This window comes from Macaca mulatta, chromosome 5, assembly GCF_049350105.2.
Source record: "Macaca mulatta isolate MMU2019108-1 chromosome 5, T2T-MMU8v2.0, whole genome shotgun sequence".
Classification (NCBI taxonomy): Eukaryota; Metazoa; Chordata; class Mammalia; order Primates; family Cercopithecidae; genus Macaca; species Macaca mulatta.
Genome location: NC_133410.1, coordinates 38765305 through 38875922, shown reverse-complemented (window position 1 = coordinate 38875922; position 110618 = coordinate 38765305). Strand labels below are relative to the sequence as shown.

Sequence of the window (110618 nt, the reverse complement as noted above, 5' to 3'; positions counted from 1 at the left end):
GACAGGAGAATTGCTTGAACCCAGGAGGCAGAGGTTGCAGGGAGCCGAGATCGCATCATTGCACTCCAGCTTGGGTGACAGAGTGAGACTCCGTCACTCACATACACACACACACACACACACACACACACACACACACACACACACACACACACAAAAGGTGGGCAAGAAGGGCAAATTCACTCTCTCTCTTTTTGAGCTGGGACATTCATCTTCTCCCATGCTTAGACATTGGAGCTCCTGGTTCTTAGGGTCTTCAAATTCCAGGACTTTTGAATTTTTTTTTTTTTTGAGACGGAGTCTCACTCTGTCGCCCAGGCTGGGGTGCAGTGGCCGGATCTCAGCTCACTGCAAGCTCCTCCTCCCGGGTTCACACCATTCTCTTGCCTCAGCCTCCCTAGTAGCTGGGACTGCAGTCACCCGCCACCTCACCCGGCTAGTTTTTTGTATTTTTTACTAGAGACGGGGTTTCACCGTGTTAGCCAGGATGGTCTCGATCTCCTGACCTCATGATCCGCCCGTCTCGGCCTCCCAAAGTGCTGGGATTACAAGCTTGAGCCACCGCGCCCGGTCGACTTTTGAATTTTCCTATCTTTATTTTTGTCTTGCTACATTCGATAAGACCTCTGAAACAATGTAATGGAAGTGGTAAATGTGGTTATCCTAGCTTCATTCCCAGTCTCGAGGAGAAAGCATTTCACTGTTTTACCATCAAATATACTAGTTGTAATTTTTGTACATGTTTCTACTTAAACTTCAAAGGAAGTGCTCATCTATTCCTAGTTCCCTGAGAATTTATGGCATGAATGGTTATTAAATTTTGTTGAATGTTGGGCTGAGCGTGGTGGCTCACGCCTGTAGGCCCAACACTTTGGGAGGCTGAGGTGAAAGGACTGCTTGAGCCCAGGGATTCTAGACCAACTTGGGGGTAACATACTGAGACTCCATCTCTCTCTCTCTCTCTAAACAAAACAAAACAAAACAAAACAAAAAGCCAGGTGCAGTGGCTCACACCTCTAATCCAAGCCCTTTGGGAGGCCGAGGTGGGTGGATCACTTGAGGTCAGGAGTTCGAGGCCAGACTGACCAACATGGTGAAACCCCATCTCTACTAAAAGTATAAAAAAAAAAAATTAACGGCATGGTGGTGGGCATCTGCAGTCCCAGCTACTCAGGAGGCTTAGGCAGGAGATCACTTGAACCTGGAAGGCAGAAGTTGTAGTGAGCCAAGATCATGACACTGCACTCCAGCTTGGGTGACACAGCGAGACTCTCTCAAAAAAAAAAGAAAGAAAAAGAAAAAAAAAAGCACCTGTGTAGCGTGGGGACAAAAATGAAAAAAAAAAAGAAATTTTGTCAAATGCTTTTTCTGTGTTGATAGATAAGGACCTTTCTGCATAGCTTGGTTCCTCTCTAATGCCTGGCCCCAGAGATTTCACTTAGCTCAGCGGTCCCAGACTCTCGTATCTACCACCTCGGTCAGCAGGACCTCTATGCTCTGCTCAGAATCAAGCCCTCTGCATTATAGTTAGGGAGTTGTCCCCAGGCAGACAGCTGATCAATCATGGGGCTCACCTCATGAGTTTCCTTTCTCTCAGAAATTGCAGTCTTCTGCTGTTTACTTTATACTGCCAGAATATAGTTGCTGCATATGTTTTGTCCAGTTTTACAGTTGATTTCAGGGGGAGAACTAATCCACTATCAATTGTTCCACCATGGTCAGAAGTATAAGGCAAACACAGCAAAATTTCTTTTTGAGCCAAGGTTTCACTCTTTCACCTAGGCTGGAGCGCAGTGGCATGATCATAGCTCACTGCAGCCTTGAGCTTCTGGGCACCAGGCCCAGCTAATTAAAAAAAAATTGGCCGGGTACGGTGGCTCACACCTGTAATCTTAGCACTTTGGGAGGCCAAGGTGGGCGGATCACCTGAGGTCAGGAGTTCAAGATAAGCCTGGCCAACATGGTGAAACCCATCTCTATTAAAATACAAAAAACAAACAAAAAAAAATTTAGCTGGGCATGATGGCGGGTGCCTGTAATCCCAGCTACTCAGGAGGCTGAGACAGGAGAATCGCTTGAACATGGGAGACAGTGGTTGCAGTGAACTGGGATTGTGCCACCACATTCCAGGCTGGGCGGCTAAGCCAGACTCCATCTCAAAAAAAAAAGAAAAAAAAAATTATAGGCCGGGTGTGGTGGCTCATGCCTGCAATCCCAGTACTTTGGGAGGCCGAGGCAAGGGGATCACAAGGTCATGAGTTCGAGACCAGCCTGGCCAATATGGTGAAACCCCGTGTCTACTAAAAATACAAAAATTAGCCGGGCGTGGTGGTGGGCGCCTGTAGTTCCAGCTGCTTGGGAGGAAGAGGCAGGAGAATAGCTTGAACACGGGAGGCAGAGGTTGCAGTGAGTCGAGATCATGCCACTGCACTCTAGCCTAGGCAACAGAGTCAGACTCAATCTCAAAAAAAAAAAAAAAATTATAGAGATGAGGTCTCACTACATTGCCCAGGCTGGTCTCAAACTCCTGGGCCCAAGCAATCCTCCCAGGTTGGTCTCCCAGAATGCAGGGAATACAGGGCTGAACCACCATGCCCAGCCCAAACAGCAAAATTTCAGAGATGGTTTTCTCCTTCTCCTAATTATGGAATGACAAGCTTCTTTTTTTTTAATTTTCCTATATTTTCAGTTCACTGCAGCCTCCACCTCCCGGGTTCAAACATTTCTCCTGCCTCAGCCTCCTGAGTAGCTGGGACTATAGGCACATGTCACCACACCCGGCTAATTTTTGTATTTTCAGTAGAGACTAGGTTTCACCCTGTTGGCCAGGCTGGTCTCAAACTCCTGATCAGTTGATCCGCCCACCTCGGCCTCCCAAAGTCCTGGGAATACAGGCATGAGCCACCACGCCTGGCCATGGTTAATCTTATGTATCAAGTTGATTATGCCATGGGGTGCCCAGATATTTGGTAAAACATTCTCAGTGTGTCTATGAAAGTGTTTCTAGGCACATTTGAGGGCTGGGTGAGGTGGGTTATGTCTGTAATTCCAGTGCTTTGGGTGGCTGAGGTAAGAGGATCACTTAAGACCAAGAGTTTAAGATCAGCCTGGGCAACCCAGCAAGATCCTGTCTCCCTAAAACAAAATTAGCCGTACATGGTGGCACGGGCCTGTAGTCCCAGCTACTCAGGAGGCTGAAGCAGGAGGATGACTTCAGCCCAGGAGTTCAAAGCTGCAGTGAGCAAGGATCATAACACTGCACCACTCTGGCCTGGGTGACAGAGCAAGACCCTGTCTCTTAAAAAACAAACAAACAGGCCGGGCGCGGTGGCTCAAGCCTGTAATCCCAGCACTTTGGGAGGCCGAGATGGGCGGATCACGAGGTCAGGAGATCGAGACCATCCTGGCTAACACGGTGAAACCCCGTCTCTACTAAAAAATACAAAAAACTAGCCGGGCGCGGTGGCGGGCGCCTGTAGTCCCAGCTACTCCGGAGGCTGAGGCAGGAGAATGGCGTGAACCCGGGAGGCGGAGCTTGCAGTGAGCTGAGATCCGGCCACTGCACTCCAGCCTGGGCGGCAGAGCGAGACTCCGTCTCAAACAAACAAACAAACAAACAAACAAACAAACAGGCTGGACGTGGTGGCTCATGCCTGTAATTCCAGCACTTTGGGAGGCCGAGACAGGTAGATCAGGGGGTGAGGAGTTCGAGACCAGCCTGGCCAACATGATGAAACCCCGTTTTTACTAAAAACACAAAAATTAGCCTGGTGTGGTAGTGGGCGCCTGTAATCCCAGCTACTCGGGAGGCTGAGGCAGGAGAATCGCTTGAACCGGGGAGGCAGAGGTTGCAGTGAGCCAAGATCATGCCACTGCACTCTAGCCTGGGTGACAGAGCAAGACTCCGTCTCAAACACACACACACACACACACACACACACACACACACACACTTAATATTTGAATCTGCAGGCTGAGTAAAGCAGACTGCCCTCCCTAATGTGGGTGGGTCTCATCCAATCAGTTGAAGGCCTGAACAGAACAAAAAAATTCACCAAAAAAACTGACCAAAAAAACTATCTCAAATATAAGATAATTTTTCTTCCCTTTAGACTCAAACCAAAACATTGTTGTCCAGGTTCCCAGGCCTTCAGACTCTGACTGAAACTACACCATCAGCTTTTCAGCTTGCCAACTCATCCTGTAGATCATGAAACCTATCACCCTCTACAATCACATGAACCAACTCCTTTTAATAAATCTCTTTATATATCTGCATACATATATGCATATATATGTATATACACACCCTATTAGTTGTTTTTCTCTGGGGAACCCTGCCTAATGCTACGGATATAAACATACACATACCTCTTCTTACATTTTCATGATAGTCGACAAGTGAGATTCCCTTTCAGGGAATGCTTATACAAACCCATAGGAAGCTGGGAAATACAGGGCTACAACTAAATTCTTATATTTGGTAAATCTCTTAAGGAATATGTCTGCTTCTCTGAGAGCATGGTTCTTTTCCAGAGAAACATGACAGTTCTAGGAGAAATAAAGGTGACTCAGGAGCGGCAGAACCAAAGAAGACATACCTTCGATCACTCCTAAAAGGGTTACCTTGAGAGATTAGAGTTTTAGCAACCCTCCCATAACATTTCTTGTTCACGCAACTGTCCTCCAACAATCAGCTTTTGCAATTCGCTATCTGTGGCATCATCTTTGTGGGTTTGGCAATATATTTTTGTGATCTGTCTTCTCACCATTTGGTGACTGATGGCAGCTGAGCGGGGAATGTTTTACATGAAATAAATTTTTATTTTAATTTTTTTTATTTTTTATTTTTTTTTAGACGGAGTCTCGCTCTGTCGCCCAGGCTGGAGTGCAGTGAAGTGATCTCAGCTCACTGCAAGTTCCGCCTCCCAGGTTTACACCATTCTCCTGCCTCAGCCTCCCGAGTAGCTGGGACTACAGGCACCTGCCACCTCGCCCAGCTAGGTTTTTTTTTTGTTTTTTTTTTGTATTTTTCAGTAGAGACAGGGTTTCACCGTGTTAGCCAGGATGGTCTCGATCTCCTGACCCCGTGATCCACCCGCCTTGGCCTCCCAAAGTGCTGGAATTACAGGCGTGAGCCACCGCGCCCAACCATTTTTTTTTTTTTTTTTTTTTTTGAGACAGAGTCTTCCTCTGTCTCCCAGGCTGGAGTGCAGTAGTGCAATCTTGGCTCACTGCAACCTCTGCCTGCCAGGTTCAAGCGATTCTCATGCCTCAGCCTCCTGAGTTGCTGGGATTACAGGAACACACCACCATGCCTGGCTAATTTTTGTATTTTTAGTAGAAATGGGTTTCTCCATGTTGGCCAGCATGGTCTTGAACTCCTGACCTCAGGTGATCTGCCTGCCTTGGCCTCCCAAAGTGCTGGGATTACAGGTGTGAGCCACTGTGCCCGGCCACATTTTTTTTAACCCTTTCGTATGTTTGGTTTAAGTGCTATCATCAACTCACTATTAAATAAATTTGTTTTTTGATTGAGACAGGGTCTCTCTCTGTTGCCCATGCTGGACTGTAGTGGCACAATCATGGCTCATTTCAGTCTCAAACTCCTGGGTTCAAGCAATCTTCCCACCTCAGCCTCCTGAGCAGCTGAGACAGTGTGTGCCACCACACTCAGCTGATGTTTTAATGTTTTTGTAGAGATAGCATCTCCCTATGTTGCCCAGGCTGGTCTCGAAATCCTAAGTTCAAGTGATCTTCCTGCCTTGGCCTCCCCAAATGCTGGGATTACAGAAGTGAGACACTGTGCTTAACCCCTAAATAAATGTTTTATCATTCTAGCTTTTTATCTCTAAAATGGAGATAATAATGGTATGCATATATTTAATAAATATGGCAGAACTTCAAAAAGTATGTTTTTTTTTCTAAACAATATTATTTTACTTTTCAGATGAATTGAAATGTTGTAAATACAAATGTTATTGCAATAGCCTGGTATGATGGTACACGCCTGTAATCCCAGCACTTTGGAAGGCTAAGGTGGGCAGATCACACAAGATCAGGAATTCCAGACCCGCCTGTCCAACGTGGTGAAACCCTGTCTCCACTACTAAAAATACAAAAATTAGCTGGGCTTGGTGGCAGGCACCTGTAATGCCAGCTACTAGAGAGGCTGAGCCAGGAGAAACGCTTGAATCCAGGAGGTGGAGGTTGTGGTGAGCCGAGATTGCGCCACTGCACTCCAGCCTGGGTGACAAGAGCAATACTCCTTCTTGAAAAAAACAAAAAACAAAAACAAACAAACAAAAACCCCAAATGTTATTGCAAACACTAGAAGGCACTATTTCTCTACAGAGGCAGAAAATGAACCTAACACAAATTTCTGTTATCTTAAACTTCTCCTCTTGCCCAATTTCTATTAAAGACACAGAACAAAAAGTGCAGTGTGGCAAATTTTAAAATATAAATTTATACAATGTAATAAGCAGTGGAAAGAAAAATGAAAAGGAGGACCAGTGAGATAAAGGACATATTTTAAAAATGTAAATCCAGGCTGGGCGCGGTGGCTCAAGCCTGTAATCCCAGCACTTTGGGAGGCCGAGACGGGCGGATCACGAGGTCAGGAGATCGAGACCATCCTAGCTAACACCGTGAAACCCCGTCTCTATTAAAAATACAAAAAAGAAACTAGCCGGGAGGCGGAGCTTGCAGTGAGCTGAGATCCGGCTACTGCACCCAGCCTGGGCGGCAGAGCGAGACTCCGTCTCAAAAAAAAAAAAAAAAAAAAAAAAAAGTAAATCCAATAAAAAGACAGAAACAAAAAAAAGCTGTAGGCTGGGCAGGGTGGCTCACACCTATAATCCCAGCACTTTGGGAGGCTGAGGTGGGCAGATCATGAGGTCAGGAGATCGAGACCACCCTGGCTAACATGGTGAAACCCTGTCTCTACTAAAAACACAAAAAATTGGCTGGGTGCGGTGGTTCACGCCTGTAATCCCAGCACTTTGGGAGGCCGAGACGGGCGGATCATGAGGTCAGGAGATCGAGACTATCCTGGCTAACACGATGAAACCCCATCTCTACTAAAAATACAAAAAATTTGTTGGGCATGGTGGCGGCCACCTGTAGTCCCAGCTACTTGGGAAGCTGAGGTAAGAGAATGGTGTGAACCCAGGAGGCAGAGCTTGCAGTGAGCTGAGATTACGCCATTGCACTCCAGCCTGGGCAACAGAGCGAGACTCTGTCTCAAAAAATAAATAAATAAATAAATAAATAAATAAAAAATAAGCTGTAAAAGGTGGTAAAGGAAAAAAGGGATAATGAGAAGAAAACAAAGTAGAAACAAATTTCCTCCATACAATATAATATATGGGAACTGTTTTCCATGTCATAGCCCTATGTCATATATTGAAAATGTTAATTTATAATTAATTAGTGGTTTTCTAGGTCTGCATTGCCTCCACTTTCCAATCTCACCCATCCTATTTCTCTCAACCACACCTTTCAGGAAGGTTACTGGAAGTGCATCAGGACCATAATGGAGTAAAGACAAGGATGAGGGGTTTGGAGTTACTGTGGAAATGCAAAAGTTATTTTGAAAGTACTGTCTAGCAGAAAGTAGAAGTAGACAAATTCCTGCTTTTTCTTCCCTCCATGGTCATGTCTGGACACTTACTTGGGTGAGACTTACAAAGCGATTGAAGAGATTCTGAGTGATGGAGAAATAGACTACTTGGTTAGGGCCTTTTTTTTTTCTTTTTAACTTCATGGAACTTTAGGTTCCATGATTAGGTTTCATAGTAGCTTGACTTTCATTTCGTCTCTCTCTCCCTCTCCCCTTCTCTCTCTAAGAAATGCCTTCTACACCTTTTAATTCTTGACAATTAAAGGAAACCAGGAGGAGGCAGCAGAGAACTGGCTGTTTAGGATTTGATCTAGGTTTCAAGAGAGAACCTGAGGTTGACTTTTATTAGTCCATCTTTGTTAATCAACTTAAGGGGGAAAAACAAAAAACAAAAAATCCCCAGAACTTGAAAATCACAGATGTATCCAAATCAAACATGTGGCTTCTAGCTTTACCTCAGAATAGTGAGAATTCCAAGAGCCTAGGCAATCGTTTGAGATTCCAATAACATTTTGCTGGCTGGGTGCAGTGGTTCATGCCTGTAATTCCAGCACTTTGGGAGGCCAAGACAGGCGGATCCCTTGAGGTCAGGAGTTTGAGACCAGCCTGGCCAACATGGTGAAACCCCGTCTCGAGTAAGCATTACTGCCTGAGTTCCGCCTCCTGTCAGATGAGTGGCAGCATTAGATTCTCATAGGAACATGAGCCCTATTGTGAACCGTGCATGTGAGGGATCTAGGTTGCATGCTCCTTAAGAGAATCTAATGACTGATGATTTCTGGTTGACAGTTTCATCCTGAAACCATCCCCCTCCCTGTCACCCCACTCCCAGCCGGTGGAAAAACTGTCTTACAGGAAACCAGTCCCTGGTGCCAAAAAGGTTGGGGACTGCTGAGCTACAGCATTATTGGGAGAATTACATACTATGCCCAACACATAGCACAAGACCTGGCACATCAAAATTGCTCAAGATGACCCGGGGCAGTGGCTTACGCCTATAATCCTAGCACTTTGGGAGGCTGAGGCGGGTAGATTGCCTGAGCTCAAGAGTTCGAGACCAGCCTGGGCAACATGGCGAAACCCCATCTCTACTAAAAATGCAAAAAATTAGTCGGGTGTGTTGGTGCGCACTGTAATTCCAGCTACTCAAGAGGCTGAGGCACTACAATCACTTGAACCCGGGAGGCAGAGGTTGCAGTGAGCCAAGATCATGCCACTGTACTCCAGCCTGGGTGACAGAGTAAGGCTCTGTCTCAAAAAAAAAGCAAAAAAAAAAAAAAAAAAAAAAAAAAAAGGCCAGGTGCAGTGGCTCACGCCTGTAATCCCAGCCCTCTGGGAGGCTGCGGCTGGTGGATCACTTGAGGTCAGGAGTTCGAGACCAGCTTGGCCAACATGGTGAAACCCCCTCTCTACTAAAAGTACAAAAAAAATTAGCCAGGTGTGGTGGTGGACACCTGTAATCCCAGCTACTAGGGAGGCTGAGGCAGGAGAATCACTTAAACCTGGGAGGTGGAGGTTGCAGTAAGCCAAGATTGTGCCATTGCACTACATCCTGGGTGACAGAGCAAGACTCTGTCTCAAAAATAAATAAATAAATAAAAAATTGCTCAACTATTGCTGGCTAATGACTATTAAGTTTCACTTTACCCTGTCCCTGATGACAAATCTACTCTGCTTGCAAATAATTGGCGGGCAGAGTCATCCATAATTTAATGGCAGTCCTTGCTTATGATTTTCAGTATTTGGGTGGAGAACTATTTATCAAAGCCAAGTACTGTGTGTTCTGTTTCTATGTCATGTTTATTCAATCACTAAATAACCACAGTGTCTGTCCTTGGCCTTATATTACTCAGTAGTTCTATGATTTAATCATCGAAAATGGTATCTGGTCTTAAGTTATGTTTGTAAGCAAAGTCAGTCTTCCAGTAGGAAAAGCAGACCTCCACCCATTATAGATCATTCTGCCTGGAAATTTTTGTCATAGATTTCATCCCCAGTCCAAATACAAATATTAACTTATGGTTTTCTATAGTTTTAAGGTAAGACTGCTTATATACAATGTTTTCAAAATATTGCCAAATGTCATCTCTTTTTCATTCATATTTACTGGATTCAACTGATCTTATGCTCTCTCAAAACTTTTGCTCTGGCCCTAGTTAATTTATACTCAAGAACTAAAAATTATTTCTTGGGAAGTTTCTGTTTCCAACTTCTTCCCATTTCAATTCATGGTGGATACTACAAAATATTTCACAAAACACACCAATTTATCCATGAACACCTTTCCTTACATCTTCTTACGCTCTCAGTTTAGATATGAACCATGATACCCTTAGCTTGGAGTTAGAGGAGACTCTAGATTATGTTTAAACTATATTGTATGTTTGACTATCATAACATCATTTTTTGGAATCTGACCACACTCTTGGCCAACCACACCCTGATATCACAGCAACAGAAAGTGTAGCCAAGTATTTTAATGTCAAATAAACTGCTATGTGTTGAGGATGGTTAGAATTGGAATTGAAACAGCCAGTTTTGACTTCCCTGTTAAATAGTGGGGTTCTGAAGTCAAAATATTCTGCTTATTAGTTTTTCTCCATTTCCCCCTAAATTAAGTAACATTATATCCTTAATATATTTTGTTTCTTATCCTTTTTTGTGTTTTCCTTTAAAAAAAAAAATAGACACAATGTTGCCCAGGCTGATCTCAAACTCCTTAGCATTTTCTATAGTCGTAGTTGGAGCTCCCCTTTTTTCACTCATCTTGAAAATATAGACTACTTCTGATAATTTTTGCTGTTGCTTTCATTCAGCTTACTTCTTGGCTCTTCAAAAGAAGTTGTTTTGCTAGAGTTCTTCTCCCCAACAAACATCCGAGTCCAAGCTAAGACTATTCTCTTGTTCTAAGCCTCTCTTTATGCCTCACCAAAATTGTTAGGTTTTTCCTTTTATTTATTTATTTATTTTTACTTTGATAAACCCTTATTATTATTATTATTATTTTTTAAATTATACTTTAAGTTCTAGGGTACATGTGCATAACATGCAGGTTTGTTACATATGTATACTTGTGCCATGTTGGTGTGCTGCACCCATCAACTCGTCAGCACCCATCAATTCATCATTTACATCAGGTATAACTCCCAATGCAATCCCTCCCCCCTCCCCCCTGGTTTTTCCTTTTATACAACACATTTATTGACTTTCCTTCAGCAACAATTTCACCTTTCTTTCCTTAATCATTAACTTTAATCTGAACATTTTCCCCTAAGTAGGTCCCTCTGGTTCAGCCACTGGACTAGTCCATATGTCTGGTAGTAAGATGAGATATACACTGAGTTCCCTTCCAGTCCATTCTCAATTATAGAGGGCACATTGGATAAGTGGAGAAAATGCAGCTATCCTCTCCATTAGGCAACAAAACATTTGCACAGTTAGCTCCAACTTTACAAGACTGGGGAAGGAATACTCTGTCTCATCAATCCCTTTAGGATTTTTGTATTTAGATTCCAATGAATAGACATGGTACATTGTCTTAGAATACTATCAAACCTCTGGGACTCTTCATTATAGACCCAGTCCAGCGACCACTGAGTAGCACTGAAAAATAAACTAGGAAAGTCTTGTATTCAAGTTCCTGTATCATCCTGGTCAAAGGACAAAATTACAACAAATGCAAAGATCTCACCTGACTTTATTGCGGTTCTAGAATTGGGCAGACCAAGCGCCGTGGCTCACACCTGTAATCCTAGCACTTTGAGAAGCTGAGGTGGGATGATCTCTTGAGTTCATGAGTTCCAGACCAGCATAGGCAACATGGCAAAACCCCGTCTCTACAAAAAATACAAAAGTTAACTAGGCATGGTGGTGAACATCTGTGGTCCTAGCTACTCAGGAGGCTGAGGTGACAGAATTGCTTGAGCCTCGGAGGTGGAGGTTGCAGTGAGCCAAGACAGCGCCACTGCACTCCGTCTGGGTGACAGAGCCAGAATTTGTCTTAAAAAAAATAAAAAAAAAAAATAGGCTGGACACATTGGTTCACATCTGTAATCCCAGCACTTTGGGAGACCGAGGTAGGTGGATGGCTTGAAACCAGGAGTTTGAGAACAAACCAGCCTGGGCAACATGGCAAAACCCCATCTCTACAAAAAATACAAAAATTAGCTGGACATGGTGGCACATGCCTGTGGCCCCAGCTATTCGGGAGGCTGAGGTGGAAAGATCGCTTGAGCCTTGGAGGTGGAGGTTGGAGTGTTCCAAGATTGTGCCACTGCATTCCAGCCTGAGCAACAGTGCAAGACCCTGTCTCCAAAAAAGCCAGAATTGGGTAACACTTCATTCCATAAAATAGAATAAGTGGGCCAGGTGTGGTGGCCTGGGCATGATGGCTCCGGCACACTTACTCTATCCCAGCACTTTGGCAGGCCAAGGCAGAAGGATCCCTTGAGGCCAGGAGTTTGAGACCAGCCTGGGCAACATAGCAAGACCCTGTCTCTACAAAAACAAAATTTAAAAATTAGCTGGGAGCCAGGCGCGGTGGCTCACGCCTGTAATCCCAGCACTTTGGGAGGCCGAGGCGGGCAGATCACAAGGTCAGGAGATCGAGACTACGGTGAAACCCTGAAAATACAAAAAATTAGCCGGGCCCAGTGGCAGGCGCCTGTAATCCCAGCTACTCAGGAGGCTGGGGCAGAATGGCGTGAACCTGGGAATCGGAGCTTGCAGCGAGCCGAGATCGGGCCACTGCACTCCAGAATGGGGGACAGAGCGAGACTCCATCTCAAAAAAAAAAAAAAGAAAAAAAATTAGCTGGGTATTGCGGTGGAAGGCTGTAGTTATGGCTGCCGGGGAAGTTGAGGCAAGATGATCACTTGAGCCGAGGAGGTTGAAGCTGCAGTGGGCCAAGATTGCATCACTACTCTCCACTCTCCAGCTTGGGTGACAGAGTGAGACACTGTGTCAAAAAATAAAAATAGAAACAAAAATAAGTGTTCCAGTGAGCTGTGCAAATGGCTTTACAGACAGAGAAGAGCTGAAGAAAGCAAAAGCAAAAAACAAATAATGTATTAGTCCTCTCAAAGTTACTTTTCTTGTAAAGTGGGGGCAGGAAGACAAAATGATAGAAAAATAACTGATGAGTTAATATCTGATTCTTTAAGGCTACTTTTTCGTGTGGAAGTATTAAATCAGAGAGAACTTCATTATCATGCTTACATGAAGATTTAAACTGGCCTGTTTGGGAAACTGGTATTTATCTATTTCTCCTCACTTCCAGAAGGTCAGATAACAACTTAGTTTAGGTTTGGTGACTTATAGGTATGAACTACTGTGTGGACCTTTTGAGTTTTTGCTGTTCCAGCTGCAGAGAGGCCATTTGATCTTTGACATAGATGGTGGTATAGAAACATTTAAAACATTTTGGCTGGGCATGGTGGCTCACGCCTGTAATCCCAGCAGGCTCCCTGCCTTGGGAGGCCAAGACAGGCGGATCACTTGAGGTCAGGAGTTCGAGACCAGCCTGGCCAACATGGCAAAATCCCGTCTCTACTAAAAATACAAAAATTAGCCGGGTATTGTGGCAGGCACCTGTAATCCCAGCTACTCAGGAGGCTGAGGCAGGAGAATTGCTTGAACCTGGGAGGCAGAGGCTGCAGTGAGCAGAGATCACACCACTGCACTCCACCCTAGGCGACACAGCAAGACTCCATCTCAAAAATAAATAAATAAATAAATAACAAATACATAAAATAATAATAAACATACAAAAATTAGCCAGGTATTGTGGCGCATGCCTGTAATCACAGCTACTCGGGAGGCTGAGGCAGGAGAATCACTTGAACCTGGGAGGCAGAGGTTACAGTGAGCTAAGATCACACCACTGCACTCCAGCCTGGGTGACGGAGAAGGACGCCGTCTTAAAAAAAAAACGTAAAAAAGAAAAGTTTAAAAAATCACAAAGCTATTATCGTTTTTAAAAACAATATTTCTTCAATACCAGTAAATATCTGGTCAGTGTTCATATTTCCCCAACTTTCTCAAAATTTTTTTAGCAGTTGGTTTATTTATATTTATATCCTCTTACAAATTTTTGACTATTTTTGTCTTTCCACAACTTTTAGATGTATTTAGTCTTATCATATTTTCTTTCAGTTTTAAAACAACTTTTAAAAACCTCTAAACTGGTTGGGCATGGTGGCTCATACCTGTAATTCTAGCTCTTTGGGATGCTGAGGCGGGCAGATCACTTGAGGTCAGGAGTTCGAGACCAGCCTGACCAACATCGTGAAACTCCTCTCTACTAAAAATACAAAAATCAATTGGGCATGGTGGCATGCATCTATAACCCAGTTACTTGGGAGGCTGAGGCAGGAGAATCACTTGATCATGGGAGGCGGATGTTGCAGTGAGCCGAGATCACACCACTGCATTCCAGCCTGGGTGACAATGTGAGACTCCATCGCAAACAAAACCCCAAAAACAAAAAACAAACCACCTCTAAATCATACAAAATTACCTTCCCTTTAACAAAAACCACATTTTCATGTCTTCATAAGCAAGTATCAAAAATATCATAGAAGCAACAGTTTTATGGCATTAAAACATCTAGCAGTGACAGCATAAGCCTACCTAACCAATAGACCCAGGCAAAAAATATCGGAATTAAAATTTGAAGATGTTTTTATTTTATTCTACCAACAATTAAAAACCTTATTTACTGACTTTGGGAGGCTGAAGTGGGAGGATCTCTTGAGCCCAGGAGTTTGAGACTAGCCTGGGTAACACAGCGAGAGTTCATATTTATAAAAAATAAATAAAAAAGAAAGAGAAAACAAAACTATGTTCATTTACCAAAGATTGCTAAAATCACACTTGAAAAGCATTTGGGCTTATTTGCTTAATTTATGAGCACTTCTTTATTTATAAGCCCATTTGGTACCATAGACAATATACAAACAGACATACACACATATACACATAAAGATACAAACAGTTGTGTCCTGCATGAGGGGAAAGAAAAAAGGATACAGAGAGATGCAAGCAAAGACTCTACAGCCGGCCGGGCGCAGTGGCTCAAGCCTGTAATCCCAGCACTTTGGGAGGCCGAGACGGGCGGATCACGAGGTTAGGAGATCAAGACCATCCTGGCTAACACGGTGAAACCCCGTCTCTACTAAAAAATACAAAAAACTAGCCGGGCGAGGTGGCGGGCGCCTGTAGTCCCAGCTACTCGGGAGGCTGAGGCAGGAGAATGGCGTGAACCCGGGAGGCGGAGCTTGCAGTGAGCTGAGATCCGGCAACTGCAGTCCAGCCTGGGCAACAGAGTGAGACTCCGTCTCAAAAAAAAAAAAAAAAAAAAAAAAAAGACTCTACAGCCTTGATTTCAAAACTCTAGCCATGAGACTGGCAAAACTCACTAGTCCAAAAGGTCAGTTGGATTCAAACTATGCCCCTGCAAATAGAACAGGTCAAAGTTCACTTGTCCCACACAGCCCAAGTCCTCACTGAGCCCCAGAGAAATCAGAACAGCAATCCACATCTCTTCTTTTTATTATCATTTTGTAGAGACAAGGTCTCACTCTATTGCCCAGTCTAGTCTTGAATTCCTGGCCTCAAGAGATCTTCCACCTTAGCCTCCCAAAATGCTGGATTTACAGGCATGAGCCATCATGCCCAGGCACAATCCACATCTCAAAGCACAGAGGGAGAGAAAGAATCCAAGTGTCTTCAAGAAGGAGTCTGGGTGTGCTAGTGGACGACTAAGAAAGGACGCCAAGGCAACACAACTCACAGAAATTCACCACAGGACTCTACAAGGAGACCAACTTCCTTTAGATAAATAGCTTTTAATTCAGCCTATTTCTCCAACTGGACCACTGAGCTCTAGACAGAACCCATTAAGGAACAGGGCCAATTAAGTACTTGGAGCTTTTAGGGCCCAGCAATCCAAATATGTGAAAAATAGTAACAGTTGAAAGGCAGAACATCCAGGCCTTTAAAAATCAAGGACTTTATCCCTATACTGAATCCCAAGTCCCCCAAAAGAGGGAAACACCACGACACTGGGCTGCACAGTGCCTTCACAGCACACCTGCCATAAAGACATCTAAGCGTTCAGACTGCGCTGTTCTTAAACAAATGCACAAAGAAAGGAGCAGCCCCCTGCAACGATGACCATCCACCATAAACAGTGGTTGTCAGCCACCTCTAAAACTTCACAGTCTCATCAGCGACAGCAACCTCCAGCTCTCCCAAAGGACCAGCTCCAAGTACAAAAAATGTCCACAGAATTTTCCCAGAGCAGCTCCACAGCCACTGTAAAGGTCCAGGTGGACAAGCCTCTCCAGGATTCAATCGCAGCCATGGCTGACATCCATAGCAGTGCCTCTTGATATGCCCAGGGTGCCCACAAAAGAAGCAGACACACTCTTCACCCAGAGCCAAAGAACCAGCTGGCACCTGAGGAGCCTGGAGTTCCACCGAAACTGCTGCAACAGTAGTGCCACCAGACAGGCTCCACACTCCTAGTGCTCCCCCTCCATGGTTCCCGCCAAGCAGCCAGCCAAACCAGCAACCTGACAAGGGGTTCCTGTGGCCCAGTTAGAGCCATGTTGCCTCAGGGCACAGCTTTATGTAATCCTGAGTGATAGAGATCTGGACATCCATGTTAAACTATAAACTAAATTCCTCCCATAGTTAGCTTGACTTTTGCCCAGGAATGAGCAAAGATAGCCAGCAAGGCTAGCAATAAGATGGAGTCAACCATGTTAGACTTCTCTGTCATCTTTGCAAAGGCAGTTTCACTAAGGTTACTGAGTGTTTAAAAATTATATGTAATTAAAACTACTAGAAATAGGGCTGGATGTAGTGGTTCATGCCAGTAATCCCAGCACTTTGGGAAGCTGAGGTAGGAGGATCACTTGAGACCAAGAGTTCAAGACCAGTCTGAGTAACACAGCGAGATCTCACCCTTACAAATTTTTTTTTAGTTAGCTGGACATAGTGGCACATGCCTGTGGTCCTAGCAACTTGGAAAGTTGAGAGGGGAGGATCATGTGAGCCCAGGAGTTCAAGGTTATAGTGAGCTATGATTGCGCCACTGTACTCCAGCCTGGGTGACAGAGCAAGACTGTCCCAAATAAAACAAACTAAAAATGAAGAAAATAATAAGGTACACAAAATGTATAAGAAACGTAAGATGTTGTTTTTAAATTTTTATTTTTATTTTTAGAGATGGGGACCTTGCTATGTTGTCCAGGTTAGTCTCAAACTCCTGTGCTCAAGCCATCCTGCCATGTCACCCTCCCAAGTAGCTTGGACTACAGGTGCATGCCACCCTGTCTGGTGTAAGATATGTCTTTTTTTTTTTTTTTTTTAAGATGAAGTCTCAAAAAAAAAAAAAAAAAGCCCTCCAGAGTCTTACTCCATTATTCAGTCTGGAGCACAGTGGTGTGATCTCAGCTTACTAAAACCTCCACATCCTGGATTCAAGCGATTCTCCTGAATCCGCCTCCCGAGCAACTGGGACTACAGGCATGTGTCACCACACCCAGCCAATTTTTGTATTTTTGTAGCGATGGGGTTTCACCATGATACCCAGGCTGGTCTCAAACTCCTGACCTCAAGTGATCCACCCACCTCGGCCTCCCAAAGTGCTGGGATTATAGGCGTGAGCCACCGCGCCCAGCCCCCCATCAGCTTTTTACGTAAGTGTGTTAGCAGTCATTGATAACCATTGTCTGGCTCCATTATTTCATTAGGGGTTGCAAAATGGCAACATTCTAACTCTGTCATTTCTTCTTTATTTTTTAAGCTGGAATTACTTTCCTTTACCAACTATTTATTCTGGGGTGTAGTTAATACAGGAAAGTCAGGACAAATACTTGATTGTTTATGCTTATTTAAATTTCAGAATGGGTTTGTTCCCTGGTCCCTCACAAAGGCAACCAAAAAAGTTTTTGAAATGTTTTAATATTAGGAACACACAGAGTTTAATATATATGTTGCAATCCAAAAAAATTATTTTGTCTGCTTTTTGTTTTTTTTTAAACCAATGCTGAAAAATCTCATGTCTTTTTTATTTTTATTTTTTGAAACAGGGCCTCACTTTGTCACCCAAACAGGAGTGCTGTGGTGTGATAATAACTCACTGCAGGCTGGGCACGGTGGCTCGCGCTTGTAATCCCAGCACTTTGGGAGGCCGAGGCAGGCGGATCACCTGAGGTCAGGAGTTTGAGACCAGTCTGACCAACATGGAGAAACCCCGTCTCCACTAAAAATACAAAATTAGCCGGGCATGGTGGCGTGTGCCTGTAATTCCCGCTACTCGGGACTCGGGAGGCTGAGGCAGGAGAATCACTTGAACCCGGGAGGCAGAGGTTGCAGTGAGCCAAGAGCGCGCCATTGCACTCCAGCCTGGGCAACAAAGAGCGAAATTCCATCTCAAAAAAAAAAAAAAAAAGCTCACTGAAGCCTTCAACTCTTGGGTTCAAGCAATATTTCCACCTCAGTCTCTGAAAGTGCAAGTGACTACAGGAGTGCACCACCACACCTGGCTAATTTTGTATTCTTTGGTAGAGATGGAGTCTTACTATGTTGCCCAGGCTAGTCTTGAACTTGTGGGCTGAAGCAATTCTTCTGCCTCAGCCTCCCAAAGTGTTGGATTACAAGTGTGAGCCACCAAGCCTGGCCAAAAGTTATTCTGCTTTTTAATTCTCAAATTGACAAATCTTTGGTCAATGTGAGTCCCTTCAAGTTGGACCTTATGTCTTTTTAACATGATCTTGATAGCTTTGATAGCTTCACGGTATAATAAAATGTTTTGGGCCCACCTTGCACATTTCCTTCCCTAAGCTTGCAAGGAGTTCAGTGGGAAATCATCTTCAGAGACCATAATCAGGGTGATTGCGGTGCTTATCACCACTGAGTTGATTACTGTTTCTAAGTTTGTTCGGTGGTCTACAAGTCACTGTTCAGGTTCAGGTCCATTAGTGTGTAATGGAAAGAAAGTCTGAGCAAAAAGATTTAGTTTAAATAAAAGAGGTAGAAATTAGGGATCTGGGCAAGGTAGTTTATGCCTGTAATCCCAGCACTTTGTGGGGCTGAGGAGGAGGATTGCTTAAGCCTACAAATTCGAGACCAGTCTGGGCAACATAGTGAGACTCTGTCTCCAATATATAAAAATAAAATAAGGAAATTAGGGATCTGACTAAAAATGCAAAAATTTAAAGATTATGTTACCTTTCTTTTCTTTTCTTTTCTTTCTTTTTTTTTTTTTTGAGATGGAGTCTCTCTCTGTTACCAGGCTGGAGCGCAGTGGCACAATCTCTGCTCACTGCAACCTCTGTCTCCTGGGTTCAAGCGATTCTCTTGCTTCAGCCTCCTGAGTAGCTTGGACTATAAGTGCCCGCCACCAGACCTAGCTAATTTTTGTATTTTTAGTAGAGACGGAGTTTCACCATGTTGACCAGGATGGTCTCCATCTCTTGACCTCGTGATCCAGCCACCTTGGCCTCCCAAAGTGCTGGGATTACAGGCGTGAGCCACTGCGCCCGGCTAGATTATGTTATCTAACAAGTATGATCATCTTAGCCTTGAGATGCATAAAATCTTATGATAATCACAATTAACTTTAACTCCTCTGATCTATTTGGTTTTCTTTTGTGACATATTTTTTAGACAAGGTCTTAGTCTGTCACTCAGGCTGGTGTACAGTGGTACGATCACAGCTCACTGCAGCCTCAAACTCCTGGGCTTAAACAATTCTCCAGCCTCAGTCTCCTGAGTAACTAGGACTACAGGCACACACCACCATGCTCAGCTAAATTTTAAATAAAGTTTTGTGGAGATGGGGTCTTGCTATGTTGCTTAAGCTGGTCTCACACTCTTGGCCTCAAATGATCCTCCTGCCTTGGCCTTCCAAAGTGTTGGGATTACAGGTGTGAGCCATCTTGCCTGGACTTATTTGGGTTTTTAAAATGAATTAGAAATTATGAAAGTAGCTAGCCAACCCATTTAATCTTTTTATTTTGGAGACTCTGTTGCCAAGGCTGGAGTGCAGTGGCACGATCTTGGCTCATTGCAACCTCCACCTCAGCCTCCCATGTAGCTAGGAGTACAAGTGCACACCACCACACTTGGCTAATTTTTGTATTTTTTGTAGAGATGGGGTTTCATGATTTTGGCCAGGCTGGTCTCAAACTCCTGAGCTCAGGTGATCTGCCTGCCTCTGCCTCCCAAAGTGCTGGAGTTACAGGTGTGAGCCACTGTGCCTGGCCCAGGATGCTATTTAAAGTGAAGCCAAGCACGGTGGCTCATGCCTGTAATCCCAGCACTTTGGGAGGCCGAGGCAGGCAGATCATCTGAGGTCAGGAGTTCGAGACCAGCCTGGCCAACATGGTGAAACCCCATTTCCACTGAAAATACAAAAATTAGCTGGATGTGGTGGTGCGCACCTGTACTCCCAGCTACTCGGGAGGCTGAGGCAGGAGAACCACTTGAACCCGGGAGGTGGAGGTTGTAATGAGCCAAGATCTCCCCATTGCACTCCAGTCTGGGCGACAGCGAGACTCTGTCCAAAATAAATAAATAAACAAACAAATAAAAAATATATAAATAAAGTTAAATAATCTCTGACATAGAAAATTATATGAGCTGAATTTATCCACACTATTTCATTTAATTAGAAGCATAAGTACATGTTTTGTTGTAGAGACTTGCAAATATGTGTATCAGACAAATTTTACAAATGTCTCAGAATTGGTTGTGTTCTTTCTAGTTCATTACTGTTTGCAGAGCATTTTCATACTGTATCACTTAACTGAATGCCTGGTCTGTTGCTGACCCATGATCCTATCCAGAGGGTACATTGAAACCTTCTAGGGCATTACTTTCCAATTAACCTCTTTAAGATGCATAGCTTCTTTTGAGAACCAAAGTACCTCTATTCAGAGTTAATCCTAGATTATAACCCATTGAGAAAAGGAACATCTCTTCATCTATTTCAATATTCCATTAATTTGGCATTTAGATTCTTTTCTTTTCTTTTTTTTTTTTTTTTTTTGAGACAGAGTCTCACTTTGTCACCCAGGCTGCAGTGCAATGGTGTGATCTCTGCTTACCACAACCTCCGCCTCCTGGGTTCAAGTGATTCTTCCGCCTCAGCCTCCCGAGTAGTTGGGACTACAGGTGTGTGCCACCATGCCTGGCTAATTTTTTTATTTTTAGTAGAGACAGGGCTTCACTATGTTGGCCAGGCTGGTCTCGAACTCTTGAGCTCATGATCCGCCCACCTGGGCCTCCCAAAGTGCTGGGATTGCAGGTGTGAGCCACCGCGCCTGGCCTTAGATTCTTTTTAACAATTGCATTTGGAATCTACTACAGGACTTTGTACCATCTGCATACCTACCTTTATCTTGGTTACATGATTTTTTAAAAGTGTGTCAGCTGTGGGTAAGCTTCAAAAAAAAAGAAAAAGAAAAAAGAACAGTGTGCATCTTAGAATTTATAGCTGGTTTCCAAATCATAGAGCTGCTGGTTTCCACTACTAAGAGTAAGACAGATAGGCAGTCCATAGAAGAGTCCATAGAAGGGGCCCAGTGGAATTCCTGCACTTCTCAGCTCCTCCCTGGCTTATTTCCTTCTCTTTTTAACTTTAAAATCTTTGCTAGTATGATATTTTGAATTGCGGCTGAAGCTAAAAGGTTTATAGATTTAATCAGATGAAGACATACTACAACAGCTAGAACAGGAGAGGAGCACTTAAAGTCCTTCTACAATGCTTGGGGCACCTTCAAGATTCACAATCCTAAATATCGCATTAGAAAAGAGAATAAGAGAATATTCCAACAGCAGAAGTGATGTCTTTTAAACTTTAGAGAAAGAGACAGGAATATCTTTGTGGAGTGTCAGGTGGGAAATGGGGAAAGTGATGTACCTTAGTGGATGCCAGAACTCAATAATCCCAAATTGCATGTGTGAGTGTGAAAAGAAAGAAATGCTGAAGAGCAGACGGGAACTATACTGAAGCTATCATACCTACTTCCCCACACTTACATATTAAACATGATCCCCAAAGTCAGGGGACAAATAGTTTGTCTTTTATTTTTCTCATCCTAAGTGTCTTTCTTTTTCAAATATTTTGGCCGGGCGCGGTGGCTCAAGCCTGTAATCCCAGCACTTTGGGAGGCCGAGACGGGCGGATCACGAGGTCAGGAGATCAAGACCATCCTGGCTAACACGGTGAAACCCCGTCTCTACTAAAAAATACAAAAAACTAGCCGGGCGAGGTGGCGGACGCCTGTAGTCCCAGCTACACAGGAGGCTGAGGCAGGAGAATGGCGTAAACCCGGGAGATGGAGCTTGCAGTGAGCTGAGATTGTGCCACTGCACTCCAGCCCGGGCGACAGAGTGAGACTCCGTCTCAAAAAAAAAAAAAAATTTCCCCATAAAACCACTGGTGTCTTCCCTGTTTTCCCTCATTAGGTCCTGTCTCCTTCACTTTCGTTTTTTTGAGATGGAGTCTCGCTCTGTTGCCCCAGCTGGAGTGTAGTGGTGCTGTCTCGGCTCACTGAAACCTCCGCATCCCAGATTCAAGCAATTCTTCTGCCTCAGCTTCCTGAATAGCTGGGACTACAGGGACATGCCACCATGCCCTTCTAAGTTTTGTATTTTTAGAAGAGACGAGGTTTCACCATGTTGGCCAGGCTGGTCTCGAACTCCTGATCTCAAGTGATCCACCCACCTCGGCCTCCCAAAGTGCAGGGATTACAGGCGTGAGCCACCGCGCCTGGCCCTTCAACTTCTATTATAAAAAAGCTTGAAGAATTATTCTTATTACTGGTTTAGCTTAATTTTATTACTTTCTAAAAAGTTGGTAAACAATAACGTCTATTATTATACAGCAAACAATGAATATATAAAGTCTTGTGGCCGGGTGCAGTGGCTCATGCCTGTAATCCCAGCACTTTGGGAGGCCAAGGTGGGTGGATAACTTGAGGTCAGGAGTTTGAGTCCAGCCCGAACCACATAACAGGACCCCATCTCTAAACAACAACAAGAAAAATCCTTTAGGTCTGAGATAAAACATCAGTCTCATATACTCTTTGGAACAGAGGGGATTAATTTTAAGAATGATAACCAATACCTTAGAATATTACTATTAAAAACACAGTAATTTTTTTTTTTTTTTTTTTGAGACGGAGTCTCGCTGTGTCACCCAGGCTGGAGTGCAGTGGCACGATCTCAGCTCACTGCAAGCTCCGCCTCCCGGGTTCACGCCATTCTCCTGCCTCAGCCTCCCGAGCAGCTGGGACTACAGGCGCCCGCCACCTCGCCCGGCTAGTTTTTTGTATTTTTTAGTAGAGACGGGGTTTCACCATGTTAGCCAGGATGGTCTCGATCTCCTGACCTCGTGATCTGCCCGTCTCGGCCTCCCAAAGTGCTGGGATTACAGGCTTGAGCCACCACGCCCGGCCAAAACACAGTAATTCCTTTTTTTTTTGAGACGGAGTCTGGCTCTGTCGCCCAGGCTGGAGGGCAGTGGCCGGATCTCAGCTCACTGCAAGCTCCACCTCCCGGGTTTAAGCCGTTCTCCTGCCTCAGCCTCCCGAGTAGCTGGGACTACAGGCGCCCACCACCTCGCCCGGCTAGTTTTTTTGTATTTTTTAGTAGAGACGGGGTTTCACCGTGTTAGCCAGGATGGTCTCAATCTCCTGACCTCGTGATCCGCCCGTCTCGGCCTCCCAAAGTGCTGGGATTACAGGCTTGAGCCACCGCGCCCGGCCAAAACTCAGTAATTCTTAATGCTAAGTCCCAACTACAGTTCAGCAACTGAAATATTTTTAAAATTCCAAGGGGCAGGTGGGAGGAGGGAGAGGAGCAGAAAAGATAACTATTAGGTACTGGACTTAATAGCTGGGTGATGAGCCGGGTGCTGTGGCTCACGCTTGTAATCCCAGCACTTTGGGAGGCTGAGGCAGGTGGATCGCCTGAGCAGGAGTTCAAGACCAGCCTGGGGAAACCCTGTCTCTACTAAAAATACAAAAAAAATTAGCCGGGCATGGTGGCGTGCACCTGTAATCCCAGCCACTCGGGTGGCTGAGGGGCTGAAGTAGGAGAATCTCTTGAACCTGGGAGGCATAGGTTGCACTGAGCTGAGATTGCTCCACTGCACTCCAGCCTGGGTGACAGAGTGAGACTCCATATGAAAAAAAACCAAACCAAACCAACAGACAAAAAACCTGGGTGATTAAATAATATGTACAATAAACCCCTGTGTTTACCTATGTAACAAACCTTCACATGGACTCCCAAACTAAAAGTTAAAAAAAAAATCTGGCCGGGCACAGTGGCTCACACCTGTAATCCCAGCATTTTGGGAGACTGAGGTGGGTGGATTACAAGGTCAGGAGATCAGACCATCCTGGACAACATGGTGAAACCCTGTCTGTACTAAAAATACAAAAAATTAGCTGGGCATGGTGGCGCACGCCTGTAATCCCAACTACGCGGGAGGCTGAGGCAGGAGAATTGCTTGAACCTGGAAGGTGGAGGTTGCGGTGAGCGGAGATGGTGCCACTGCACTCCAGCCTGGTGATAGAGTGAGGCTCTGTCTCAAAAAAAAAAAAAAAAAAAAAAAAAACCAAACCAAAACAAAAAAATCCAAACATGATAAAATGAAGATGTATCTCATTGCCTATTTTTCACTTGCCTTCTTTAGCATTTATCCATCTGCAATATACATATACTATATATAATATATACTATATATATTATATGTATACTATATGTTATATATACTATATATTATATATACATAATAGATATTATAGATGATATATATGTGTGTATATAATATATGTGTGTGTGTGTGTGTGTGTATGTATGTATATTTTTTTGAGACAGAGTCTCAGTCTGTTGCCCAGGCTGGAGTGCAGTGGCACAATCTTGACTCACCACAACCTCTGCCTCCCGGTTCAAGTGATTCTCCTGCCTCAGCCTACTGAGTAGCTGGGATTACAGGAATGTGCCACCACACCTGGCTAATTTTGTTTTTTTAGTAGAGACAGGGTTTCTCCATGTTGGTAAGGCTGGTCTCGAACTCCTGACCTCACGTGATCCACCTACTTTGGTGTCCCAAGGTGCTGGGATTACAGGCGTGAGCCACCGTGCCCAGCCTGCAAAATATTTTTTACCCAGATGTAATCATAGTGTGCAAGTTGTATCATTTTCCCCCTTAACAGTATGTCCATAACGTTTCTCCATGTGCTGTAGGGTATTTGTAATTTCAAATTATTTAATGATTTTTTTTTTTTTAAGAGACAGGGTGTTGCTATGTTGCCCAGGTTGGAGTGCAGTGGCCATTCATTGGTGTGATCCTACTACTAATCAACACGGAGTAATTACTATTTCTATTTGACATATCCATGGAGTTCCTAGCCAGATAAATTAGTCAGGAAAGAGGGAAAGAAGAAAAGAAAAAGAAAGAAAGAAGGGAGGCAGGGAGGGAGTGAGGGAGAGGCAGGAAGGGAGGGAGAGGGACAGAGAGAGAGAAAGAGAAAGAAGGAAATAAAGAGAAAAAGAAGAAGAAAAAAGCATTCAAATTGGAAGGGAAGAAGTAAAGTTATCTCTGCAGATCACATGATCTTATATGTAAAAAACTCTAAAGATCCACCAAAAAAAATTTAGAACTAATAAATTCAGCCAAGTTGCAGGCTACAAAAGCAACACTCAAAAATCACCTGCATTTCTACATACTAACAATGAACACTCTAAAAAGGAAATTAAGAAAGCGACCAGGTGATGTGGCTCAATGCCTGTAATCCCAGCACTTTGGGAGGTCGACGTGGGCAGATCACTTGAGGCCAGGAGTTCAAGACCCTGGTATTCAAGACCCAGGAGTTCAAGCCCATAGTGAAACCCTGTCTCCACTAAAAATACAAAAATTAGCCAGGGTGGTGGCACGCACCTGTAGTCGCAGGTACTCAGGAGGCTGGGGCATGAGAATTGATTGAACCTGGGAGGTAGAGGTTGCAGTGAGCTGAGATTATGTCATAGCACTCCAGCCTGGGTGACAGAGCAAGACTCTGTCTCAAAAACAAAAAGCAAGCAATTCCATTTATAATATCATCAAAAAGAATAAAATAGGCTGGGTGTGATGGTTCATGCCTATAATCCCAGTACTTTGAGAGGCCAAGGCGGGAGGATCACTTGAGCCCAGGAGTTCGAGACCAGTCTAGGCAACATAGTGAGACCCTATCTCTATTTTCAAATACGAAAAAAAGAAAATTTTTTTCAAGATAAGGTCTGGCTCTATCGCCCAGGCTGGAATACAGTGGCGTGATCTTGAGTCACTGCAACCTCTACTGCCTGGGCTTAAGCCATTCCCTCCCATCTCAGCCTCCTGAGTAGCTGGGACTACAGGCACCACCACCACGTCTGGTTAATTTTTTTTTTTTTTTAAGAGACAAAGTTTCGCCACCAGGTCTGGTTAATTATTATTAATTTATTTATTTATCTATTTATTTATTTATTTATTTATTTATTTTTGTAGAGACAAGGTTTTGCCATGTTACCCAGGCTGGGTGCAGTAGTTTGCATTTCCCTTGAGGCCAGGAGTTGGAGAACAGCCTGGCCTGTGAACATAGTGACAATCCTGTCTATTAAAAGAGAAAAAAAGCGGGGTGGCGCATTCCTGTAGTCCCAGCTACTCAGGAGGCTGAGGTAGGAGGATTGCTTAAGCCCAGGAGTTCAAGGCTGCAATGTGCTATGGTCACATCTGTGAATAGCCACTGCACTTCAGCCTGGGTGACAGAGCAAGACCCCATCTCTAAAATAAGTAAATAAATATGTTTCCTTAATGTAGTAGCCAAAAAAGAAAATCATTTTAATTTGGAATTTTTGATTACTAGACTGTAATTACCTTTGATTACTAGAAGATTTTCAAACATTTGTATTTCCTTTGTGTGTGTGAACCATCTGTTCATACTATAAAGTATATAAATCCGTTCATACTATAAACCTATACATGTGTGGCAGGCATTAATTTTCCCCATTGATTTGTATGAATCCTTTATATATTATGGTATTTCTCCTTTATCTATCAGTATTTATTCCAAATTTTCCAATTGATGTTTCTTTTTTAATTCTGTGTCCATTCAACAAATATTTATCCAATGTTTACTACGCTCTTGGTTGTATGGTAGGAATTCTATGTTGTTCTTTACATATAGAATTACACACTTTTTAGTTCTTCCATCGTTTAGTTTTGAAAAACTGCACTTATGGGCCGGGCACAGTGGCTCACGCCTGTAATCCCATAACTCTGGGAGGCCAAGGTGGGCAGATCGCCTGAGATCAAGAGTTTGAGACCAGCCTGACCAACATGGTGAAACCCTGTCTCTACTAAAAATACAAAAATTAGCCAGGCGTGGTGGCGTGCACCTGTAATCCCAGCTACTAGGGAGGCTGAGGCAGGAAATCGCTTGAACCCAGGAGGTGGAGGTTGCAGTGAGCCGAGATTGCACTGCTGCACTCCAGCCTGGGCAACAGAGACTCAGAAAAAAAAAAAAAAAAAAAAAAGGAAAAACTGCACTTAAAGATCAGAACAAAAAAAGCACATGATATCCCATATCAGTGTCTGTGGGTAAGAGCCAGCCTCTTCTAGCTCTCATGAACTTGCAATCAAATGTTGGGCAGGGATGCAGTCATCTGAATGCTTGATTAGGGCTGAAGGATCAATCAAGTTAGTTCACTCACATGGCTGGCAAGTTGGTGCTGGCTGTTAGTGGAGGCTTTTTCTCCTCTCCACATAGGCCTGTTAATAGAGCTATTCGAGCAGAGTGGTGTGGAGACTGCCTTCCCCCAGAGCAAGCAATCAAAGAGAATGAGAGGGAAAACTGCAATCAGTGCCTTTGTGACCCAGCCTCAGAAGTCACACACATTCAGCTGTATTCTATTGGTAAAACACAGCAGTCCTGATTCAAAGGGCTGATGCAGACCACCAGAAGTGACAATCATTAGGGGTCATCTTAGAGGCTGACTACCAAGGATCCCAAAATCTTTTTTTTTTTTTTCCTGAGACAAGGTATTGCTATGTTGCCCAGGGTGGAGTGCAGTGGCTAATCAAAGCCTCTAACTCTAGGGTTCAAGCAGTTCTCATGTCTCTGCCTCCTGAGTAGTTGGGACTACAGGCATACAGCACCCCGCCAGGCTAATCCTAACATCTTGGTTTTCCTGTAATTTACTTTATAAAGCTAGTACTGGGTGTGCACAGTGACCCATGCCTGTAATCCCAACACTTTGGGAGGCTGAAACAGGAGGATCACTTGAGACCAGGAGTTCAAGACCAGCCTAAACAATACAGCAAGACCCTATCTCTATAACAAATTAAAAAAAAAAAAGCTCAGTGTGGTGGCATGTGTCTGTAGTCTTAGCTACTCAGGAGGCTAAGATGGGAGGATCACTCTGAGCCCAGGAGTTTGAGACTGTTGTGAGCTATGATCACACCACTGCATTCCAGCCTGGGCAACAGAGCAAGATGCCATCTCAAAAAAAAAAAAAAAAAAAAAAGCAAGTACTGAGAATGTTGCAACAACCAGTACAATTCTACTTTGTACCATACTGTTCTCTTAAACACAGCTGTGTTCTCAAACACATACGTGGACATGGGTGCACTCCAGCATAACAGATTTTGTTTGGAGTTCCACAAATTAAAGACCCTTTGGTACAGTGTCAGCTCATTAGGGCACCAGATTCCATCTCAAACTCTGAATTTGAGTAAGCAGAGTTCAAGATTGCAGATTAAGGACCCAAATCTTTATTCTTTATACCTACTTTGTAGTTAGTTAACTGGGAAACACTTCAAGTTTTACCAGAAACCTCTAATTTTCTAGAAACCTTTACCTGTGTTCAAGATCCACTTTAAGTAAAAATCTCTTGTAAATTATACTAATTTGGGGAAGGTGATTCAGCTTGTTGAGGGGTAATTAACCAAACAGCTGAGGTGGAAGTCTGGGTAGGTGAAAAAGTCATCAAATCTGAGTTAAGAAAGCTTGCAGCTTTCACCTCTCCGTCAAGACTGGCAAAGAGGCACATTTGTGAAATCTTTGTTTGGGACTCACTTTTACTTCGTCACTTGTCCCATTTTAATTAAAGTTTGCCAACTGAAGGACCTAAGAAAACAATATAGTTCTGCATTTTGCCAAATTGGTTAATTTCCAGGGTCCCCAAAATTTAGCGGGGAGACTCAGAGGCTAGAATGGGAGAGTAGGAAGCACCAACTTGCTCTAAAAAGAAAATTGGGTAGAAACAGCACCCTTATTCCAGCTCTACAACCAAACCAACGAAGACTTGGGCCGGCTGGCTGCCTAGCCACAGCATTCCCTCCTACTTCCCTACTATCTCCTGACTAGCAAGTCATCTTTGGTCACATATCTTTAATTATGCAGTTTGAGACAGTCTCACTATCACCCAGGCTGGAGTGCAGTGGCGCGCGCGATCTCGGCTCACTGCAACCTCCGCCTCCCGGGTTTAAGCGATTCTTCCACCTCAGCACCCCGAGTAGCTGGGACAACAAGCGGGCACCACCACGCCTGGTTAATTTTTGTGTTTTTAGTAGAGATGGGTTTTCACCATGTTAGCCAGGCTGGTCTCGGACTCCTGACCTCAAGTGATCCGCCCTCCTCGGCCTCCCGAAGTGCTGGGATTACAGGCATGAGCCACCAAGCCCGACTACATATTTCCTTTACTAATATTCCTGTTGAACTTAATTTTGGTCGTTTCCGGTGCAAACATGTTAGGGTAAAGGAAACCAATAACTGCCACATTTGATGTATTTTTGTAATCCCCATCTCCAATTTCCATCCGCGCCTGAGTAACCAAAAGCACTCTACAGGGGTAGACTGCCTCAACAAACATCAATCTGTAACCACGTCTACATCTACCACGGTATTCTAAAGACTCCGTCGAGGAAAACCTTTAGCTCGGGCAAAGGGAGACACATTAGAAAACACTGTCCGCCGCCGACGAAACAGGCTACGCGGAAGAGTTCAACACACAACCGGCCTCGCCCCGATTGCTTCACAGTCCTCAGCCACACCCCTCCCAACCGGAACTACATCCCCCGCGCTCCGCGCCCCCACGCACAGCGTGTCGTAGGCGTCTGAAGCCGCAGGCTCCCGCCGGGCTTCCCGAGACGCACAAGGCAGGCGCTGGGCGTGCGCATGCTCGGCAGGCGGGGCCGCTGGAGTCTCCAGGCGCTGCCATCTGTTGCACTGCCGCCCGCGGGAGCCATCAGATCCGGGTCTTGTGGCTAAGAGTGACGTGGTCACTCGAATCAAAACAGAGGAGGGGGAGGAAGCCGGCAGCCAGGAGCGGCAGCGGCAGCAGCGTCCGGAGCAGCCGCAGCCTTCTGGAAGCTCCAGGCGGTCTTTCTGCCGAGCCTCGGTCCCGGCCCCCATCCTCCCCGCCCCATCGGTTGTTGTCTGGGCGGGTGAGTGTCTCCCCCTCTCCCACCAGCGTTTGCTGGCTCACCCTTCCCTCGCCCCAGTTTTTCCTGGGGGCTCCCCAGGCTCTCGGGGACTGCGGCGGCTGCGGCAGAACAGGGCTGTTTCTCGGGCTTAGCGATTCCCCGGCCGGGCTGGCGATTCTGCACTGGGAGAAGCTCCGCTGCTGCCGAGCCCGCGCCCCCCGCAGAGTCTGCAATTGGGCTTTCTCTGCAGGATGTCAGAGTCGGTGCTTGGCAGGAAAGGGCAAGGTAGCCACGGATGGTTTTATTTTTAGGATCAGATTGTCGACACGGGTGGAGACGTATAATGGAGTAAAAAGAGAGTCGTAGCTGGAAGGAAAAACTCACAAATCCCGAAATCCACACTATCTTGTTTACCGTCTCCCTCAGCCCTTTCTGGGTACGGTGAAGTCACTAGGATGCATCCTTTGTTGTGATAAGTGAGACAAGAAAGCTGCCACCCTGAAAGCGAGAGCTTTTTAGCTCCTATTGTGTCGCGAATTTAAAGGATCCCCTTTTTCTGTTTGTTCAGTAGGTGGAACCAAGGCTGACAGTGAAGAGGTAGCAGCACCTTTTATTGGAACTAATAGTGTGTGATAAACTGGTTACCAGCTGTACCCGAAGTCCCGTGTTGCTGTTTAAAGGCAGACTTCACCAAAGTGGCTGTTTATATGTGCCAGGATTTTAGCAGAGACGGTTTGTTAGCTGTAGAGAGTCGGTAGGATGTTTTCAGTTACCCCAGTTGGCAAAACCGAGGCTGTGGCCTTATTAGAATGTCTTACTTTTGCATCGAGAGAGTTGGTTGAGCTTCACACACGTAATAGCTACATTTGCAGAAGAGTCCTTCCAGTTCTTGTGTGTTATTGTCAGAAACAGTTAGCAGCTGTACACATAACTTGGAAAGCGTAAGACCTTCCAGGTGTTGGAGTCTTGCGACGCTTAGGAGGCATTCTCGCCGCCCGGCGCTGTGGAGGTTGCAGGAGGCTTTGCATTCCCTTCCATTTAGGGTGGCTGGCCGCGCAGATTCCTTTAGTGTAGCCTGCTCCGAACTTGCCGCTCTCCGCGGCCCTCCACAGCACTGCGACCAGAAAACCAAACCTTTTTGTCCTAACTTTTTTTTCCTCTTTTTTCCAACATGGATTTTAAAAAGAACACCGCTTCACCCCCGCCCCCGAGAACTCATTAATTGAGGTGTTTGTGTGGTTAACAGCAAGAAAGAACAACAGTACGTGATAGTTAATTGCTCCTTATCAAACCAGTAAGAGTTACGAGTTTAGATTATTTCCTTGAAGGGTATGTCCTTGTGGTATAACATGAACCTCTTAACCAGTCTTTTCTTCAGTGTTTGCCATTGAGATCTTTTTTTCTTACTACTGCAGTTGGAATCCTTCTGATTTAGAAGAAGGAAAAATTTCTTGAAGTTCTTTTTCAGCTTTTTACCTTTTATGCTAGCCTATAACTAATATTTTTGGTTATACGAAATACTTTGTGTAATAGAGAAAATGTTGATAAAAGCAGATGGGAAAAAAAATCAATAATCTTGCCACCCAAAGATCACCAAAATGTTAGTTTATACCCTTCTAAACTACTTTTTTGCATTTATATATTTTATACAAATGTGGTATCATACCACATATGCTTTTCAGTACGTAACCTGCTTTTTCACATTCTAATACTTCTTTTTTGAGTAATAATTTAAAGTTTTCAGACATGGACTTCGGACCTTAAATTTTAGGGAGTATTCACTGTACAGTAGTGCCCGCTTATCCGTGGTTTCACTTTTAGGGGTTTCCCGAGTTTCAGTTTCTGTGGTCAACCACAGTTCGAAAATACAATAATATTTTCAGAGACCACATTCACATTACTTTTATTATAGTATATTGTTATAACTGTTCTATTTTATTATTAACTGTTGTCAATCTCTTACTGTGCCTAATTTATAAATTTTATCATAGATGTGTATAGGAAAAAAACAGTCCATATATAGGGTTCACTATATGGGCTTTAGGCATCCACGAGGGGGTTGTTTTATAATTTTTTAATTTTAAAATTTAATAGAGACGAGATCTCACTGTGTTGTCCAGGCTGGTCTCAAACTCCTGATCTCAAGTGATCTTCCGGCCTCAGCCTCCCAAAATGCCAGGATTACAGGCATGCTGAGCCACCAGGTCCAGCCCACTGGGGTTTCTCTGAGTGTATCCCTTGTGGATAATGGAGGACTTCTATGTTTGGCAAACCATAATTATTAAAAGCATGGTTTTAAAAGGTTTCCTGACAAATCTCTATGATAATGCACGATTTAAGAAATTAATATGCATTGTGTGGCAAAGTAAGGCCTCACTTGTTTGGCTCTTGGGAAAGAAAGCACAGCCTGAGGATAATATGAAAGTTTAAGTAGTTTTTGCTAACTCAGTGGTTTGATTTGGGTAAAGATTTAGTTCTATTCCGTAGTTATACCCTGTTCCAAATGCTGATCAGATGTTCAGGATCCAGGCAGTAAGGTCCTGGAAGATTTTAACTTTACACATCACACTTTTTTTGTGGGGGGGGGGGAGATGGAGTCTTGCTCTATTGTACAGGCTGGAGTGCAGTGGTGGATCTCAGCTCACTGCAACCTCTGCCTCCCGGGTTCAAGCAATTCTCCAACCTCAGCCTCCTGAGTAGCTGGGACTACAGGTGCACACCATCACGCCCGACTAATTTTTGTATTTTTAGTAGAGACGGGGTTTTACCATGTTGGCCAGGCTGGTGTCAAATTCCTGACCTCAAATGATCTGCCCACCTTGGCCTCCCACAGTGTTGGGATTACAGGTGTGAGCCACTTCGCCTGGCCCACATCACACTTAATATACATTGAGTTACCAGTTGGCACCAAAAGAGCCTGCTATGGAAGGAAATGTCCTCTTCATCTCAACTTCAAAGGATAAGTACATGCCATGAACTATCCTAAATCTGCTAATAACTTATTTTGAGTTTGAGCCTCATAAACTTACCTGAAATCTGTAAATCTCTATTTTCATTTTGCAGTGCTTGGATGAGCAGTCCTAGATGTTTACTACTCATTATACAACCTAGTTTCTTTTTCTTTGATTTGGCTTATAGTGTTCAATATGTATTCTAGATTTGTCCACTTCTTCCCATCCCTACTGCCATCAGCTTTGCCGGGTTATCTTCGTCTCTTACCTGATCTATTGCGGGAACTCCTGGTCTCCCTGCTTCCACTTTGGCTTTTTATTGTGCATTTCCCTTACTAGCCTAAGAGATCCTTTAAAATGTAAATTACCTTGACACCCCCTTGTTGAAAGTTTTCCATCCATATTCAAAATAAAATCTAAACTCTACCAAAGCTTGCCAGGCGCTACAAGTTTCGGCACTGCCTTCCTCTCTTACCTTACCTTGTTTCCTTCTACTTAGTTCAGTACCCTGGAGCCTGGCCACGTGAGTTTCTTCCTGTGTATCAATCCCACTTGCATTTTTGTCCCTGGAAGTTGCCAAGCTGGTTCTTGCTGCAGGGCGTCTGCATTTGCTGCACCCTGGGGCTTCAGTACTCTTCTCCCAGATCTTGCTGTGGTTGATACCATTGTGTTATCAGGTGTTAGGTCGGATGTTGCCTCTTCAAGGAGACTGACCAATCTCTCCCTTGTATTTTATTTTCTTCACAGCATTTATCAATATATGGAATTTTAAAAAAATGTTCTGTCTCCTACCCTGGAAATTAAGCTCTGTGAATATGAGACCTTGTCTGTCCTTTTCACTGCACAGTAGGTACTCAGTGAATGTTGGTTGAATAAATGAACTTAGTGAAATGTCTGTATTCCTCTTGAACATACTGTCTATCGTAGGCCGTTTTTTTGTTTTTTTGTTTTGTTTTTTTCCCCATGAAAAAACCCTAATTTTCAGCCTCTTTTTATAGGGCAGTGCCTTATTCTCTTTGGTGTTTGGGTCAGAGTACACTTATATTCTACTTTAGACCTGTGGAATTAATTTCTGGGAGAAATGGGTCTTTAAAATCTGTATTTTCAATAAATCAGGTGATTTTAATGCATATCAAACTTTGAGAATCTCTCAATGTTTTAGTGGCTTTTCTTTGGAAGATTGATTCTTTATAGTAGTAATGATAGCTACCATTTTTTTGGAACTCTGCGCTATATGTCAAACGTTATGCTAAAAATTACTATTACATGTTTTCATATAACTGCAAAGCAACTCAGATATGTAGGTATCATACAAATGAAGACAATGAGACACAGTAAATGGCGGAAACTTGAATTTGAAACCCAAGTCTTTTTAATCACTGTACCCTACTGCTTCAGAACTACAGAGTTTAGAATTGTGTTCAGTACATTAAGAGAGGCCGTGTTTTTGTTCAGGACATGGTAGTGTTTTCTGTTCCTTTTCCAGTCCTGTCCTTAATGAAGTCCATTGTTTTGTTGGTCTTTTTGCCTGAAGTTGCACAAACAGGAGATGACCTTAAAACACATTCTGTGGCATGGTGCGGTGGCTCATGCCTGTAATCCCAGCACTTTGGGAGGCCGAGGCGGGTGGATCACGAGGTCAAGAGATTGAGATCATCCTGGCCAACATGGTGAAACCCCTTCTCTACTAAAAATACAAAAATTAGCTGGGCGTGGTCATGTATGCCTGTAATCCCAGCTACTCGGGAGGCTGAGGCAGGAGAATCACTTGAACTCACAAGGCGAAGGTTGCAGTGAGCCATTGCACCACTGCACTCCAGCCTTGTGACAGAGCAAGACTCCGTCTCAAAAAAATAAAGAAACAAAAAACATTCTGCAAAGACTCCTAGGTCTTGCATTGTTGTATTGAGTGCTGAGAGCCCACCAGGCTTCAAGTAATTTTGGAGCATTTTCTTCTTACTTGTGTATTACCTGCTCATTCCCCACACACAAAACCTATTACTTTGTGTTGATCAAATCATCAGAGTTCTTCCTACATTTGCTCCTTTGATTTGTGTTTTACTATTGAATTGAGTGGCGCGACCATGGCTCACTGTAGCCTCAACCTTCTGGGCTTATGCGATTCTCCCGCCTCAGCTTCCTGAGTAGGTAGGACCACAGGCGCATACTACCACACTAATTTTTGTTTGTTTGTTTTTTGTGGAGACAGGCTCAGGTTGGTATGGAATTCCTAGGCTCAAATGATCCTTCTGCCTTGACTTCCCAAAGTGCTGGGATTACAGGCGTGAACCACTGCATCCAAAGATATTTTAAATAAACAGATTTACTTGAAGTTTTCCTTTAATATTGGGCATGAATGTAGTTTCCAGTTTTCCACAATTATAAATAATATTATGGTGAACCATGGCTTTAAATAATTAACCTAAAAACTGAATAATTACAGCAGCCAGTCTAATTACAAATAGAAGGTATATTAAAGACTTCATAATTTTTTTTTTTTTTTGAGACACAGTCTTACTTTGTTGCCCAGGCTGGAGTGCAGTGGAGTGATCTCAGCTCACTGCAACCTCTGCCTTCCAGATTCAAGCAATTCTCCTGCCTCAGCCTCCTGAGTAGCTGGGATTATAGCCATGCGCCACGATGCCTGGCTAATTTTTGTATATTTAGTAGAGACAGAGTTTCACCATGTTGGCCAGGCTGCTCTTGAACTTAGGTGATCCACCCGCCTTAGCCTCCCAAAGTGCTGGGATTACAGGTGTGAGCCACTGCTCCCGGCTGAGACTTCTTAAATGATTTTAATCATAATTCAACAAGTATATACAGCATATATATATACTTGCATATGCTTAGAAAATGTTACATGAAGTTTTTAAACATTTTTATTTATTTGTTTGTTTTTGGTATTTTTTGAATTCTAAAATCTTCCTGAGACATAAAGATTTGTCTTTTTTTCTTTTCTTTCTTTTTTTTTTTTTTTTTTTGTGAGACGGGAGTCTCACTCTATCACTCAGGTTGAAGTGCAGTGGGGCGATCTCGGCTCATTGCAACCTCTACCTCCCAGGTTCAAGCTACCCTCCCACCTCAGCCTCACTAGTAGCTGGGACCACGCTTGGCTAATTTTTGTATTTTTTGTAGAGTTGGGGTTTTGCCATGTTGCCCAGGGTGTTCTCAAACTCCTGAGCTCATGCAGTCCACCTGGCTCGGCCTCCCAAAGTGCTGGGTTACAGGCATGAACCATCATGCCGGTCAGACATGAAGGTTTTTTTTTTTTTTTTTTGAGACGGAGTCTCGCTCTTTCGCCAGGCTGGAGTACAGTGGCCCGATCTCAGCTCATTGTGACCTCCGCCTCCCGCATTCAAGTGATTCTCCTGCCTCAGCCTCCCAAGTAGCTGGGATTACAGGCACGTGCCACTACGCCCAGTTAATTTTTGTATTTTTAGTAGAGACAGGGTTTCGCCATGTTGACCAGGATGGTCTTGATCTCTTGACCATGTGATCTGCCCACCTCGGCCTCCCAAAGTGCTGGGATTATAAGCATGAGCCACTGCGCCCGGCCGACATGAAGGTTTTTAATAGAAGCTGTCTCTGAGGAGAGGAAAGTACCTCCTTTTTTCCATTTTTTTTTTAACTTTTGGTATTTAAATTTTAAATTATAAATGTATATTTTATTTTTTAAAAATTAACTCTCTGGGAAAGTATATTTTTCTAAACCAATTTTTAGGTGTATAGTAGGACTTATATATGTTTTTGATAACATTTAAGACTTCTGTTCTTTTGTTTTGGAGAAAGTTACCTTCTTATTGCTTATTTTCATATTGAATTTTCATTTCCTTTTTTTTTTTTTAAATTTAGGCCAAAGCACAGATGTGTCTCAGCTTTGTAAAAATACAGAATGGCAGAATAAAGCTGGTTTATGCTTGACTGCACTCATTGACAAGTATTACAAGTGCAGAGCTTTCAAAATTTAATAGTGAATAAAGGTGTTTCAAATCGAATTACGGATGCAGTAAGCATCTTCCTGGTATATGCACCAGACTTAGAGGTCAATGTTCTGGCTGCTATCATGTTTTATCTTGCAACATAGTTTTTTTCTTTGTTTGCTTGCTTGTTTGTTTTGACATGGAGTCTCCCTCCGTGGCCCAGGCTGGAGTGCAGTGGCAGGATCTCGGCTCCCTGCAAGCTCCGCCTCCCAGGTTCATGCCATTCTCTTGCCTCAGCTTCCTGAGTAGCTGAGACTACAGGCACCCGCAACCATGCCCAGCTAATTTTTTTGTATTTTTAGTAGAGATGGGGTTTCACCGTGTTAGCCAGGATGGTCTCGATCTCCTGACCTTGTGATCCGCCCGCCTTTTCCTCCCAAAGTGCTGGGATTACAGGTGTGAGCCACTACGCCCGACTACAATATAGTTTTTATAAACAAGTTTACTCTTTTTTTTTGTTTGTTTGAGATGGAGTCTCACTCTGTCACCCAGGCTGGCGTGCAGCAGCACGATCTCAGCTCACTGCAACCTCCACTTCCCAGGTTCAAGCGATTCTTGTGCCTCAGCTTCCCGAGTAGTTGGATTATAGGCACCTGCCATCATGCCCAGCTAATTTTTGTGTTTTTAGTAGAGACGGGGCTTCACTCTGTTGGCCAGGCTGGTGTCAAACTCCTGACCTCAAGTGATCTGCCCACCTCAGCCTCCCAAAGTCCTGGGATTACAGCTACCATGCCCTGGCAAAAACAAGTTTGCTTTTTATACAATACATATTTTGCTGCTTTGTTACTCTTAGGAAAGGTAATGTAGAAGAAACTGACTTGCTTGAAATTTTGAACAGACTTTTAAAATCTGTTTATTCATTTTATTTGTTAACAATTGCTTTTCTTTCTCTCTCTCTCTCTCTCTCTGTCTCTCTCTCTCTCTCTCTCTCTCTTTCTTTCTGTCTCTCTCTGTCTTTTTTTTTTTTGACAGGGTTTCGCTCTTGTTGCCCATGCTGGAGTGCAATGGCACAGGGCATAGTCTTGGCTCACTGCAACCTCCACCTCCTGGGTTTAAGTGATTCTCCTGCCTCAGCCTCCCAAGTAGCTGGGACTGCAGGCACTCGCCACTATGCCCAGCTAATTTTTGTATTTTTAGTAGAGAGAGTGTTTCACCATGTTGGCCAGGCTGGTCTTGAACTCCTGGCCTCAGGTGATTCGCCTGCCTTGGCCTCCCAAAGTGTTGGGATTACAGGCGTGAGCCACCATGCCTGGCCCAATAATTGCTTTCTTTATCATGGTAGTTCTAAGCATTTTTCCCAATATGACTAATGATGTTTATGCACGTCTTTGTGCACATGTCATCTCAGCTATGATATGGAAGAAGGAGGCTGTGCGTTACATAGTTTGGAGAGCAGTAGCCATACTCTGCTTCTTTCATTTTTATTTTAGTTAGAAATGGGGTCTCTGTCACACAGGCTGGAGTGCAATGGTGTGATCATAGCTCACGGTAGTCTTGAACTCCTAGGCTCAAGTGATCCTTCTCAGCCTTCTGAGTAGCTGGGACTACTACATAACAAGGCACATGCCAGCATGCCTGGCTAATTTTTAAAGTTTTTCATAGAGACGGTCTCACCACCTTGGCAGGCTAGTCTCAAACTCCTAGGCTCAAGCCATTCTACCTCAGCCCCTCAGAGTATTGGTTTTACAGGTGTGAGTCACTGCCCTCAGCACTCTGCTTCTTTCTGCTCAGAGAAATCATATAGACAAGCATGTGAATGAAATATTAAGGAAAAGTCTTGATTCTGTTGTAATTTATTTAGATAACATGCATCATTAACAAACTAGTACCATTGCTTGTAATATACCTCTCAAGTTTAGAACACACTAGTATTTTGTAATCCAGCTGTTAAAAACTGCTTTCTGGCCAGGCATGGTGGCTCGTGCCTACAATCCCAGCAATATAGAAAGCTGAGGTGGGGAGATCACTTGAGCCCAGGAGTTCAAGACCTATCTGGGCAACACATCGAGACCCTGTCTCTACAAAAAAGTAAAAAAATTGTGTGAGTGTGATGGCACGCACCTGTGGTCTCAGCTACTCCGGAGCCTGAGGTGGGAGGATTGCTTGAGCTGGGGAGGTTGAGGCTGCAGGGAGCTGTGATCACACCACTGCACTCCAGCCTAGGCAACAGAGACCCTATCTCAAAACAAAAACCTACTGCTTTCTTAACATTTATAAGTGGGGCCATTGTGGTGGCACACGCCTGTAGTCCTAGCTACTTGGGGGACTGAGGTGGGAAGATGCCTTGAGCTTAGGAGGTCAAGGATGCAATGAGCCATGATTACGCCACTGCACTATAGCCTGGGCAATAGAGACCCTGTCTCAAAAAAAAAAAAAACAAAAAACAAAAAAATCATTTATAAGTAACTTGTATCCACTATTATATGGGATCAACATAATATGGATTTTTTTTTTTTAAAGAGACAGAGTCTTGCTCTGTCACCCAGGCTGGAGTGCAGTGGCGTGATCTTGGCTTGCTGCGACCTCTGCTTACTGGGTTCAAGCAATTCTTCTGCCTCAGCCTCCCAAGTAACTGGGATTACAGATGTGCACCACCACGCCCAGCTAATTTTTGTATTTTTAGTAGAGATAGGTTTCCACCATGTTGCCCAGGCTGGTCTCGAACTCCTGACTTCAGGTGATCCACCCAGCTTGGCCTCCTAAAGTGCTTGGATTACAAGGCCTGGCCTGAAATTTTTCTGTTTCTGATTTATGAAAAAATTTTCCTAGCTGGGCACAGTGGCTCACGCCTGTAATCCCAGCACTTTGAGAGGTTGAGGCAGGTGGATCATCTGAGGTAAGGAATTCAAGACCCGCCTGCCCAACATGGCAAAACTCTGTCTCTACTAAACATACAAAAACTAGCTGGGTGTGATGATAGGCACCTGTAATCCCAGATACTTGGGAGAATCACTTGGACCCAGGAGGTGGAGGTTGCAGTGAGCTGAGAATGTGCTGCTGCACTCCAGCCTGGGCGACAGAGGGAGACTCCTGCTCTAAGAAAGAAAGAAAAACATTTTCCTGAGTATTTGTTTGTTTGTTTGTTTGTTTTTTGAGATGGAGTCTCACCCTGTCACCCAGGCTGAAGTGCAGTAGTGCGATCTCGGCTCTCTTCAACCTCCGCCTCCCGGGTTCAAGCGATTCTCCTGCCTCAGCCTCCCGAATTGCTGGTACTACCGGCGTGCGCCACTATGCCCCGCTAATTTTTTTTTTGTATTTTTAGTAGAGACGGGGTTTCACCATGTTGGCCAGGCTGGTCTTGATTTCCTGACCTTGTGATCTGCCCATCTCAGCCTCCTTTAAAGTGCTGGGATTACAGGCATGAGCCACGGCACTCGGCCATATTTTCCTGAGTTTACAATGTTAAAATTTAGAATATGACTAGTAAATATTCTTGGGTATAATTTTTTTTTTTTTTTTTTTGTGATGGAGTCTCACTCTGTTGCCCAGGCTGGAGTGCAATGGCGTGGTGTTGGCTCACTTCATCCTTTGCCTCCCGGGTTCAAGCAATTCTCCTGCCTCAGCCTCCTGAGTAGCTGGGAATACAGGCGCGCGCCACCACACCCGGCTAATTTTTATATTTTTAGTTGAGACAGCATTTTACCACATTGGCATGCTGGTCTCTTGAACTCCTGACCTTGTGATCCACCCGCCTCGGCCCCCCAAACTGCTGGGATTACAGGTGTGAGTCCCCATGCCTGGCTTTTTTTTTTAGGATTTAAAAATTTTCTCTGCGTGACACAGGAGGTCCTGATGACATGTGCCCTCTGGGGTGGAAATTTTAGAAAACGTTTTCAAATTATGAAACTTATGGTTATAATATTGAATACAAACAAAGATGATTTAATTGAAAAGCTTTCCTTTGTTCGACTATTTATGATCAGTTTTAACCCTAGACCTTGACCAGGCAGAGAGAATTCTTAGGATTGTATAAGAGTAAACTGCAGCCAGGAAAGGACAGGAAATTAGTAGGTGAGAGACCAAGATTAAGAATAGAAGACCTCTTTCTTCTCTTTCCCTTTTATGCAGATGAGTGATAGCTTTGGCCCCAGTGAAACATACACACTCCAGAGCACTATACAGAGAACTTTGGCTAAGGGTTAAAGATACTTTGGTCTTCAACTGACCCCAAGTTTTAAAACTTTTTCAGTTTATTAAGTACTGTTACAAATTCTCACTTGATCTTTGCACAAGTGTTTAAAATGAATAGTTTCAATTATCACTTCTGTTTTATGGATAAACTGAAGTCACAACGAGGCTAAGTGATTTATCTATTAATATTTCTCAGTACTGCCTTAAGTTCTTTGTCTAAGGATGTTCTTTCTGCTATCCCATGATGTTTTGGCAAGTGTAGTCTAAAGTGATTCTAGAATAGGAGTCAGATATAGGTAAAGAAAAAAAGGTCACCAAGGAAAGAGAGGGTAATGTTTGAGACAGTCCTTTGGTCTGAATGCTTGCGTTCCCCACAATTCATATTTGAAATCCTGACCCCCAGTGTGATAGTATTAGGAGGAGGTGGGCCTTTGGGTAGTGATTAAGTCATGAGGGTGGAGCCCTCATGATGAGGAGTAGTGCCCTTATAAAAGAGGGCTCAGAGAGCTGCTCGCCCTCTTCCACCATAGTAAGACACAGTGAGAAGGCACCATCTACCAACCAGAGAGTGGGTCCTCAGCAGACTCTGAATCTACCAGTGCCTTGATCTTGGACTTCTTAGCCTCTAGAACCGTGAGAAGTAAATTTCTGTTGTTTGTAACCTACCCAGTCTGTGTTATTTTGTTTAAGCAGCCCAATAGACTAAGGCACCTGAGAAAATAGGGTCACATTTAATGAGAATTTCTAGAAAAATGGTGGCACCCTGGGGGGTGAATCTTGAACAGAATCATGTGTTGCATAGAAATGGAAACATTAAGATGAGGAAATTCTCTCTGACCTTGAAGAGTTAAGCATAGTAGCGATGGAATAGAGGGTTAAGGGGAAGAGTGTTCTCCTTTTCTTGAGTTTTGAGCATTCTCTGGAGTAGTGATCACAAAGGTAATTTGTAACTTTTATTTAGTTGTTAATTATATATTGGTAGGCAATTATTATTTAAATTAACAGTTAACTTGATTGCAAGCTCTTGATGGTAAAAGCTACCTTTGTTTCTTCTGTATCCTCCTCTGAACTCTCTTGCTGGTTACTTAGTCCCCTGAGAGCTTGTTAGATACATCCTTTTCAAGAAAGGAGAAGTGAGAGAAGACAGGGCGTTTGAATCCCACCTCCTGTGCTGTGTGACTTTGGGCAAATTACTGAAGCTTTCAGAGCCTCAGTCCTTTCCTCTTTAATTGAGTGGGTGAGAACTGCTGTATCTCCAAAGTTGTTATAGTGCCACTTTTGAAGTTGTGGTTTGTTGAATATAAATAAATGAAGAGTTGGTATACTGTCATCCAGTGGTCCCCAACCTTTTTTGCACCAGGGACCATTTTCATAGAAGACAGTTTTTTCACAGACAGTGGGCCAGGGCGGGGGTGGGGGGAGGGGGGAGGATGGTTTTGGGATGAATCTGTTCTACCTCAGATCATCAGACATTAGATTCTCATAAGGAGCGTGCAGCCTAGATCCTTCGTGTGCAGTCGCTCCAGTGAAAATCTAACGCCACCGCCGATCTGATAGGAGGCAGAGCTCAGGTGGTAATGCTCACTGGCCCGCACCTCACCTCCTGCTGTGCTGCCAGGTTCCTAACAGGCCACAGACAAGCACCAGTCCATGGCCTGGGGTTTGGGGACTCCTGTACTAATCTATACTTGATCTATACAGTGATATCTTGCACAGGCCTCTGGCCATGCTGACCTAGTTTATTCTATATATTCCTGTTGTACTCTGTGGAAAATAAACTTCTGTTGTCCCTTCTCGCCTGCTCTAGTTTCTTCCTTTTGAATAGTATGCCCTCTGAAAAGGGTGTCTTTAAGCTTTTGCTTTCTTGTAAAAATATTGTATAAGAATTTCAGGGATGGGCTGGGTGCAGTGGCTCATGCCTGCCATCCCAGCACTTTGGGAGGCTGATCACCTGAGGTCAGGAGTTCGAGACCAGCCTGGCCAACATGGTGAAACACCATCTCTACTAAAAAAAACAAAAATTAGGCGGGTGTGGTGGTGCGCACCTGTAGTGCCAACTACTCGAGAGACTGAGGCAGAGAATCATTCAAACCCGGGAGGTAGACATTGCAGTGAGTCGAGATTGTGCCACTGCACTCCAGCCTGGGCAACAGAGCAAGACTCCGTCTCAAAAAAGAAAAACAAAAATTTGTAATGATGAGTTTCAGGGAATTTTAATCCTGAGTGAGTTTTGATCACAGAGAATTGTGATATTAAGGGCATATAATGGGGTTTATTTCATCATTTAAATTTTGTATGTCTTTAACTTCTCCCAAGTATAGCTTTAGAATAATTTTTAGCAAACAGTAATTGACCAATTTGAACTTGAGTCTGCATCCTTTTTTTTTGAGACAGAGTCTCGCCCTGTTGCCCAGGCTGGAGTGCAATGGCGTGATCTCAGCTCACTGCAACCTCCGCCTCTCAGGTTCAAGCAATTCTCCTGTCTTAGCCTCCCGAGTAGGTGGCATTACAGGCACGCGCCACTACACCAGTCTTTTTTTTGCCCTCCTTGGCCTTCCAAAGTGCTAGGATTATAGGCGTGAGCCACCATGCCCAGCCAAGTCCGCATCCTTTTCTTGCCTACTTACCATTACAGATGCAAATGTAGTTTAAGAGAAAAGTATTTTATTGCTAAGAACTAATAGGAAGTTTTGGTTTTTTTTTTGAGATGGAGTCTTGCTCTGTTGCCCAGGCTGGAGTACAATTGCAATGGTGTGATCTCAGCTCACTACAACCTCTGCCTCCTGGGTTCAAGCGATTCTTCTGCTTCAGCCTCTCAAGTAGCTGGGATTACAGGGGCGCGCCACCATGCCCAGCTAATTTTTGTGTTTTTAGTAGAGATGGGATTTCACCATATTGGCCAGACTCGTCTTGAACTCCTTACTTCAGGTGATCCGCCTCCCTTGCCCTCCCAAAGTGCTGGAATGATAGGCATGAGCCACTGCACCCGGATGAACTAATATGAAGTTAATTGGTAGTTATCTAATTTCTGTACTGCCCTAAAGTTGTCTTTGTAAGGGTGAAACAAACATAACTAGCATGATTGGTCATATCTGGCAGATGGTGAATGAGTCCTGGTCAGGAATTTACAATGTGACTTCCTGTATAAGATCTGTCATATACTAGATGTGTGATCTTGGTGAAATTACTACCTTAGCTGGGGCTGTGTTCCTCATTTTAAAAACAAAATTTTCCTGCTTTGATTTTTATCAGAAGGGCTCTTATTAAGATGTGAAAGTAGTAAAGCTACATTAGAACATAAACTAGGTGTGGCAATATTTGAGAGCCATTTGTGTTAAAAGAATAATCAGCTTTGAATATTTTGTAAAAAGTATTGTGTATGAGTATGTTTGAACATCTCATTATACTGAGACTTTGAGTAATCTGATAAAAGTCATCCCAACTACTTATTGATGCTTTTTAAGATAAAAATGCATAGAATGCTTCCTCTGGCCTCCCATTTCATTGACCAGTATCTCTATTTTCTGTTATATAAAAACTAATTGCATACATTCTATTTTTTTTTTTTTTTTTTGAGACAGAGTCTCGCTCTGTCCCCGGGCTGGAGTGCAGTGGCCGGATCTCAGCTCACTGCAAGCTCCGCCTCCCGGGTTTACGCCATTCTCCTGCCTCAGCCTCCCGAGTACCTGGGACTACAGGCGCCCGCCACGTCGCCCGGCTAGCTTTTTGTATTTTTTAGTAGAGATGGGGTTTCACCCTGTTAGCCAGGATGGTCTCGATCTCCTGACCTAGTGATCCGCCTGTCTCGGCCTCCCAAAGTGCTGGGATTACAGGCTTGAGCCACCGCGCCCGGCCACATTCTATTTTTTTAAACCTTTTTTTTCTTTTTTACTGAGCAGGCAATGGTTATGAATAATTGCATACCTTCTAAATTGTTACTGTACATTTTCTTCTTTTTTTTTCTTCTCTTTTAGCACATCAGATTGCATTGCATTTATTACATTTTCTTCTTGCTGAGGGTTTTTATTTTTATTTTTTCATTTTTTCAGATGGAGTCTTGCTCTGTCACCCAGGCTGGAGTACAGTGGCGCAATCTCCGCTCACTGCAACCTCTGCCCCTGGGTTCAAGTGATTCTCCTGCCTCAACCTCCCAAGTAGCAGAGACTGCAGGCGTGTGCCACCACGCCCAGCTAATTTTTTTTTTTTTTGTATTTTTAGTAGAGATGGAGTTTCACCGTGTTCGCCAGGCTGGTCTTGAACTCTTGGCCTCAGGTGATCTGCCTTTCTCGGCCTCCCAAAGTGCTGGGATTACAGGTGTGAGCCACTGCACCTGGCCTATTTTTAACATGGAAAGACTTGTGATATTGTTCTTCATCACTGTGAAGATTTGGCTGGCTATGTGAAAAGTAACTTTATCATAAATCACGTTCTTTAAAATCACAATAAAGAGAGTTTTCATATTCTGGCCTTGAATTAGCCAGTGTTGTTCCCCCCCTTCTCAGGAAGAGCTCTGCTTGCATGGAGTGGGGGAGAAGGGGGGGAGATAATTGTTTTTCTATAAAAATGTATCGTTAAAAAAACTTCTATGTATTAATAATTTGAAATTTTTAGCACTAAAAGGTAGAATGGTGTAATGAATCTCTGTGGACCCATCACTTGCCTTCAACAGTTAAACTCATGGTGGTTTTGTTTCATCCATACCTCTCCCCTCTTGGCAGGTTTATTTTAAACTAGACCCCAGGCATTGTATCACTTTAACTGAAAATACTTAGTGAGATCCCTAAGAGATAAGGACTCTTTTTGGATGTGATCATTGACATTGTACTTATGTAACAATGTCATTTCAACAGTGTTCAAAGTTCCTGATAGTTCATAAATGTCCTTTTACTAGGTTGGTTTGAATCAGGATTGGTATCTCTTAATTTAGTTTTAATCTGTAACCATTCCCCTGCCATCTCTTAAGATTTATTTATTTATTGCCATTTATTTGTTGAAGAAACTGAGTGACATTCCCTGGATTTAGCTGCTGCATCCAAAAATTTTTTTCCTGATTATAAAAGTCAATATGTAACCATTATATGATATTTGAAAATTGTACAAAGTGAAAAGTTAAACCCTGCCACCCAGAGATAACAGATGTTAAAGTGTTATGTTTTCTTTCAGCCTTTTCATTTGTATGTGTGTTCCTATGCCTTTAAAAACATGTGCATTTGCAGGCCAGGAACAATGACTCATGCCTGTAATCCCAGCACTTTGGGAGGCCGGGGCGGGCGGATCACTTGAGGTCAGGAGTTCAAGACCAGCCTGGCCAAAATGGTGAAACCCTGTCTCTACTAAAAATGAAAAAAAAATTAGCTGGGTGTGGTGGCACACACCTGTAATCCCAGTTACTCAGGAGACTGAGGCAGGAGAATCACTTGAACCCAGGAGGCAGAGGTTGCGGTGAGCCGAGATGTGCCACTGGACTCAAGCCTGGGCAAAAAAGGGAGACTCTGTCTCAAAAAATAAATTAATAAAAATAAATTAAAACATGCATTTGCTATGTTTATTTTTATGCCATTTTTAATATGCTTTTAACATTATGTTGTGATCATTCCTTCATATTATCAAGAAAGAAAATGAGGCTGAATGTGGTGGCTCATTCCTGTAATCCCAGCACTTCGGGAGGCTGAGGCAGGAAGATCGCTTGAGGCTGAGGCAGGAAGATCACTTGAGCCTGGGAGTTCAAGACTAGCCTGAGAAGCATAATGAGACCCTGTCTCTACTTAAAAAAAAAAAAAAAAGCCAAGCATGGTAACATGTGCCCCCATAGTCCCAGCCACTTGGGATCAGATCACTTGAACCTGGGAGGTCAAGGATGCAGTGAGCCATGATTGCTCTACTGCATGCCAGCCTGTGTGACAGAGCGAGAGCCTTTCTCAAAAAAAAAAAAGAAAAAAAAAGAAACATTTGGCTGTATAATACTTTACAGTGTGTATCACAATTTAAATATTTCTTTTTAGCTGGATATTTAGATTATCCCCATTTTTCACTACTTTAAAGCCATGATAACCGTCTTTGTATATAAATCTTTGTACTTCAGATTATTTTCCTTGATAGGCTTAGAACTGGACTTATTCAGAGGGCATGCACGTTTTTTAACATCTGGATTTGTATTGCCAGAAAAGTTATCATAGTTTGTAATTTCCAATGCAGTGTATAAATGGCTGCATCTTACTAAAGAATTGGTTTGCATTTGCTCTTTATTTTTAAAATGTCTTTGCCAGCCATATTAGTGGAATGTTTGGAGTTTTTTTCCCCTAATTCTTTTGCTTTTTAAATTTTACTTGGGATTTTTTTTTAAATGCACAGTCTTGTGTCCTAAATTTGATATTTTTCATGGTATTTATCTTTTTTGCGTTTTATCTGTACTTTAATGGATGCAAAGTTTGTATGTATCTGTAGGAAGTCCTTCTCTGAATATCAGATAAATGTTAACCTTACTTCTCTGGTAGAATTGCTGATTTTTTTTTCTTCCTTAACTGCTAGTAGGTTTTCTTTTTCTGTTTGGAATTTTTTCTGGGGAGCTTTCCAGCAAAAACTGGAAAGTCTATTAGACAAATTCTGAAAGAGCTATAACACTGTAGGTTTTCCTAGCACTGAATTTATTGAAATTAGAATCCCTTCCCCATTTATTTGTGATTCCAATTTTGATATATAAATATAAATAAATATATTTTGAGGGGAATTTGTTCAGACAATTCTATAAATCTGATTTACTGGTTGTAAGTGTGTTTGTGTGTGTGTGTTTGCACACTGTTTTTTTGTTTGTTTGTTTGTTTTTGAGACAGAGTCTCGCTCTGTCGCCCAGGCTGGAGTGCAGTGGCCGGATCTCAGCTCACTGCAAGCTCCGCCTCACGGGTTTACGCCATTCTCCTGCCTCAGCCTCCCGAGTAGCTGGGACTACAGGCGCCCGCCACCTCGCCCAGCTAGTTTTTTTGTACTTTTTAGTAGAGACAGGGTTTCACCGTGTTCGCCAGGATGGTCTCGATCTCCTGACCTCCTGATCTGCCCGTCTCGGCCTCCCAAAGTGCTGGGATTACAGGCTTGAGCCACCGCGCCCGGCTGCACACTGTTTTTTTAAAAACTTGTTTATTCCTGCCAGGACAAGGAAGACATTTGGCCTTAAAAATTTAACACAGGGTCATCAGGACTCACTCACCACTTCCCACATAAAAGTGGATTGTTGTAGAAACAGTAATAGTAAAATATCATTTTCATTACATTCCTATAGTACATAGCAGCTCACAAGCACTTTTATATTCAGTATATTCCAGGTTGGGCACAATGGCTCACGCCTATAATCCCAACACTTTGGGAGGCTGAGGCCAGAGGATCAGCCTGGCCTTGCTATGTCGACCATCCTGGGCAACATAGCAAGACCTCCGTCTCTACAAAAAAATTTATTTTTATTTTTAAATATATATTTTTCTTAATAGAGATGGGGTCTTGCTGTTTCTCAGGCCAGTCTTGAACTCCTGGGCTCAAGCAATCCTCCCACCTCACCCTCCCAAAGTGCTGGAATTAAAGGCATGAGCTACCATGCCCAGCAAAAATATTTTTTTAAGCAGCTGGGTGTGGTGGCCTGCGCCTGTAGTCCCAGCTCCTCAGGAGGCTGACGTGGGAGGATCACTTGAGCGCCCATGAGTTTGAGGCTGCAGTGAGCTGTGATTGCCATTGTACTCCAGCCTGGGCAACAGAGCGTGAGTCCCTCTCTCTTTAAAATATATATTTATGTATTAAATATATTAAACAAATACATTATATTAAATATGTATAAATATATATTAAATATAAATAAATGTATTAAATATATATTTATAATTAAATATAAATATATTTAATTAAAAATATATATTTGTATATATTTTGAGAAAGTTTATCTCTTTTCTCAAAATATATATTTAATTATATCTCAATTTTCTCAAAATATATATTTAATTATATTTCAATTTTCTTTTGAACTGAATATGCTAAATTGTCTAAACACGGTCTTACCCTCTATCATCACTTAATTTGTTGGTTAGAGATAATATATCATATATTTTCCAAAGACAGGCTTGTGGACTATAAAGGATCTGACAGCCAGGAGAGGTGGGTATGTGGTGTATATGCATCCCTGCTGCTATTTTATGCCCAAATCTCTACTCCATAATGCTGCTTCCCACTGAGTCTATTCACACTCACTTTCTTCTCAAGAGGGGGGCTTGACAGCCCTTCAGGGTCCAACATGCAGGTTGAAAAAAGTGTGCAGTCCTTTCTGTAAATTACCAGACCTAAAAAATATAAAAGCTATTATACAATGATACTTGCTGCTTGGGAAGTGTAATCAGTGACAGTGGGTAAAAGAGAATGAGAATGAGTGAGTTTTATTACTTGGGGGCTTTTTTTTTTTTTTTTTTGAGACGGAGTCTCGCTCTCGTTCTGTCGCCCAGGCTGGAGTGCAGTGGCACAATCTCGGCTCACTGAAGCCTCCACCTCCCGGATTCAAGCAGTTCTCTACCTCAGCCTCCTGAGTAGCTGGGATTACAGGCGCCCGCCACCATGCCTGACTAATTTTTGTATTTTTAGTAGAGATGGGGTTTCACCGTCTTGGCCAGGCTGGTCTTGAACTCCTGACCTTGTGACCCACCTGCCTTAGCCTCCCAATACTCTGGGGCTTTTAAGTGCAGTTCCTGGAGCCCCATTTTTATTAGACTGAGGTTATCTGGAGGTGATCACATCTTGCTCATCATTGTTTTTCCCATGCGTGTTGCAGTGTTCAGTATCAAGGTGTTCAAATGAGTTGGGCTTCAGTGAATTTTTCCTTTTTCTTGATGGTGTAAGTTCTCCTCAGCAGCTCCTGGTGATGATTCCTCTCTTGATGTTTTGGGGGCCTTTTCTGTATTTGCCAAGACTTGAGTGGTCATGATTTGATGTCACTGATAGTTTTAGGTTTCTATGTTGGCTCCACTTGTTATTTCTGAAGAAGTGTACTTGCTTTGGCAGGAGTAATATTCTCTCTTACTTCTCTCCTTTCTCTACCATTTTTTCCTTTGTCATCTCAACTATGGTAAGCATCCAGATGATGTATTTGATTGCAGATGCACCTTGGGAAAAGATAAAAAACAAAACTAGGCATTGTCATTTTCCTGATTTTTTTCGGTCTTACATGTGTTTTTAAAAGGAATTTAAAAATGAATTTCCATTTGCTTTTATTTTAAACTTAATTTAACAAAGTACTATACCAATATTAGTAGTTTATGGTAGATACACTGTTTCAGATACACTGTTTCACTGTTTAGATTCTCTTCAGCTGTTAAAGCTTCCACCAGAGAGAGAGTAAGTAGGGAAGGGAAAAGTAAACTTTGAAAACTGATTTTTGCAAACAATGATTGCCTCAGATTTAGGTCAAAGGCTGACTTTAGAAGTATCCATGATAGGGCCTGTTTATATACTTTTTAATATCTTCATTGATGATGGGATATGGTTAATTTTGTAACATTTACCTACAGAGTTACAATCCCTTTTATGAGATATTATCTCTAACCAACAACTTCAGTGATGATAGAAAGACAATTTAACATATTCAGTTCGAGTACATTGATATAGAATTATTTATCCCTAGAGCTCATGGTTATAGTGGATAGAAGAACAAGAAACTTCAAGATTATTCTTTTACAAAGTTAATACTCTTTGAATAGTTAAATATTCAAATGGTGTAATTTCAGAAAACACAATCATATGCAGCAAAAAGTCTCCTTACTACTTCTATCTCCAGGCCACCTAGGTCCTCTTTCAAATACTAAAAGTTTGGGACTATTTGCAAACATCTCTCCATTGATGAAAACTTAGCCTGAAGTTCCTAATGTTATTGGAGTTTCCACAGCAGCATTTTATTTTTATTTTGGGTAGTATCTGTTGTTTACACATGTATGCAAATTTGCACATATATGTAAATATTTACACATATGCAAATATATAATTTGGTTTAAAAAGTAATATGTATAGAAACAGGAAAATAAGAAAAAAAATCAATACCTGATCATCTTAACAATAACCAGTGTAATGAGTTTAATGTATAATAATTTTTCCCCAAGTTTAAATTCTTGGTAGGTAGTAATTCTACGTATTTTTAAAAACCTTAATCACGGGAATTTCACACTGAGCATACTGGAATTCTGACTCATTTCTTAGGAGGGAAATGAATCTCTTAGTATTGTTGCTCTTGGAAAAGGAGTGGGGAACTAACCTTTTTGAAGGAGAGAGGAAACCAGGGATTGGCAAAAAGAGTAGAGAGGTTTAATAAGGGTGCATATTTTTATACTACAGCCTTGAGAAAAATAAGGAAAAAATCCAGTTGCAGTAATTCTGGGTCCTTAGAATACTGCTTTTCTTTTTTCTGTTTTAAATGTAAGGAATGGATTGGAAGATGTATAGAGAAGATAAGCTCACAGTCAGGTTACACATTTCTGTTATATTTTGATGTGGGTACCAGGGAGGATTAACTTAAGGAAAGAGAACTTTCCACGTCACGCATTCAGTTTTTGTCTGTTATGACAATGGAGTCTGAGCAGCAAGAGTCAGAAACTCCCAAGTTATAAAATGTGGCCAGGCACGGTGGCTCACTCCTGTAATCTGAGCACTTTGGGAGTCTGAGGGAGCAGATCACTAGAGGCCGGGAGTTTGAGACCAGCCTGGCCAACATGGTGAAACTCTGTCTTTACTAAAAATATAAAAATTAGCCAGGTGTGGTGGCACACGCCTGTGTTCCCAGCTACTTGGGAGGCTGAGGCAGGAGAATCACTTGAACTCAGGAGGTGGAGGTTGCAGTGAGCCAAGATGGCGACACTGCATTCCAGCCTGGGTGACAGAGCGAGTCTCAGCCTCAAAACAACAACAACAACAACAAAATTGGGAATGTTTAACCCTTTTCAGGGATGTCCCTTCTTTATTTTCAATGGAATAGCCTAGCAGAATAAGCCAAATCTACTATAGAGATGCTGTTAGCAAGAGGCCAGTTTTGCTAGCTATACCGTGTTACTACATAGTATGTTTCATTGCTCGAATGTACCATAGCTTTAATTACCAACATTTGGGTTCTTTATAATTTTTTGAATATTCAGTAATGCACAATTCAGACAGTCCCTTAGAACAGAGTGATAGAAATGTAATTCTTAAGGGTACAAGCTTTGTAAAAATACTATTTATTATAGGTTTAAAAAATATACACAAAAGTGGACTCAACAATTTTCAGTTACCCATGATCCAGTTTCAATGGTCTTTAACTCCTGGCCAGTCTTGTTTCATTGATCCACATCCAGGTTTTTAGTTTATTTTTTATTTATTTATTTATTTATTTTTGAGACGGAGTCTCCCTCTGTCGCCCAGGCTGGAGTGCAATGGCGCAATCTCGGCTCACTGCAAGCTCCGCCTCCCGGGTTCACGCCATTCTCCTGCCTCAGCCTCCCGAGTAGCTGGGACTACAGGCGCCCGCCACCTCGCCCGGCTAGTTTTTTCTATTTTTAGTAGAGACGGGGTTTCACCATGGTCTCGATCTCCTGACCTTGTGATCCGCCCGCCTCGGCCTCCCAAAGTGCTGGGATTACAGGCGTGAGCCACCGCGCCCGGCCTAGTTTATTTTTTTTTAATGTCATTTTTTTTTAGAGCAGTTTTAGGTTCACAGGAAAATTGAGCAGAAAGTGTAGAGTTCTCACCGGGCGCGGTGGCTCACGCCTGTAATCCCAGCACTTTGGGAGGCCGAGACGGGCGGATCAGGAGGTCAGGAGATCGAGACCATCCTGGCTAACACGGTGAAACCCCGTCTGTACTAAAAATACAAAAAAAATTAGCCGGGCGAGGTGGCGGGCGCCTGTAGTCCCAGCTACACGGGAGGCTGAGGCAGGAGAATGGTGTGAACCCGGGAGGCGGAGCTTGCAGTGAGCTGAGATCCGGCCACTGCACTGCAGCCTGGGTGACAGAGAGAGACTCCGTCTCAAAAAAAAAAAAAAAGTATAGAGTTCTTATATATCCCTTGCCCCCACACATGCATAGCTTCCCTACTATCAGACACCAGAGTGTTAACCTTTTGTTATAGTCAACGAACCAAACATTGAAAAGTCGTTTTTACCTAAAGTCATAGTTTACATTAGGGTTCACTCTTGGTATTGTACATCTTACGGAGTTTGACAAATGTATAATGACACATATCTACCACTGTAGTAGTATACAGAATTGTTTCATTGCCCTAAAAATCCCTCCATCCATTTATTTATTTTTTAAAGGTCTGTTGGACTTGACATTTTTTAAGTAAATATTTTTATTTTGCGATAAATTTAGACTTACAGAAAAGTTGCAAAGGTAATACAAAGTTACTATATACTCCTCACCCAGCTTCCCCTAATATTAATGTCTTACTTTCGGGCCGGACGTTGTTCCTCACGCCTGTAATCCCAATGCTTCTGGAGGCCAAGGTGGGAGGATCACTTTAGCCCAGGAGTTCAAGATCAGCCTGGGCAACATAGCAAGACCTTGTCTCTATAAATAAATTTTAAAAAATAAAAAAACATTTTAGAGACTCTATCGGCTATTTTAACTCCCTTTATCTCTTTCATGAGCTTGCATGAGCTGGAGTGCTTAAGGTTCTAACAGCAATGATAAATTGGTTAACAGCACTGGAAAATTCCCTCACCACATGTAGCAACAGTATGACTCAGCTGAGTTATTCCTGCCAAATTCTACCAGGAAAGGTGTTAGTTGTAGAGGAGAGAAAGTGACCTGCACCTGCAGAATAAGGGGAATTGCTTTTTGCCTTCTCAACAGTCATGTTATTTCCCTGCTTTTCTGTGCTAAGAATTGTTTGAGAGCTTCAGACATGTTTATTTTGCCCTTAATGCTACATAAAAAGTCACTTATAAACCATGTTGCTTAATATATACCTGAAGTCAGATTGCTATCACAAAAATGGGAAAATGCTGACATACAAATTCAGTGACTATTATGGAAATATAAAAAAAATTTTGAAAAGTAGCATAGGGGCCAGGTGCAGTGGCTCATGCCTGTAATCCCAGCACTTTGGGAGGCTGAGGCAGGCAGATCACCTGAGGTTGGGAGTTCAAGACCAGCCTATCCAACATGGCAAAACTCCATCTCTACTAAAAATACAAAAAATTAGGCAGGCATGTGGCGCACACCTGTAATCCCAACTACTCTGGAGGCTGAGACAGGAGAATCGCTTGAACCTGGGAGGTAGAGGTTGCAGTGAGCCAAGATCGCGCCACTGCACTCCAGCTTGGGCAACAAGAGCAAAAACTCCATCTCAAAAAAAAAAAAAAAAAGGTAGCCTAGGAACTCCCCAGAACCTATAACACAACTTCAATAATTATCAACTTATTGTCTCTTTTATTGCATCTATGCCTATGTTTGCTTCCCTTACTGCTCCTCGATTCTATTGACTTTTCTTTTATTTATTTGTTTATTTATTTTGTAACTGAATTTTGCTCTTGTTGCCCAGGCTAGAGTGCAATGGTGCCATCTTGGCTCACTATAACCCTCCCAGGTTCAAGCAATTCTGCTTCAGCCTCCCAAGCAGCTGGATTACAGGCGTTTGCACCACCATGCCCAGCACATTTTTGTATTTTTAGTAGAGACTGGGTTTCACACCATGTTGGCCACACTGGTCTTGAACTCCTAACCTCAGGTGATCCACCCTCCTTGGCCTCCCAAAATGCTGCAATTACAAGTGTGAGCCACCGTGCCTGGCTATTTTGAATTTTCTTAGTAAACTATTTATGTTTTCATGACTTAGACCTTTATAACCTGTTGCACGTTTTTGAGAAACAAGTCTTGAAGCTGCTTGTCCTCAAGGATCAAGCCCCCCATGACTTTGGTATTGGCATTGTTCTCTAACATTAGGGATATATATTGGGGAGATGAACAAGTCTGTGAAACATACAAGATGAAACATTGTTTTAAATTACTTTCTATCAAAGACCTTATTGAGGCAGATTTACTAAAGTTCTGATTCAGTCACACTGTTCTGTCTTGCCTAGGATAGAGCAGCTTAATGTCTCTGGAGACCACGGGATTTAAATGTGCGGTGGGACTGGTTAAGTTTTTTTCTTCTGGTGCCTAGCTGCTGGTTTGTGTTGACACTTGTTTTTGGGTCTTCATCAAAAGAGAACTGTGTTCATCCTATTTTCAAAAAAAAACCCCAGTGATTTTAAAATGGAAACTGTTAACTGAAAACCAAGTAGTACTTAAAACAGCTCAAGTTTACAGGAAGAAAGTTCCACAGAAGTGTAGCACTATTGAGGAATGTCCTATTTATAAATATACTTTCTCATTTTACTGGAGGCTAATTAAGACTGAAGTATAATTTAAAATTCTAGTTGATTTACTTGTTCCTGACACATATAGAAGTAGAGAAAATAAACATTGTCAAGAATTCAGTAAATATTTATTCTGTGAGTGCTGTGGCTAAGCAGTATAGGTGGTGTTCAGAGATGATGACTAAGATTTCTGCCCTCCAGAAGCTCTGTTTTTTTTTTAGGGGTGGTGGTGGAGTCTGATTTTGTTAATTTAATGAATTAAAAAGAGATTTTAAAATAGCCATGTTTTACAATTTTGGTGGGTAATACAGTGATAAAAACAAGTCTCCCTTTCTTTATGAAAGCCAGTGTGCTTGTGCTTTCTTAAAGTTCTGTGTTCAGAGGCTACAGAGGTGGTCATTTCTGTATTTGAATTTGTTTTATAAAAACCTTAGTAAAAGGCCAGCTTGTTGACTCATGCCAATAATCCCGGCACTATGGGAGGCCAGCAGGTGGATTTCTTAACCTCAGGAGTTCAGGACCAACCTGGGAAACATGGCAAAACCCCGTCTCTACCAAAAATATAAAAATTAGGCATGTTGGCAGGTGCCTGCAGTCCCAGCTACTAGGGAGGCTGAAGTGGAAGGATAGCTGGAGCCTGGCAAGTCGAGGCTGCAGTGAGCTGTGATTGTGCCACTGCACTCCAGCCTTGGTGACACAGTGAGACCCTGTCTCAAATTTTTAAAAAATAAGAAAATCTTAGTAAAATATCTTCATTTTAACCAACACAGTATTATTAGTATCTACTAATAATAAAAAATTAGCCGGGTGTGGTGGCGCATGCCTGTAATCCCAGCTACTTGGGAGGCTGAGGCAGGAGAATTGCTTGAACCTGGGAGGTGGAGGTTGCAGTGAGCCAAGATTGCGCCATTGCACTCCAACTGGGGTAACAAGAGCGAAACTCCGTCTCAAGAAAGAAAAAACAACAACAAAAAAGAAAAGACAGTTGAGACACAGGAATTTACCGGTGAACTTTTTTTTTTGAGACAGAGTCTCACCGTCGCCCAGGCTGGAATGCAGTGGCACGATATTTTTTGTATTTTTAGTAGAGACGGGGTTTCACCATGTTAGCCAGGATGGTCTTGATCTCCTGACCTCGTGATCCACCCGCCTCGGCCTCCCAAAGTGCTGGGATTACAGGCGTGAGCCACCGTGCCCGGCATACTGGTGAACTTTATATATAAGGGTAGGTTATATTTACTGTCAGAGTTTTCTGTGTTGGATATATACAATCAAACGTGAAAGCTAATCAGCTTTTTTTTTTTTTTTTTTTAAAAAAAGGTGTGGACAGAGTGGCCTCAGACAAAACTGTAAAGTAGAGTTTACACATGGTTTGCTTACCTTCCAGAAAGTGAGCCTCTCCAGCTTAGGCCACATCTCCATCTCCCCTTCCAATCCTCACCTCCCCTTCTACCTTTAGCTCAGGCAGGCAGATCTAGAAGGATATTAGATGGAAAGGTTTGCCCTGTTTATGGCTTGATTTCATCTCAATATATTTTGGTTGTTTCACCAAATCACCACGTAGAAATCTACCTTAATTTTTCTAACAGCTCTATAGGATCTTATGTACTCATTGCATCATTTAATCGAAACAACACTGATAAATCCTTTGCATTACTTTTTTCTTTGCTGTTACGGTATTCCAGTAAACATGCTGTACAGAAATTTTGCATGCTTGTTTGAATATGGATATTCAAATTAACTAGGCTGAATTATTATTATTATTTTGAGATGGAGTCTTGCTCTGTTGCCCAGGCTGGAGTGCAGTGGTGCAATCTCGGCTTACTATAACCTCCACCTCCTGGGTTCATCGATTCTCCTGTCAGCCTCCTGAGTAGCTAGGATTACAGGCACACACCACCACGCCTGGCTAATTTTTTTTTTTTTTTTTTTGAGATGGAGTCTTGCTCTGTTGCTCAGGCTGGAGTGAATTGGCACTATCTTGGGTCACTGCAACCTCCACCCCCTGAGTTCAAGCGATTCTCCTGCCTCAGTCTCCCGAGTAGCTGGGATTACAGGCACCCACCACCGTGCCCAGCTAATTTTTGTATTTTTAGTAGAAATGGGGTTTGGCCATGTCGGCCAGGCTTGTCTCGAACTCCTGACCTCAGGTCAGGCCTGCCTTGGCCTCCCAGAGTGCTGGGATTACAGGCGTGAGCCACTGTGCCTGGCTGGATGAATTAATTTTATCAATCTCCTGATACGTGTAAGATTGTGTTGATTTACACTTCCATTTTGTATTTGCTTATTGGCTCTGTGTTTTCCTGTGAATGTAATCTTTGCTCACTTTTCTACTAGGTTGCCATTTTCATACTGATTTTTTCAGAATTCTCTGTAAATTAAGGAAACTAGCCCTGATATTACACATGGTTTTTCAAGTTTGTTGTCTTTTCATTTTATGGTATATTTTTGGTTTTATAGAAACTTTTATTGGTTTTGGTTGTTAAAATTATTAGTCCTTTCCTTCATGGTTTCTTGGACTTATATTCTATATGTATCCCAGTCATCTTCTTGTAATTATATATGTGTGGCTTTTTAAAATTAAAATTTGTATTTTAGAAGTCTTAATACATAAATACATGCTCATAAGAAATGTAAAAATTGACAGTGAAACTCTGTTCCCCTATATTAAGTCTGATGTATGTTCTTTCAGTTTTTTTTTTTTTTTTTTTTTAAGAGACCAGGTCTAGGCCGGGCGCGGTGGCTCAAGCCTGTAATCCCAGCACTTTGGGAGGCCGAGACGGGCGGATCACGAGGTCGGGAGATCGAGACCATCCTGGTTAACACGGTGAAACTCTGTCTCTACTAAAAAATACAAAAAACTAGCCGGGCGAGGTGGCGGGCGCCTGTAGTCCCAGCTACTCGGGAGGCTGAGGCAGGAGAATGGCGTGAACCCGGGAGGCAGAGCTTGCAGTGAGCTGAGATCCGGCCACTGCACTCCAGCCTGGGTGACAGAGCGAGACTCCGTCTCAAAAAAAAAAAAAGAGACCAGGTCTAGTTCTGTCACTCAGGCTGGAGTGCAGTGATGTGATCATAGCTCACAATGGTCTCAAACTCCTGGGCTCAAGTAATCTTCCCACTTCAGCCTCCAGAGTAGTTAGAACTACAGGTACATGCCACCACACTCAGCTAATTAAAAAAAATTTTTTTGTAGATGAGGTCTTGCTATATTGCTCAGGCCTCCAGTGCTTTATGTGTGTGTCACAGTTTACCTTAAAAAAAAAAAAAAGACAATTACCCTGCCATTTATTAAATAATCCATGTTTTTAAATGGCACCTTTTGTATATTCTAAATTTCAGTAAAATCATGGGTCAGTTTGTGAATACTGTATTCTAATCTGTTGCTGTAGTTGACTAATTTTATGTGTGACTTCATTTTTAAAAGTTAAACTGGGCCGGGTGCGGTGGCTCACACCTGTAATTTCAGCACTTTGGAAGGCTAAGGAGGGAGGATCACTTGAGCTCAAGAGTTCAAGACCAGCCTGGGCAACATAGGGAGACCCCATCTTTGTAGAAAATTTAAAACTAGCAAGGTGGGGTGTGTACCTGTGGTCCTAGCTACTTGGGAGGCTGAGAGGGAAGGATCACTTGAGCCTGGGAGGTTGAGGCTGCGGTGAGGGGTGTTCACGCCACTGCACTCCAGCCTGGGCAACAGAGGGAGACCTTGTCTCAAAATAAAAAGTTAAATCACTCATGTGTCTAGAATTTATTTTGGCATAAAGAATGAGAATAGGGAGGGAGCTAACATGATTTAGGAAATAAGTTGTCTTCCTTCCAGTGATTCAATATGCTGTTGTTAAAATATCATTCTCCAAGGAGCCCCACCATTGTCACTGATCTGTTGAAAAAGCATTTTAACTAGGTTCCCTCTACATACTGTGGCTTCCCTTTTCTCAGTTTTCCATCGTGCAGCCAAGGTGGTCTTTTTAGAACATACCAGGATGAAAGCACATTGCTTCACGTTGTTCTTCACATTACTCTTGGGGTAACGACCTAATCATGAACATGGCCTGAAAGACCCTTTGTGGCATGACTCCCTCTGACCTGTCCTGTCTCATGTTAAACCACTCTGCTCTCTGGATTCTAGCACATTGTGGCTTTCTTTCAGTTCCTCCAATGTGTCATATTCTTAATCATTAAGGACCTTTGTATTACTTTTCCCTTTGTGTCTAGAATGCCCTCCACCCCCAAGTCTCACACCTTCTACCTCTACCTCACCCTAATGTATTTAACTCATTCCTCCATTCTCAACTCCTAGTTAATTCTTCAGTAAAATCTTCCCTGACACGCCAGATGAGTTTAGAATGTGTATGTGCTCTCTAGGCACCATTTACATAACAGCTTTTTTGAGATATGATTCACATACCATACAATGCACCCATGTACAATGTACAATACAGGCCGGGCATGGTGGCTCATGCCTGTAATCCCAGCACTTTGGGAGGCTGAGGCAGTCAGATCACTAGGTCAGGAGTTCGAGACCATCCTGGCTAACATGGTGAAACACTGTCTCTATAAAAAAAAAATAGAAAAAATTAGCCAGGCATGGTAGCATGCACCTGTAGTCCCAGCTACTCGGGAGACTGAGGCAGGAGAATTGCTTGAACTCGGGAGGTGGAGGTTTCAGTGAGCCGAGATCAACACTGTACTCCAGCCCGGGTGACAGAGCAAGACTCCATCTCAAATAAATAAATAAATAAAATAAAATGTACAGTACAGTGGCTTTTAGTATATTCACAGAGTTGTGTGATTATCACCATAAAACATTTTTTTCAGCCCCTAAAAGAGCCTATACACGTTAGCAGTCACTCCCTATTTTCCCTGCAAACTTCCAGCTCTAGGCAGCCAGAGTGATTTTTTTATTGGGGTAAAATATAACAAAATTTGCAGTTTTAACCAGTTTTAAAGTGTACAATTTGATGACATTAATTACATTCACAGTGTTGTACAATCATCACCATCATTTTGAAAACTTTTTTATTACCACAGATACAAACTCTACTCGTTAAGCAGTAACTCCCCATTTCTTTCTTCCTTAAGTCCCTGGAAGTCACCATTCTACTTCCTGTCTCCATGAATTTGCCTATTTTAGCTAGATATTTCATATAAATTGAATCATACCATATTATTTTTTGTCTGGCTAATTTCAGGTTGATGAATGTTTTCAGAGTTCCTTCATGTTGTAACATATATCAGAACTTCATTCCTTTTTACAGCTGAATATCCCCATTGTATGTGTACACCACATTTTGTTTATCCATTTTTCAGTCGATGGACACTTGGGTTGTTTCTGTCTCTTGCCTATTGCAAACAATGCTGCTGTGACTATTTGGTAAATACGTATCTGTTGGAGTTCATGTTTTCTTTTTTTGTTATTGTTTATAAATAGAGACAGGGTCTTTCTCACTGTGTTGCCTGGGCTCGAGTGATCCTCCCACCTCGGCTTTCAAAAGTGCTGGGATTACAGGCGTGAGCCACCATGCCCAATCTTGAGTCCATGTTTTCAAATCTTTTAGGTATATACCTATGAGTAGAATTGTTGAGTCTTATGATAGATAATCTGTGTTTAACTTTTGAGGAACTGTCAAACTATTTTCCACAGCAGCCACACCACCATTTTACATGAGGGTTATGTGAGGGTTCTAATTTTTCACATTACTTATTTTCCATTTTGATTATGGCCATACTAGTAGGTATGAAGTGGTATCTAACTGTGGTTTTGATTTGCATCTCCCTAATGATTACTGACTTTAAGCATTTCTAATATAATTATTGGCCATTTGTATATTTTCTTTGAATAAATGTCTGTTCAAGTTATTTGCCATTTTTAAAATGCTTATCTTTTGTTATTGAGTTATAGGAATTCTTTATATATTGTGAATATTAAACCTTTATCGGACAGATGATTTGCAAATATCCATTCTGGGAGTTGTCTTTTTCACTCTTTCATTTATCTTTTATAGCATTTATCAGTTTATATTTATAATTTTAAAAACGTTTAGATTAGTATCTTTACTACTAGAATGTGAACACTATTAGGGTAAGAACTATCAGTTTTTGCTTACTTTAAATTTCTTTTTTCTTTTTTCTTTTTATAGAGATGAGGTCTCACTATGTTGCTCAGGCTATTCTCAAACTCCTGAGCTCAAGTGATCCTCTTGCCACAGCCTCGCAAGTGCTAGGATTACAGGTATGAGCCACCATGCTCAGCCTACTTTTAAATTTCTAATAGGCCTAGCACAAGCACTAAATATTTTTGAGTGAATGAACTAAGTTCCTTTAAGTTAATTTATGAATTGTTTTATTGATCTGCCTATTCCACCTTTTAACCAGAATGGTTTTCCGTGACTAATGCTGTATATAAGCATTAATTTTACTTGTTATTGAGATATAATTGATAAACAATAAACTATGTACATTTAAATATACAATTTGATAAGTTTTGATAGATGTGGCCACAATTCACATATATTAGACCATTTGAAGTTGTCCCACAGCTCACTAATGGCCTATGTATGTTTTTGTTTATTTTTTCAGAGATGGGTTCTCACTTTGTTGCTCAGGCTGGCCTTGAACTCCTGGGCTCAAATGGTTCTCCTGTCCCACCCACCCAAGTAGCTGGGACTACTGGTTTATCACCCTTTTTTCTGTTATTTCATTTTTGATAGCTACTGTTATTATGTCTTCAAGTTCAGTAATCTTTTCTTCTGTAATGTCTAATATGCTGTTAAACCCATCTGGTATATTTTTCATCTCAGACACTATTGTTTTAATCTCTACAAGTCCAATTGGATAATTTTACTATCTTTAATGTCTCTCCTTAATATAGTCATTCTTCTAGTTTCTTCGGGTTTTTCCACCCCGTAATTGGGCCTAGAGTCTCCTTGAGGCAGTAAACTGGGCCAGTGATAGGGCTCACCTCATTTGTTTTTCTGTCTCTGAGGTATTACTATTCTTTGTAGCCTCATGTTTGATGTCTTTTTTTTTTTTTTTTTTTTTTTTTTGATGGAGTCTTGCCCTGTCACCAGGCTGGAGTGCAGTGGCGCAATCTTGGCTCACTGTAACCTCTGCCTCACGGGTTCAAGCGATTCTCCTGTCTCAGCCTCCTGAGTAGCTGTGACTACAGGCACACGCCACCATGTCCGGCTAATTTTTGTGTTTTTAGTAGAGACAGGGTTTCACCATGTTGGCCAGGATGGCCTCTATCTCCTGACCTTGTGATCCACCCGCCTCGGCATCCCAAAGTGCTGGGATTACAGGTGTGAGCCACCGTGCCTGGCCCTTTTTTTTTTTTTTTTTTAAATGTGAACTCACTATGTTGCCCAGGCTGGAATGCAGTGGCATGATCATGGCTTATTGCAGCCTTGACTGCCTGGGCTCAAACAATCCTCCCACCTCAGCCTTCTGAGTAGCTGGGACCCAGGTGTGTGCCACTGCCACAGTGCCCGACTAATTTTTAAATTATTTTTAGAGATGAGGTCTCACTAGGTTTCTCTGGTTGATCTCAAACTCCTGGGCTCAGGTGATCCTCCCTCCTCAGCCTCCCAAAGTGCTGGAATTACAGGAGTCAGCTATCATGCCTGGCCTTAATGTCTTAAAAACAATTGTTTCTGGCCAGGCATTGTGGCTCACACTTGTAATCCTAGCACTTTGGGAGGCCGAGGCGGGCAGCTCACCTGAGGTCAGGAGTTTGAGACCACCCTGGCCAACATGGCAAAACCCCATCTCTACTAAAAATACGAAAATTAGCCGGGCGTGGTGTGCGCCTGTAATCCCAGCTACTCAGGAAGCTGAGGCAGGAGAATCACTTGAACCCAGGAGGCGGAGGTTGCAGTGAGCCGACATCACACCACTGTACTCCAGCCTGGGTGACGGAGTGAGACTCTGTCTAAAAAAAAAAAAAAAATATATATATATATATATGTATGTATAAAAATAATTGTTTCATGTATTTTGTCTAGTTTTTAAAAAATTGTTTTAGGCAGAACAGTAAATCTGGTTGCCAATACTCCATCTTGACCTCTCATTTGTTTCTCTTTATTTTTCGAAATCTACCTAGCTATTTCTTAGCTATGCCATTAATTTCCCCCCATAAACCTTGGTATCATTTTAGATACCTTTTCACATGTCTTTCTTGGTGGGGGTAAAGGCCGGTTTAAATTATTTGCATACTGGAGCTAATAAAGTCAAATAATTGAGTAATTAAGCAGAGTAGGTTCTAGCATCATCTGCATCAAAGGCGGGGCCAGTTTAGAGCATTAAAGACATTTGTATTTATGGGCTGATGGCAGAAGGGGTAGCCAATCACCTGTATAAATTCATAATTCATATAGGATTAATAAATTGATACAGGTCATTAAGAAATACAAACTATACATAGTTTAATAAAACGATTGTGAATGTATACAATGTCAGAATTTTTCACAGCTCAAGAGAAAGAGTAATTCTGAATAGTAGACTTACAGTATTTTTTCCTTCTTACCAGATTTAAACAGTCAAGTAAAATCAAGCTGGGTAATCATGGCAGAAGGTGGATTCGATCCCTGTGAATGTGTTTGCTCTCATGAACATGCAATGAGAAGACTGATCAATCTGGTGAGATGAATAGGACAATCCTATTCCGAACTGATCTGTATCCCTTGTATCCTCTTTGCATGAAAATACTGGTTATTGGAGAGTTTTCATCTGATGGTCACTAAAAAGTATTTCATAATTGAAATTCCACATTTGTTTAAGTTGTAATGATTAAAATGTAGCCGGGTACAGTGGCTCACACCTGTAATCCCAGCACTTTGGAAAGCCGAGGTGGGCAGATCACTTGAGCTCAGGAGTTTGAGACCAGCTTGGCCAACAAAGCAAAACCCCATCTCTACTAAAAATATAAAAGTTTGCCAGGCATGGTGGCACACACTTTTAATAACAGCTACTCAGAAGGCTGAGGCACAAGAATTGCTTGAACCCAGGAGGCGGAGGTTGTAGTGAGCTGAGATCATGCCACTGCACTCTAGCCTGGGCGACAGAATGAGACTGCGTCTCAAAAAAAAAAAAAAAAAAAAAAAAAGTTTGCTAGCAATTATTTCATTAGAGATGAAAACAGACTACCGTCTTTATTATTACTATTATTTTTTGAGATGGAGTCTCGCTCTATTGCCCAGGCTGGAGTGTAGTGGTGCCATGTCAGCTCACTGCAGCCTCCACCTCCTGAGTTCAAGCGATTCTCCTGCCTCAGCCTCCCAAGTAGCTGGGACTACAGGAGTGTGCCACCACGCCTGGCTAATATTTGCATTTTTAGTAGAGACTGGGTTTCACCATGTTGGCCAGGCTGGTCTCAAACTCCTGACCTCAAGTGTTCTGCCTGCCTTGGCCCCCCAAAGTACTGGGAATGCAGGTGTGATCCACCTCCCCAGCCCAGACTCCTGTCTTTATGGCAGATTTATGTTGGTGAAATTTGCCATCATGGGTAGATAACACATACGTATGTTGCCTTTTCTACTTTATATCAATACAAATAAAATTGTTTTTAGCTGTGTGGAGCTTGTTTGCCTGCTAAGCTGCTATTGACAGTTCCTGTTATGATATAGTTCAAATCCTACACCAGCATACGGCATGACAATACAAATCTCTGTGTAAAGCATTTCTCTTTTTTTTTTTTTTTTTTTTTTGAGACAGAGTCTCGCTCTGTCACCCAGGCTGGAATGCAGTGGTGCGATCTCAGCTCACTGTAACCTCCACCTCGTGGGTTCAAGTGATTCTCCTGCCTCAGCTTCACAAGTAGGTGGGATTGCAGGTGCGCACCACCACACCCAGCTAATTTTTGTATTTTTAGTAGAGACGGGGTTTCGCTTTTTTGGTCAGGTGTCGAACTCCTGACCTCAGGTGATCTGCCAACCTCAACCCCCAAAAGTGCTGGGATTACAGGCGTGAGCCACTGAGCCCAGACTATGTAACACATTTCTGAAAACAAATCAGTTATTTGACAGAGGTAGATTTCAGAACAACAGGATTTGAATAGTTTCATTGAGTCGATTGTAGTGGAGTCTATAAGCTTAAATACAGGGCCATTTATATTATACTTTATACTTTTTATGTGCAAAAGGAAAAATTTGACCATTATTTACAGTGAAGTATATTCTTATATTATACATTATACTGGTTGAGTATCGCTTATCTGAAATGCTTGGGACCAGAGGTGTTTTGGATTAAAGCATTTTGGAATATTTGCATTATACTTACTGGTTTGACATCCCTAATCTGAAAATCCAAAATGCTCCAAAGAGCATTTCCTTTGAGCATCATGTTGGTGCTCAAAAAATTTCAGATTTTGAAGCATTTGAAGGTTTCAGATTAGGGATACTCAACCTGTAACAACATTTTATTGTTTTAGAATACTCTTGTATATACGTCAGTTAATAAAGGTAGGTACAAACATTTGCTCAAATATTTGAGTTGTCAATAACTAATAAGCAGGTTTTCTGCTGGCTCAGTGTTGCTACATGTAGTGATCAGAAATGTGTTTCTTGTCAGTGAGGTACTTTTTTAGAGTCAGCATGCACTAGGACTTGGAATCCTTAAGAATGCCTCAGAAGGAAAGGAATAAAATAAGAACTTATACATTAAATCAGATTCTTGAGGGTATAGAAATATAATGGTAATGTGATGGCTCTGATAACTTTATGTAAAAATAGATGAGTCTAAGGAGAGAATATTTGTATATGAAGCAACAAACCGATAGTTTTTGTTTGTTTGTTTTTTGACATGGAGTCTCGCTCTGTTGCCCAGGCTGGAGTGCAATGACCCAATCTTTGCTCACTGCAACCTCCGCCTCCTGGATTCAAATGATTCTCATGCCTCAGCCTCCCGAGCAGCTGGGATTACAGGTGCCTGCCACCACGCCGAGCTGTTTTTTATATTTTTAGTAGAGATGGGGTTTTACCATGTTGGCCAGGCTGGTCTCGAACTCCTGACCTCAGGTGATCTGCCTGCCTTGGCCTCCCAAAGTGCTGGGATTACAGGCGTGAGCCACTGTGCCCAGCCAATATTCTTTTCTGATAGGCTTTTCAACCTCTCATACATCCGTTATCATCATTTTTTTTGAGACATGATTTTGCTGTCACACAGGCTGTAGGGCAGTGGCACGATCTCTGCTCACTGCAACCTCTGTCTCCCGGGCTCAAGCAGTCCTCCTACCTCAGTCTCCTGAGTAGCTGGGACCACAGGCACCAGCCACCACAGCTAGCTAACTTTTTTTTTTTTTTTTTTGTAGAGGCGGTGGGGTTCCACCATGTTGCCCAGGCTGGTCTTGAACTCCTCAGCTCAATAAGTGCTGGGATTACAGGCCTGAGTCCCGCACTAGCCTTTTTTTTTTTTTTTTTTTTTTTTTGAGTCAGGGTCTTATTCTTTCCCCCAAGCTAGAGTGCAGTGGTGTGGTCATAGCTCACTGCAACCTTGAACTCCTGGGCTCAAGCAATCCTCCCACTTTAGCCTCCCAGGTAGCTAGGATTACAGGCATGCACCACCATGCCCAACTAATTTTTTACATTTTGGTAGAGATGGGATCTCCCCAGGTTGCCCAGGCTGGTCTTGAACTCCTGGCCTTAAGTGATCCTCCCACCTTAGCCTCCCAAAGTGTTGGGATTATAGGCATGAGCCACTGCACCCCACCTCATCCGTTATCTTCTACTTTTATACTTCAGAGGGCCTTTTTTCTTAGTACCTGTTGTCTGACAGCTCTATAGAACTCTAAGTTAACTCCCAGTCTGAATTTTTTTTGTTGTTTTTGAGACAGAGTCTCGCTCTGTCGCCCAGGCTGGAGTGCAGTGGCCGGGATCTCAGCTCACTGCAAGCTCTGCCTCCTGGGTTCACGCCATTCTCCTGCCTCAGCTTCCGGAGTAGCTGGGACTACAGGCGCCCGCCACCTCACCCGGCTAGTTTTCTGTATTTTTTTAGTAGAGACGGGGTTTCACCGTGTTAGCCAGGATGGCAGTCTGTATTTTAAAAGCAATTTATGTGCGGTTATACTTTTTTGCCGTTTGTTATAACTACGAGAATTTAAATCCCTGTGTGCTTAGGAAACTCACAGATGTAGTTACTGATACAGTATGACGACAGAACAGATTTATTCTCATTTTCTGAAAATGGACATTTAATTTATCTTTATATTAGAGTAACATCTTATTTCAAGTACTAGTTTGGAATTTTGGGGTTTTTTTGTTGACCTCATGTAATGTAATTGGGTTTTTTTGAAGGCCAGAGTATCATCACTTTTTCAGAATTTGAAGTTCTTATAGCAAGTAGACACCTGGAGATACTTGAGGATTTTAATGATTATTTACAGATTAGCTCATTAGTTGTATGCTGGGCTGTGGTTTAGTTTTGCCTATTCTGTGGAAATGGATGAGCTTTGCCAAGGAATATATACAACTTAGGAGCAGTTAGGATTTTATTATTAGTTCCTTTTCATAAATAATAAAGTATACTATATACTACTATAAATAATGCTCAAGTAAAGAGTATGATACATAAATCTCTTATGTTAAATTTTTTTTTTTTTTTTGAGACGGAGTCTCACTCTGTTCCCCAGGCTGGAGTGCAGTGGTGCGATCTCAGCTCACTGCAAGCTCCGCCTCCCGGGTTCAGGCCATTCTCCTGCCTCAGCCTCCCGAGTAGCTGGGATTACAGGCACATGGCACCACACCTGGCTAGTTTTTTTTTTTTTTTTCTTGAGACGGAGTTTTGTTCTTGTTGCCCAGGCTGGAGTGCAATGGCGCCATCTCGGCTCACTGCAACTTCTGCCTCCCGCATTCAAGCAATTCTCCTGCCTCAGCCTCCCGAGTAGCTGGGATTATAGGCGCCAGCCGCCACACTCGGCTAATTTTTGTATTTTTAGTAGAGACGGGGTTTCGCCATGTTGGCCAGGCTGATCTCAAACTCCTAACGTCAGATGATCCACCCGCCTTGGCCTCCCAGAGTGCTGGGATTACAAGCATGAACCACTGTGCCCGGCCTAGTTTTTGTGTTTTTACTAGAGATGGGGATTCACCATGTTAGCCAGGCTGGTCTCGAATTCCTGACCTCAGGTGATCCAGTGACCTAGGCCTCCCAAAGTGCTGGGATTACAGGTTTGAGCCACCACACCTGGCCCTTTTCCTGATTTAATAGTGTTACCAGTTAAGGTTCTTCATTATGAGTAATAGACATTCTGGATGATTAGGCTGGACACGGTTGCTCATGCCTGTAATCCCAGCATTTTGGGAGGCTGAGGCGGGTGGATCACTTGAGACCAGGAGTTTGAGAAAGGAGTTATTAAAGAATATTTTGTAGCTCACATTGGAGAGCCTGGCATGGGAAATAGGATAAAAGGCAGGGTAAGTGGTCAAAACTAGAACCAAAGTCATGCCCCAATGCCAGCTGGGCTAAGATGCGTATGCCTCTGGATTCCAGATTTTTGTGTATCCAGATGTTGACACATCTTTTCCATTTGGAAACTAATAGGCTTTTAAATTTGACATGTGTGTAACCAAATTTATCTTGCCCCTAAGCTTACATTCCTCTGTCTTCCCTATTTATTTCAGTATTCTGAATGTCCAGGTAACAATTTCGGTTCAATTATCTTTTACCCTCTCTCTCTCTCTTTTTTTTTTTTATTGTTGTTTTTGAGATGGAGTCTCACTCTGTTGTTTAGGCTGGAGTGCAGTGGCACGATCTTGGCTCACTGCAATCTCCGCCTCCTGAGTTCAAGTGATTCTCCTGCCTCAGCTGGGTGTGGTGGCGTGTGCCACCACGCCCAGGTAATTTTTGTAATTTTAGTAGAGACGGGGTTTCACCATATTGGTAGTATTCACCAAAACTACCAGGATGGTCTTAATCTCTTGATGTTGTGATCCACCTGCCTCAGCCTCCCAAAGTGCTGGGATTACAGGTGTGAGCCACCATGCCCAGCCTACCCTCTTCTTTCAACCCACGTCTGATGCAGAATCATCCTTTGGGTCAACCTTAAAAATACATCCAGAATCCAGCCATTTTTCACACCTCCAATGCAACACCTTGGTCTAATCTACCGTCATCTCTTGCCTGGATTGCTGCATTTAGCCACTTTATGGATTACCTTGTTTCTGCCTTCTTGCTACCCCCAAGCCCCTTCAAGTTTAGTCTCACTACAGCAGTTGAAGTGATCCATTTTAGTGAAGTCAGTAATGTTTCTCCTTTGCTCAGATTCCTACAGTATCTTCCATGAGACTCAGAGTAAAAAAACAAAATTTACATGGCCCTGTGTGATCTGTCCCCTTCCACCCTACTCTTCTCCTTTGCCCACTTTGTTCTAACAATTCTGGCCCACTTGCTGTTCCTGGAAAACAGGTCACATACTAAGGGTCAAGAATCTAAATGACTTTAGATTTCTTAACAGCAAAACTGGAAACTAAAAGGCATTGGCACAGTGGCTTCAAAATCCTGAAGGGAAATCATTACCAATCCAGCATTCTGTATCCAGCCAATCTCTCAATCAAGTTGGGGGAGTATGCTTTTATAGAAAGTTCCTAGAGGATGAACTATTTTTCACTGAAATGAAGGCATAAGCCAAGAAAGAAGACTAGGAGTTTGAGTATAGAAAGCAGATCTAGCACAGATGAGAAACAAACTACCTTTCAGGATGATGGTGAAGGGACATCCCAGGGTGGCAGCTGTGCATCAGGACAACAGGGAGCTGACTTAGTTGCGGGGGAGTCGGGGGAGCGGGGTCACATGGCTCTGGGAGAGACTTCTTTAGAAAGATGGATTGGTGGCCGGGTGCGGTGGCTCAAGCCTGTAGTCCCAGCACTTTGGGAGGCCGAGACGGGCGGATCACGAGGTCAGGAGATCGAGACCATCCTGGCTAACACGGTGAAACCCCTCTCTACTAAAAAATACAAAAAAGTAGCCGGGTGAGGTGGCGGGCGCCTGTAGTCCCAGCTACTCGGGAGGCTGAGGCAGGAGAATGGCATAAACCTGGGAGGCGGAGCTTGCAGTGAGCTGAGATCCGGCCACTGCACCCCAGCCTGGGTGGCAGAGCAAGACTCCGTCTCAAAAAAAAAAAAAGAAAGATGGATTGGTACAATACCTGGTGAGTCTAGACATCTCGTGATCTAGGGAACTGTGAACAAATTTTGAAAAGTCATAGAAACATGCAAAAAAATGTACTAACTTTAAAGAAACACATGAAATAGTACAGAAAAGAAAAAGTAATTACAGTATAGTTTACTGTGTGGCTCAACTGTGAAGAACATTTATATAGTTATAATAATGTGATAATTGAGTATTGAACTAAACAACTTTATGATACAACTATTATTAGGGGATGGAAAGTATACACGAGGTCAGGGAGAAGTAGATCTTCACACTCTATACTGGTACGTCTGTGGATATTGTTTAACATGGAAAAATCAAGAAGTTGCAATAATGCATATTTATATATAAAAGACATGGAGGTAAGCAGTAAAACAATCAGCTAAAAGTTGAAAATGGTTGCTTCTGGAGGCAGAAGTGGGTAGGAGGATGAAAAATTACTATTTTTCAGAACAAACCTTACAGAACTGTTTGACTCTAAATTGTGTACATGAATAACTAAAACAATTAAAACTACCAAACAAAACAGAAAGCAAAACCTTTCAGTGAGTGCAAAAAGGAGGAATAGGTCTACTGAGTAGCTGGATCTGTTGTACCTCTTTTCCCTTCTATGCAATACTAAGTAACTGGCTTAGGCCTTTGCTACCAGGCTAAAACCACAAGAGTTGTTGTCTAAGACAAGTAGAAAACTTTTCTGGGGGAGGATTCCTAGTTGTATGTTAAGGACCAAGAGGGAAACCAAGGAAACCCCAGACTCTCTACAGTGGCTGTAAATAAAGTAGGAAGGAAGAGAAAAAACGCTTGGTTTTGGAATGAAATGTACTATAAAGTCTTGTAATGAAGTCTTCCTTACTTTGAGAGTTAAGAGGCTCTTTAGGGCTGGGCGCGGTGGCTCAAGCCTGTAATCCCAGCACTTTGGGAGGCCGAGACGGGCGGATCACAAGGTCTGGAGATTGAGACTATCCTGGCGAACACGGTGAAACCCTGTCTCTACTAAAAAATACAAAAATTAGCTGGGCGAAGTGGTGGGTGCCTGTAGTCCCAGCTACTCGGGAGGCTGGGGCAGGAGAAGGGTGTAAACCCGGGAGGCGGAGCTTGCAGTGAGCTGAGATCCGGCCACTGCACCCCAGCCTGGGCGACAGAACCAGACTCCGTCTCAAAAAAAAAAAAAAAAAGAGGCTCTTTAGCCTGCCTGCGTACTTCCTTGATTAGGGAAGCTGTCTGTATACCCTAACTGTTCATTGAGCTAGTCCTTCACTAATGTGAGCAGAAAAACAGGCAAAGTAGTTGAAGAAAATAAAAGGACCATGATGTAGTTAGAAGACAAGCTGAAATAAATACTTACAAACCGGAAAAATCATGAACATTATGGTTATAAATGCAGACTCGTACATGTTTGTTTTGTTGGGTTTAAATACCTCCAGTGACAGTCTGGCCAACATAGTGAAACCCTGTCTCTACTAAAAATACAAAAATTAGCTGGGTGTGGTGGTGGGCACCTATAACCCCAGCTACTCGGGAGGCCGAGGCAGGAGAATCGCTTGCACCCCAGAGGCGGAGGTTGCAGTGAGCTTAGATGATGCCACTGCACACCTCAGCCTGGGCAACAGAGCAAGACTCCGTTTCAAAACAAAAAACAAAAACCACCAGTGACAATGACTTTCTGAAATGGAGGACAGGTCTTGGTAGAGCTTTAAATAAAACTAAGTACAATTTTTCCTGATTTAAATGCTAAAGTCCAGTTAAATTCCTTGAAAAGTCAATACCATCTAAAAATTACTTTATATTTTTCTGTCAGATGAGGTTAGATTATAGGCTCAGGGTTTTCATTTTTGTGAACGTCTGGTAGGACATTTTTAAGCCATGTAGGATGCAAGCCAATCACAACAACCAAAAACCTGCTTCTCAGATGTCCAGAATACCCTAAGGGAGTCATTTGGATGCATAGGGGAACCAGTGAGAGGAGAAGCAGGCTTAAAAAAAAAAAAAAAAAAAAAGGAAACCTGGGCCAGGCACCATGGCTCATGCCTGTAATCCCAGCACTTTGGGAGGCCAAGGAAAAGCAGATTGTTTGAGCCTAGCCTGGGCAGTATGGCAAAATCCCGTTTCTACAAAAATTACAAAAATTAGCTGGGCATGTTGGCACACACCTATAGTCACAGCGACTTCAGAGGCTGAGGTCGGAGGATTGCTTGAGCCTGGGAAGCAGGGCTGCGATGAGGTGTGATTGCACCACTGTACTCCAGCCTGGGTGACAGTGAGAATACAAAGCTATTATTAGAAATACAAAGAGAATTTGATAAACTGATATTTTAGAAGTATCAGAGAAATGCTAGCGAGTGCCATAAAAAGCCTTTGCAGGCGTGTGTATTGTTGAAGTCAGTACAATGTGTTTGTAAATACATAAAAAAGGTTCAAAGGGCTATACCTCAGACAGGGGTTACAGTGGGGAGGGTTTGAAGGGGGCCTAGTCCATTGAAAACCTCTGATGTAAGAACTAGGATTTCTTTTTACAGATGAGGAAACTGAAGTAAGTTACTTTTCCCAGGTGTTGGAACTGACCAGAGAGTGGCAGAGACATGTTCAATCCTGACCATTTAGCTTCCGGCTGTTTCTTCAGCATCGTGTTCTTCTCGGTTGATCTCCTTTAAGCACCTTAAAAAGCACTATATATGCATCTGGGCCCGATGGCTCACGCCTGTAATTCCAGCACTTTGGGAGGCTGAGGCGAGCGGATCAGCTGAGGTCAGGAGTTCAGGACCAGCCTGACCAACATGGAGAAAATAGCCAGGCATGGTGGCACATGCCTATAATCCCAGCTACTCAGGAGGCTGAGGCAGGAGAATCGCTTGGTCCCAGGAGGCGGAGGTTGCGGTGAGCTGAGATCACGCCATTGCTCTCCAGTCTGGGCAATAAGAGCTAAACTCAAAGAAAACAAATAAAAAAAGCACTATATATGCAATCAAGGGTGGGGTAGAGGAATAGGAGGAAGGAACAGGAGGCATACTCTTCACTGTATTTTTATATTTTAAAACCATATGAATGCATTACCCACTCAAATAATTAACCTAAAAATAAAACTTCCTAATCATCTTATACAGATATATACAAAAATTAGTAATTACAGGCCTGGCATGGTGACTCATGCCTGTGAACTCAGCACTCTTCCCAAAGGAGGCAGAGGCAGGCAGATCGCTTGAGTCTAGGAGTTTGAAACCAGCCTGGGCAACATGGCAAAACCCCTTCTCTACAGAAAATAAAAAAATTAGCCAGGTGTGATGACGTGTGCCTGTAGTCCTAGCTACTCAGGAGGCTGAGGTGGGAAAATGGCTTGAGCCCAGGAGGCAGAGGTTGCAGTGAGCCAAGACTGTGCCACTACACTCTAGCCTGGGCAACAGAGTGAGACTTTGTCTCAAAAAAAAAAAAAAAAAAAAAATCGTAGTTACAGAAAACTTTTTCACTGAAGAAAAAAATCTTTAAATGCACCATAGTTATATGTACACTACAATGTAGCTGTTCAACAATTCTTATAAAACTTCTCCTTACCTTGATTTATACATTGGTAGGATTTGTTCTCATAAGAATGTTTTAAAAAATCTATAAAAATAAAAAAAAGTATTATCTCATGAAGCTTTATGGGCACTAACAGTGGTTGACACTTCTCTTACTACTCACTCATCACTGCTTATATGTAAGTTTTAGTACAAAGAATATAAATCTGGCTGGGTTCACGCTCATAATCTCAGCACTTTGGGAGGCAGAGGCGGGAGGATTGTTTGAAGGCAGAATTTAGAAACCAGCCTGGGCAACAAAGTGAGACACCCTGTCTCAAAAGAAAAAAGGGAGGCAAATGACTATCTTTCTGCTCTATCTGTATTTTTCCTTTATTTTTATTTTCAGAGACAGGGTCTCATTGTGTCACCCAGGCTGGAGTGGAGTGGTGTGATAGTAGATCACTGCAGCCTTGAACTCCTGGGCTCAAGTGATCCTCCCACCTCAGCCTCTGGAGTAGCTGGTTCTACAGGTACACACCATTGTGCCTGGCTAATTTTTGTATTTTTTTTTTTTTTGTAGAGATGGGGTCTCACTGTGTTGTCTAGGCTGGTCTCACACACCTAGCCTCAAGCTTCCTCCTGTTCCACCCTCCTTAAGTGCTAAGATTACAGTTGTGAGCCACCTCACTAAGCTTCTCTATGTTATTATAGGGGTATTTTAAAGTACACATTATAGGGCCGGGTGGGGTGGCTTACGCCTGTAATCCCAGCACTTTGGGAGGCTGAGGCAGGCAGATCACTTGAGGCCAGGAGTTTGAGACCAGCCTGGCCAACATGGTGAAACCCTGTTGTTAGTAGTCTCTACTAAAAATACAAAATTTAGCTGGGCATGGTGGCAGGTACCTGTAATCCCAGCTACTTGGGAGGCTGAGACATGAGAATCACTTGAGTCTGGGAGGTGGAGGTTGCAGTGATCTGCTGTCACACCACTGCACTCCATCCTGGGAGACAGGGAGACTGTCTAAAAAAAAAAGTACATGTTATAAACTAATAGTGTTTAAGTTCAAGACTGATATGATTGCAGTACAAAGAATGCCCGTTTTGGGGTGCTGGTGACAAGATTTTACTCACTTGGCATGGGTCCTTCCTATGATTTAATTACATCATTGAGTTACAGCGAGTGTTAGACTATTCTTAATGCAGTTGTATTTTGCCAGGTGTATGTATGCTTCTGTTTGTCTCAGGAATGTTCAGAAACACTTAAAAAATTGAGGTATTATCTCACATCATGGACTTTTTTCTTTCCTAATCTAATACAGTTGGCCCTTCGTACCTGTGCTTTCTGGATTCGTGGATTTAGTCAACTGTAAATCAAAAATATTTTAAAAATAATAATACAAATAATAAAACAATAGCATAACCACTGCTTACGTAGCCTGTACATTGTATTAAGTATTGTAAGTAACCTAGAGACAATTTGTCTGTGGGAGGATGTTCATAGATTGTATGTAAATACTATACAATTTTATATAAAGGATTCAAGTGTCTGGATTTGGAATCTGAGGGGGATTCCTGGAACCAAGCCCCTGTAGATGCCGAGGGATAACTGTACTTTAATTAGAGATTTAGTGCTTTATAATACTGGCTAAAAGGACTCAAAAAGGTAGATAAGAATAGATGAATTCTTTCTTTCAATGACAGTGAATCTCTTTCAGTGACAATCTGGGTATCTTCATCATGTTACATATAATTCTGTGTTATTTAATAGGGAAAATGCCCCGTGATAATATGGATTTTTTTTTTTTTTTTTTTTTTTTTTTTGAGGCAGAGTCTCGCCCTGTCTCCCAGGCTGGAGTGCAATGGCGCTATCAGGGCTCACAGTAACCTACGCCTCCTGGGTTCAAGCAATTCTCCTGCCTCAGCCTCCCGAGTAGCTGGGATTACAGGCGCCTGCCACCATGCCTGGCTAATTTTTGTATTTTTAGTAGAGACGGGGTTTGGCCTTGTTGGTCATTCTGGTCTTGAACTCCTGACCTCAGGTGATCCGCCTGCCTCAGCCTCCCAAAGTGCTGAGATTACAGGCCTGAGCCACCACGCCCAGGTGCTAACTATGGATTTTTAGTGATGTAGTAGTAGAATACTAGTATAAGTATAGAAAGTTGCCTACACAAAATCCCTGTCTAATCATAAATCATTCTTTTTTGTTTTTTGAGTCAGAGTTTTGCTCTTGTTGCCCAGGCTGGAGTGCAACGGCGTGATCTCGGCTTGCCGTAACTTCCGCCTCCCAGGTTCAAGCACTTCTCCTGCCTCAGCCTCCTGAGTAGCTGGGATTACAGGCATGTGCCACCACACCCATCTAATTTTGTATTTTTAGTAGAGGCGGGGTTTCACCATGTTGGTCAGGCTGGTCTCAAATTCCCAACCTCAGGTGATCTGCCCGCCTTGGCCCCACAAAGTGCTGGCATTACAGGTGTGAGCCACCATGCCTGACATAAATTATTCTTTTAAGTTGTCTGGTATTCTTTATAAAACAAGAAAAAGAAAAATCAGGTATTTCCTTGTAACTACTTTAGTGTTCTTTTTTTTTTTTTTTTTTGAAACGGAGTCTCACTCTGTTACCTGGGTTGTAGTGCAATGGCACGATCTCGGCTCGCTGCAACCTCTGCCTCCTGCATTCACGCGATTCTCCTGTCTCAGCCTCCCGAGTAGCTGGGATTACAGGTGCACGCCACCACACCCGGCTAATTTTTTGTATTTTTAGTAGAGACAGGGTTTCACTATGTTGGCCAGATTGGTCTTGAACTCCTGACCTTGTGATCCACCCACCTCTGCCTCTCAAAGTGCTAGGATTACAGGCGTGAGCCTCCATGCCCGGCTGCCTACTATTCTTTTTTAAAAAATAACTCATATCCTTATACCAATGAAAACAACCTGGAGCGGAGATTTTTCTTCCATTGAAATAATTTGCTTCTGGCTTCACCCTCTTCTCCTGTTGTTCTGCTTCACTGGCTGTCTTGGTATATAGTTTCTTCTATTAATGATAAGAATTCTAGAAAGAGAGAGCAGATGGATTTAGAAATGTGAACTTGGATTATGCTCATATGTTTTTCCTGTTCTGTTGGAATCTAAGATTTTGGAATGCAAGTAATCCTCTTTATTTTTATGTTTTAATTGTTGAGCTCTGTATTTCAACTCTTAATCTAAACAGCATAACTAAAACTTCTACATCTTTATTGAAATTTGTTTCTGGGCCAGGCGCAGTGGCTCACGCCTGTAATCCCAGCACTGTGGGAGGCTGAGGTGGGCGAATCATTTGAGGTCAGGAGTTTGAAACCAGCCTGGTCAACATGGTGAAAACCCATCTCTGCTAAAAATACAAAAATTAGCCGGATGTGGTGGTGGGCACCTGTAATCCCAGTTACTTGAGAGGCTGAAGCAGGAGAATTGCTTGAGCCCGGGAGGCGGAGGTTACACTCTGCAGAGATTGTGCCATTGTACTCCAGCCTGGGTGACAGAGCGAGACTCCGTCTCAAGAAAAAATAAAATAAATTTGCTTCTGTAATAAAGTACTGTAAAAACATGTGATTTGGGAGACCCTTGGTCAGATGCCTTTTTATAGGCCTGAATGCCCTGTAAATTGTGATGTCTACTATACTTACGTAAGTCACTTTAAGGCCCGTTGGACCTTTCCTGGAAGAAAAATATCTGTGTCTGGAAGGTTTCTTTGAGAGAGTTCTCTATGCAGCAAATGTATTTTTGCTAGTTATGTTAAAACTTTTGTAAAATATTTTTCTTTCTTTGTTTTTGTTTCTATTTTTAAAATATTTAATTATATAAATAATATATGAACATGTACTTTCAAAAAATATCAGTACATTAAAAGTAAGGCTGAACTCCCTTCTCCATACTTAGCTTTTATTTCCTACGTTCCCAGATGAATTGGTTTGTATTTTCCCAGATCTTTTTAAGAAATATGTTTTTAGATACTATGGAATATGTATATTTTCCTCAATTTAATAGTATTTTGCATTTTTCATGTTGCTATGATAGCTTTTTTAATCGTGTGATAACTTTCGAGTTTTATTTTAATCAGTAAGGAAATTTCAGTGGACTACTTTGTTTCAAATCTTAATCATTTTTTAAAATCAATATCCAGGCACTAGAAGACATAGAAGGCACATAGCCTTCTACGGTTAGCAATACAATTGGTCTTACCAATTTTGAACTGTGTATTTAGGATGTAAAGTTATGTTTTATTTATTTATTTAGAATAGAGATGGGGTCTCCCTATGTTGCCCAGGCTGGTCTCAAACTCCTGGCCTCAGGCAATCTTCCCTTCTTGACCTCCCAAAGTGCTGGGATTATAGGCGTGAGTCACCACCCTCAGCCAACAGTTTCTTGTGTATTATTCCCATTATTATTATTGTATAACAAATTTCCCCAAAACTTAATTCCATAGAACTAAGTTCATGAACTAACTTCGTTCACTAAGCTGACAGACTGTGTCTGGAATTCATACAGCTTGTCTGCTGATCATTGTTTGTGTTCTTAGCTAGAAGACATAGAAGTTGAGGGCAGGAAGTATCTGGAAGCTTGGTTACTCACTGTCTGATAGTTGATGCTGGTGAGTGGCTGGAACCTTAGCCGGTATTCTCAGAATGTCTACATAGGGCCTTTTCATGTGGCTGCTTGGCCTCCTCACAGCATGGTGGCTTGGTTCCAAGGGAGAGCATCCCTCCTGAGAGGAGATGGGGGAGGGAGAGAACTTAGTCTAAGAAGTCACAACACCTTTCCTGTATTCTTGGTGTAGCAGTCACGAGCCTGTCCAGGTTCAAGAGGAGGGCAAATAGATTTCTCTCCTTCCTTCCTCCCCCCTTCTTTTCTTCTTCCTTCTTCCTCGTTTCTTCTTTCTTTAACAGGGTCTTGTTCTGTCACCCAGGATGGAGTGCAATGGCTTAACCATAGCCTGGGCTCAAGCATTCCTCCTGCCTTGACCTCCCAAAGTGTTGGGATTACAGGCATGAGCCACAGAGTCTGGCTAGATTTCACCTCTCAATGGGGAGTGGCAAGATTCTAGAAGAGCATATTTGACTTTAAAATAATTCTGTGTCTGTTTTTTGTGGCTGTTTTTGGAAAATATAGATAGACACATACATCTTTCTAGAATTTTTTTTTTTTTTTTTTTAGATGGAGTCTTGCTCTGTCTCCTAGGCTGGAGTGCAGTGGCGAGATCTCGGCTCACTGCAAGCTCCACCTCCCAGGTTCATGCCATTCTCCTGCCTCAGCTTCCCAAGTAGCTGGGACCACAGGTGCCTGCCACCACGCCCGGCTAATTTTTTTATATTTTTAGTAGAGACAGGGTTTTACTGTGTTAGCCAGGATGGTCTCCATCTCCTGACCTCATGATCCACCCACCTCGGCCTCCCAAAGTGCTGGCATTACAGGCGTGAACCACCGCGCCCAACTCCTTCTAGAAATTTAATATGCATATGCGTATGTATATAGTTTATATTTTTGTTTTACATAGAAGGCATCATAGTATATATACATGCTATGGACTAAATGTTTGTGTACCTACCCCCCAAAATTCATATGTTGAATCCCTAATTCCCAACGTCCTGGCATTTGGAGGTGGGACCTTTGGAAGGTAATGAGTTCATGAGGGTAGAGGCCTTGTGATAGGATTAGTGCCCATATTAGAAGAGACAGAAAAGAGATGATCCTCTTCTCTACCATGTGAGGATGGAGCAAGAAGACCTCTATCTGCAAGCCTGTAAGAGGACCCGTACCAGGAACCAAATCAGCTAGAACTTCGATCTGGGATTTCCCAGCCTTCATAATTGTCAGAAATAAATGTTTGTGTGTAAGCTACCTGGCCCAAAGTATTTGTTGTTGCAGCCTGAACTAAGACAAAAAGTGTTACTAAAAAGTGGGATGCTACTATAACAAATACCTAAAAATGGGGAAGTGACTTTGCAACTATGTAATGGATATAGGCCGGAAGGGTTTTTAAGTGTATGCTAGAACAAGCTGATATTTGCTGTGAGGGACTGTTGGTAGAAATAAGGGCATTAAAGGTAATTTTGGAGAGGGCTCAGCAAGAAGAGAGGAGAATGGTAGAGGAAGCTTCCATCTTACATAATACATAAATAATCATGTACAGAATTTTAGTAGAAAATAAAGGCCATTCTGATATGGTCTTAGAAATGAAGAACGTTACTGGACAATGGAGAAAAGGCAATCTTTGTTACAAAGCAGCAAAGAACTCAGCTGAATTATGTTTGTGTTCTAGTGTTTTCTAGGTGGGAGGTAGAACTTGTGAGTGACGAAATTGGATATTTAGCTGAGGAGATTTCTAAGCAAAATGTTGAAGGAATAGCTTGGTTCCTCCAGATTGTTTATAGCAAAAATTGAAAAGAGGGAAGCCAATCAAAGATGGAATTATTAAGCAAAAAGGAACCACAACTTAAAGATTTGGAAAATTCTCAGCCTGTCCACATAACAAAAAGAAAGTTCACAAGAGAACACTAAAGGTAGTGTTTCCCTTTGGAGTAGACAAAATCAGCATCACTAGTACCACTGTTTTCTCCAAGTAAGAGAAAATTGAGATACATTGTAAATTAGGCCTCTCTGCTTAAGAGTTGCATCAAAACCGTGAGATTCTCAAGTTGGGTGTGGTAGCACACACCTGTGGTACCAGCTACTTGGGAGCCTGGGGTGGGAGGATTGCTTGAGCCGGGGAAGTGTAGGCTGCAGTGAGCTGTGATTGTGCTGCTACACTCCAGCCTGGGCACCAGAGCAAAACCTTGTCTCTTAAAAAACAAACAAAACCCCCCAAAACTAAAATTCTCCTGTTTTACTGGATACTGGATACATGGTTTCTGAATGCTTTAAAAGACTACGATTTACCTGTCATAGGTGTTTGAATTCAACATATTGAATATATATCCCAGCACACTTTGCTTTGCCAAACACCTTAAGTCCTGGACTAGGAATGTGGCTGTGATACTTTGGCATTTCATTATTCAGAGCCTAGAGCATAGCCTGTTTGTGAATATGAGGAATGTAGCCGTCAAGCACAGAAGAGAAGGATCCAACACCAGCTCTTGGCAAGATGTCTCAAAGACTCACCGTAGCTTGGTCTAAGATGAAGTTGCTTTTCTTAGCCAGGATCCTGATAATTTCTTTCATTCTTGATTGTGTTTGTGAGTATGTGTACACAGGCACTCATTTTTCATTTAAAACTGAAAGGAGGCCAAGCACAGTGGCTCACACCTAAATCCCAGCACTTTGGGAGGCCGAGGAAGGAGGATCACTTGAGATCATGAGTTCAAGACCAGCCTGGCCAACATGGTGAAACCCTATCTCTCCTAAAAATACAAAAATTAGCCGGGCATGATGGTGCACATCTGTAATCTCAGCTACTTGGGAAGCTGAGGCAGGAGAATCACTTGAATCCAGGAGGCGGAGGTTGTGATGAGCCAAGATTACACCACCGTACCCTAGCCTGGGACACAGAGCCAGACTCCGTCTCAGAAAAAAAAAAAAAAAAAAAAAGGCTAAAAAGGCTCCTGTCTATCCAGCAGTGAGCTAAAGACTGTATCCTTTTCTACTGAAAGGCATAATTTGACTCCTGCTTTTCCAGCTCCCTTTACCTAGGAAAAATACTTAAGAACCAACATACTTTCCATATTAAACTGGCATCATTTCTCTAATTACCAATTGTGTGTGAGTAATTGGTTCTATAGATACTTATATAGCAGGAAAGAGTATAGATACATTACTCTTTTTTTTAGCATCAAAGGGAAGGCTCCTCCTCTTCCTGGTAGAAGGAGGAGAGATTAGTGCTGAAGAAAAACACTAGTCATGTTCATCTTAAAGACTACTGAGTGACGGCTGGGTACCGTGGCTGACACCTGTAATCCCAGCACTTTGGGAGGCCGAGGTGGGTGGATGACGAGGTCAGGAGATCGAGACCATCCTGGCTAACACAGTGAAACCCCGTCTTTACTAGAAATAGAAAAAATTAGCTGGGCGTGGTGGTGGGCACCTGTAGTCCCAGCTACTCGGGAGGCTGAGGCAGGAGAATGGCGTGAACCTGGGAGGCGGAGCTTGCAGTGAGCTGAGATGTGCCACTGCAGTCCAGCCTGGGCAACAGAGCGAGACTCAGTCTCAAAAAAAAAAAAAAAAAAGACTCCTGAGTGACAGGCTGGGTGCAGTGGATCACACCTGTAATCCCAGCACTTTGGGAGGCCAATGTGGGCGGGTCACAAGGTAAGGAGTTCGAGACCAGCCTGACCAACATGGTGAGGACCAAATAAGATAATAAATTAAAGTTGTTAGTATAGTATTTAGCATATAGCAAGTTCCCAGAAATATTTATTACAATTGCCCAACACAGTGGTGCACACCTGTGTTCTGTTACTCAGGAGGCTGAGGCAGGAGGATCACTTGAGTCCAGGAATTTGAGACTAGCCTGGGCAACATAGGGAGACCCTGTATCTAAAAATAAATAAATAATTTTTAAAAATTGTTGCAACAGTTGCGATTATGTGGAAGTCTGCATATCTTAAGACTAGAAAAGAATACATAGTAATGATAATTGTATTAAGGCAGTGAGTAAATCCACATTAACTTCTGTTTGTAATCCCAGCACTTTGGGAGGCCGAGGTGGGTGGATTGCTTGAGCTTAGGAATTTGAGACCAGCCTGGACAACATAGACCCTGTTTCTATTTCATTAAAATTAATTTTTTAAAAAATATTTTCTTCACTGGGCTTGGTGGCACATGCCTGTAATCCCAGCACTTTGGCAGGTGGAGGCTGGCAGATCGCTTGAGCTCAGGAGTTCAAGACCAGCCTAGGTAATATGATGAAGTCCCATCTCTACGAAAAGTACAAAAATGTGGCACCTGTAGTCCCAACTACTTGGGAGGCTGAGGCAGGAGGATTGTTTTAGCTGTGATTATGCCACTCATCTCTAGCCTGAGTAACAAAGTGAGACTCTTTAAAAAAAAAAAAAAAAAAAAAAAAACTGCTTTCTCATTCTTATTCAAACAAGACTAGTTTTTTTGTTTTTGTTTTTGTTTTGAAACAAGGTCTACCGCCACCAGGCCTGGCTAATTTTTCTATTTTGTAGAGATGAGAGTTTCGCCATGTTGCCCAGTCTGGTCTCAAACTCCTAGGCTCAAGCGATCCTCCTACCTCAGCTTCCCAAAGTGCTAGGATTACAGGCACGAGCCACCGTGCCTGGCTCCAAACATCGAATAATTTACAAAATGATTCGTTTAGTTGTTAATTCCAATACTTGTTTAGTTGAGGTCATAATTTGTATGGCACAGTAATAAAAGCTAACATTTCTTGAGTGGTTACTGCATTTCACATCTGTTACCCATTTTAATTCTCACTAGTACTCTTAGATATAGGTGATATTATATCCCCATTTTACCAGACGAGGAAACTGAAGCTTAGAGGTGTTAAATTACTTGCCCGAAGGTCTTGAAACTTAGAAACTTGCAGGGCCAGGTGCTATGGCTCGCACCTGTAATCCTAGCACTTTGGGAGGCCGAGGCAGGCAGATTGCCTGAACTTAGGAGTTTGACACCAGCCTGGGCAACACAGTGAAACCCTGTCTCTACTAAAATACAAAAGAAATTAGCTGGGCATGGCGGCATGCACCTGTAGGGAGGCTGAAGCAGGAGAATTGCTTGAACCCGGGAGGTGGAGGTTGCAGTGAGCTGAGGTCGTGCCACTGCACTCCAGCCTGGGCAACAGAGTGAGACTCCGTCTCTAAAAGAAAAAAAAAAAAAAAAGTTGCAGAACCAGACTTTAAATCTAGGCCTGTCATTCTGCAGAGTCATGCTGAACCAGCTAAGCACTACTGCACCATAGTTGCCGTCCCAAACAATTGCAAGTGTGGCTTACTACTCTAATGGAGAGGGTGTAGTTAGTAATGAGACTGACTTGGAAAGTTATATGCCCCTCATTCTCTTTACTATTTATTCATTTCTATATTAAGGTTTATGAGATTTTCATTTTTAGACATCCTAAAATCTGTCAGCATAGGTTGTATGCTCATAAAAGGATGGTTTATAATATAGATAGATGGGCCTTTTCTTTTTTAACTTTCTTTTTAAAATTGATAATCACATGATTTTAAAACTATATAAAAAGATAGACATTGAAAAATTTAGCTTCTATTTCTGTCGCTCTTCTCTACTCCCCCATTGTACCTTCACTCATAACTCCTTTTATTGGTTTCTTATCTATCCAACCACTGATTCTTTGTGCTTCCTTTCAAAGATGCATTTTCTACAAATAGAATCTGGGTTTTTTTTTCCCTTTATCTGCTTCTAATTTTCAATGAGAAGAAAAATCTCTTTAACAAAGGTTTTACTCTTCTAGTTCTCTACGGTTCAGCACTTTCCTTTTGGGATGCCTAATTATATATTGGTAGCAAGAATTTGTGTCATGGGTGGTTTTTAAAAAATCATTTAATTTAAATGGGTCAGTTGCAACAGATCACAGTATATTTGAAAATTATTTTGGGTAGGAAAAAAAGTAGACAGTCCCTCAGAGTATTCTGTGTTTGTGTATGATTTTGAAGATACACTCTTGGACAGCATTCATTAAAAACCAAAACATGGTGAGCAGGTGTGGTGGCTCACGCCTGTAATTCCAGCACTTTGGGAGGCTGAGGCAAGTGGATCACCTTCGGTCAGGAGTTGAAGACCAGCCTGGACAACATGGTGAAAGCCCATGTCTACTAAATATACAAAAAAATTATCTGGGTGTGGGGGTGGGTGCCTGTAATCCCAGGTACTCGGGAGGCTGAGGCAGGAGAATCGCTTGAACCTGGGAGGCAGAGGTTGCCGTGAGCTGAGATCGCACAATTGCCCTCCAGCCTGGGCAACAAGAGTGAAACTCTAATAATAATAATAATAATAACCAAAACATGGTTTGTCACTAGACTGGTCAACATAGTAAGACCCTACAAAATGATTTTTTAAAAATTTCTACAAAATGATTTTTAAAAAATTACCCAGGCGTGGTGGTACACACCTGTAGTGCCAGCTGCTCAGGAGGATGAGGCAGGAGGATCACTTGAGCCCAGGATGGCACCACTGCACTCCAGCCTAGGCAACCGAGTGAGACCCTGTCTCAAAAAACAAAACAAAACAAAACATGATTTTTTTTTGTTTGTTTTCAGGCAAGGTCTTACTGTGTCACCCGGGCTGGAGTGCAATGGTGCCATCTTGGCTCGCTGCAACCTTCACCTCCCAGACTCAGGTGATCCTCTTGCCTCAGCCTCCTGAATAGCTGGGACTACAGGCACACACCACCACACCTGGCTAATTTTTGTGTTTTTTGCAGACATGGGGTTTTGCTGTGTTACCCAGGCTGGTCTTGAATGCCTGAGCTCAAACAATCCACCCGCCTCAGCCTCCAAAGTGTGGGATTACAGGCGTGAGCCACTGCACCCGGCCAAAACATGATCTTTCTAATAATTATTGTCCACTTTTGTTGAAGTCTAATAGCTAACTTCCCTTTCTTATTCATTGTAGTTACGGCAGTCCCAGTCTTACTGCACAGACACAGAGTGTCTTCAGGAATGTAAGTACCGCTGAGACAGGAGGAAGGATGGCATTGGGGGCGGAATTAGAGGCCAGATGCCTGTGAATATTTTTCAGAATGTATTCTTACATTGCCTATTCTGGTGGTTACCAAAAAAAGAAAAAAAAAACAAAAACAAAACTGACACAAAAGAAAGAAATTATTCTCATAGTTTGCTCTTTAATAAGAAAATGGTTCTCCGTAATGTATTTGCTACTTGTCTATTTCATTCTTTAACTTAAAATTTTTTTTCATGACTCAAAAACCCTGTTTATTGCAGAACATTATAAAATAAGTATGAGGAAAAAAATGGCTGGGTGCGGTGGCTCACACCTGTAATCCTGGCACTTTGGGAAGCTGAGGCGGATCGCTTGAGTCCAGGAGTTCGAGATCATCCTGGGCAACATGGGGAAACCCTGTCTCTACAAAAAATACAAAAATTAGTGGGGTGTGGTGGTGCACAACTGCAGCCCCAGCTACTCCTGAGGCTGAGGTGGGAGGATCACCTGAGCCGGGGGAGGTTGAGGCTGCAGTGAGCTGTGATGGCACCACTGCACACCAACCTGGGTGACGGAGTGAGACCCTGTCTCAAAAAAAAAAAAAAAAAAAGAAAGAAAGGAAAAGAAAGAACTTCCAGAATACTTAATGATAACCACTGTTGACAAATTCGGGTATATGCTAGTCTTTTTTCTTGGTAAATATGTCTATAACAGGGCACTGTGGGCAGGTGTAACTGGGGCATCAAAGCTGCTTGCACAAACCATTCACTCTCTTCCTAACATCTATTTGCATCTGTTGGCAGGCTTGAGAATTCTTTTTTTTTTTTTTTAAGAGACAGTGTCTTACTTTGTCGCCCACACTGAGAGCGGTGGTGCGATTATGGCTCACTGCAGCCTTGACCTCCCAGGCTCAAGTGATCCTCCCACCTCAGCCTCCCTAGTAGGTGGGACTACAGGGATGCACCACCATGCATGGCTAATTTTTCAGAATTTTTTGTAGAGTCAAGGCCTTCCCATGTTGCCCACACGAGTCTCGAACTCCTGGGATCAAGTGATCCTTCTGCCTCGGCTTCCCAAAGTGCTGGGATTACAGGCGTAAGCCAGCATGCCCGGCCACTGAGAAATTCTTAGGGGAGGAGGCCATTCTTTTCCATGTGTGGAAACTTTGGGTGGCTGTGGAGTTCATTCCTTTGGCTCTGACATTCACATGCGTATCAGGGAATTTGGCAGTGGAGAAGTTTCTCCACATGGCTTTATGGGCAGTAGTGATGGTAAAGTGAGAATCAGTGGAAAGATGAATACTGCATGGTATATGTAGGTGACAGACTTGGTGGCCATTATGTGACACATCTTTTTTCAGGATACTCAGAAATATTTTGAGAGATGCTTTAAGGGGAACTAGTAAAATAGTATTTAAACCAATCCAGTCTTGTATCAGAAGACTGCAAGAAGGAAAGTATGACATTCACAGGATGGTGAAGCCTGGCATAATTACATTTCATATAAACTTACAGAAATGGGATCACATTGTATGTGTTATTTTTCACTACTTATAAAATATCAACATATATTTGTCTTACTATTTATTGAGCCAGGCATTGTGGCGTGCTCCTGTAGTCCCAGCTACTTGGGAGACTGAGGCAGAAGGATCACTTGAGCCCAGGAGTTTGAGGCTGCAGTGAGCTATGATCATGCTACTGCACTCCAGCCTGGATGACAAAGTGAGATCCCATCTCAAAAAGAAAAAAATTACTGATTAAATAATAATTCATCGTGGGGAAGCACCAGTGTTTAAATGATTTCCTTTTACTAGAATCTTAGGTTACTGATCCATTTTTTGCTATTATAAACAACACTTGAACATTCTTTGTGTGCATATGTTGGGGAGGACAAATAATTTTTTCTTCAACCTCTGAGTTCTTTGCTGAGACACCCTATAACAAAGGATAGATTGCCGGGCGTGGTGGCTCACGCCCATAATCCTAGAATTTTGGGAGGCAGAGGCAGGCAGATCAGTTGAGGCCAGGAGTTTGAGACCAGCCTGGCCAACATGGAAACCCTGTGTCTACTAAAAATACAAAAATTAGCTGGGCGTGGTGGCACGTGCCTGTAGTCCCAGCTGCTCTGGAGGCTGAGGCACCAGAATCACTTGAACCCAGGAGGCACAGGTTGCAGTAAACTGAGATCACACCACTGCATTCCAGCCTGGGTGACAGAGCAAGACCCTCTCAAAAAAAAAAAAAAAAAAAAGATAGATGAACAAGGGAAAAGCAAGTTTAATGTGTGTGGCGTGGGAGAAACCTCAGTGCAAAGTAACTCAAAGCAGTGGCTCAGAACTCTGGCTTATGTAGCATCTTCAACAAAGAACAATACATTTGTGGAAAAAGGGCAGAACATAGGAAAGAGATTTTAGGCTTCGAAGGATAAGAAACTGGGAAAGTGGCCAGGCGCGGTGGCTCAAGCCTGTAATCCCAGCACTTTGGGAGGCCGAGACGGGCGGATCACGAGGTCAGGAGATCGAGACCATCCTGGCGAACACGGCGAAATCCCGTCTCTACTAAAAAATACAAAAAACTAGTCAGGCGAGGTGGCGGGCGCCTGTAGTCCCAGCGACTCAGGAGGCTGAGGCAGGAGAATGGCGTAAACCCGGGAGGCTGAGCTTGCAGTGAGCTGAGATCCAGCCACTGCACTCCAGCCTGGGCGACAGAGCGACACTCCATCTCAAAAAAAAGAAACTGGGAAAGTAAATATTTGGGAGGAAACTAATGGAGTAAGGTTTGTTTGCAGACTCCTCTGGTGCTGTCTCTGGGCTATTAAGTCTGTAGAGTTGTGTATAAAGGAGAGTTTGTATCCTACCTTTAGGCAGAAAAGAGGGGAATAGAGAAAGCTTTTCTTCTATTTGCTACTTCCTAATTGCCTACAGCTCAAAAATAATTCTTTCTTTCTTTCTTTCTTTTTTTTGAGACGGAGTCTTGCTTTGTTGCCCAGGCTAGAGTGCAGTGGCGCAGTGTCAGCTCACTGCAACCTCCGCCACCCAGGTTCAAGCAATTCTAGTGCCTCAGCCTCCCAAGTAGCTGGGATTACAGGCATAAGCCACCATGCCTGGCCTCTCAGAAATAATTTCTATGTGAAAGAGGCATATTTTGGAGTGATACGTTCTGGTTTTCTTCACACATTTTAAGGCTATTTACATATTGCCAAATTGCATTTATTAGTAGGTTAGTTGCTGATATGTAACATCTCCGAAGCAGAGCTGCCAGTTTATTATGTATATGAAACTAAAACAAGACACAGTAAGGTAATCTTAAAGAGACTTGTATACATTATGATTTTTATTACTTTGTGAACTGGGTGTCCCATCAAATTCCACAGATATAACAACTTAGAGAAGTGGGAGCTAGTGCAGTGCCTAGCCTAAAGTAGAACTTTGGTCAGAACTTAGTCCATTTGGACGATATATATGCCTTCAAGACAAGAAAGCAATAGAAACATGCATTGTTAGGACAATGGGTGGTGGTTCCCTCCCTCCAGACTTCTTTATGTTACTTCTCCAGTAGCATTCATTAACCTGCAGTGTACAGCTCAAATATTTGCCTCAACAGGTAAAGCTAAAACCTGTTTTCCTAGTTGAAAATAATTTTATTGAACCTCCCCATGGGAAAACAGGTGTTTATTACCTGTGCGGCTTTTGTGACTCTTGAACCAGCCCCACCTATAACCAAATATATTCATTCCTGTAGGTAAAATGTGACTTCCTAACTCTAAAAAGAAAGGTGAAACTTTGAACGTTCATTTAGGCATATCGGCAAGTTTTTCTTTCCCTCCAATTCTTTTAGCAGTTGGTAAAAATCCTTTCTGAGAGCTAGGCTTTTAAATGGTTAAACAGTAGTTTACTGTGAGGGATAGAATTATTTTTCTTTTTTTTTTTTTTTTTTTTTTTTGAGATGGAGTCTAGCTCTGTCGCCCAGGCTGGAGTGCAGTGGCCAGATCTCAGCTCACTGCAAGCTCCGCCTCCCGGGTTTACGCCATTCTCCTGGCTCAGCCTCCTGAGTAGCTGGGACTACAGGCGCCTGCCACCTCGCCCAGCTAGTTTTTTGTATTTTTTAGTAGAGACGGGGTTTCACTGTGTTAACCAGGATGGTCTCGATCTGCTGACCTTGTGATCTGCCCGTCTCAGCCTCCCAAAGTGCTGGGATTACAGGCTTGAGCCACCGCGCCCGGCCATTATTTTTCTTATATTCTAAATTTTCTCCAGTGAGCTTATACTTTTTTCTTAAAATAATAAAACATATATTTTGTAGCTGTCTTTATATTTAGATACATGTGTTACTATTCAATTGGAAAAAGTTATTTTTTAAAATTAAATATGTGTTTTAAGCTTGTGGGAATTGGAGGCTTCATAAGAATTGAAATAAGCCTTGAAGAAATATATGTTTTATTCTCTTCTCCTGACTTGTTTTTTACATTGGTTACTTTGGTTCACTTCTGCCTTTCATTTCTGTAGTTCTATTTTGTATACATTCCATTGTCTTATTTTTTTACTCTTCCCCTTTTCACAGATGTTATTCCATTGTTTTAGAACAGTGTTTAATCATTGTGATATCAGAAATGTCATTTATTCGTTTAGTCCTAGAAGCAGCTGCTGGGTAGATTCAACGTTGTTAAAACACAGACCAAAGAGTAAATGGTGAAGACATATATAAATGTGTGTGTGTATATATATATATATATTTTTTTTTTTTTTTGAGATGGAGTCTTGCTCTGTTGCCCAGGCTGGAGTGTAGTGGCGCGATCTCAGCTCACTGCAACTTCCGCCTCCTAGGCTCAAGCTATTCTCCTGCCTCAGCCTCCCAAGTAGCCAGGATTACAGGAATGCACTAACACACCTGGCTAATTTTTTGTATTTTTAGTAGAGCCGGGGTTTCGCCATGTTGGCCAGGCTGGTCTCGAACTCCTGACCTCAAGTGATCCACCCACCTCCGCCTCCTAAAGTGCTGGGATTACAGAGGTGCGCTACCTTGCCCAGCCCGTATGTTCTTATTTATACAATCTATTTGGGCGTTAGCATTTGGCACTGAATATGGTTTGGGGTGTTTTTGTTTGTTTTTTGTTTTGTTCTGAGACAGGGTCTCACTTTGTCACCCGGGCTTGAGTGTAGTGGAGCAAACACGGCTCACTGCAGCCTTGACCTTACAGGTTCAAGTAAACCTCCCATTCAGCCTTTTGAGTAGCTGGGACTACAGGAGCATGTCACCATGCCCGGCTAATTTTTTTTTTCTTTCTTTCTTTTGAGATGGAGTCTTGCTTTTGTCGCCCAAGCTGGAGCCCAATGGCATGATAGCGCACTGCAACCTCCACCTCCTGGATTCAAGCAGTTCTCCTGCCTCAGCATCCTGAGTAGCTGGGATTACAGGCGTGTGCCAGCATCCCCAGCTATTTTTTTTTTTTTTTTTTTTTTGAGACAGTCTCACACTGTCACCAGGCTGGAGCACAGTGGTGCAATCTCAGCTCACTGCAATCTCCACCTCCCGGGTTCAAGCGATTCTCCTGCCTCAGCCTCCTGAGTACCTGGGACTACAGGCGCGTGCCACCACACCAGCTAATTTTTGTACTTTTAGTAGAGACAGGGTTTCACCATGTTGGCCAGAATGGTCTAGATCTCTTGACCTCGTGATCCACCTGCCTCGGCCTCCTAAAATGCTGGGATTACAGGTGTGAACCACTGTGCCTGGCCTAATTTTTGTATTTTTTAGTAGACACAGGGTTTCCCTATGTTGCCAAGACTGGTCTTGAACTCCTGACCTCAGGTGATCCACCCACCTCGTCCTCCCAAAGTGCTGGGATTATAGGCGTGAGCCACCGTGCCTGGCTGCATTGTGTCTTTCTACCTGCTGTCTTCTTTCTTGGTGCCTCTGTCTGTCCCCCTGACCTCTTAGCTTTTATTTTTGGAATGCTCCAGGACTCAGCCCCTGGATCATTTCCCTTTCTAGACACTCACTCGCTTGGTGATCTCATCTGGTCTCATGACTCATTACGTGTATGCTGATGACTGTCTTTTGGGCATTTCCACTGGGATGTCTCACAAGGTGCCTCAAACTCAACATCTTAAGAATTTCTGCTCCTCTCGAGATCCTTCCTATAACAGTTAATGGCAGTTCTATCCTTCTAAGACTCATCCTTGGCTTCCCTTTTTCTTACACTGTTCAGTCACCTTTCAGCAAGCACAACCTTGAAGATACATCCAAAATTCTACCACTTCTCACTATCGCACTGCCTCCTCCCTGTTCTAGGCCATCATCATCTCATATGTTAACAGATTATTGCAACAGGTTCTGTTGTATTAGTCTGTCTAATTAGTCTGTATTGGTCCGTTTTCACACTGCTAATAAAGACATACCCAAGACAGGGCAATTTACAGAAGAAAAGGGTTTATTGGGCTTACAATTCCACATGTCTGGGGAGGCCTCACAGTCACGGCGGAAGGTGAAAGGCACGTCTCACATGGTGGCAGACAAGAGAAGAGAGCTTGTACAGGGAAACTCCCCTTTTTAAAACCATAAGATCTCGTGAGACTTACTATCATGAGAACAGCGCAGGAAAGACCTGCTCCCATAATTCAATCACCTCCCACCAGGTTCCTCCCACGACATATGGGAATTGTGGGAGTTACAATTCAAGATGAAATTTGGGTGGGGACACAGCCAAACCATATCACTGTCTTTCTGTTTCTCCTTCTTCAGGACACAACAGATAGAGTGGTTCTGTCAAAATGAGAGTCAGATATCATCTGCATTTTGCTCAAAACTCTTCAGAGGTGGCTGGGCTCAGTGGCTCACACTTGTAATCCTATTTCAGGAGGCCAAAGCAGGCAGATTACTTGGGCTCAGGAGTTCAAGACCAGCGTGAGCAACATGTTGAAATGATATAAAACTTAGCTAGACATGGTAGCCTGTGCCTATGCCCAGCTACTCTGGATGCTGAGTTGGGAGGATCACTTGAGCCTAGGAGGTTGAGGCTGCAGTGAGCTGTAATTGAGCCACTGCACTCCAACCTGGGTGACAGAGTGAGACCCTGTCTCAAAAAAAAAAAAAAAAAAAAGCCCCTTCAGTGGTTTTCTATTTAATATGTAATAGAAGCGAAGGTTCTTATTATGACCTATAAGGCCAACATGATCTGAATCCTGTTACTCTTTTGATTTAATCTTTTTATTTTCTTTTCTGGAGACAGAGTCTCACTCTGTTGCCCAGGCTGGAGTGAAGTGGTGCAATCATGGCTTACTGCAACCTCAACCCCTTGGGCTCAAGCAGTCCTCCCACCTCAGCCTTCTGAGTAGCTGGGACCACAGGTGTGTGGCACTACACTTGGCTGATTTTTGTTTGTTTGTTTGTTTTTTATGTTGTAGAGATAGGATCTCATTATGTTGCCCAGGCTGGTCTTCAACTCCTGGCCTCAAGTGATTCTCCCACCTCAGCTTCCCAAAGTGCTGGGATTACAGGCGTGAGCCACCGCACCCAGCCTAATCTTTTTCTTACATCCCACCTCGCTATACCACCAATCCCAGGTCTCTCCACTTCAGCCACGTTGGCCTCCATGAACATCCCACAGGCTCCTGAATCAGGAGTTCTCACTGTTCCTTCTGCCTGAAATGTGCTTCTTTCAGATAATCTCACAAATGACACCCTCACTTTTACTTCTTTACTCTAGAGTGCCTTCTTAGTGAGGCTTCCCTTAGCCCCCTGCTTAAAATGTCATGTATTTCTTTTTTAATAGAATCCTTTAAACAAAAGAGAGGATGCTTTCCATTCAGGTTATCTTTCTCTAAAAAACACTAATCTGAAGTAACACCAGGGGGCACCCTCGCAGAACACAATATGAAAGTATAGGTTGAATATCCCTTATTTGAAATGCTTGGAGCCAGAAGGGTATTCGGTTTCACATTTTTTTAGATTCATTTACCTGTTGACCATCCCTAAGCTGAAAATGTGAAATGTTCTGATAAGCATTTCTTTTGAGCATGATGTCAGCTCTCAAAAAGTTTTGGATTGGGCCGGGCGCGGTGGCTCACGCCTGTAATCCCGGCACTTTGGGAGGCCGAGGCGGGCGGATCACGAGGTCAGGAGATTGAGACCATCCTGGCTAACACGGTGAAACCCCGCTTCTACTAAAAATGCAAAAAATTAGCCGGGCGAGGCGGCGGGCGCCTGTAGTCCCAGCTACTCGGGAGGCTGAGGCAGGAGAATGGCGTGAACCCGGGAGGTGGAGCTTGCAGTGAGCCGAGATCGCGCCATTGCACTCCAGCCTGGGCGACTAAGCAAGACTGTCTCAAAAAAAAAAAAAAAAAAAAAAAAGTTTTGGATTTTGGAGCATTCTGGATTTTTAGAGTAGGAATACTCAGCCTGTAGTAGGATAACAGATCTACATTAGGGAATGATAGAGATCACCCTTGACTCAGCTTTTTGAAAACTGGTAGCTATGCTTAGGACAATGTAATTACTATATGGGACCAAAAATTACAGGGTTAGAGCATACTGGTGTATTGTCCATGTTCACTGCTATTCTGTTTTTGCTTTCCCCAGTGGAAACCTATATAAGTTTATACAAATAATCTCTCGGGATGGGTCAGCTCTTAGAGCCTGTCTCTACCTTTTCATCTTCTTGGTGTCCAGCTAAGTTAACGACTGCATTGTGAATATTCCATTTGGCATTTTATTTGTGAGGTCTCTGACCATCAACTCTACTCATGTTTGCTTGTAACCAAAAACTTAATGCATAAGCAAAATAGGAAATGCTATATTTTGGTGTATAAAGTCCCTCTACATTTTTATGATTTGATATCTTTCCAGGCCATAAAGTGAAAAATACTTAACTTCTTAAAGTAAATAATATATAGGGAGTTCCTAGAGACCCCGTCTTAGACGAAAAAAAAGCCACTCCTGATGTTCATATTTATCAGCTGCATGCAGTGTCAGGGAGTGTGAGTAGGCCAGTCCAAGTCTCGTTTTCCTGTGTTCTGAGACTTTCTAAAGAGTAGGTCTTGTCATAAGGGACTGTGAATAATCACAGAAAGCCTACAGTGACCCTCTTATTTCCTGTCCCTAAATATTTTAAGGAGTCTAAGTCAGTTCAGATACCTAGTGTTTTCAACCCCAAGATACTTTAGGTTACTTTTTTTGTTTAATTCTATTAACTTTTTACATAAGGTTCAAAAATCAAGAAGTTAATTAGTATACAGTGAAGAGTTGTCTTGCCTCATATTCTCCCAACTACCCAGATCCTTTCTCCAGGCATTATTGGTCTTCTCTGTATCTTTCCAGAGTGTCTTTGTACATGTACAAGCAACTGTAAATTATTTGTCTCTGTCGCCCAGGCTAGAGTGCCGTTGTGCCATCCTGGCTCACTGCAACCTCTGCCTCCCAAATTCAAGTGATTCTCATGCCTCAGCCTCCCGAGTAGCTAGGATTACAGGCATGAGCCACTACACCCGGCTAGTTTTTGTATTTTTAGTACAGAGGGGGTTTCATTATGTTGGCGAAGCTGGTCTTGAACTCCTGACCTCAAGTGATCCGCCTGCCTTGGCCTCTCAAAGTGCTGGGATTATAGGCTTGAGCCACTGTGCCCAGCCTTGTCTCCCCTTTTTAGACACCATTCTTCACCTGCTTTCTTTTTTTTTTTTTTTTTTTTTTGTGTGTGTCAAAAAAAGCATACCTCATAGAGACTTTCCTCAAAAATTGTTTACAGCTTTATAATAATTCCATTGTATAGATGTACCATAATTTATTAATCAGGCACTCTTGGCAGACGTTTAGGTTTGTTTCCAGTTTTTTGTTAATAATCTTGCATGCTATGCCCATGTGATAGTACATCCCAAAGTCAATCTCAATTTCATGGGACTGCTGTAAACAGAAAACGACTGGCTGTGACCAAGAAGTTCTACTTTAATTGGTTCACCTAATATCCTATTCTGAGATGGGCCGTGAATTACTGGAGGATAGGAGAAAATGATGTTATCAAACCTTGGAGGTCAGGAAAACTGTTTCCATTTAGCTTTTTAAGTAGAGAAATTCTAACACATGCTGTTACCCTTCAGAAAATTTTAGAGGCATCCTTCACTAATTTTTCTTCCTCCTCCTCCCACCAGTCCAGTTAGTTACCAAGTGTTGTGCTCCTTCCATCCCGTTATCACTTTTCTGTATTCTAATTGATCCTAATACTGGTAATGGATATGGTGTTTTTTGTTTTTTTTTCTTACGGAGACAGAATCTCACTCTGTCACCCAGGCTGGAGTGCAGTGGCGCAGTCTCGGCTCACTGCAACCTCCACCTCCCAGGTTCAAGAGATTCTCCTGCCTCAGCCTCTCGAGTAACTGGGATTACAGACCCGTGCCACCACACCCCGCTAAGTTTTATATTTTCAGTAGAGACGAGGTTTCACCATGTTAGCCAGGCTGGTTTCAAACTCCTGACCTCAGGTGATCCGCCTCCCTCTGCCTCCCAAAGTTAATGGATAATGTTTATTGACTACCTGCTGTGTACCAGGCACTTCGCTAACCGCTTGTCATGTATTGACCATTTCAATTGTCGTAGCTGCTCTGAGATGATGGAAATACTTCCACTTCACTGGTAAAGAAACTGAGGCTCGGCTGGGCACAGTAGCTCACACCTGTAATCCCAGCACTTTGGGAGGCCCAGGCGGGCGAATCACGAGGTCAGGAGATCGAGACCATCCTGGCCAACATGGTGAAAAGCCGTTTCTACTAAAATACAAAAAATTAGCCTGGCATGGTGGTACACACCTGTAGTCCCAGCTAGTCGGGAGGCTGAGGCAGGGGAATCACTTGAAACTGGGAGGCGGAGGTTGCAGTGAGCCAAGATTGTGCCACTGCACTCCAGCCTGGTGACAGAACAAGACTCTGTCTCAAAATGATAATAATAATAATAGAAGAAGAGGAAGAGTAAAAGAAGAGGAAGAAGAAGAAGGAAGAAGAGGAAGGAAGGAAGGAAGAAGGAAAGAAGAAAAAGAAAAAGAAACCGAGGCTCAGGGATTATATATCTAAGAGATGGTATAGTCAAACAGCTATGAGATGGTCTCAGTTCTTAAAAAGTTAATTAGGAGAGACAGGAAACCTTTCCTTCAAACTAGAAATGCTACACTAGTCCAGAGAAGGCAGAGGAAAAAGTGGGTGGAGGAAATGGAGATTTTTATGGAAGAGGGATATAGCATATAGGTGGATAAATGGAGTTAGTTGTAACAACATGCTAGACAGGGAAATAATGAGTAACCCAGGAAGACTGAATTTGCATAGTTGGCAAATGCTGCCAGACAAGTTCGCATTCAACTGTTGCATCAGATTCATTTGGAAAGCTTTTAAAAAATATCGTTGGTTCCTGTTTCCACCCCAAAGCTGCTCCTGAATCAGATGGTCTTAGGCAGTGCCTTAGAATCTGTGGTGTTGATACTGTCACAGGCTATTCTGATGCATAGCCAGGCCAGGGAATCATTGGCTAAAGAAAGAAGAGGGGCCAGGGGCGGTGGCTTATTCCTGTAATCCCATCACTTTGGGAGGCTGAGGTGGGTGGATCACCTGAGATCAGGAGTTCGAGACCAGCCTGGTCAACATGGTGAAACCTTGTCTCTACTAAAAATACAAAAAACTAGCTGGGTGTGGTGGTGCGCACCTGTAATCCCAGCTACTCAGGAGGCTGAGGCAAGAGAATCACTTGAACCTGAGAGGCGGAGGTTGCAGTGAGCAGAGATCGTGCCGTTGCACTCTAGCCTGGCCAGCAAGAGTGAAACTCTGTCTCTAAATAAATAAATAAATAAATAAAGAAGAGGTATGGGGCGTGACTAGAGCAGCGGATGCATTTTCTGAGAAGTGGTAAGAGGTAAGATTAGATGAGTAAGGCCAAATCATATGAGGAAAGGCTGAGCTAAAGAATTTAGAATTGCTGGGCACAGTAGCTCATGCTTATAATCCTGGCACTTTGCAAGGCTCAGGTGGGTGGATTGCTTGAGCTCAGGAGTTCAAGACAAGCCTTGGCAACATGGCAAAACGCCGTCTCTACTAAAAATACAAAACTTAGGGCCAGGTGAGGTGGCTCATGCCTGTAATCCCAGAACTTTGGGAGGCCAAGGTGGGCAGATCACTTGAGCTCAGGAATTTGAGATCAGCCTGGGTAACACAGTGAGACCCTGTTTCTAAAAAATAAATAAAAGTTTTAAAAATATTAAAAAATTAATCAGGCATGGTGGCATACTCCTATAGTCCCAGCTACTCAGGAGGCTGAGGTGAAGGGATCACTTGAGCCTGGGAGGCAAAGGTTGCAGTGGGTTGTGATTGTGCCACTGCACTGCAGCCTGGGAGACAGAGGGAGACACTGACTCAATAAAAACAAAAACAAAAACCCAGAGTTGAAACAGTAGGCAGTGGAAACTGAGTTATCACGTTAATCAGCAGAGATGTGTTAAGAACAGAGGGGATTGTTTGTTTGTTTGTTTGTTTGTTTGTTTTGGGGTTGAGACAGGGTCTATCTCTGCCACCCAGGCTGGAGTGCAGTTGTGTGATTACAATTCACTGCAGCCTTGACCACTTGGGCTTAAGTGATCCTCCCACCTCAGCCTCCCAAGTAGCTGAGATTACAGGCCTGCACCACCACACCCAGCTAATTTTTTAATTTTTTTGTGGAGACAGGGGTCTCACTATGTTGCCCAGGCTGGTCTCAAATGCCTGGGCTCCAAGGATCCTCCTGCCTCAGCCTCCTAGAGTGCTGAGATCACAGCCATGAGCCACTGTACCCAGCCAAGAACAGTTTTAAGCAGACTTTTCTGGAAGCGATAAGCAAGCAGGAAAACCTGCAATAGGAACCAAGCTAGGAGATAGTTAAGGGAACTAAGAGTCTTATTACTATTGTGAGATTCTAAAAAAGAAGTGGACATTACTATTTTGTTGTTGTTGTTGAGATGGAGTCTCACTATGTTACCCAGGCTGGAGTGCAGTGGCATGATCTCGGCTCACTGCAACCTCCGTCTTCTGGGTTCGAGCAATTCTTCCACCACAACACCCCGAGTAGCTGGGATTACAGGCATGCGCCACCATGCCTGGCTAATTTTTGTATTTTTAGTAGAGACTTTTTGTTTGTTTGTTTTTTACCACGTTGGCCAGACTGGTGTTGAACTCCAGACCTCAGGTGATGCACTCGCCTTACCCTCCCAAGTGCTGGGACGACAGGCGTGAGCCACGGTGCCCGGCATGAGATTCTAAAAAAGGATCAGGTATCGTTTGTCTAGAAATATGAATTAGTAAACTTGGAATCTGAGGTTTAACTCTCTTAAGCTCCAGAAGTTTTTCTCAGCTCTTTGGGAAACCCAGGCAGGAGGATTGCATGAGGCCAGAAGTTCAACACCAGCCATTTTGCCCAGGCTGGTCTTGAGCTCCTGAGCTCAAGGGATGTTCCTGCCTTGGCCTCCTAAAGTGCTGGGATTACAGGCATGAGCCCCATCAGGTCTGGCCTGAACTATTATTTAAAATAAAAATAATAGTATAGGTTGAATATCCCTAACCTGAAAATCTGAAATTCTCCAAAATCTGAAACTTATTCAGTGCTGACACGATGCTCAAAGGAAATACTCATTGGAACATTTCAGATTTTGGATTTTAGGATTAGGGCTGCTGAACCAGTAAGTGTATTGCATATATCCCCAAATCTGAAAAAAATCTCAATTCTGAAACACTTGTATACCCAAGCATTTCACATAGGGACACTCAACATGTATTTGCTTTTAAAAAAAGAAAAACAAATCACTCTGGAGACAATATAGAACACAGGGGAAGCAGGAGTAGATATAGGGAGATCCCTTAAGAGGCCACTGCAGTAGACCAGATAAGAGGTGATGGTAGCTTGAGCAGGAGGGGACATGGAGCTAAAAGTAGGCAGATACAAGTGATATTTAGGAGGAAAAATTGCAAGAAACTTCATAATGGATTAAATACAGGGTTGTTGAGAGGAAAAAAAGGTGTTTTCTTAGGTTTCTGCCCTGGGCAACTGGATGAATGGAAATCCAGTTTGGTAGTTGGGGTGGAAAGGGGTAGGGCAGGGGGAGATGCTCATGATTTTTGTTTGGAATACTAAAGTACTGAATATGTTAAATGGAAGGTGGGATTTTTGCATTTTGTTTTGTTTTGTTTTGTTTGAGACGGAGTCTCGCTCTGTCACCAGGCTGGAGTGTGGTGGCGCGATCTCGGCTCACTGCAACCTCTGCCTCCCGGGTGATCTCTTGACCTTGTGTTTCCCAGATTTCTGCATTTTTTTTTTTTTTTTTTTTTTGAGACGGAGTCTCGCTCTGTCGCCCAGGCTGGAGTGCAGTGGCCGGATCTCAGCTCACTGCAAGCTCCGCCTCCCGGGTTTACGCCATTCTCCGGCCTCAGCCTCCCGAGTAGCTGGGACTACAGGCGCCCGCCACCTCGCCCGGCTAGTTTTTTGTATTTTTAGTAGAGACGGGGTTTCACCATGTTAGCCAGGATGGTCTCGATCTCCTGACCTTGTGATCCGCCCGTCTCGGCCTCCCAAAGTGCTGGGATTACAGGCTTGAGCCACCGCGCCCGGCCTCGATTTCTGCATTTTTAAGAAGTTTTCAGGTGACTCTGATGTATACCATCGTTTAAGAACTCTTGATGTTGGCCAGTTGCAGTGGCTGACGCCTGTAATCCCAGCATTTTCGGAGGCCAAGGCAGGTGGATCACCTGAGGTCAGGAGTTTGAGACCAGCCTGGACAACATGGTGAAATCCCATCTCTACTACAAATAAAACCCGGGAGGCAGAGGTTGCAGTGAGCCGAGATCGCGCCACTGCACTCCAGCCTGGTGACGGAGCGAGACTCCATCTTGAATAAAAAAGAGAGAGAGAGAGAGAAAAAGAACTGTTGATATAAAGAAAAAGAAATAGAGAATTATTGATGGAGGAGTATCCAACTGTTAGATCAGACAGTGGGAATGACACAGAAGACAATGGAAGAAAGTGGTTTGTTTTTGTTTCAGTTTTGAGACAGGGTCTGGCTCTGTTGCCCAGGCTGGAGTGCACTGGTGCAATTACAGCTCACTGCAACGTCCACCTCCTGGGCTCAGGCCATCCTCCCACTTCAGCCTCCTGAGTAGCTGGGACCGCAGGTGCACACCAGCACACCTGGCTAATTTTTAAAAAAATTTTTTGTAGAGATGGGTTTTTGTCATGTTGCCCAGGCTGGTCTCAAACTCCTGAGTTCAAGGGATCTGCCTGCCTTGGCCTCCCAAAGTGCTGGGATTACAGATATGAGCTGCCATGCCCGGCCTGTTTAGCTGTTTCTAGGGAACTGACTGGGGTTGGAACAGAGGCTACAAGCATTTCTGTCCATCCTGCCTTGGGACAGCTCAGCTCTTTTTTATGTATATTTTGTGCTAATTTGTTTGCCATAAGACTTCTTTGCAGCAGGGCCAGTGCAACTCTTAACTTGACTTTGTCTCCTTTTATCACTAGCCTTTTGGCCTCAGCAGTGCCACCAATTCCTTTCCTTTTGTGGAATTGGGCCCTGGACCCACTGACCCCAATGCAGTGTATCAGATTAGTTTCAACATCTTGTCTGGATTTCTTTTACTTTTTCCTGAGTCAAGGAGATCAAAACCAAACAGCTGTAGTCTTGACAAGCTATTTTAGTAATCACCTAGGGATACTACATTTTCCTCTAGAAATCTAATCTATAATTTTTTTTCTTTCTTTTCATTTTGTTGTTGTTGTTGTTGTTGTTGTTTTCTTTTGGTTTTGTTTTGTTTCGTTTTGTTTTGGTTGAGACAGGGTCTTGCTCTCTCGCCCAGGCTGGAGTGCAGTGGTGTAATCTGAGCTCACTGCAACCTCTGCCTCCTGGGTTCAAGCAATTCTCGTGCCTCAGCCTTCCGGGTAGCTGGGACTATAGGCACACGCCACCACACCTGGCTAATTTTCGTAGAGATTTTGCAGTCTCACTAATGCACCTTAATATAACAGTTTCTCTTGTGAGGTATCACCCTGAGTTCTTTGTCTCACCTCCAAAATGATTAAGGAGCATGGTCACAAGGGTGAAGTTTGAGCGAAAATGTAATAAGCAAGAGAAAGCTCTCTGCAGAGAGGGGAGTCCGAGTGGATTGCTTGGTTACAACTGAATGCAAAATGTTTTTATAAGAAACTGCGGCCAGGCACAGTGGCTCACGCCTGTAATCCCAGCACTTTGGGAGGCCGAGGCAGGCAGATCATGAGGTCAGGAGTTTGAGACCAGCCTGGCCAACATGGTGAAACCCCATCTCTACTAAAGATACAAAAAATTAGCCAGGCATGGTGGCGGCACCTGTAATCCCAGCTACTGGGGAGACTGCGGCAGGAGAATCACTTGAACCCGGGAGGTGGAGGTTGCAGTGAGCTGACGTGCCACTGCACTCCAACTTGGGCGACAGGGCGAGACTCCGTCTCAAAAAAAAAAAAAAAGAAAGAAGAAAAAAAAAGAAACTGCTCTCCTCCTTGTAACTGATTAATTTTTCTTATCAGTAAAGCTGTCTGTGCAACTCCCTTTTTCCAGCTGTGGGATTGTTTCTAAGCACAAAGCACAGCTTCTCTTGTTTGTGTAACTGTGGGTTTTTTTAGGTAAGCCCCACTCCTCCCTGTACAAGTTCCCACGGAGCCCACTGTGTATATGCCTGAAAAGGTGAGGAAACTTTTTCCTGGGAGCTCACTAATTATACAAAGAACAAAAAGGCTTCTTTGCCTTACTGGCTCCTTATCTTTCCAGACTTAACTGTGCAGCTGCAGCAGCTGTGATTTTTCAGGCAAGCATTTCTCGGGGCCCAGCCTTAACTGTTTATCTAATGGATTTTCCTTTTCTTTTTTTTTTCTTTTTTTTTGAGACGGAGTCTCGCGCTGTCGCCCAGGCTGGAGTGCAGTGGCCGGATCTCAGCTCACTGCAAGCTCCGCCTCCCGGGTTCCCGCCATTCTCCTGCCTCAGCCTCCCGAGTAGCTGGGACTATAGGCGCCCGCCACCTCGCCCGGCTAGTTTTTTGTATATTTTTAGTAGAGACGGGGTTTCACCGTGTTAGCCAGGATGGTCTTGATCTCCTGACTTCGTGATCCGCCTGTCTCGGCCTCCCAAAGTGCTGGGATTACAGGCTTGAGCCACCGCGCCCGGCCGGATTTTCCTTTTCTTTCCCCTCAGAGATGGGGTTTCACCATATTGCCCAGGCTGGTCTCGAATTCCTGAGCTCAGGCAATATGCCCATCTTGGCTTCCCAAAATGCTGGGATAATAGGCGTGAGTCACCGCATCCGGCCATTTGTATTTCTGAAAATTGAGTTCTCTAATATACTTCAATAAAAAATCTATGTTTCATTTATTAGAAATTTGTTAACCTCATATCAGGCACTGTGCTAGGCACTTGTTATTTCAAATTAAATAAGACATGGCTATGTCAAGGAGCCAGGAAAAACTGATACCTGTATACTTACATACATCCCTGTCTAGCTTTTTCCTCATGATAAATAGAAGACAAAAAATTGATAGAAGATAAAAACTGATTAAATTTTAAAATATCTAGACCTGAATTCAACTTCTTTGTGTGAAAAAGAAGGCCAAAGTCATCTCTTTGGTTGAGACTGTAATTAAAGGGATCTTTTAATGTATATATTATGCAGCCCGGATGTTCCCTTTCTTTTTCATGATGCCTCTGTAATTAAGATGCAGATTTCCCCCCAAAGGAGAGTGTTTTTTCTGTGGTCTTAACTCAGATTCATAGATCTCAGCAAATCTATGGATTCGTGGCTTTGTGGGTCCTTAAACCTTCCACAATTATATGCAAAATTGTGGAATTTGGTATACATGAGTGCTTTTCATATTTATTTTTAATCCAGAATGGATCAAAAAGAACAATCATGAAGGATGTAGGTGCCAGACACAGGGCAGAGGTAGCTAGAAAAGTAGATCTTAGGGAAGTTAGGGCCCCTAGCCTCACTAATCTACAAACATGGCATGGCCAGCTTGCCTTGCAAGGCCTCTGTTGAAGGACCCCATGAATTCTTAAAATAGAGTTCTTAATTTTTATCAAATTCTCAAATGATTCTGTTACCCCAAAATATTAAGAATTAGTGTACTATTAAAAAATTTATTAGAGACTAGTCCAAGCAACATAGTGAGACGTCATCACTACTAAAAATTAAAAAAAAAAAAAATTAGGGGTGTGGGGCTGGACACAGTGGCTCACACCTGTAATCCGAGCACTTTGGGAGGCCAAGGCGGGTGGATCACCTAAGGTCAGGAGTTCAAGACCAGCCTGGCCAACATGGTGAACCCCTGTCTCTACTAGAAATACAAAAATTAGCTGGGCGTGGTGGCACATGCCTGTAATCCCAGCTACTCAGGAGACTGAGGCAGAATTGCTTGATCCTGGGAGGTGGAGGTTGCAGTGAGCCAAGATCATCCCACTGTACTCTGGCCTTGGCAACAGAGTGAGACTCCATCTAAAAAAAAAAAACAAACAATTGTTAGAAACCAGCCCAGGCAACACAGTGTTTCTCCTAAAAACAAAAATTAAAAATTTGGGGCATGGGGCATGGTGGCACACACCTGTAGTCCCAGCTACTCAGGAGGCTGAGGTGAGAGGATCCCATGAGCATAGAAGTTTAAGGCTGTAGTGGGCTACGATTGAGCCACCGCACTCCAGCCTGTTTGATAGAGCAAGACCCCATCTCAAAAAATGAAAACAACAAAAACTTACTAGGTTTTGGTTTATGACTATTTAACATCATTTACTTTTTAGATGTTCTCACTGGAGGAAAGGGAAATTGAAGGTATAATATGTACTTCTTTAATTTATCAATACAATTTTTATATTAACACAATATTTGAAACTGACATTTAAACATTAGAATTTATTTTTACTTTTAACAATGTTGTGAGCATGCTACATTTTTTGTTTGTCTTTAGTACCAGGACCCTCTGGTGATAATGGCATCAGTGTTACTATGATCTTAGTGGCCTGGATGGTTATTGCATTGATCTTGTTCTTACTGAGACCTCCGAATCTAAGAGGATCCAACCTACCTGGAAAGCCAACCAGTCCTCATAATGTAAGTATTGCACATTTTAAATGCTTTTTGGGTAAGGGAATGTATGTGACCTGGGGCAGGGAAGGACTTGGTTTTGACTAAAATACCTATATTAGTTAAATTACATTTAACTCATAGAGTATTCTACCTATGTAGTTCTATTAAATCTTGCAATTCCAAGATTTAATTGATGGCTTAATCTTTGTGGAGTTAAATGCAGAAAGAAGCACAGACCAGAAGCCGAAAATTAATTTGAAAATGAATTCCAATTTTTTTGTTGTTGTTGTTCAGACAGGGTCTTGCTCAGCTGCCCAGGCTGGAGTGCATTGGTGCGATCTTAGCTCACTGTAGCCTCTACCTCCCAGGCTCAGGTGATCCTCCCACCTCACCCTTCTGAGTAGCTGGGACCACAGGCATGCACTAGCACACTTGGCTAGTTTTTTGTATTTTTTTTTGTAGAGATGGGGTTTTGCCAGGTTGCCCAGGCTTGAATTCCAATCTTTACTCGCATGAGAAGCATTATGAAATAATCCATTTCATAATCCACAGCAATATTGCTTAAATCTCAATCCTCCACTACTCAGTTCTGTCCACCTCACAGTTGATCCCTTGCCTCTCATGCTTCTAGCCTCTAAACTCTTAGTAGCTTCAGCTCAAATGTTTGACCCCCTTCTGTCCTAGCTATTCAGTAGAGACACTGAGCCTGTCTGATTTTATTTTCCTCATTTTCCCATCCTATTTCTCTCAAACCCATTTTCCATTTCTGTACCACAACAAATCAACTGAGCTGGCAAAAGGAGAGGTCAGAATCATTCATGTTGATAAATCTTGATAGTCATGATTACAACCATTTTTAGAACCTTCTAAATTAAAACTGTGATAAAGTGACCCAACAGGGAGTTTTCAGTACTATCTTTAATAGAAACTCTGTTGGCCAGGCGCAGTGGCTCACACCTGCAATCCCAGCACTTTGGGAGGCCAAGGCGGGCAGATCGCCTGATCTCAGGTGTTCAAGACCACCCTGGGCAACATGGTAAAACCCCGTCTCTACTAAAATACAAAAAATTAACCGGACATGGTACCCTGGGCAACATGGTGAAACCCCGTCTCTACTAAAATACAAAAAATTAGCCGGACATGGTGGTGTGCGCCTATAGTCCCAGCTACTCAGGAAGCTGAGGCTTGAGAATCGTTTGAGCTCAGGAGGCAGAGGTTGCAGTGAGCCAAGATCACACCACCACACTCCAGCTTGGGCTACAGAGTGAGATTGTGTCTCAAAAAAAAAAAAAGAACCTCTGTTAAAGGATTCCTTTTAATCCTTTTCAGAACCAGTATTTATGTGTGTGTTTTTTTTAACATTGAATTTGAATATTATCTCTTTAAAAATATTTCCATGAGGCTGGGCACGGTGGCTCACGCCTGTAAGCCCAGCACTTTGGGAGGCCGAGATGGGCAGATCACCTGAGTTTAGGAGTTCGAGACTATCCTGGCCAACATGGTGAAACCTTGTTTCTACTAAAAATACGAAAATTAGCTGGGCATGGTGGTGGGCGCCTGTAATCCCAGCTACTTGGGAGGCTAAGGCAAGACAGTTGCTTGAACCCAGGAGGTGGAGGTTGCAGTGAGCCAAGATCGCGCCATTGCACTCCAGCCTGGGCGACAAGAGTGAAACTTCGTCTCCAAAAAAAAAAAAAAAAAAAATTTCCATGAATATGCCAATTACCTCAATTTAGCCATTCTACAAATGTATGCATATTTCAAAACATGTTGTATATGACAAATATATACAATTTTTGTCAATTTAAATAAATAAAATGTTAAAATTTATAATTAAAAAAACTATAAGATGATAGAGCATCAAAAAAAAAGGGAAAATTTCCATGATAGATTTGCTCGTTTTTTTGTTTGTTTGTTTTTGAGATGGAGTCTCACTCTGTCACATCCAGGCTGGAGTGCAGTGGTGCAATCTTGGCTCACTGCAGCCTCTGCCTTCCGGGTTCAAGCGATTCTCCTGCCTCCCCTTCCCGAGTAGCTGGGATTACAGGTGCGCACCACATCTGGCTAATTTTTGGATTTTTAGTAGAGATGGGGTTTCACCATGTTGGCCAGGGTGATCTCAAATTCCTGACCTCAGGTGATCTGCCTGCCTCGGCCTCCCAAAGTACTGGCATTACAGGTGTGTGTCACCACAACTGGCTAATTTTTGTATTTTTAGTAAAGATGGGGTTTCGCCATTTTGGCCAGGCTGGTCTCGAACTCCTGACCTCAGGTGCTCCACCTGCATTTGCCTCCCAAAGTGCTGGGATTACAGGCATGAGCCACCGTGCCTAGCCAGATTCACTTGTTGAATACCAAATTATCCCACTAATTCTCTTTTCCAACCTTTACCATGTGGAATTCCTGAAATAATTGTTTCTTTTCTCCAATGTTGTGGTGTTGATATCAGTTCAGTTAGACTCATTTTTTTATATAAGAGAAAGCAAATATGCTGTGTTAATTAGTCAGTGTTTTGCTTTGTTTTTAAAGGAGTGGAACATATGTAGTATAGAAAGAAAAAAAATCGAAAAGAAAAACATACACAAAAAAGATACATAGCATGCTAACTTTAAGAAAGAAGGCATTATAGGCCGGAGGCAGTGGCTCATGCCTGTAATCTCAGCTACTCAGGAGGCTGCGGCAGGAGAATTGCTTGAACCCAGAAGGCAGAGGTTGCAGTGAGGCGAGATCGTGCCATTGCACTCCAGCCTGGGCAGCAAGAGCGAGACTCCGTCTCAAAAACAAAAAAAGAAAGAAAGAAAGAAAGAAAGAAGGCATTATTAGCACTATATAAAAAGCTTTACATGTATTTTTGTTTTTTCTTGGAGAAGACAGTATTTATAAAACAGCTTGCATATTGTCTTGATAAAGTGTTTATTCCCTAGCCGTCTTTCTTACTTTCTTTGTATAGCTTTGTTACTTTCATATCAAAGAGTAACTTCCTCAATGTTTGGAGCTAAAGAAATAGAATTCTCAATAATCTGATTTAGAAACCATTAAAATGGGCTGGGTGCGGTGGCTCGCACCTGTAATCCCAGCACTTTGGGAGGCCGAGGCGGATGGATCATTTGAGGTCAGGAGCTGGAGACCAGCTTGACCAACATGGTGAAACCCTGTCTCTACTAAAAATACAAAAAAAAATTAACCGGGCGTGGTGGCACATGCTTGTAATCCCAGCTACTCGGGAAGCTGAGGCAGGTGAATCACTTGAATGCAGGAGGTGGAGGCTGCAGTGAGCCGAGATCGTACCACCGTACTCCAGCCTGGGCGATAGAGTGAGACTGTCTCAAGGAAAAAAAAAAAGAAACTATTAAAGTGACAGAAATGCAAGATTATACTCTCCTGGACCTTAATTCATTGTAGGCCAGTGTTTCTAGGAATAGTAGTTCCACTATCTTAGGAATAAGTAAGAAAATGTGTTGAGACTAATTCCAAGTAGAAATACTGATCACCCCCAACTCGGGCCTCATACATCATTTCAGGGTAAATAAATAAAATCTTGAGAATCTTAAAAACTCTGATCTTTCCTTTATAGTTCACTTGCTTTCTATTGCAAGTTAGCAAAAGTCAATCCAAAGCGGTTTAAAAAACAAGTGGCTTCATTGATTTACACATCAAAAAAATTCAGAGGTAGGGTCAGTGTTAAGAAAGTTTAACAGTGTTGGCCGGGCGCGGTGGCTCAAGCCTGTAATCCCAGCACTTTGGGAGGCCGAGGCGGGTGGATCACGAGGTCAGGAGATCGAGACTATCCTGGCTAACATGGTGAAACCCTGTCTCTACTAAAAATACAAAAAACTAGCCGGGCGTGGTGGCGGGCGCCTGTAGTCTCAGCTACTTGGGAGGCTGAGGCGGGAGAACGGCGTGAACCCGGGAGGCGGAGCTTGCAGTGAGCCGAGATCACGCCACTGCACTCCAGCCTGGGAGACACAGTGAGACTCCGTCTCAAAAAAAAAAAAAAAAAAAAAAGAAAGTTTAACAGTGTCATCAAAGACCCAGTTTCTTTCCTCTTACTATCAACTTCATTCCAACATGGGCTCCCCTTAGGGTCATAGGATGACTGCCAGAAGCAACTGCAGCCACATGCTTCCTCGTAGACATTCAGTATTGAGAAACAAAAGTCCCTAGCTTCATTTTAAATATACAGTACTTCGCTTAGCCAATCAACCTTAGCAAGAGGGATGAAGATACTTTCATTAGTTTGAAGATCACTCCTGGGGCTGGCGACCGAGTGAGACTCTGTCTCAAAAAAGAAAAAAAAAAAATTCCGGAATTGTTTAGCAAGCCTGGAAATTTTACCATTACATTCTCCTGGTTAACCAGTCAAGATGTCAATGCATAATCCTGCAAGTATTATATCTGTGACACTTTGAAAATTACCATATTAATGCAATGCAGACTGTGTGTCAGCTAATGTGGTTGCTGGCAGGAGTGATAACATCACTGTTATACAGATTCCCTCTCTCTTCCATTCTACAGGGAAAAATGAGACAAATGGTGGAAAATCACAGTGTTATTTAATCTAGTGTTCCCTCGTGTAAAAACATATGAAAAGTCCAAATAAGCATATATTTGGGATGGGATGGTGGGGGGCATTGCTGCTCAGTTCTTTCTCTATGTGTTAGATTGGTTGCACTGGGATTTAATAAGTCAATTTTTTAAAAAGTAATAAAATAAATTTTTAAAAATTTTAAATTTTTTAAAAGTCAGTTAAATAATTTATTTTTTTCTAATGCCAGGGACAAGATCCACCAGCTCCTCCTGTGGACTAACTTTGTGATATGGGAAGTGAAAATAGTTAACACCTTGCACGACCAAACGAACGAAGATGACCAGAGTACTCTTAACCCCATTAGAACTGTTTTTCCTTTTGTATCTGCAATATGGGATGGTATTGTTTTCATGAGCTTCTAGAAATTTCACTTGCAAGTTTATTTTTGCTTCCTGTGTTACTGCCATTCCTATTTACAGTATATTTGAGTGAATGATTATATTTTTAAAAAGTTACATGGGGCTTTTTTGGTTGTCCTAAACTTACAAACATTCCACTCATTCTGTTTGTAACTGTGATTATAATGTTTGTGATAATTTCTGGCCTGATTGAAGGAAATTTGAGAGGTCTGCATTTATATATTTTAAATAGATTTGATAGCTTTTTAAATTGCTTTTTTTCATGAGGTATTTATAAAGTTATTTGAGGTTGTCTGGGATTGTATGAAAGAAAATTAGAACCACGTTGTATTTACATTTACCTTGGTAGTTAATTTGTGGATGGCAGTTTTCTGTAGTTTTGGGGACTGTGGTAGCTCTTGGATTGTTTTGCAAATTACAGCTGAAATCTGTGTCATGGATTAAACTGGCTTATGTGGCTAGAATAGGAAGAGAGAAAAAAATGAAATGGTTGTTTACTAATTTTATACTCTCATTAAAAATCTCTAATGTTAAGAAAACCTTAAATAAACATGATTGATCAATATGGCAGATGATTTACAGTCCATTATATAACATTTGTAAGCCACTCAACACTAGCCTTACAAGGTTCATGAAAGGAGGAAAACATTAATTCTTTCTGCCTTTGCTGGTATAATCCACATAATAATTTAAGCTATAATTTATTTTTAAAATGAGTGCCTCTTGGGAAGTTTCTTTTCTGTTCTAACACTGCCTGTTAAAATGAAAATCTTAGGCTGGTGCGGTGGCTCACACCTGTAATCCCAGCACTTTGGGAGGCTGAGGTGGGCGGATCAT

At 42.8% G+C, this 110618-nt stretch overlaps 1 protein-coding gene and 1 non-coding gene across 5 annotated transcripts; one reads left to right on the top strand and one right to left on the bottom strand.

Annotated features, from left to right (window-relative positions):
- The first annotated feature begins 29989 nt into the window (after window positions 1-29989).
- On the top strand, window positions 29990-110344 carry SMIM14 (small integral membrane protein 14). 4 transcript variants are annotated; one of them, XM_015138214.3, is made up of 5 exons: window positions 29990-30116; window positions 64030-64139; window positions 85700-85748; window positions 104716-104858; window positions 109610-110344. In XM_015138214.3, the coding sequence occupies exons 2-5, from the start codon at window positions 64065-64067 to the stop codon at window positions 109640-109642; spliced, it is 300 nt and encodes a 99-aa protein (XP_014993700.1). In that variant the 5' UTR covers window positions 29990-30116; window positions 64030-64064; the 3' UTR covers window positions 109643-110344. The 4 variants fall into 4 exon arrangements, with proteins under 4 accessions (XP_014993700.1, XP_014993699.1, XP_077859366.1 ...); XM_015138213.3 differs by having other exon boundaries at window positions 29990-30380; XM_078003240.1 differs by lacking the exon at window positions 29990-30116 and adding an exon at window positions 41668-41797.
- Window positions 47719-47780, bottom strand: LOC114678550 (U7 small nuclear RNA). The gene has a single exon (XR_003729986.1). It is a non-coding gene; the product is annotated as a U7 small nuclear RNA (small nuclear RNA).
- Window positions 110345-110618: the final 274 nt, after the last annotated feature.

Coding starts and splice junctions, on each gene's coding strand:
- SMIM14 (XM_015138213.3), top strand. CDS start 30,347: ATGTCAGAGTCGGTGCTTGGCAGGAAAGGGCAAG. Junction 30,381..64,029: donor GCTTGGCAGGAAAGGGCAAG/GTAGCCACGGAT, acceptor CCTTCTTACCAG/ATTTAAACAGTCAAGTAAAA. Junction 64,140..85,699: donor TGAGAAGACTGATCAATCTG/GTGAGATGAATA, acceptor TATTCATTGTAG/TTACGGCAGTCCCAGTCTTA.